This window comes from Odocoileus virginianus, chromosome 11, assembly GCF_023699985.2.
Source record: "Odocoileus virginianus isolate 20LAN1187 ecotype Illinois chromosome 11, Ovbor_1.2, whole genome shotgun sequence".
In the NCBI taxonomy this organism is placed as follows: Eukaryota; Metazoa; Chordata; class Mammalia; order Artiodactyla; family Cervidae; genus Odocoileus; species Odocoileus virginianus.
Window position 1 is genome coordinate 40,891,609 of NC_069684.1, and position 144,179 is coordinate 41,035,787.

The following is a 144,179-nucleotide window of genomic DNA, read 5'->3' on the forward strand; positions in this document are numbered from 1 at the left end:
AAATAGAGCTGCTCTTCAAAGAAGTAAAATTATGCACTGTGATAAGGCATAGTAAAAATTTGAACAGCTTGATTTAACTCAAGGGTGAGGGAAGTGACTACTCAAAATAATAAACTTTTCTAATTGTTTTATAATTCAGATGATAAAAAATTAAGTCTAAAAAGTTATAAAATACTGATGCTTTGGTGGTATATTTTAATCAGCATTCTATTGTTAATGTGCCTTGCTAATATATAATTACATAAATAGCAAATTTTTAATATATAATCATTCTTTCTAAAGTAACTAAAAACTGTTTTCTCTCTTGCATTTCAATACATGTGCACAGGCTATGATCCACCCCTCTAATCTAGCAGATAGGCATTTATTTAAGTATGTACATGTGTTATATATGTATGTAGCTCAGACAGTAAAGAAATATGCCTGCAATACAGGAGACCCAGGTTCAATCCCTGGGTCAGGAAGATCCTCTGGAGGAGGGAATGACAAACCACTCCAGTGTTCTTGCCTGGAGAATCCCACGGACAGAGGAGCCTGGCGGTCTACAGTCTGTGGGGTTGCAAAGAGTTGGACGCAACTAAGTGAGAGACATGAGTTCGATCCCTGGGTTGGGAAGATCCCCTGAAGAAGGAAATGGCAACCTGCTCCAGTGTTCTTACCTGGGAAATCCCAAGGGCAGAGGAGCCTGGCAGGCTACAGTCCTTGAGTTTGCAAAGAGTCAGACACGACAGAGCACGCACACACGCACACACGCACACGCGCACACACACACACACACACACACGCACACACACACACCACACACCACATACACACACACACCACACACCACATACACACACACACACCACACACACACACACCACACACACACACACACCACACACCACATACACACACACACACACACACACATACACACACACACACACACACACACACACACCACACACCACATACACACACACACACACAGACACACACACACCACACACCACATACACACACAGAGTGACTAACACTGCTACTACTATCCCTCGCTTCTGAGCATGACAGGAACCTGTGTCATGTCCCAGATTAGGGCATTGTCCTTCCCACATCTAACTATAGCTATCAGATCTGTGTAGAGGATGGGCAGGTTCCCAAGCCTCAGCATGAAGCAGCTTTCCCAGAGCACCAGATTCTCTAGCCTTGGGGATTCCATTCTGACTGAATGGCAGCCGTGACAGCTTCAAACAGAAGTAAAGGCGTTAAGAACTGGATTCCACAGGGCCTTCCGCTGGAGTCAAGTCTGCTGGGTTAAACTATAACAAACCAAGAAATGTTAGTCTCTCTTCAATTAATTTTCTATATAATAAATCAAAAAGTGCTTTCTTCTGCTTAAATGTAAATGCTAATATACCATAAAAATCACACTTATGCTAGAGCTACAAGGAATGTTTTATGACCCCAAAAGTAAATTGATCAGAATATTTGCTTCCTTGGAATTTTACATCTGGCCACTTATGTACTATATGAATGTCTTCAGGCTAACTTGGAATTACATAGTGATGTAGTTGTATCACCGCTATGACTCTTACCTAGTTTTCCAAAATCTTCACTTACTACTGCACTGTATATATCCTACAAGGCTATTTACCTGAAATCACTTTCCCACCATTTTTCTTATCCATCTTTAAGATTCTACTCAAAGATTTATTCTCTGTATCAGTATCATTCTTTGATCAACTCCAAGGTTAATCAAATGCCTACTCCTTATCCACTCCAGCCTAATCATTTTATGTTTTCCAAAAAACATTTATACTGGTTCTTTTGGCAATCATCTGCCTATTTCTAAATTATCTTGCATAGGTCTTTTCACAAGTAGACAGTAGGGTCCTCCAGAACAAGATCTGTTTCTAAGTCATCTTGTGTCCCTGATAACAATAATAAGAGCAATAATTCTTAATATGAGTAGAACACTTCTTAGTGTTCAAAGAACTTTCATATACCCTACCTCACTTTATTCTTATATCTTGGTAAAGTATATATATTTAAGTATATATATATATATTATATATATAATATATATATAATATATATATATATAAGTCCAAAGGGCTTTAAGGAGACTCATTTGATAGTATAAAACTAAGAAATTGTGGCTTTGCACCTAGAACATAGAATTTTTATTCTTAAAGGAATTTATTAAAAATTAAGATATAATATTTAAAGTCCATAAATTTAGTGATTACAAAGTCATTGGAAATATTAAAGAATATATTTGCTTTCTGTAGCATAGTGGGTAATAAACCAGTTTTGAGAGTTTGTAGTATGTCTTCACAGAAAATAATTAGAAGGAGAAAGCTCGCTTAACAATCTTGATAGTAAAATGGAGAAAGATAAAAGATTAGTTTGATGGAGTGGCAAGTCAAGTGAGTATTTTCAAGTCATAAATCTATTAACATATTGACATGTATAGTAAGAAGAGAGATTAAAGAGACAGGCTGAAAAAAAATTATACAAGCACAATTCAAGGAGTATTTTCCAGAAGAAGTGATATGAGAGAAGATCAAAAGAAAGAACAGGAAGCATACCCAAAGAGAAAGTTTTATTTTAATACTTATTTTTAAATTGCATTTCTGAATAAAATACTGAAGATAAAGATTTCAAAATAGAAAATACAATAGCAGATGTTTTACAGATGCATCTTATATTCATTCAACAAATGTTGATCAAGTATCTGTTGTACACTGGGCAGTGTTCACCCATGAACTTATCTTCCTGGCAATGACTCTTTGAAGTAGTTACTTTGATCTTCACTTTTTCAGGTAGGAAACTAAGTCTAGTAAGTGTATAATATTCTGAAGGTCACACAGTTAACCCTGGAAACAGGCTGATGTCTCATAGATGTTGCCTCCACTACACTAGTCTGCCATTCAGAGATGAAAGACACTGCCCTGTCCTTAAGGGATTTACCCCTCTTGGGTGAGAAAGACAGGGGTAAAGTGGGTGATTACCACATCCAGTCCTGTGAGGTTGCTACCCATCTGGGGACTATTAGAAAAGGTTTCATAAGAGAAAATAGTTAAAAAATACTTCTTTGGTGGTCTAGTGGCTGGGACTTGGCATTCTCAATGCAGGGAGCCTGGGTTTGATCCCTGGTCAGGGAATTGGATCCCACATGCTACAGCTGACAGTTAATATGCTACAATTAAGAATTCTCATGCCACAACTAAAAATTCCTTGTGCCAAAAGAAGTTTGAAGACCCCATGTGCCACAGCTAACAGCCGAATAAATAAATAAATCATATTTTTAAAATAAATAAATAAAAATAAAATACTTCTTTGAAATATTAAGGAAGCAATTTCCAATATTCAGTGGATTTCCTATTTTTAATTTCACCTGTTCTGTGAAATTCTCACCATGCTTGGCAGAAAGAGGTTGCTGCAGGGAAAACAGCTTTTAGACTGTCTTCTCAGTGCAGTTCTTTCCAGAGCCACCATGTGGTATCATTGTGCAATTAAAACAACTGCTGCTTTTAGCAATTGGGCCTTTCCCTGGACTAGTTCTAATCTTAAGCAAATCTTTCCTGAATCCTATCTGTCAGTTCTGTAATATACGCTTATATTCTCCCCCTGATGTTGGACTTTTAAAATATCTGTGTTCTCTAATCCCTCTAGAAGCTGAGGGGAATGTCCAGCCAAGTGTGTTTGTTCAGAAAAAGCTGCCAGCCACATTTGCCCATGTCACTGCTCCAAGGAAGGGGGACAGTTCTCTATTTATTGGCTGCCATCTTTTCTCATAGCACCACATGGAATAGCAGTGCTTGGGTGGCAGGCTCCTGTCATGAGATACCCCATGGCCTGTGCTCTGCGCACCGCTTGGACACACTGGCCAGAGCTGGGTTTTAATGCTCTCCAGCTCTTCCATCATGAGAGCCTTATAAAAGCACATAAAAAATTAGGTCTCACTTTATAACTCCCCAAGGGAAGCTATTGCGAAGGGGAGGACAGTGCAATAGAAGGAGCACACTGAACTTTGGAATTTGCATCAGAAGTCATGGGATCTCTTTGGAAATCTCTGGAAAATTCCAGATGTTGAATTTCCCATCTGTGCTTTAAAGATTATCCTTCCTACCCATCTCAGTCATCATCATCACTATTTATTAATATTATGCTTTATTTGACTTCTTTTGCTGTTATATCTGGACACCGGAAAGAACCATTACTCAGACATCACCAGTTTGTTTTTGAAAAGTGAAAAAATCTCAACTCAAATAGAAAGGTGTGCATGCTAAGTCATATCAGTCATATCTGACTCTTGGCGACCCCATGGATTACAGCCCACCAGGCTCCTCTGACTGTGGGATTCTCCAGGCAGTACTGGAAGGGGTGACCATTTCCACCTCCAGAGGATCTTTCTGACCCAGGGATCAAACCCGTGGTTCCTCCATTGCAGGCAGACTCTTTACCACTGAACTACCAGGAAGCCCCAGAAAAGTGTACTTAAACACAATTAATGATAACCCTGAATACATATGGACAATGTTACTTTGGAATTTTCAAAGTGCTTTCTTATGCATTATCTCATTCATCCTCACAGCAACTCCATAAGTCAGGTATTGCTAACTACAAATCAGGAAACTTCACTTCTGAGAGGTTCAGGGACTTTCCTCAAATCCCCAAATGACAGAAGCAAAGTGGAACTCAGGCTTCTTAGTATTTCCACTTGCATTTGCACTGTACCTCAGCTACCCAAGCTAAGTGGCAGAATATAACAAATGTAAGTGAAAGTGTTAGTTCCTCAGTCATTCTGACTTTTTGCGATCCCATGGACTGTAGCCCACCAGGCTCTTCTGTTCTTGAAATTCTCCAGGCAATAATTCTGGAGTGGTTAACCATTCCATTTTCCAGAGGATCCTCCTGACCCAGGGATCGAGTCCAGGTCTCCTGTATTGCAGACCAATTCTTTACCATCTGAGTCACCAGGGAAGCCATAACAAACAAATGCATGCTCAATTATTAAAGTTAGGGATAAAAGACAGAACAAGGATATAACAAAGAGCAGAGAACTGGCGAAATAGAGGACTTCCATAAAAAGGGTGCAATTTTAATAATCAAAGTATAGTACATGCTCTGAATTTTTTAGGCAGAATTCCTATAAAATAGCTTGGTAGGCAGCAGGAAAGTTGATTCCATGGCTTTAAAAAACAAAAACAAAAAACCTCTCATCAGCTAGTGTTTGTCATGATGTCTTTCATTTGAAAATGTGCTTTGCACATGTGACTGCCTAATAAATGCTAGTTGCTAATGACAATGAGAACTGATGAACTGAAATCACCTTTGGCACCAAACTTGTCAGCTTTCACGTGAGTAGCACATGATGAAGAATGCTGCATCCCATTAATAGCTTGCTGAGCATTCGTGTGTCTAATAGTAACTTTTTTAACCTACTACAGTGTGTGTACAAGGGCTCTTAACATAAAGCCCCATACACACAATGCCAATCATTCTGATGAAAACTGAAAAATTCAGTCAGTCATCTGGGGATTTATCTTCATGACACCTAACATCTGGATGACTAAATGTTTCCAGTTTCCATCAGGATGGTGCCATGTAGATGCTTAAGTCTACTCCTAGAGACTGGTAATGCTCCAAGATAAATAAACTTTTACATAGCATGGTGCGTTTGGGGCCATGAGAGTATATTTCATTCATTTATTCTCTTAGTAAGTCTATTTCTAAAACAAAGTACTGTGTATCACCAATCCCTCTTTTGGTACAAGAAACCAAGCATGCACAAAGCATCTATAATCCAGTAGAGAAGATAGTGATTACAATACACAGTAATAAAGGCCGTCATAGAGGCACAAATGAAATGTCAGGGGACCACAAAGCAGAAATTAACTATCTGTACCTAACAGAGTTTGCAGATCTTCAAAGATCAACTGGCATATGAACAAGTTCCTATCACACTCAACGAGTCTTCCTGGGTTTTCTAGGTGAACAAGAGGCAGAGTGGTGTGTATAAAGACAAGGAAATACTTAAAAACACTTTTTTAGTGAAAAGGAGAAATTAGGAAGTGGGCTTCCCTGGTGGCTCAAAGAATCTGCGTCTAATGCAGACCTGGGTTTGATCCCAGGGTCGGGAAGATCCCCTGGAGGAGGGCATGGCAACCCACTCCAGTATTCTTGCCTGGAGAATTCCATGGACAAAGGAGCTGGTAGGCTACAATACATGGGGTTGCAAAGAGTCGAACATAACTGATCAACTAACACTATCAGTTTAGGAAGTGGGTAGCACACAAGGTGGGCTTCCCTGGTAACTCAGCTGGTAAGGAATCTGCCAGTGATGCAAGAGACCCTGGCTGAATTCCTGAGTCTGGAAGATCCCCTGGAAAAGGGATAGGCTACCTGTTCCGGTATTCTTGGGCTTCCCTGGTGGCTCAGATGGTAAAGAATCCACCTGCAATGTGGGAGACCTGGGTTTGATTCCTGGGTTGGGAAGATATTCTGGAGGAGGGCATGGCAACGCACTTGCCTGGTGAAGTCCATGGACAGAGGAGCCTGGCGGGCTACAGTCCATGGGGCCGCAAAGAGTCGGACACAACTGGGAGACTAAGCAGAGCAGAGCACTTAGGGTATGTTGGCTGTACCTTCCTGAGGTTCTGCGTATTGCAGGAGCAGGCTCAGTCCTCCTCAATGATACACCTTCCATGGAACAAGTCCATGAGCAAAAAGATATGCCTACCGAGAGCACATGTCCACCCTTATAACCCTCCTTCCCACCCCTGCCCTTTGCAGACCCCAATCTGGTTTCCTGGGATCTAGACTTTCCTTACCCAAATGTCCCTAATCCTGCTTGATGACCTGCCCAGACCTTTTCCCCAAATTCATCTTCCCAAGGCATATCATGCTGTTGATATGAACTCACCTATACTCAAGTGAGGACAATAGGCAGATATTTGGGGCAAGTGGGTATGGATGAACTTGGATGTGTGAGCTGGGAGTCCACATGGTATGTATGAGGCTCCTCACATTGTGGGCTAGAGCAGGATGCAGTAATAGGAGGGGAGCAGGCTGCAAGTCTGAGGCTAGGAGCCAGCTATTCCCACCCCACCATTCTTAAGAGTCCAGGAAATCTAAATTTGAACTTAGCCTTCCAGATTGTTATAAAGATAGAACAATCAGTGCAGGCAGGATACTCTGACAGGTGTTATCCAAGTTTACTACCTTGCTCTATGGGTTTCCCTGGTAGCTCAGATGGTAAAGAATCTACCTATAATGAGACGTGAGTTAAATCCCTGGGTCAGGAAGATCCCCTGGAGGAGGGCATGGCAGTCCACTCCAGTCTTCTTGCCTGGAGAATCCCATGGACAGAGGAGCCTGGTGGGCTGCAGTCTATGAGTCACAAAGAGTTGTACACAACTGAGCGACTAACTGTTTCGCTTCCCACTTTCACCTTGCTTTATAACTTTAAACATATAAATACATGGTATGTGATCCTCCATTGACACTTTTGACCTGGGTTTTTCAAGTTTTAGGGACAGATCTGTACTTGGGGAAACTGGTTAGAGAAGCTGGAAAGAGAGGTTGGGACTAGACTGTGGAGGACTTTACATGAAAGTTTAGCATAGACATTTCTAAAAATAAATATTTGAGGTGATAAGTAGCTCAAATCTTTCCTTTTCACATCTTTTCCAACTGTTCCTGCTCTGAGATGCCTTTCTTTTCTAAACCACTGTTATAGTTATTATCAACTTTATGTACTTCAGCTCTTAATTATAGAGTAGCCAATTGATTAATGAATATCACCTTAACTCCCCAACCTGACTACAAGTTCTACTATAAAGTAGTAAATATCTTACACTTTTTTAATCTTCCATGGATGTCTTGCATAATTTTAGGGTGATAGTTTTTTCTGCTGCTACTGCTGCTGCTGCTAAGACGCATCAGTCGTGTCCGACTCCGTGCAACTCCATAGACAGCGGCCCACCAGGCTCCTCCATCCCTGGGATTCTCCAGGCAAGAACACTGGAGTGGGTTACCATTTCCTTCTCCAATGCATGAAAGTGAAAAATGAAAGTGAAGTCGCTCAGTCGTGTCCGACTCTTGGCGACTCCATGGACTGTAGCCTACCAGGCTCCTCCATCCATGGGATTTTCCAGGCAAGAGTACTGGAGTAGGTCACCAGTGCCTTCTCCGAGTTTTTTCTAATAACTACTTAATGATTCATTGCAAAGAATTATTGATAAAAAAACAAATTTCAGTGTCACATTTGAATTATGTTCTAATGCCAATAATTTTTAAAATTAATTATTTTAATTGAAGGCTAATTTCTTTACAATATTGTAATGGTTTTGCCATACACTGACATGAATCAGGGTGTACGTGTGTCCCCCAGTCCTGAAATCCCCTCCCATCTCTCTCCCCATCCCATCCCTCTGGGTTGTTCCATTGGCTTTGAGTGCCCTGTTTCATTTATCAAACTTGGACTGATCATCTATTTCACGTATGGTAATATACATGTTTCAATGCTATTCTCTCAAATTACCCCACCCTCGCCTTCTCCCACAGAGTCCAAAAGTCTGTTTTTTATATCTGTGTCTCTTTCGCTGTCTCATATATAGGGTCATGTTACCATCTTTCTAAATTTCATATGTATGTGTTGATATACTGTATTGGTGTTTTTCTTTCTGATTTACTTCACTCTGTATAATGGGCTCCAGTTTCATCCTCTTCATTAGAACTGACTCAAATGCATTCTTTTCAATGGCTGAGTAATATTCCATGGTGTATATGTACCACAGCTTTCTTATCCATTCCGTCTGCTGATGGACTTCTAGGTTGCTTCCTTGTCCTAGCTCTTGTAAACAGTGCCGTGATGAACATTGGGGTGCATGTATTTCTTTCAATTCTAGTTTCCTCAGTGTTGTATGCCCAGCAGTGAGATTGCTGGGTCATATGGCAGTTCTATTTCCAGATTTTTAAGGAGTCTCCATGCTGTTCTCCATAGTGGCTGTCCTAGTTTGCATTCCCACCAACAGTGTAAGAGGCTTCCCTTTTCTCTACACCCTGTCCAGCATTTATTGTTTGTAGACTTTTTGATAGCAGCCATTCTGACCAGTGTGAGATGGTACCTCATTGTGGTTTTGATTTGCATTTCTTTGATAATGAATGATGTTGAGCATCTTTTCATGTGTTTGTTAGCCATCTGTATATCTTCTTTGGAGAAATATCTGTTTAGTTCTTTGGCCCATTTCTTGTTGGGTCATATATTTTTCTGGTATTGAGCTGCATATGCTGCTTGTATATTTTTGAGATTAATTCTTTTTCAGTTGCTTCATTTGCTATTATTTTCTCCCATTCTGAAGGCTGTCTTTCCACCTTGCTTATAGTTTCATTTTTGTGCAAAACCTTTGAAGTTTAATTAGGTCCCATTTGTTTATTTTTGCTTTTATTTCCATTACTCAGGGAGGTGGGTCATAGAGGATCTTGCTGTGATTTATGTCAGAGAGTGTTCTGCCTATGTTTTCCTCTAGGAGTTTTATATTTTCTGGTCTTACATTTAGATCTTTAATCCATTTTGAGTTTATTTTTGTGTATGGTGTTAGAGAGTGTTCTAGTTTCATTCTTTTTCAGGTGGTTGACCAGTTTTCCCAACACCACTTGTTAAAGAGGTTGTCTTTTCTCCATTGTATCTTTTTGCCTCCTTTGTCAAAGATAAGTTGTCCATAGGTGTGTGGATTTATCTCTGTGCTTTCAGGTTTTTTTATAGTCCTCTATCCTCTGGGACTGACTATATAATTTGCAGCACATTACGCTGTACAATGCAGCACATTTTTGAACATTCCTGTTCAAAAATTATGAAGAATTTTAGGAAGGTGACAGCAGAGTATTACACTGAGCATGGGACCCTTCTGGGCGTGGGGTCCTGTGTGACGTCACAGGTCTGCTTTCATTTACTCACTTAAGACAAAATGCCTTTTCTTATGCTTCGTTAGCACACTCAGTGAAAATAGTCTTTAGAACTCTTTATCAAAGTGTGGTCCAGTGGTAGGCAAGATAATCTAAAATGGTACACAGATGGACATTTGTTTACTCTAATAGTTATGTACCAATGTGTTATGATATGTGTAATAGTTGTACAAATATGTTTTAGGGAAATAAAATTTGCACATCAATCAATAATTTCATGTTTATTATTGTTTTGGACAAGACTAGAAATGGACGAAATTAAAGAGCAATATTAAAGAAAGGAGTACGGATGTTATACAGATGTTGTAGAAAGTTTAATATAGTACTTAAATGGTTGAAATTGGAAACAGTAGAAAAGCTGGATGGCTAAGGTATCCTAATGACCTTAAATATTTGGATAGTATGCTTGGGTCACATTTTTCCTTTATTTTTAGCTGATATTGCAGAATATTGAGCAGAGTTCCCTGGCTGTACTGTGGGTCCTTGCTGCTTATCTATTTCAAATATAACTGTGTGTACATGTCAGTCTCTTGGGTCACATTTGATTTTTGATTTTTGCTCTAGTTGATTCTTTTCTACTTGTTTTCTCACTAGGCTGGTAAAAGATTTTCTAGTATCAAAAAAGAAAGGCCACTGAATCTGGAAACTTGTTGGGGGCAGTCAGCAGAAACCTCCAGAATCTCAAAATCCAGGAGCCATTCACCATGCCCCTTCCTGATCCCATTTTGCAGATGGAGAAGTCTCTTTATTATGGGCAGAATACTTGGAACTAGCCACATAGCTCCTTCTACCAATGTCCCAGTCAGCCTTCCACCTCAGTTTTGGCTCCTTCCAACTTTACAGTGGGCATGCAAAATTTGGCAAGATTATTTAAGATAATTGCCTGAATTTACCTGAAGTACATGAAAGGGTACAAAGTGAAATTCTTAATCTTCTTTGAGCTCATCAACAATCCAGTAAATTGCTATTATTTCCATATTGCCAGTTGGTTGCTGAAAGCTGTCTAGAGGGTATGTCACTGTAAGAAGGTTTTTAATCTAGCTCTTCCAATTTCCAAGTTCAAAACATTTTGACCACTCTTCGCTAAGGCACTGAATACTGAAACTTGATGTTCTGTTCCTGGATGATGTTTCCTCCCAAGTTCACCAAGGACTAGTGCCTCAAATTCCCAAGTATTAATCTTAGGATTTAGATACAAAAAATTAGAATTCCTGGGAATCCTCATTCCCAAGAATTCTTGACAATTCCCAAAGTCATAAGTTATTCTTCAAGTATTTTCAACATTCTGTATGCTCTTTACTTTTTATTATGAATACCCAAAACATGTTTGTTTATAAATATGTGCAAGCGTGCATGCTCAGTCACTAACTTGTGGCAAACTCTTTAGCCCCCCAGGCTCCTCTGTCCATGAATTTCCCAAGCAAAAATACTACAGTGGATTGCCATTTCTTCTCCAGAAGATCTTCTGGACCCAGAGAGTGAACTCATGTCTCCTGCATTAGCAGGTGGATTCTTATTACTGAGAAACCTGGGAAACCCTTCTTTATAAATACATTTATTATTAATTATAACTGTATTAATGTTAATTATTACCAAATTATATATATTAAGTTTCAGTTCAGTTCAATTCAGTCGCTCAGTCATGTCTGACTCTTTGACACCCGAAAAGAATCACAGAATGCCAGACCTCCCTGTCCATCAACACTCCCAGAGTTTACTCAAACTCATGTCCATCGTCGAGTCAGTGATGCCATCCAGCGATCTCATCCTCTGTCGTCCCCTTCTCCTCTTGCCCCCAATCCCTCCCAGCATCAGGGTCTTTTCCAATGAGTCAACTCTTCACATGAGGTGGCCAAAGTATTGGAGTTTCAGCTTCAGCATCAGTGCTTCCAATGAACACCCAGGACTGATCTCCTTTAGGATGGACTGGTTGGATCTCCTTGCAGTCCAAGGGACTCTCAAGAGTCTTCAACACCACAGTTCAAAAGCATCAATTTTTCAGCGCTCAGCTTTCTTCAGAGTCCAATTCTCACATGCATACATGACATGCATACATGCACACAAGCCATAGGCTTGATTAGATGGACCTTTGTTGGCAAAGTAATGTCTCTGCTTTTTAATATGCTGTTTAGCTTGGTCATAACTTTCCTTCCAAGGAGTAAGCATCTTTATATTTCATGGCTGCAATCACCATCTGCAGTGATTTTGGAGCCCCCCAAAAATATTAAATTTAATAGTACTAAAAATGACCTATAGTCTGATAGCAAATATGCAAACACTAGAAAACATTATTGGGTGGGATTTAAATAATGTACCATTTAGATCTTCTAACAAGGTTAAGAGTAGTATATGAAATCATGTGTCAACATTATCAGTTTAAGAACTTATTTTGTTTCTAAAAGCTGTTATTTCCAGAAACACCACTCATAGCAGTTGTATAAAATATTCCATGTGTTTAATTTACTATATTTATTTTATTTACAAGACAGACTCACTATTAACAGCCCACAGGGCCATGAGCAAACACTTATGCAATGGTAACAGCTATAAGCAAGACTGATTAAACTGTGATCCCCGCTATGTGCTCCTGTCCTGGTACCAAAAATGCTGACCTTAAACTTCCACTCCACATGTCACTATCTCCTGAGATTTTTTTGATTCAGCAACTTCTCTATGTTGTTTATTCAGTGTAATTGTCTTGCCGTTGCTGCTGCTAAGTGGCTTCAGTCGTGTCCGACTCTTAGCGACCCCATGGACTGCAGCTTACCAGCATCCTCCATCCATGGGATTTTCCAGGCAAGAGTACTGGAGTGGGGTGCCATTGCCTTCTCCGGTAATTGTCTTAGGAGATAATATTTTTCTTCCCAATTTCCCAGATTGTGCTTTGGGATTTAGAATTTATAAAAGAATATAAAAGTCAAAGAAATGCTGGGAAGAAATACCTAGGTGGAAATATCACCTAGGACAGGCAGCATCATGAGCATTTGAGTGGAACAGATCAAATTGTTTGCATTCCAAGAAAGAAAAGGGCAACAACCAAGTAAGGTTTTTAACAGCACTTCCTCCTTTTTGAAATAAAGAGCCTTTTAAATCTTATATTAGGTACTGAGTATTCTACATGGATTTAAAATCCACTATCTTCCCAGGGAAGAACTATTATTTAGGAGTTAATTGCTGGTTGCTTGTTTAGTCTTTCTGTGGCTGTCAGATTATTGCTGAGTGGGGGCCTCGTAAACAAGAAGCTCCTAGCATGTCCTCTCCAGACCAAATGGACATGTGTTTCCCATTTAAACATTTCATTGCCCCAACTAAAAACAAATCAACTGTGTCTTTGGGATGTTAAGGGGAGAAGATTGGGATTTATTCCTGGACAAGCCTGAGGAAAACATTACCCTAATGGATGAAATATGTTTGTACTAAAGACTTCTTAAAAGTGTTGAACTGGTCTTTCCCAACTCGATCTCCTCTTCCTTGAACAGAGAGAAAAGTCCTTCGGTGTTATCCTAACTTTGTCATTATATGAGGAATAATGGATAAAGATGGCTTTGGTTTAGATAAGCTTCAGAAGGAATAGTCACTGCCTCTAGAGATGATTCACACACCTTTGACAATGTGGTTTAGAAGTCTCTCTGTCTTGGCCTTATACAGTGATAGAAAACCACTTCCTGTTTTCTAAAGCCAAATTCCTTCTTCAATTCAATTTTTCCCAAGAAGGCGCTTGCTGATTTCTCAATGCTCGGTGTGGTCAGCAAGAAAATTGGTTCTGGAAAAAATATTTGACTTTCTGCATCAAAAATAATGGTCTCTTCAAGACTGCAAGCCCACTGTGGAGGAATTTTGGCTTATTCTGTGTTTTGTACCCTGATGGAGCACAGGAAATAGGAAAATAGATTATTTTCCTTGGCAAACCTAGGGCATGTTTGGTTTAGCAACTGAACAATTTTTAGAGTTCAAGCTGGGCAGGGCAACCTGAAGCAACTCTCAAAACTGTGTGCCAGGTTCCCAAGCATAATTAGGAAAATTCATTTACACTAATGATTTAATTCTGAAGTCTATGCAATAGGACTGCTCAGCAAGCAAAATATGTCAAAGGGCTGTTTCTTCTCTTTTTTGATTTTTACTTTGCCACAAGAGGTTTGGAAACTCAGACGAACTTGAGAGTTGGTATATTCCACAGTGAACCCAAAGAACGGCTCGCTAACCAGAAGCTGGCATCTTGCTGGCATTTTACTCATATTGGTGCCTTGCCATTCAAGCATTGAAAATATATCATGATACTCTAAAAAGGGTATTTTAAAATTATCCTCATAGATACATAATTCAAAATTAGAATAAAATGTACAAATCATTTATCCTTCACTAAAATTGGTGAGCCTCCATCTGGAGAGAGTACAATGTATAACTCTTCTTGATTTAGGCTTACTTCTAGAACCAATCTGACTGTCTCAGCAGAGAAAATTTTAGCATCTAGGATCAGTCTGTGGTTTTACCTAAATTACCATCAAGCTCTCATATTCATAGATTGACATCCATCTTTGAATTTTAGTTTTTAAAAGTAACACCCTAGATTTTTTCCATTGTCCTTCTGTGATTTACAAAGCAATTTACATTCATGTGAAGTGGAAGCACATTATCTCGTATTGGAAAATAGTGTTCTGTCTGTGTTTGGTACCAACGTTATTATCTTCTGATGATAGATTGTGTTTAAATTTCAGGAAACTTCCATGTGAACATAAGATATATTATTCACCAAGGGAAGTGCAAATGTAATTCAAAGTAATTAGGATCATGATAACAGTTGTAGTTGCTTGTGTGTCGACCCTAATCCTTAAGGCCTTCAGAACAATTCTGAAAAAATAATATTCTCTGAAATTACAATGGAATTTTTTTTTTGCATGAATGCCCTGTTAATTGAATTAACCAGCATGTACCAAAAGTTTGTTCATTGCTTTGCAGCTCAAGTCACTGATTAACAACTGTTCTTAGATTCCCCCTTCCTACAGTTTAAACCTTTCTTCACAGGGTCATTCAAGGTACTTCTGTTTCTACTACTATTATAGATGATTTATTGATATCACTTACATTTTCTTAGAGTTTTACAATCATATTATTTTTTAATCTTTATTGAAGCATAATTTACATACAAATACATAGTTCATGAGTATGGCTTGATGAACTTTACCAAGTGTGTGCCATCATGGAACCATCACCCAGGTCAGGGTAGAGAATTGTTCCATCCCTCAGGAAGATTTCTTGTAGCCTTTCTAGTCAGTCCTCCCAACCCCAGCCATAGGCAACCCACTGAACTCCTATTTCTATAGGTTAGATTTGTCTTTTCTAGAATGTCATATATTAGATTCAAATTACATACTCTGTCTCTATCTTCTTGTACTCAGCATGTTTTTGAGATGCATCCATGTTGTTACATGAATCTATAGTTTGTTTCTTTTCATCACTGAGTAGTATTTAATTGTGTGTGTGTGTGTGTGTGTGTGCGTGTATACGTGTATACACCCCACATGTAGGTTTATATGAAGAGCCTTTTGATGAACCTGAAAGAGGAGAGTGAAAATGCTGGCTTAAAACACAACATTCAAAAAAATTCTGGTCCCATCACTTCATGGCAAATAGATGGGGAAACAATGAGGAACTTTATTTTCTTGGTCTCCAAAATCACTGTAGATGGTGACTGTAGCCAGGAAGTTAAAATACACTTGCTCCTTGGAAGAAAAGTTGTGACAAACCAAGACAGTGTATTAAAAAGCAAAAGACATTACTTTGCCAACAAAGGTTTGTATAATCAAAGCTATGATTTTTCCAGTAGTAGTCATGTGTGGATGTGAGAGTTGGACCATAAAGAAGGCTGAGCATGGAAGAAATGATGCTTTCAAATTGTGGTTCTGGAGAAGACTTTTGAAAGTCCCTTGGACTGCATGGAGATCAAACCAGTCAATCTTAAAGAAAATCAATCCTGAAGAATCATTGAAATGACTGATGCTACAGCTCCAATACTTTGGCCACCTGATGCGAAGAGCAGACTCAGAAAAGACCCTAAGGCTGGGAAAGATTGAAGACAGTAGGAGAAGGGGACAACAGAGGAGGAGATGGTTGGATGGCATCACTGACTCAATGGACATGAGTTTGAGCAAGCTCCAGGAGATGGTGAAGGACTGGGAAGCCTGATGTGCTACAGTCCGTGGGGTCACAAAGAGTTGGACACAACTGAGCAATAAATGTTTGTTTATTCACTTATGTGAGCATTTAAGTTATTTCCGTTTGGAGTTATTATGAGCAAAATGTATAACATTTGTGTTTAGGCCTTTATATAGACAAGTATTTCTCTTCTCCTGGGTAAATATCTAGGAGTGGAATTTTTTGGGCTTGTGACAATTCTGTTTTCATCTTGATAAGAAACTGACAGACTGTTCTGTAAAATGTTATATCATTTTTCACTTCCACCAGCAATATGTAAAATTTACAGTTGCTCCACATCCCCACCAACTGTTGATATTGACAGTCTCTTTAATTTTAGCCATTCCAGGGAGTGTGTAGTAGAAATTAGACTAAAGAAAGATGTTGCTTTAGGTAGGGTTTTTTTTCCTTCCTTTAAATTAGGAGCCCACTAATCCATGATCTTATATTGAAATTAATCCATCTTAAAAGTAATCCTTTGACTTAAGTGTATCAACTATTATTTCAAGGCTTAGATCATTTTGAATTTTGATAAGCATAACATTTTCTTATCTTTGCATTAGTAATTGGTTAATATATTGAGTAAAGGTGGACCCACAACACATTTCTGAAGTGTGCTAATGAAAAAATCCTATTCAGTCAGTCGAAAATTATATTGAACTGTACTATATCATTATCTATCTCAAAATTCCTTGTTTTTTCTTGAAAAATGAGAAACTTATTCAAAAATTCTCTTGGACATTTCCAACTTTCTAGCTACCAGTCTGAGGATAAAGTTATCAGGTAAAAAAGTATGTAAGGACTGCTGTAATAAGTTTCATAATTTTTAAGTCTCCCAGGAATGAAAATCCCAATCTACCTGTCTACAGATCCTGCCAATTTAGCATAAGATACCTGACTACATCCTATCCTCTTGTTTGTGGCCATACTCTCTTGTTTTTTCTTTTTCTCAAAAAGTATACACTCTATAGTTTTCTGGGAAGCAAAGTCAAACAGCATTTCATACATTTCATTAGGGGGCTTAAACTTATGAATGTTCAAACAGCTATTGCTTTAGGAAATCAATCTGGGATCGTTTTTCTAAAGGATCCTTAATAAAGTTAGTGATGTCAGGATACACAGCACATTTTCTATGACAGATGGAAGGGCAAATTTCCACACCCTAAGATCCTGCAGTTATGGCTTATAATGTCTAAAGGAATGAGGGTAATATCACTATTCAGGAAACCCAGCATTCTCAGTTTTATACAGACCAGAGGAGGCCTGAGCATAGGCTTGTCAGAATATAAGCCTGAGATCATCAAACTTACTATTTTATAATATATTATCGCTGGGAACTATTCAATATAGCACATTCAGTCACCTCCCTCAACTCCTATAGGCCAACATGAGTTTAGTCCTGGTATGTACCTGAACCCAGTACAGCAGAATGGGGACAAGAGTTAATTGCTCTGAAGTTTCCAGGAGCCAGACTATCAGGACCTTTGACTGGTTATAGGGTTTATCCCCTATACCCATATAGGTATAATGCCTGTTATCTTCTTTCCTTAAAACTTTGAAGTACCTTCCTGAATCTACTCTTCTGGATTACTGAATGCTGTCTATGAACTTCGAACATGGCCTGTAGTGTTTTCCCCATCATAGTTCTTTCGCTAATGATGTTGGATTTAATTAATTTATGATAAAAACATAGTTTATATAGTATGCTGCCTATGTGGGGCTTCCCTGATGCTCAGATGGTAAAGAATCTGCCTGCAATGTAAGAGACCCAGCTTCAGTCCCTGGATTGGAAAGATCCCCTGGAAGAGGAAACGGCAACCCACTCCAGTATTCTTGCCTGGAGAATTTCACGGACAGAGGAACCTGGTGAGCTATAGTCTATGGGGTCCGCAAAGAGTCAAATACAACTGAGCAATGAACACTTTCACTTTCTTTCACTCATATGAATTTTTAATATTTAAAATTTATTTTATAAGATCAATATGTATAAAGACAAAGCTTATGAATTGTCTTGTTCAACTCTTCTATAAGCTTTCTAATTTTTAGTGTTTATCATTTACTGAGAGAAGTATGTTAAAATTTCCAATTTGTATTGTGAATTTCTAAATTTTGTGTTATAATTCCATCAGTGTATGGATTATAAATTTTAAGATTGTCATTAAACATTGTTAACTATTATTTAAAATTTATAGTTTCATGTTGAATTTTTCTTTCTCACCATTATGGAATGATCTACCCTATCCTAAGAGTACTCTTGACTTTAAAGTCTGTAATATCGTTGTTTAGTTGCTAAGTCATGTCCAACTCTTTTGTGACCACATGGAATGTAGTCCTCCAGGCTCCTCTATCCATGGAAATTCCCAAGCAAGAATACTGGAGTGAGTCACCATTTCCTTCTCCAAGAGACCTTCCCAACACAGGGATCGATCCCGTATCACATGCAATGGCAGGTGGATTCTTTATAGCACTGAGCCACCTGGGGAGCAGTCTATATTATCTGTCTAGAGACCAGTTTCTAGAGACCAGTTTCTTTGGCATGGTATTCAACTGATTTACATTTTCTTCAAAATTCCACTCCTGTGTTTTGTGCATCTCTTGCCTACAGCATATTTGCAGGATACTTTTAATCCCACCTGACCATCAGCAATTCATTTGGTGTTGGGGTAAGATGGAGAAGCAGGTTCATTCTCTACCTGGGAGGACAGGGGCTGAGTTAGGAGCCTGGAGACAGAGGCAGCAGGGACAGGTGGGACACAGTCCCCACTTCATTTTTTTAAAGTTGGAGGAAGGGACATTTTATAATCATCCTTAGGTATCTATGGTGGCTGCTTTTATTCTCACTACACAAAAATAGTTAGCTTGAAGAAAACTGAAAACTCACTTGAAGACCGAAAGGGGAAGGCAAGGGGTCAGGAGAAATAGGCAGTGCTGTCCAGGCTGAGGGAGATTCTCCTTGGCTAACCGGCACCACACACTCCATCCTTGAGTATCAGGGGCATTGCACAGCAAGAAACAGTAGGGAAAGGGGGTTGAAGTGAAATAACTTGGGGGCTTTGTCTTCACTCAAGAAGCAGCTCTGCGGGGCTAGACTGTTTTGTGTTACGAAAGAGAAAAAAATTCATCAAAACTCTTCTCACTCTCTGCTCTGTAGAATTAGCAAGGGGGTGGGGAAAAGAGGCTTGTAAACTTTGTTTCACTTTTGTATCCCAAGGACAGGGTGGGAAACCAGCTTCAGCTTTAAGAGTAGCTAGGCAACATGCTGGGAGGGATTGGGAGCAGGAGGAGAAGGGGACGACAGAGGATGAGATGGCTGGATGGCATCACTGACTCGATGGGCATGAGTTTGAGTAAACTCCGGGAGTTGGTGATGGACAGGGAGGCCTGGCATGCTGCGATTCATGGGGTCGCAAAGAGTCGGCCACGACTGAGCAACTGAACTAAACTGAACTGAGGCAACAGGAGAGGCTTCCCTGGTAGCTCAGATGGCAAAGAATCTGCCTGCAATGCAGGAGAGCCTGATTCAGTTCCTAGGTCAAGAAGTTCCCCTAGAGAAGGGATAAGCTACCCACTCCAGCATTCTTGGGCTTCCTGGTGGCTCAGATGATAAAAAATCCGCCCACAGTGTGGGAGGCCTGGATTCGATCCCTGGGTTGGGAAGCTCCCCTGGAGGAGGGCATGGCAACCCACTCCAGTATTCTTGCCTGGAGAATCCCCATGGACAGAGGAGCCTGGCGGGCTACAGTCCATGGGGTCACAAAGAGTCAGACATGACTGAGTGAGTAAGCACAGCACAGGCAACAGGAGAAACACCTTGCATATAATTCCTGGAAGAGGGGGGCAGTCACACACATTCTCTACACTCCCTCTTTTCCTTTCCATGTTTTTCCTCTTCCTCTCATTGGTTGCTACATATCTCTCATCTTTGAATTCCTTCAGCTATGTCACTGCACAGAATCTGGGCCTTCTAACCTACAAACCAAGACTCTCTACTGTATCTGAGGTGTCGCTTGTAAGTATGGATGGAAAAGGAAACCTATGATGTGATTTAAGTAGCATGTTAATCCTCCCCAGATGATGCCTTGTTTAATCCCTCCACCATTCTATGGTGTGGGTACCCCTGCTCATGCTGAGTTGCTCAGTCGTGTCCAACTCTTTGTGACGCCCTGGACTATAGTCTGCCAGCTTCCTTTGTCCATGGGATTTTCCAGGCTAGAATACTGGAGTGCCTTGCCATTTCCTCCTCCAGGGGATCCTCCTGCCCCAGGATCCAACCCATGTCTCCTGTTTGGCAGGTGGATTTTTTACCACTGAGTCACCAGGTGTAGGTATTACTTTACAAAAGAAGAAAAAAGGCTCTTGGGGAATAAATAACTTGCCAAGATTATACCACAAATAAGAAAGCAGAAACTGGAAACAAGGTCCATGCTTTTTCCATGATATCATATTATTCCCTAATATTCCCCTCTGTAGATTTTTCCATCAATGTTTGGTATTCTGCCACAGGATTCCCATACCCCACACACATACTTCTCCTCTGTTTCCGTCACATGCATCAAAACTATGTCCTATGCCTTTAAGACCATGCAGGAGTGATAATGGCTAATAATAACTTCAAGATATAGAAATTATATCTTGAATATAGCTTCCATATATATATTCCATGTCTATGGAATATATTTATATATATATATGTGTGTGTGTGTGTGTGTGTGTGTGTGTATGTATATATATACAGCCTATATACAGGATACTTATACAGCCCAGATGATGGGAGACTCCTGGAAACCCTTCCTGTGAAGGCAGAAATTTAGGTTTACAGTACTAAGCCAAGGAAAATATTCTTGGCATACATCTTTAAGGGGCATTGCTTCTTCCATGTCTAGAAGCTTGATGGGATGAGTTAAGTTATATGTAGAACTTTTTTTAAGTCCTCTTAAAAATGTATTATAACATCTTTGCTCCCTGCTTGGCTATAACAAAGTCTTCTTGTTGATGTTTAGTCACTAATTCGTGTCTGACTGGATCATAGCCCATCAAGGACTTTACTGTTCATGGAATTTTCTGGGCAAGAATACTGAAGCAGCTTGCCATTTCCTTCTCCAGGGGATCTTCCCAACCCAGGGATCAAACCCAGGTCTCCTGCATTGGTAGGTAGATTCTTTACCAGTGAGCTGCCAGGGACGCCTTAGAGCAAAGTCTAAGATGACACAAACACACCCACCAACAGTCTTGCATGACCCTCTGCTGAGGTTGTGAGATATACATGCCCATTCTTTTCTCCCACATTTAGCACACTGTGAAATATCATAAGCACACGAAAGCACAGAGACCAGTATTTTGAACATACTGTGCTTGCCACCCAACTTTTGCCAAAATTTAGTATTTATTTTCATTGCATATCTTTTAAGGAAATGAAATAGTTCAGATTTATTTGAAGCACCTAGTGTGCTTCTTCAGATCCTGCCCTCTACCTCCTTACTCAGAAATTGCTGTTTTCAGAAATTAGTATTTTGAAGTTATTTTTCATTTCATTTTTTATTTATATGTTTGTGTATTTTACCACATACACATGTGTTTATAAACAATATATGATTTTATTATCTATTTTTTAAACTTTATATAAATACTGTCATATATCCTTCTACAATTTATTTTTTCTTCTCAAAGTGATGTTTCTGAGAGGTCTCCAGAAACTGTAGATGTGTGTAGTCATTTCTCATTTATTCATTTTTTATTTCTGAATAGTATTCCATTGTATGACTATATCACAGTTTGTTTATTCTCTCCTTGATGGACATCTCGTTTGTTTCCAATATTTTATTATTGCAAGCTGTGCTATGATGAACATTTCTATTCATGTCTTCCTGCGCACATGTTCGTGAGTTTCTCTAGCTGTCCAGGATTTCTAGCCTTATTTTACCTCTGAGTAACTGAGTGTCACTAAGCAAATAAATATGTGACTTTAAGAAATTGTTTTCAGATGTCTTCAGTTTGTAGATGACCTGGCATTTTTACTTTCAGGAATGCTGCCTTTTTAAAACTAGAGTAACATTTTGACATATTTTCCAGGAACTCTACAGTGTCAGGCACTAATTTATTGAAAGTGTTATTTAGTGTATTTATTTACTACAACATTCAGTTAATTATATATTATACAAAGGGCACAAGATGCTACAAAACCATATACTATAATATTCAAATGTCCAATATGGAAGAATGTGTGCTTATGTGTAACTCATAAGTCTATGAGTTACAAGGATCTTGAAATGCACATGATGTTGAAGAAAGAAGGGAGAAGAAAGGAAAAGGAGGTTTTAGGTTGGGTTGAGTTGCAGCTAACAAATAGACTTTGTCATGTCAAGGACTGACGGAATAGAACTTTATTTTCTCCACCATGTAATACTCCAGAATGTTTCCAGGTCAGCAAGAGTTGCAACTTTTCTTCCTGAAATCACATTTCCAGTCCCAGGTTGACTATTGCTTTACCATCCATAAAATGTGGCTCCCAAAGTTGATTGGATGCTGTCTTAGCACTCAGCCACAGGGAAGAAAGAGCAAGGGAAAGCGCAGGTGGGAATTATAAGCCAGGATTGAAACTGTCAAATACCACTGCTGCTCACATTCCATTGTCTGGAAGGTGTCACAAGACCACACCTACCTGCAAAGGATGCTGGGGAATGAAACCTATCCGTGTGCCCAGAAAGAAGAGTAAACGGACTTTGTTGAAATGCTAGTTGTCTCTTCAACAAGAATGAAGAAAAGAATTGGTACAGATTTAATCGACGTATTTGCAGCAAGCATTTGTCAACGTCAGCAAGAAGGAAATTAATACTAACTGAGATGGAAAACAGTTGACAGTCAAAAGTGTTCTTTTCTCCTTCCTTGACCTGGAGAACCTATGTTATTTTTGTCTGCCTACATTTCATTTCATTCTCTCTTTCTTCTGGTAACAACAGGTTCCCAGTACTCAATCCAAGTTGTGGAGATGATGTCCCCTGGCAAAAGAGATAAAGCTCCATGTTAGTCAGAGACCTCCCCCTACCCTCTCCCCAGTAAAGCACAGATGGAGGTAATGGCTGACATGCAGATGGTTTATTTGGAAAATGGTCAAAGGGAACAGGAATGATGAGCTGAGGGAATAAAAGGATGAAAATGGAAAACTAATGCAAGGGTCCATTATCAAGGTGGCCACCACCACTTGGGACTGATGTCCAAAACTGGTATGCCTGAAAATGAAAGTGCGGAGCATTTATACACTGGTTTAGTTGATGTTCTATCTACAAGACTCTGGAAATATACTGAGGATTGAGTATTTCAGTAGTGACTAGATGTACAAGTGAGGACAAGAGGCATTGCACTGGTGCTCAAGTGGTGCCCAAAAAAGACACACACCGCTGGTCTAGACACTTAGTACATCTCCACCCCTAGGGATCAGTGATTGGATCACAAGTGTACATAAACCAAACCAGGACATTAAAATTATCTCCTAGGGTATTTATAACAGGAGATGGTTTCTCAGATCTTCCTTCTAAGCTGAAAGCATGCAAGTCTCCTCTGCCAGCAGCCACTTTCCTTACTCCATGGAGAAAATTTGCCTGCAGAGATGAGATACAGACAGAGGGTTTTGGTGATGTTAAGTCTCAGTTCCAGTGACTGAGCTTCTCAGAGCCACCTCGATTCCCTTGACTCTTCCTTTCTTCCTCTGACCTACCTCCCATCCAGCTAATAAACACCCTATTTAAACCGCCTCAACCTAATTTCAATTGGGTTTCTGCCACTTGCAACTAAAGTGCGCCTGACAATATAGAAATGAGTATTACAGGTCTTCAATTCTAGAACTAAATGACCTGAGGTATTCTGTGCAACAGAGAGGATCTCAACCAAATGCCAGGTCTGCAAGACTCCAAGGATCAGACCATAGAAAACTCTGAACTGCAACAGAAACCCCACCTTGTCAAGTAAAGGAAGTTTGAAACACAATGGAGACACAATGGAAAGTACTGGGGCTTAAGAGGAACTAAAGCAATAACTGAAATCTTCCTTCTCGGCTCCTACTCAAACCTCTCTGCTCTTCTGTCTCCCCACAAGCATAATGTAAACCACAACCCAGGTAAACCACAATAAATTGGTATGCTGACTGATAGTGGACAGATAAAGTGAAAATGAAGTTGCTCAGTTGTGTCCAACTCTTTGCAACCCTATGAGCTGTAGCCTGCCAGGCTCCTCCTTTCATGGGATTTTCCTGGCAAGTTTACTGGAGTGGATTGCCATTTCCTTCTCCAGGGGATCTTCCTGACCCAGAGATTGAACTCGGGTCTTCCGCATTGCAGGCAGACTCTACCATCTGAGCCACCAGGGGACAGATAAACTCTGTTCAAAATTCTCCTGTCACCCTGTCCGAAGGAAGATTTGAAAGAAACCTTCAAGCTGAGGTCCTACAGATGCACAGAGGTCTGAGTCCAGTTTCTAAGCAAGAAAAAAATGTGGGGCCCGAATGGGTTCATATTGAACATTTATGACTCAGAAAGCTTTCTGGCATTGATTTCTAGTTAATGTAATCTCCAGAAATTAAATCAAAAGGCAGCCAAGCCTGGTGGCTCATCCATGGGGATGCTAGAGCCATATTCAGGCTAGAGAACAGACAAAGGCCTGCATATTCACATCCAGACACTACTGTTATAAATTAAGCTAACAAACTGTTAAAGAAATTATATTTCACCCTCCTCCATTAATGAACCCATTTATAATGACAGGAAAAGCCAAGTTCTCATTCTGAATTCTCAGACTGTTTGCTTTGTAGTTCCTTTCCAGAACATGGCATTTTAGGGAGCCTCTGGCCAGGCCTTAAACTGCAGCCTGTAGCCTACCCACTTCTCTTCTCACCCAGCCCCGTCCTGCACCAGAAGTAGACATGCATTGTTATTGTTTAGTTGCTAAGTTGTGTCCAACTCTTTTGTGACCCCATGGACTGTAGGCCACCAGGCTCTTCTGTCCAAGAAATTTTCCAGGCAAGAATACTGGAGCAGCTTCCCATTTCCTACTCCAGGGGATCTTCCTAAACCAGGGATCAAACCTGCGTCTCTTGTGTCTCCTGCATTGGCAGGTGGATTCTTCACCACTGTGCCACCTGGAAATAACTGCAGCATGCATATCCAAGGACCACCTATCTACCCCAACCCCCACAAATAGTCGTCCCAGGAAAAGAGGCTAATGGAAACCCTGAAAGTGGATTCCAGATCATTTGGAAAGGAAATTCTAAACCCCAAGTGCCTGAAGGATGGTCTGCAATGAGAGATACAGAATCCACGTGGGCACATTCATCTGCCCCATAGGTTCTTTGCACAGTCAGAGAGTGCTGGTGAGACCCAGGGCAGGGTGTATGGATCTTGCCAGGCCTAAGGGGATGGGCCTCGTTCCAGTGTCTGGGATCCCGAGAGCTACTCTGGCTCCAGCAGTATTTCTCTAGGTTCAGTAGTCAGACCTAGTGTCCTTTAAGTGGAGCTCTGAGTTATTTGAACTAGCATGATAGGCTTCTGCCACCTGCCACTGAAAGTATTCTTATTAATACACTTTCAACGCCAAAAATCTCAAGCAAGTGATCTATAGCAGTGGTCCCCAACCTTTTTGGCATCAGGGACCAGTTTTGTGGAAGACAATTTTTTCCCAGACCAGGGCAGGGTGGGGATGGTTCAAGTGCATTACATTCATTGTGTACTTTATTATTACATGAAATACACAGCTTACCACAGTGCAGAATCAGATTATCAGGCATTAGAGTCTCATAAGGAGCATACAACCTAGATCCCTCACATACACAGTTCACAGTGGAGTTCCGCTCCCATGAGAATCTAATGCCATCACTGATCTGACAGGAAACAGAGCTCAGGCAGTAATGCAGGTGACGGGGAGCAGCTGCAAATACAGATGAAACTTCGTTTGCTCACCTGCCGCTCACCTCCTGCTATGACATCTTGTTCCTAACAGGTCATGGACCTATACCAGTCCAAGGCCTGTGGTTTGGAGGACTCTGGTATATAACCACTGCTTCCATTTTTATCAAGCACTTATTCTTACCATAACTTGCCAAAATGTACCTTCTTCCAGCATTCAAGTAACTCTGTACTCTAGAAAATCACAAATCCAATGGCCTTTTCTCTATCTCCTATTAGCTGCTGTGCCCTACAGCATTTGAGTGTATTGAGCATTCCCTTATTTTCATTTATTTTTTAAAACTTTTTATTTTGTGTTGGGGTATAGCCAATTAATAATGTTGTGATAGTTTCAGGCGAACAGCGAAGGGACTCAGTCATACATATGTATGTGTCCATTCTCACCCAAATTCCCCTCCTCTCCAGGCTGCTACATAATATTGAGCAGAGTTTCAAATGCTGTATAGTAGGTCCCTGCTGGTTATCCATTTTAAATATAGCAGTGTGTACACGTCCATCCCAAACTCCCTAACTATTCCTTCCCCCTGTTCCCACCCCCCTCCCCCGACCATAAATTTGTTCTCTAAGTCTGTGAGTTGCTTTCTGCTTTGTAAGTAAGTTCATTTGTATCATTGCTTTTTAGGTTCCACATATAAGGGATGTCATACAATATTTCTCCTTCTATCTCTGACTTATTTACTTAGTATGACAATCTCTAGGTCCGTCCATGTTGCTGCAAATGGCGTTATGTCATTCTTTTTAATGGCTAATATTACACTGTATATACGTACCACATCTTCTTTATCCATTACTCTGTCAACGGACACTTAGGTTGCTTCCATGTCTTAGCCATTGTAATTATTGCTTGAACATTTGGGTGCATGTATCCCTTCAGATCATGTTTTTCTCTGGATATATGCCCAGCTGTGGGATTACAGAGTTATACGGTAGCTCTATTTTTAATTTTTTTAAGGAACCTCAATACTGTTCTCCAATTTACATTCCCACCAACAGTGTAGGAGAGTTCCCTTCTCTCTACACTCTCTCCAGCATTTATTGTTTGTGGATTTTTTTTTTTTTGTGATGATGGCTGTTCTGATTGGTGTTGTGTGATATCTTCAAAATTTACAAACAGCTCATGGTGCTTAACAGGACCAAAATAAACAATCCAGTCAAAAAATAGGCAGAAGACATTTCTCCAAAGAAGACACACGGATGGCCAAGAGGCACATGAAAAGATGTTCAACATCGTTAATTATTAGAGAAAGGTGGTTCCCTTCATTTTAAAAACTTCTCTTTTCTTAAATCTGAGATAACAAAGAAGCTAAGCTCTCCTCTATTTCTTAAAAAGCTCCTTGTAAATTGCTTTCAGTAGCTCTCTTCCTAATCGGAAGTGTTTTTCAAAGTCCTGTCTTTTTCCCTGGGCTAACTACTTCCAAAACGCACTTACGGAAATAATTATTCGAGTAACAATGATACTCTCTCTTCTTGAAGAATTATTCATACTGTATAAGGTGTCACTTCCTTAAAGATGAATCCCAAATTTCTGTCTCCACCATTAACCTCAGTTCTAAGCCCTACTTTTTCACTTACTGAACACTTACATTTCAGGTTTTTCTATTTTTGGCCATGCCATGTCACATGTGGCATCTTAGCTCCCTAACTAGGGTTCAAACTCGTGCCCCGCCCCCCCCACCCCACCCCCCTCGCCCCCAGTGAAAGCATGGAGCCTTAACCACTGAACTGGAAGGAAAGTCCTTAGACTTTCTCCTGTTAAGGAGAAAGATATATTGGCCCTCTTCTCTGTGATTATCTTCTCCAGTTATTGGCCCGCTCCTGTTTTTGTTGATTTTTGTCAGTGATTCATCCCCCTCGTGCCCAGGTTTCAAATCAGGGTTACTTTGACTCCAGTCTCTTTCTCCCATCATAAAGTTCTATTGATTTTTTTCCTTGCAAGCTGTTTCCTATGAATCCTTTGTATTCTGTTTCTCTTCTCTCTGTTCTGCTTCCAGTTTCTGTTCTGCTCTAGTTCATCTTCATCCTTTTACCACAACAATCCTGCTAACTTTCAATGAATCTCAATGGCCTGAGGAAAAATCCATACTCCTTTGACACATAATACATTGCAAGATGAAGAATCAACTTCAATTTCAGTGTTTTCCTCTACTCTGCTTCAAAATAAGCTCTTCATCCCTTCTAGGCCCATCTTGCCATGGTCCTGAAACACAAATTCCTCATTCTTGTATCCCTCCCTTTATCCTTTATTCTGTACCACTCCCCACCTGAAATCCATCACCTCCCCTTCTCCTGCCCAGATCCTTGCTGATGAAACTCAAGTCCCAGTTCCTCCGTGAAACTCTCTCCCATTCCAGCCCAGTGTTTTCTTGCTTCCTTTTCTGAACTCCCATCTGCTTTATTTCTTGGACACATTTATTGTCTTGAACTACAGGCTTCCCTGGTGGCTCAGAGGGTAAAGCGTCTGCCTGCAATGCTGTAGACCTGGGTTTGATCTCTGGGTTGGGAAGATCCTGTGGAGAAGGAAATGGCAACCTACTCCAGTACTCTTGCCTGGAAAATCCTATGGATGGAGAAGCCTGGTAGGCTACAGTCCATGGGGTCGCAAAGAGTCAGATACGACTGAGCAGCTTCACTTTCTATTGCGTAAACTTGTTCATGCTATAGTTGCCATTTAAATCAGATTTACTTTAATTTGTATCAAAAATAACTCATTTTCCTATTTCATTTTTCTACCACCCCCTCCCCCACTTACTACACACTCAATACTTTAACAATAGGTGCTTAAGAAATTCTACTTTGTTACTTTTTTTTTCTAAAAGAAAAGGCTGTCCTTCATCTGTTTTGTCTAATGATATACATTATTGTGGATACTAAAGGGGTGGGTGAGAAATAGCAAAACTCTCCTTAAAGGTTCACTCTACACTTACCCATTCTACTAAAAAATGCCCCCACTTTCTCCCACTGTTGTCTTTGTCTGTGAGAAACAAACAAAATATTTAGAAAATATTACTATACTCTAAGAAGTTCTCTTGTTCAGAAATTCCTCTTACCTTCACTTTTTTTCTGAATGCAGTCTTAGATCTTAGCAGATCTGTTTTTAAATTTCAAAGGGAAAAGAACCATCAGACTCAGCATAGTCGTATCCTTCTTTCTTTTTATTGAAAAGGAATCACTTCTATTCTAGCGCAAACAATGTATATTTTACATCATAAAGCAAGATATAATTTACATATTACATTTCTTATGAGATCTTTATACCCTAAATGTCATTCCCTTTTTTATCCAGTCACCTCTTCCAGCTTGATTTAACCTGCCAAGTACTCTACAAATCAGTGTCTTGTTTGGGACTGGGAACACAGACGGTTGGCATGTATTCATCTGTTATCTGGGTATAGATGATGAAGAACAGGGATATGCCTTTGAACTTCGTGGCCCTGAGGCCCTCTCACACCTGGTTTAGGAGCCAGAATGCTGTTCTTCCAAATCACATATGAAACTTCTATTTTTTAAAAATCAATAATGAATGAACAAAACTGAGTGCTGGTACCCTGTGTATATTTCTCCATCAGATCCTTACATAGTCGATGCTTGTGGTTTTGATTCACTAGCAATAAAAGCTCCTATGACTGACAGTATTGATTACTCTATGATATTCCTGGACAGCAAGCACTTGCCCAGGCACTGCCTAATTTCATCCAGCACTGGGGTTATGGGGGTTCAGGCTTTTCTCTTCACCATTCAAAATGAATGTCAGGACGAAAGTTTCAAATGACTTTGTTTCACATGATCCTCTATCTCTTTACTCCCTCTTCTAAGATTCCCCCCATTTTTAGCAAAATCTTTTCACCTATGATGTCTATTCCCTGCACTATACACCGCAAATCTTTTTTTAGTTGTTCTCCCCAAACTCCAAAGGTTCACTAGTTTCTTGGACTGCACTCTTTTCACAAAGAATGTTTTAATCTGTTAGGATGAAAACTTGATAATCTTCAGCAGCTAGTGGGACAAGAGAATTAGTTGAAGAATAGGAAGCAGTAATGTGTATTGTTCAGCCAGCCTACATAAACCATTCAGTAAGAAATGATTTAATAGTATGTTAAAAGAGGAAATCAGTTGATGAAAGCAATATGCATATGAGGGGCTTCCTTCTTATTAAAAAAAAAAGTTTAGAATCAACATTGGAAATACATTTTCAAATTGATGACTGTTTGACTGAAAATACCACCATTAGTTCAATCTGATATGCCAGGGAAAATCACAAATGTGTCCTGAAAGTGGAGCTTAAGTCCCAAATCCTTGCCTGTTACTCAGAGTTGGCATATTTGGCTAAAATCAATCTAAAGCTTTTCAACTAATTTAAAAAATTATTATAAATTCAAGTTGGTCAAGATGAAAATATAAGTCAAAGAGATGTCTGTTCTGTGTGTCTCAAGTTATTTTTTGGTCAAATGATGTGATTTTTGAGAGGTCTGCAAATATAAACCTATTTGTCATTTCCAAATGCACGGTTATGAGTATTTACAGCAAGGTAGCATCTCCTTGCTGGAAAACAAGGCTTCTGGGTACCATAGCCTTCTGTTAACATAGTATACTTTCATAGTCCCTTCCCTCCCATGGCTACAAAGTGCTGGACATACAGAGGATACAGGAAAGGATAAAGGAGCAAATGATTAGAGCCTCACAACACCCCTGTGAGGTAGGTAAGTACTGTTAGACCCATTTTACAAAAAAAAGGTAAACCAAGGCACAGCATGATAATGTGGTTTGGTCGTGTCTACCTGACAAGTTTCAAAAGCATGGGTGGAAACAAAAGAGAAAGAAACAAAAGATCAGTCAGTCCTGGCTCCCAGCCCTAGATACTAAACTTTATTTCAATAGATTAGAAGATACAAATAGCCAACAATTGCCTTTCAAATTCTTAGAATTTAGATACACCTTTAAGTATTTCACTGAATCATGTATCTTTCGTATTCCTGTTGAGTGGAAAAAGGACAGATAACTAAATGGCTTTTCCTCTGCTATGTCTAATTCTCATGATAGTTTAGTATGCATCAGCATTTCACCAGAGTTCAGGTGCCAAACTTTAGGACATTTTCATAGCCTCAATTGTTTCTAATTTATTTAAAATGCTAATGTGAAAGTTATAACTGTTCTCAGACAGCTGCTTTATCAATTGCTCTGTGGCCATAGTGAGAATTTTGTGTAGAGAAAGAAAGGAAACAAGATCCCTAATTAAAAGTCTTACCACGGTAGAAATAAGGACACTGGTGATGGTGTGAAATTTGCTCTTGGTAGTGTTTGAGAAACTGCAAACTCAAGCTTGCAAGAATATTTTATATATATATATATATATATAATATATAAATATATACAGTATATATATAAGTGTGCATCTGACTACCCTTAAGGCACCAAAGAGATGTAGGCCATGCCTTTCACAACTTAAGTGTTTGTTTTCCTAGAGAAATGTCTCTTCCTCTCTCAAGTGAAAAATATGTCTTCTATCAGATAAGCCTATGTTAGCAAATTACTCAAGAAACAACAAATATCTTTAACTTAAGATGACTGCTTGGATAGGGGTGAGGGGTAGTAGTGAGGTGATATTATCCTCTATTGCTTAGAGCTTAAATCTAGAGCTTAGAGCTTAGAATTAGCCAGACATAGCCAATCACATTGGATTAGATAGGCCAGTGACCAGATGTTGTATACAATTGCTTTTTTTTTTTCCCCATAGTAGCTGAAGGAGTAACCTTACCATAACCAACAGAGATGGAGACAGTGAGCAAGGGAATTATGTCTGGCACAAATTCTTCAGAAAGACTTTGGCTTTTCAGAAGTTCCTAGAGCTTCTATCCAGAGAACTGGGAAGAAGGATGGGGTAAGGCACTGAGGTTCAAACAGGTCAATGAGGAGACTACAGGCAATTATTCTGAATATTATATACATATATGGTTTCTTTGGCTGCTGTCGATTCTTTTAAAACCCATACAATCATGGGGGTGGGTGGGCTGAACTTAACTGAAGAAGCTCAGAGTATATTAAGCAAAGCATATGAATAGAAGGAAAAACAAAATTAACACACACAGAAACAAGTGGTGGTGGTATCCCAGAGGGAGGAGGAACATTTGCTAACTAATTTTCATTTTGCTCCTCTCCTGCTTTTCTCTGCCATGGTCCCAATAGTTTAGTTCTGGTTTTTTTTGTTTGTTTTTATTTTTTTTTTTTTCCCAGCAGATGTAGAAATGACAGAGCAGGATAGGTGTCTTATGGTTTTTGACTTCTTCTTAGGCCTGTTTAATTATTTTTTTCCTCAGTTGACTGTTGGCACCTGGTTCCTCTGTAAACTATATTCCTTGGCCTTCAGTCTCAGGTTGGCAATGCTGTTGGCCATGTTGATGCCCTGTGCAGGGTTATTGTTGGCACATGTGGCAGAATAAGTAGCCATGGCGCTGTAAGGACAAAGGAGAGAGCAGGGAGAATAACAGGCATTAGTTTCATGAAGTTGCAAGTCTGTGCCCCAGATGGGTGCAGCGCTTAGGATGGGGGCAGGCAGGTTGGACTACGTGACCTCTGAGGTCCCTTACAGCCCCAGGCTTCCATCAGTCTAAGGCCCTTAGTGTGCTGAAGGTCCTTAGTGGCAAGTGTTTTGAAGGGCAGGGGAAAGCAGTGGAGAGTGGAACAAGGTGAGGGGGAAAGTATTTTCTGTGTTGGATACAGTGAGTAATGATTTATTTCTGGGGTGAGAGAAGAAAGCTGCTTATGTTGGATAGCAGGTGTTTCATCAGCTAACCAATTAAACCAGTATTTAATCTTGTCCTGCCTACATCACTAGTTTCTGGGAGCAAGGAGGAAGAGAAGGAGGCATTTGGAAAAAGAAACTAAAGGGCATTTTGCCTTCCTCACTCTAGGTAGCTGACTTGAATTCTAACACATTTTAACACATTTTAGATAATCACTGAATACCATATTAAATAGTTTCCTTGAAGAACCAGTTAAACAACCTAATATGACTTCTCTGGCTTTCTTGATCCACTGGTTGATGGTACCAAGTATTGCAGAATCAAGAAGTTTCCATCCTTATTGCCCTTGATTTTATAACTTTTACTCAAAAGTCCTTGAGCAGCTTACACTGCATGCCGCATCCATTATTTTGGAAATGTTTAAATATCCTATATAAACTAGCAAATGATCCAGTTTCTGTATTCTTGACCTCAGAGGTAATAGTTTCTGACTGTTCTTATTGCAGAGAAAAACCCAAAGTCAGAGACTGTAATTAAGACCTAGGAATACCACTGGGCAGAAATTTGTAATTGGTGGCTTTCTGTTAATTACATCCAAGAATTTCTTTAAAAGGAAAAGTAAAGATTTCTTAGACTAGGATGCAAGGTATCTATTACTTGATACTAAATAGATATAAAGGAACAACTCATTTTAATTAAATGAACATATTTCTAGTTTCTAAGATTAGCAAAATACCTTTCAACTGAGGGCTGGAATGAGATAGACTTATAAATGGAATGACATGTGCTCTTCTGGTGCCTGCATTCCTGTGCAATTTTGTCAGCCACACAGGAGTTTGTGGTTCTGGGATCAAGTGTCGGACCAGAAAGAGAAAAAAACTAAAGCTACTCTACAAATAGAGAAACTATATCATTAATACTTATTTGGGACACCATGCAGTCAAGACTTCAAGTCAAGAATTATAGTCAAGACTCACAATAGCCTGTTTCAGTTCAGTTACTAGCAATTAACCCAGGAAAGCTGGGTTAAAAATTATAATTATATCTTACTAGAAATATACATCCTTAATTTAAGACCCTTATAACACTGTGTGTGTGTGTTTGTATGGGTGTCCTACTGCAGGAGGAAGACTCGGAAGGGTTCCAAAATAATACTACACTCTTTTATTTTTGAAAATGAAAATTTTCCAACTCTTACTTCTTTCTGGGTACCTGATCTTAACTGTCTAGACAAAGTTAGGTTCATCTATAGCACCCTGTACTTTTCCTTTTAGCACTAATTTTAATTCCTCGACTATAAGTTCCAGAGATGAGACACCTCATCTGCGTTGTTCACCACTGTGCCTCCAGGCAGAGCTAACACCATATCTAGCACATATTTGGCATTCAAGAAAGCATTTAGTGAATAGGTAAGTAACTGAGAAATACCTAGGTACTGTATGATTAAACTGATTACTGCTCAGTATCAGTGATCTCTGGCACCCTGCTGTGAGCAATGATTTCTAAAAGTATTTTACCAACAGACTTTTATTTTAAGGAACCAGTCCTTCCCATTAATTGTGCTATCTTATTAGAATGAGAAAAATCAGAAGGGACATAACAAAAGCAGGGGCTGATGATTGTATATTCTTAACCCACCACAAATAGCTTTTAACAGTAACAAAAAAATGAATAAATATTGGTGCAGGATAGATTTACAGAATAGACTATTACTTCAACCACTATCTACCAAAAGACAACAGTTGAAAAACAGTCTCAATTCAGTAGGTTTTAATTAGGAGTGAAAAAAAATAATCAGAACAACCTGTTAAAATGGGACAAGTTTTGTTGCTGTTGTTGTTGTTATAATATACCAAGAAGTTTCAATTAATTTCAAAATCCATACACATATTATCATTTAAGTTCTATATGAATTACATGCTTCCATTCAAGACCCTATCAGAAAGAAATGCAAATCCATAAATCACATAACTGAGAAATGTCTAGGATATACTGAAGTCTAAGGTTTCAAACAAACAAACAAACAAAATCTAAGTATCTAGAAAAGAGACAACTGGATTTGGGAAATGAACCTAAGTTGTAGATTATGAAATCAACCAAATCAGCCTTTCTAAGCCAGATTTCTGTGAGAGAATTAAGTCATAAAGATGATACCTGGTACCAGTTTAAATGGATAGGAGATAAGTTGGGATTTTGAGTTATCTGGGTTTTTTTGTTAAATACTGAGAATAAAACTGAATGGCTTCTGAAAACAGAAAGCTAAAATTTCATGAGGGAGCAAAAAGAGAAAAAGTTCTCTGATGGCAAACTGGAAATATGGCAAACATGGAATATTGTGCTTTTAAGTATTTGACTCAATTTCCTGAGACATCCTTTGAGATTCTGGACAAGGAAAGTCTCTTTTAATAGAGAGTCTCTTCCTTTTGATAATCAAGGGTGTGGTCCCTTTTCCTTAGTTGACAAAGGGAGTTAGAACGGTGGGGGATTAGTTTGCTAAAGATGCTGTTACTGTTTTCTAGAAATGTCTACTGTACTTGTGATTTCAATTTTGTCTATTATACAACCAGTTTGCTGTAAACTTCATAATTTACTAGTGTCATCTGGTTTTCTAGTCAGAAGACTTAGTATGGTAACACATTTCTTGGAAATATTGAGACTCTCTCTAATGCAGGCCAAATGTTAATATTCCAAATGAGATGAATGTTGATCCACTTCCCATCTGAAACCCAAATTAGTGAAATTAAGAGTTGTATTTTGCCTGGGAGACTAGATTTTCACTGAGATATCTCTCCTTAAACAGCAGGCTGTGTTTGCAGAGTTGAGAACAGCACTCTTGTCTCATTGGACTGTGGTTCTTTTATAAAGACACCACTGTGTTTTGAGACCATGACAATGCCTTTAGGTCTCTCAAGTTAGAAGGTTATCAGAATAAGAAAGCAGTTGCTATTAATGAATGAGTTTTGCAATATACTAGATGCTTGATAAATGATAAGATTTTCACTTGGTAAATGTTTAGAAAAGTTATAAAGTTTCAAAAATTGGTCTAACATTTCAGCATTGCATAGCCATAAGAAGTAAGATGAAAAAACAGAGACTGTCTTAATTCACAGCCTCTAAATAAATGCTTAGAATACATAAATCTATAGGCAGAGACCTCAGTTATATTTTGTGCATATACTAAAGAAAATGACTCTGTTTTCCTTCCAGTAGTTTGACATGAGTCTAGTCTCTCAACCTAAATTAAAAGCTCCATTTAGGCAAGTAGGGACCAGTCCTTTGACATACCAGTGCCAAGCAAGACATGTTACTGTCAGAAAAGACAAAATTAATCTAAAAGCAGCTTAGTCATGCTTTTAAAAGGCCGTAGAAATATGATGGAGAGGACCCACTTCCAAAAGTAACAACAGATGCAAGAAAGCCTTGAGTGGCTGCCAATCTGAAAGATTGTTCATGACCACCTGTTTTCCATGTCATCAAAACTTTTGAAGCTCTGTGTTAGGAAAATAAAGAGAACTCTGAAATGTTTTCTCACAAGACAGAAACCAATGAGGTTAACAAGCTGTTTTCAACCAAAGTTGGGGGGGGGGGGGGCATTCAGACCATGGTCTTCCTAAACAGGATTAAGCTTCCTGGGCTAAAAAGATGAGGTTAAAACTAATCAATTTATTAAGCACATGATAGCACAAAGAGCTTGCTTACTGACACCTAGAGATCTTGCCCATTGATCTTACCTTCTGCCTATTCCTCTAACAGGATGGAGACATGAGATAAGGACTAAGACTGGGCTTATAACATTTGGCCAAAGCAACATTTCTATTTGGTTTTAAAGAATGTAAAGTTCTTTGTGTCCGTGACCAAGAAATCACACTGATGAATAAAAGGCATGGAAGACTCAGAGATGAAAAAGAAATACTTGTATCCCATCTGTTGATTCAGCAAATCTGCTCTGGAACTTGCAGAGAGCTGACACATTTAAGTAAGCTTGAAATTTTTCCATCTCCTTATTTGGAGATTCCTAACAGATGGAGCTCAGCCATAGACAGCAGAATGCTAACGACCAGCAGGGTTAGAGTTCTGTTTTCACTGGGGGACAAATCATTTTTGATAATTTCAACCTACCTTAAGAGGTTGTCCTGAGGAATAATATGTTAAAATGGCTGTCAAACACCAAAGGAAGTATGGAAAATACTATGCATGGTATGGAAGCCAGGAAACTTACAAACATCCCCCCCTTCTGCTTTCTAGCCACCCAGAATGCAGATCCCACCAATCACAAAACAGTTAATGAGAGCTGAGGGTGGGGGTAGATAATACCTGACTTGGTTTTCAAGTCTTTGTTTTCTATTTGCTCCTTCCGGACAAATGATACCAAGCTATGGAAAAATTCACCCCAAAGACAGATCTGTCAGCCCAAGAAGTCTGTTTCTGAGTTCCTAGGGATTCTCAGATTTTTCCAAAGGCTATAGACCTTGAGGTTTTTTGAGTTTGTTTGTGATGTGTGAAGGTTGGAGACCATCTCTTGGGTTTGTTCTGTTGTCAGTGCAAGAACAACAGAGGTATACGTGCTTCCATCTAATAAAATTCAATATGAGCTTTCCTAGGGGAAATTAAACTTTTAAAGAGAGACCTAATAAATCCTTTGGGAAGTGATCTTTTGTAATTTAAGTAATCATTTCCAACTTCTGTTTTTAAAACTCAGAAGTTGATCTCTTTAAATGTGCATTTAGCTCTTAAAGTGGACACATTTGGACTATATTTCATTACTAAGACTTCAGTTTGCACTGCATGTTCAGTGATCCATCTGCCATCGTAAACATTTTTCCTCTAAAAATGTTTTATATATGAAGTCTTGCATCTTTCTGCTGTCTCAGTGATTTTTGTTTTTCTTTTTGAAATGCATGTTGCTTAACCGTAGTTTCCAAAAGCACCTGTGTGATATATAATAGGGAAATTCTTACTAGCTCAATCTTAGATACAAGGTACATAAGAGATTCATGACTAACTGGCCTGAAGAGCAACAACAGCCAGGACAAGAACATAGTTCTTCTGACCTCTGTCCTATATCCTCTAAAGCCTCACCATTCAAAGCATGTACCAAGTGTCAACAGCCTGGGCATCACATGGGAGCACGTTAGACGTACAATTCCCAGGTCTTGCCCTAGACTTACTGAATCTGAGTCTGCGCTGTAACATGATCCCAGGTGATTCATATGCCCAGTAATCCTTGAAGAGCCCTTCTCTAGGCTATCAGACTACCCTGAACTCTATGGACGTATTTGTCTTGCAGCTCTGGTTTCCAATAGTATTTCCCACTGGAAGACCTCACTGCTTTCACTTCTAGGACTGTAAGCCCCGCTTTCTTGAGCATACTTAATTCCCACTTGCACCCTACCCCCAGCAGCCACCCTCTTCCCCCTCTGACAAGTTACCTTTTCAGTGTCTTCCGTTAGAATCCGTTATGAAGCCCCTCGTGTAAACAACATCTTGGGAGGGAGGAGGATCTATTTTTGAAAGTGTGAAAGGGAGAAATGAGCCAAATGCGTTCAGCAGATGTCAGGCAGCACTGTGACCACGATCAAATGAGGGGAGGAGGAGGAGAAGGTTGGGGGAGGGAAATCGTGGATAAGGATCACTGGCCTCTCTTTCACTTGTCATTAGTCTCCTTTGAAGCCCAGCCCTCCCTCTGGAAATGGCACTCCAGACCAGTCCTGCAGAGCCAGACCATTCTTTATCTATCTTTCACAGGAAAGGATGCCCCTGAGGAAAGGTTTCTTGACTACTTCATTCAAAACGACAGTCAAAAGTCCAGGACTTGGTAAATCACTGCTGCCCAAGAGGCAACGTTGTACAAGGCAAGGAGGCTTAATAACTCTGGTGCTTCTGTGTGCTTTCATTTGCCTAAGGAAACATTTCTGAGCAAAGCAGTGAGTATGCGCGCCGAAGACAAGCTTCTTTCCCCTGACTTTGGGTAGATGAAGAAGACACTTGACAGAACAGTAGTGTCCAGTTAGGGACTACTTTGCTACTCTGGGCGACTCAGTTGCCTGCCTGACATCATCACCTCTAATATCCTCGAGGTAATGAAGGAGGTCAGGACATGCTATAAATAGAGTGAACCATATGTCTTGGTTTGCCAGGGACAATCCCAGTTTATGCCTGTTGTCCTTGAGTCATTATTAATAGCACCCCCCTTTTACTCTCACAAGTGTCCCAGTTTGGATGATTAATTCTACAACCACCACTCTGGATATAAAAGACACCCGGGGCGGGAGGGGAGGGGAACGTGGTGGTTGTTTCCCATGTCATAATTCTGACCATACGTAAGCTATTTGCTTTGAGACTTGGTTTCCTCCTCTCTTTTTCCAGAGGAGAGCTGTGGAAGTCAGCAAACTGTCCTCTCTGGCAAAATTGTCTCCTCACAGTCCCTGGGTTGCATGTCTCACTCCTGCCAGGGAATGCCCACATACCCCAGAACATGGGCCTCAGTGGCAGACATGCTTCCCGCATCTGAGACAAATCCTGAATCAAACAGGCATGTTTATGTAGTTTTCCAGTCTTACTCTTTTCACTGTTTTCAATAGAGTAAGATTTAATGTGAATGAAAGCAGGGTTATATGGCCTAATACATTAGACAGAAACAGGGATCATGAGCCCTGGCTCTAACTTTGCGTGCCGAAGGCTTAAATTCGGGCAAGTGTTCAGTCTCTTCTTTGGAACCAGATCAAGGACAAAGCTGCCACACAGGAGCATCCAAGGATTAACCAAGAGAAATGCCTTTTAATGAATGTCACATGTGAGATAACTAATTTGACATAATAGTACCAACAGAAATAGCGAGTTAATTTTCCATAACACAAAAGATCTATCTTTGCTTTTCACCACTTGGTTTTCTTTTATATTTCCTTAACAACACTTATATTTCCTACCAAGCTTCAAAATGTGAGATCATAATGAGTATTTTGGCTCTAAACACAGCAGAAATATCTTTAAGGAACAAAATAATTTTTTGCCACTTTTCGAAATTAATCAAAATATAAACACTTCAGTCAACACTGGGTCAAAAACATAATTGTTGATTAAATTACTGTTTAAACCATCATTTTTCTACTTAAATCTGGAGATTAATTTATCCTTCATACAGAATATGAACAGTCAGATTCTATGAAATTTTTAATTATTTTTTACAAACTCTGTGTCTAAGAGAGAAAAGATATAAAAGTATACCATGAATTGAATAAGAAGTAACTAGATTATATGATTTTAAGTGAAAGGAGCAGAATACAAAATAGTATTTACACTATGTCTATACTATATAAAATACTGAACTCTAATTGCAAAAATAAACACTAGTTATCTCAAGATGGTGGAATTATGAGTGTTTTTTTAAAGTGTATCTAGAATTTCTACACAATCTTTCAAATTAAAATATAACACTTCCCCAAAAAGCATACATAAATTGCATGTTAATAATTTCAGTTGGATGCCCATATACAAAGTATGTATAATGCAGGCATGGGATTTGAACTTCTGCTGAGGTCCAGGTAATCTAGTCTAATATTAAGGTTTTCATCTCCACTATGCAGTATACTGCCTTCCATCTCTCACTGGTAAGGACCACATGACAGCCATCTCGGTTATTACAGCTGGTAAAAAAAAGTTCCTTACTAGGATCCAGGAATAAATAAAAAGGAGCTAAACTTCCTGGTTGTGACCAAATTCAAACCAGAGACTTCAAGCTCTGATTCAAATCCACTTCCCAAACCATTTAATGAGTCTATGAGCTATCAATATTTATTAAAAAAAAAAAACAAACAAACCCACCAAAGCAAGCTTTCACTTATTTAAAAAAATTAAAGAATACGTGATTTTATAATGATCTGAAAAATATGTTTTTAGTAAATCCTTTGGGAGAGGAGTCTAAATTTTAAAAAGGACACACAAATAGGACTAATCTTTTGAAATCAGCAAAGCATACTATGTCTAAGAGCAATAGAAATTTCCAATTTCCTAAGCATAGACCAAAACAAGTCAGGCTAATTTCATAATGGGGAATTTAAAAGAAATTTCCAAATGCATTTATAGCATTTATTTCAAGGAACTGATTTCAAACAGAAGGAATATTTAGGTAAGGTTTTTGCTTTAATTAGATCAAATTCAAAACTATCTGCATTTCACTAATGTTGCATTTCCCACCAGGAACTCAGCATCAACTAGGAGATAATCTCTTACACTTAGTTTAAAACCTCTCTTTAAACGCTTAATTAACCTTAACAATAAAAAGGTAAACAGAAGCATAGTATGTGGTTTGTAAATACTTCTTCCCCTGCTACAATTGGCCAGAGAATACAGAGCCTTGATCTGGTTTCTAAGAGTACTCAGGCTTAGCTTCAAATAGACACTTTAGACTGATGACAATGCATTGGGCACATGTGTTTCAGCTTCCCACTGGCATTAGTCTGTTTTTTTCTGAACAGCATAATCAATGAAAGTTAAAAGCTTTTCCAAGCAATTGAAATAATATTATGTTATTTGCTTCCTTAATATTTTTCACCTTTTAAATATAAAAATTTAGTGAAAACTATACACTGCTTTCATATATATTTTTTTAAACCCACACAAACTAACCCCCAAAGAACTTCAAATAAGTCAACAAGAACTAGCAATAGAATAGGAAAGCATCTTGGATCATAAGACATTCCCACCTATTAATAAAGATCTATGGCCATGAGAGTGATCTGAATGATCTTGGGTTTTTTCCCTTCTCTCTCTGTCTCTTTCCTTCTTTTTCCCCTTCCTTACTTCTTTTCATTCCACATCAGTTTTATTGTGAAGTTTGCCTTTGGTCCTACACTTAGAGCCTTATGTGTTAAATTCCTACTTGCGTATAATCCAACCAATCTATCCAATTTGGAAATGGAATAAAGTTTTGTTCCAGAATGATTGCAAGAGGGACTCTGGGCATAGCTCAACGATCTTTTCTTTTAGATTCTTCCCCATCTTTGAAACCTTTGCAATAGTTCCTGAGTCCAAGAGGAGACTGCTGTTGGCCTGCCCCTCTCTCTTCTGCCCCAGACCCTGCTCCTGGGGCAACTAGTGATCTCCTGTGAAAATCTGGGGATGTCAGCAAGTTGAATGTCTCTGAAGAGGTTAACCCAGTAAGAAATGTCAGCCAGCTGCACAAGCAGCTTTGAATGTGACCAACCGTTGAGAAATGTGTGGAGGTGGAGCAAGGGAGGGTGGGCCAGTCATTCACCTGTACGGAGAGGCCGTCCCCCAGGAGAGATAATCAGTGGGTCTTGGAGCAGGACGAGGTACGATGGGCTGCTCCACAGCAGTCACGTCTCCTGAGTAGGATTTGAGGAGGGAAGCGTTTTTATTGGCCAGCATGGCTCTCTCATTCCTGCGGAATTTGGCTCTTCGGTTCTGAAACCACACCTGGAAGATTGTCGGAAGGAGAGAAGGGCATGAGGAGGGAGAGGAAAAACAAAGGAGAGGTTCCATGAATAAACTCCTGGTTGATTTTTACCATATAACACCTTCCCAAGGAAGATATAGGCTAAGCATGGAATTCTTCTTAGAACAACAGAAAACATGCCATAATCCTTCCCCAGTGGGCCCTGTTCCAGGGCTTTTAAGAACAAAGACTAAGAGGTGCTTCCAGTGATCAGGCCACCAGATACGGGATCCATGACGAACCCATTTGACAGCAAATTGTGGATTATAATTCCTCTCAGAATTATAGTAAATAGAAAAATCTCATCCAGACTTCTGCCACAGGTATAGTGATATTTTTAAAGTTTCTTCAAAATTCTTCAAAGGGCGGAAACATCATCTGCTTTTATGATACTTATTGGATATTTAAAGAAAGTCTCCCATCTTCCCAAAAGTAGACCCTGCTTTAAGGATTTCAGAAGCAAATAGTTTATCTGGGAGGTGCAAGGAATAACCACAGAAGAGGGAGGAAGTAACAGAAGAAAAGCAACCTCTTAACTGGTGTGCTACTGACCCAGCTGTCTGTGGGCGCTTCGTCCTTGAGAGACCCTAAGGATAACACAGGGCATACACCTCCCACTGCAGGGGTGAGAGAGTTGTGGATTCATACATTGGCCCCTGTCAGTCACTGGTTAATGTTCCAACACTTCTGGCATGTCTCCTGAAGTTCTAGAAAGAAACTTGTGAAACAGAAATTCAGATACTGAAAGTTGGAAGCTGGTTGGAGTATATTTAATTGCTGGCTTCCAGGGAAATGGGCAGCACTGATACCATTGATGACAGCTAATAAAAACTGTACCATTTATTAAGTGATACTAGGGCTAGGAATTTATACAAACATGTTACCTACATTTTTTATACTTATGACAATTCCCAACAGGTGTTATTATTTCTATTTCAGAGTTGAGAAAACCATTTCAATGAGATGAAAGACTCTGTTGAAGTTCACAGAAGTAATAAATGGCTGAGTTTTTGAGCTCAAGGACATCTGACTCATGATCTTACAATTCTTCTGTACTGCTGTGGAATTTTATTCCTTCATTTACTCATTCACAAAGTCCTAGTGGAGACTGCATTCTAGATCCTGGCCTAAATATTGGGAATGGAGAGATAAGACTTACTCTCTGCTCATAAGCAGCTCACAATCTACTAAAAGAAGACAGACATGTAAATTTGAAAGACAGCAATACAAGAATTTCAGGTACAGTTATGGAAAGGCATGACAAATGTGGGAGAAAGAAATCCTATGGTGCAGAGTGGGATAACTTCACAGTGCTAGCTGGCAACATTCACATAGAATACCATGTGATTGGTGCCCCATGGAAGGCCAGGGTACAAATCAGTAGAGGAAGAATCTTCTCTGGTTTCAGCTCTTTTGTTTCTAAGGTGTCCTTCACATTTCTATTAGAGTTATCATTTTAAATGCAAATATAATTGTATTAGTGCTTCTCTTTAGCTTTCTATAATCCACTGACTCTCTCTGCCACCCACAGAGTAAAATCAAAATGTTTTATCAAACATATCAAGGATAATATCTTATCTTTATTCTAGAACAAAGATGGTTCAAGAATTAGCTCATTGTCCATCGGTTCAGCCACATTCTGTATCACTTGGCCCTCACACACTGGTGCTTCATCATTTCAGATCTTACTCTGGGGTTAAGACTCCCAAATGTATTTGGCTATTTTCCCACCTATATGTATTCACACTGAATGTTCTGTCTGCAGTATTCTCCCCTTTTATCCAGGCGCCAACGACTTGTTTTTTTAAGGTTTAACTTGAACATCACCTTCTTTGTGAAATGTTAAGAGTGGAAGGAACGTGACTTTATAATCTAACAGAGTTAAAGAAAAATATTGGCTCCATGACTTAAAGATTTGTCCTTGGATAGATAGTTATATATGTCTCTGATCCTTTGTCTCACAATCAAATAAAGATGATAATACCAACTCACAGGTTGTTGTGAGACTTGGCATAGAATGGCTACTCAATGTTCATGTATTCTCTTTTTCCCCAGGCATATTTAATCAGTCCTTCCTCTGATCTATCACTAATTCTTGAACATTCCTTTAGTGTAGGAATCACCTTATGCTCTGATAATAGTATGATCTGCACATTTGTCTGCTCTGCTCCCAGTCTGGAACATCTTTGAGGAAAGAGCCAGTGTATTATTTATCCCCAGCAAAGCAAAACCAGTTCCAAGAGAATAACAGATGCTTGATAAATATTTGAGAGGAAAAAAAGACAGGGGAAAAATGAGATTGCAAAGATGATAAGATATGGCTTCCATCCAAGAGAACTTCACAGTCTAGCTGGGGAAGTTGGCCTGCGTACAACTCAATATAATACACGTCATGTTGTGATAAAGGCCATAAATATAAAGAAGGCCAGATTCAGAGGCAGTGGTTTAGACTGGCAAAGGGTAAGTCTTCACAGAGGAAGAATAAAGTCACAAAGGGAGAATTCTGTCCTGCTTACATGAGAAATGTTCACAATTCTAAAAGACTTTAGAATATAGTAGGATGGAAAAGGAAGAAGATAAAATAGTTTCAACATATAAGAATGTCATTTGCTTATTGTGATGGGACCAATTGAGCTCCCTAATTCAAAATTGCTCTTTCACCTTTTTTTGTTAATTCCCAACATTGCCCTGTTCAGGTTCCCTTATTTAAAATTCAGATCACCATGGCAAAAGTGGTATTTTCAGGCATTGTGAGTTATTGACCTAAAATTATTTATTATACCACGGGAGGCCAAGGCTGGGGCATAAAAAAGTATGGGTTTTGAAGGAGAGAGGAAAGGATTTAAGAGCAGAAACAGGGAGCATGTTTGGAGAACTGTGGTGAGCAGCATTGAGGGAAGAGGATGTGGGAAGGCTGACCTCAGAGTTGTGCTTTGGACAGCAGGATGGAGAGAGCAAAACTGAATTTGTGCCTGTGGACCACTCTCATCTGAGCCTTGAGAGACTCCCACATAGTAACACCAGCATCCTCACATCTGCCCGTTCCTAACCTATCCTCGGGGATACCACAGTGCCCAGGCAACTTACCCGTTTGGTCAAAGACATTTTTTTTTCTCCTGGGGAGGACTTTTAGGTGAGTTCCCCATTTCACAGGGACAATGCCTGCACACTGTCTTCAGGCTGAGGCAACCTCTCAGACCCTCGCCCTCAACTCAACAAATATCTCTCAAAGTGTAGGGTTCTGCATACAATCCCTAGCCTCCACACCCTTCCACACCCTAGCCCAAGTATCCCATCAAGAGAGTTGTCATTTGCAGAAAGAAATCCTTCAAGCCCAGGGCCTACCCCGGTGGCTCAGGGATGAAGATTCCACCTACCAAAGCAGGAGACACGGGTTTGATCTGTGGTCCAGGAAGATCCTACATGCTGCAGAGCAACTGAGCCCGTGCACCACAGCTATTGAGTCTGTGCTCTGGAGCCCACGTTCCCCAAAAGAAAAGCCAGTGCAATGAAAAATCCATGCACTGCTATGAAGAGTAGGCCCCACTCTCTGCAACTAGAGAAAAGCCTGGGCAACAATGAAGACCCAGTAGAACCGAAAGTAAATAAATCTTTAAAGAAGTATTTTTCAAAAAGAAATTCTTCTGGAATTGAGCTGCAGGAGTTGCTTGTATATTTTGGAGATTAATCCTTTGTCTGTTGCTTCGTTTGCTATTATTTTCTCCCAATCTGAGGGCTGTCTTTCCAGAAAAATAAATGACCCAATCAAAAAATGAGCCAAAGAACTAAACAGACATTTCTCCAAAGAAGACATACAGATGGCTAACAAACACATGAAAAGATGCTCAACATCACTCATTATCAGAGAAATGCAAATCAAAACCACAATGAGGTACCATTACACCCCAGTCAGGATGGCTGCTATCCAAAAGTCTACAAGCAATAAATGCTGGAGAGGGTGTGGAGAAAAGGGAACCCTCTTACACTGTTGGTGGGAATGCAAACTAGTACAGCCACTATGGAGAACAGTGTGGAGATTTCTTAAAAAACTGGAAATAGAACTGCCATATGACCCAGCAATCCCACTTCTGGGCATACACACTGAGGAAACCAGATCTGAAAGAGACATGTGCACCCCAATGTTCATCGCAGCACTGTTTATAATAGCCAGGACATGGAAGCAACCTAGATGCCCATCAGCAGACGAATAGATAAGGAAGCTGTGGTACATATACACCATGGAATATTACTCAGCCATTAAGAAGAATTCATTTGAATCAGTTCTAATGAGATGAATGAAACTGGAGCCCATTATACAGAGTGAAGTAAGCCAGAAAGATAAAGACCAATACAGTACACTAATGCATATATATGGAATTTAGAAAGATGGTAACGATAACCCTATATGCAAAACAGAAAAAGAGACACAGATGTATAGAACAGAATTTTGGACTCTGTGGGAGAAGGCGAGGGTGGGATGTTTTGAGAGAACAACATCGAAACATGTATATTATCTAGGGTGAAACAGATCACCAGCCCAGGTTGGATGCATGAGACAAGTGCTCGGGCCTGGTGCACTAGGAAGAACCAGAGGAATCGGGTAGAGAGGGAGATGGGAGGGGGGATCGGGATGGGGAATACATGTAAATCCATGGCTGATTCATGTCAAGGTATGACAAAAACCACTACAATATTGTAAAGTAATTAGCCTCCAACTAATAAAAATAAATGAAAGAAAAACAAGAAATTCTTCAATCTCAGACTGAACACAGATTTACAAACAATAACTTATTAGGGAAGACAAGCCTACCTCCAGCAATAAGGAAGATAATCAAATCTGGACTCTGAGCAGAGATAGCAAAGCACTGCTTGAAAAAGCATGTAGCCAGAGGACTTGTTTATGTATTTATTTAAAACCTACTGTAATGCTTAAAAACATGAACTCTAGATCTGCATATGTGTCTTCAAATTCTAGTTCAGCCCCTTCCTAGCTGTGTCACATTATACACAATCCTTTAATCTCTGAGTCTCAGTTTCCATATCTGTCAGATGAATAATATTATCCACCTCACTGAATTGGGGTGAGGATTAGACAGATCAGTTATGTAACTAAGGACACTGGTTAGCATACAAGGGCTCAGCTCGTATTAGTTATTATTATCATCATTATTATTCCTAATCACAGATTGTATTACTTCTAGATGTCTGGCTTGTAGTTGATGAGTCATGGCATTAATATTTGAAAGAATTACTATTCTCTTTTCACCTTGTTTTACATGCACTTACCCTTCTTCACTTCACAGAAACACAAAATCACCTACTTAAATGTGCTCTTAATGCAGTTTCTAAGTTCAACGTCTTTGATGTGTTCATTCCCCACTGCCATCCATGTCCATCACTATAAACATGTTTCTTGAAGATTTGGACATTCCCAAAGTCTGAGGAGGAAACCTGAGGTGGGGGGACAGAGAGTTCATCTCTTTGACCACCCGACTGCTCAAGTTGAAAGCTGGGGCAAGGTGGTGGGGAAGGTGCAGAGTCAAATCCTCTGATGGACAATGTTTATAACATGAATCTGGAAGGGTGGGAAACAGTGAGAAGCGTGAGACTGCTAGCAAGGCATATTCTGCCCTACCGAAAGGCCTTCACTTTGATTTTTAAAAATATGCTTCTGCCAAAAGAAACACAATCAGAAACTGATTCTGTCCTCATGCTGCCCATTTATAATCCTTACTATCAGCTCTGGTCTGAAACCTACAAGTGGTGTTTTTCAACAGTCTTCAGAGACGTGCCTTTGAGGCGGGGAGTACTCTGGTTACCTGCACTCTGGCCTCAGTGAGGTTCACCCGGCGGGCAAGGTCTTCTCGCACAAAAGCATCTGGGTAGTGTGTCCGCTCAAAGACACGCTCCAAAGCCTGCAGCTGACTGCTGTTGAAGGTTGTCCTGTTCCTCCGCTGCTTTCTTTTCTTCTTTTCCTCTGAGTTCAGTTGATCATCTGGAATACAAGAAATTGATGATAAAGGAGCTAAAGTCACGTCAGAGGTCTGGTTTATACTTCTTCACTGTATATCTACAGTGAAACTGTTTCCTTGGCTCCCATGCTCATCAAAGTGCTAGGACCAAATGCCACTTTCCGGGTGCAAATACAGGTTTTAATGCCATCAAGTTCATATACCAAGAACCCACAGTAGTTTTGATGTTTGTTGCTTCTAAATCTTCAACCAGACCTTAACTCTCAGAGAGATCTTTTCATATGCTCCTTGAAGCCTGTTTTGTCAAAGAGGGCTAAAGAAATATTTTACTCCTTTCTATATTCTCTGGACATCTCCAGAGATGGGGAAAGGAGAAGAGGTTGCTTTGGACCTCATTTGTCTTAGGTAATACTATGTTCATTCACACAGTTTCATAACCGAGGAGCTGAACAATTCCCTGGTTATGTCACCTCAACAAACTCGCATCAACACAAATGCAGTTATAGAGGAAAAGCTATATTCAAACAGATTAGAAGGATTTCTGTTTTTCCCATGCATCTTCCTGGAAAAAACAAACAATTCCTCACTGTGTGTGTTCACGGTTCCACGCTGTTGCTGAGTTAGGCGTCAAGGGCATCAGCTTAGATCAGGGCTAGTGCTACAACACCTCCCCACCCCAGCTGACGCTGACCTGGAATTCACTAAGAACTCAAGAACAGTCCTGAAAGACCTCTGAACCAGTTTCACCCCAAATTTGAGCTCTAGGGCTTTGAGGTCTTAGGAACCCTTGGATAATCATGCCCTCAAGTTTTTAGCCATCAAGATTCCTCCTTGATTTTTTCAGAGTTCCCCCAAAGGCACTGTGGCCAGCTGGTCGTCCAGCCTGCCCAGGGCTGTAAGGGAGTCGGGTGCTGTGTCCGGCTGCCCTCCCTCGGTCCAGCAGGAACGATGGACATGTGGAACTGAGTGGGATACCAGCTGTGCTAGCATCGCTGTCTTAGCCCTCACGCTCACACCCAAGGCACCGCAGAGCCCTGCAGTACTCAGAGGTTTGCAGCTTGAGCTGCTCAGGCCCAAGTCACATGCTCGGCCTGATGAACCAGACTCACCCTTCCAATCGCTTTCCCCACTCATCTCAAAGGAAAATACGAGGAGTGAGAGTGAGGATGGAGGGAAAGAGAGCATGGCCACTTGTTCCACATTCAATGGAAGTAGCTCTCAAGTTGCTTTTTTTCAACATGTAAATTCTCCTGAGGGCTTCCCAGGTGGCACAGTGATAAAGAACCCACCTGCCAATATAGGAGACATGGGTTTGATCCCTGGGTTGGGAAGACCTCCTGGAGAAGGAAATGGCAACCCATTCCAGTATTCCTGCCTGGGAAATTCCATGGACAGAGGAGCCTGGAGGGCTAGAGTCCGCAGGGTCACAAAGGCTCAGACATGACTGAGCCACTGAACAAAAACAGCAGAAGTCTCCTGACCCTCTGTAACTATGAACACACAAAACACTCATGAAAACTACTAGTGTGACTCCTGATGTCCCACGAAGAATGATCCACACCTGAGCTATAGTATTATTACTGTAGACTGGGGGCATGTTCCAGAGTTGGGTGGGGATTCAAAGTGCAGCTTAAATCTAGGAACTCCCAGCACAGATCTCTCAGTGCCTACCTGAGGCCTCCAAGACTTCTGATGAGAGACCACCTTCTTCACGAGTGCTGCTTCACCAGTGATGCCCTTGGAGCTCAGAACAGAGACTGCTTGTTCCCTCCTGAGAGGTAAAGCACCCATATACAGTAAGTGCTTGCTGAATTTGAGTCCAGGGAAAATGTGAAACTTTCCCTGTCTTGAGGAAACTGTTTCTGTAGGGAAAAAACCATATGATCTCAACCCCATTCCCCCATTCAGTGTCTAAGAAGCTGCTGACATTCATTCTTTCATCTTTATGGGTGTCTTCAGAATTGACCACCTCCCTGGTTCTTTCCATTGTGGTGCCTCAACCACAGAAGGCACTTCTGTGACACTCTCAATAAGAAAGAAGGTCAGGGAGCCCATTATACAGAATGAAGCAAGCCAGAAAGATAAAGACCAATACAGTATACTAATGCATATATATGGAATTTAAAAAGATGGTAACGATAACCCTATATGCAAAACAGAAAAAGAGACACAGATGTACAGAACAGACTTTTGGACTCTGTGGGAGAAGGCAAGGGTGGGATGTTCAGAGAGGACAGCACTGAAACAAGTAGACTATCAAGGGTGAAACAGATCACCAGCCCAGGTTGGATGCATGAGACAAGTGCTCAGGGCTGGTGCACTGGGAAGACCCAGAGGGATGGGATGGGGAGGGAAGCGGGAGGTGGGATAGGGATGGGGAACACATGTAAATCCATGGCTGATTCATCTCAATGTATGGCAAAAACCACTACAATATTGTAAAGTAATTAGTCTCCAATTAATAAAAATAAATGAAAAAAATAAAAAAAGAAAGAAGGTCAGATCAGTGGCATCTTGAGAATGAAACCAATTTGATTATCATGATTTCTGGGAGTGAGTGACTAAACAACAACAGCAACAATCAAAGCCTGGAATATTTCAACAACATCCTTGATTTTACCACCATTTAGCTATTAGAAAAATTACTTTACAATAATGTCAACACTACAGTTCAAACACCTAGGATCATATATCTTTCAGTTGCTGCCTTGCATTTGTATTTTCCTTCATGTTTGAATACATGGAGGCATTCCTATTGCTCCCATTCTCTTTCCAAATCTTTTTGTTTACAGTTCTACATGTCTTGTGCTTCAGGTTTCCCTCTCTCTTGGTCATTCATGCCTTTATGACAGCACCGCACCCACGTTTCATGTTCCTGTTAAACAGAAGTCTGAAAAAATCTTTAACTTCCACACCAACCCCAGGCTGAGGCCAATTAGACAGACCCTGGGCCATTTTAATCATATAAAGGAAATTCCTTATTAATCCAATCCCATGATTTGCTTTCTTTCCTCAGAGGAACTGTTTTCACAGGTATGAGCATAAACTCTAAATCCGTTATGCCATTGGGTAAGCCCATTTCTTCTTGTACTGCCAAACTGTGATGGAGAACAAGAAGGTTTTATGTTTTGTTCTTACTGCTACAACCTGCTACATAATCTCTCAGTAGTTCTTTGAAATCTTCCACTGTTCACTCAAATTCCGCTGACTGTCCACCATAAACCACCGACTCCCCTGACGTGGGGGTAAGGGAAATGGAGAATTATAGTTTATGACAGAGAATAAATAGCTATGATGACCTGAAAGGATTCCAGCAGAAGTTTCCCAGTAAATGTCCTTGTTGTTTTTAACAAATGAAAACACCAGTCCAGATCATGTTGAAGGTGAGAAAAGACACACGGATGACAGGGGTCCAAGGAGTGTGGCTCTGGTAAACATCCTTCAGAGCACAAGTTAATATAATAGGAAGAGACAGTGAGGGGGCAGCAGACACAGCTCAAGCGGCAGCCCTTGGGCTTGTCTGTCTTTGCTCACTAATCACGAACTACGAGCTCCCTGTTTTCCCCCAAGAACACAGAACAGGGTCCAGTACAGCCTCATCAGCGGCATGAAAGGAAATGTGAACATAATAGACAAATGTGAGACATTTGAACACCTGTGATAAAGACTTAGAATATAAACTCTGGTTGAATATAGGGGAGAGAAACTAGTGTATTTTTATTATTGCTGGAGTATTATCTTTCTTGTAAAAACAGCTACTATAAAAGGTCAGTTTAGAAGGATGCTGTTCAAGGATACTGACAGCCAAGTGGACATCAGGAAATGGCTAATTCTTTGGAATTCTAGAAGGGGCTTCCCGAGTGGCTCATGTGGTAAAGAGTCTGCCTGCAGTGTGGGAGACTGGGGCTCGATCCCTGGATTGGGAAGATCCCCTGGAGAAGGAAATGGTAACCCACTCCAGTATTCTTGCCTGGAAAATCCCATGGACAGAGGAACTTGGCAGGCTACAGTCCATGAGTCAGACATGACTGAGCGATCTCTCCCTTGGAATTCTCTGGAATGGGTAGGATCCCTAAAGTGCAGAGTAACCACAGGGGGGTGGTGGTTGTTGAGTCGCTCAGTCGTGTCCGACTCTTTCACAATCCCATGGACTATAGCCCACCAGCCTCCTCTGTCCATAGGTTTCACAGGCATGAATGCTGGAATGGGTTACCACTTCCTTTCCCAGGGGATCTTCCCGACTCTGGGATCAAACTTGTGTCTCCTGCACTGACAGACAGATTCTTTACCACTGGGCCACCAGGGTACATGGATACATATTTATCAAAATTACGTTTCAAATCCAAGGTGTTTACAGATTTTATGGAAGATTATATTATGATTGTGTAAATTTCAAGAACGTAGTTATTGTCATGCTTTCTAACAAAAACAAGCAAAAAAAAAAATAAGGTCACCTGTTTATATTATTAACAGATGAATTTTCACTTGACTCATGAGTCATAAATATTGGCACCACATAAAACCAGAGAAATTATGTAATTCAACCCTCTTATTTTATAGATGAGGTCAATGAGGCCTAGAAAAATGAAGTGATTTGCCTCAAATCACAATACAAGCTGAAACTGAGCCAAAGCTAGAAGCCAGGACTTCTTTTTTCTCTTTAATTTAGGTATAGTTGATTTACAATGTTGTGTTATTTTCATGTATACTGAAAAGTGATTCAGATATATATCTGAATTTTCTCTACATATATTATTTTATATGTAGTACGTATTTTATATATATTATACATATAATATATATAAAATTACATATGTCTGATATATAATATTTTATATATTACATAGTATCTTATATATGCAATATATATAGTATATGTACAATATGTATAAAAGAATGTATACATAATTTTTCATATTCTTTTCCCTTATAGGTTATTATGAAATATGAGTATCATTTCCTGTGCTATGCAGTGGGTCCTTGTAGCTTATCCATTCTATATATAGTAGTGTGGAAGCCAGGACTTCTATTTCCACTGTACTTTTAAGTGCAAATGACAATAGATGCCCCACGTAGGAGTGAGACAATTAAGTCAGAGATATAAGTAAAAAAAACACTACCCTGGGAGAACTCTGTATGGGAAAAAAGTTTTATCCATACTAGCCATATAACGAGGGTCTCAGGAAGGGGGTCCATGTGTTCTACATGTTATTTCTGCCAGAAAAGCCATTTAAAAAAATGCAACAATTCTCATCTAGGACAGCTACTTTGATAGAGATGTTCTTGGATTTCCCTTTTCAAAGGCCTCTGTAAGTCCTTGCTTCACCAGTTAAGTATGTGCAGGGTTACTTTCACACAGTAGTAAACCCTTATCTTCTATCTTCTCCCCACATTCATATTAGCATTTCTTTTTCTTTCCTTTTAGGACACAGTGCAAAATCTGTTTCCTATGACACACTTTAATTCTACTTTCTCTATAAAATTTGCTGATACCTCCAATCCATATTGATTTCTTCATATCTCAATTCCTATACATATTTTAGTGTATAATCAAATTTTTTTTAAAGTATGATTCATTTCTTTCTATGCAAATGTTTTATCACCTCAATGCACTCATGTATTTCTATGAAAAAGACATAAGGTCTTTTGATAAATTAAGTGACAATAAAATTTGGAAGAGTAGAGTATTGTGGTACAGAAGCAATTTCAGAAAATTAGAACCTTGGTGATTTGTGTGTGCATTTGTTGCTCAGTCATGTCTGACTCTTTGTGACCCCATGGACTGTAGCCCGCCAGGTTCCTCTGTCCATGGGATTCTCCAGACAAGAATACTGGAGTGGGTTACCATTCGCTTCTCCAGGGGATCTTCCCAACCTAGGGATCAAACCTGGGTCTCCTGCACTGCAGGCAGATTCTTTACTATTTGAGCCATCAGGCCCCACCCTGGTGATTTACCTAAAGTTTAAGAGGCTGAATCATGTCTGAATTCCAATTAGTCTTTGAACAGCACATAGCAAATAATTAGGTTAACATTATCTTTTTATCCCTGGATAATTTTACCTATGGAGGAAAAAAAACATTCTTTTACCATGTTTCTTTTTTAAATAGCTTCATCATCAGATTTAGAGATGGAGGAGAGCTGTGTGGTTCTGACTCTTCCCTAAATGAAGGAGCTAGTCCTTCATTTTTATTTCCTATAAGATAAGCAGATCTAAGATAATGAATAATTGAAACAAACTGGAGGAAGAGTCTTAAAGAGAATGGAGTTTCCAATGGAATAGGATGTTAGAATACTTATCAAGCTCCTCTTTAGAAAAGAAAGCTCTAAATTCCAGGGAGGAAACCCCTCAGGTTTTCATGGAGAAGTTAAAGAGAACAATAGCTCTGTTCTTGACTCTGGCTTGAAATTCACTCTGAACTTGACTTGGGACTGCTGAAGTTACTCTGAAGGGAGGGTGGAGAAGCCTGGAGGAGGGCCAGCCTCAAGCCTGAGGACCAGACAGCAGACAGTGATCCCTCCTCACCGAGGCTTTGTACTCCCCACTTGGGCTCCAGTTAACTCCCAAAGACCCTGACCCTCTCCCGCTCTGTATCTTGTGGGAGACTTGAGATTCCAAATTGGTCAGCCAAATGTAATTTAAAGGTACAGCAAAAACATATTTTAGGGATAAAATCTGAAGAAAAAAAATGTGTTTCGTATGCCTGAGTCACATCCATTTGAGAAGAAATCTGATGCAAGAAGATAAAACGCCAGCTTCAGTAGCAAAAACCAACCACCACATCAAAGCCTGTCATCTGTCTTTTGGTTGAAAACATGGCAGGCAAGCGGATCTAAAGAGGAGCCCGCTGATCATTTTATGGGCATTGAAGAATGTTTTCAAAGGAACTTATATTGCACAACAACTACTTACTTTAATGGGATTTGTGTGGTTCAGGCCCTGTAACCTTTGGAAAATTGAAGGGAAGTATAATTGTAAAAGCCACTAAAAACTGTTTAGCTTTTATTGCAAGGCTTATGAAAAGCAGTGAGATACAGCTGTGGCATTCATTTGCGTTTCTTTGGTTACACTAAGCTCCAATTCTAATTAGGACAGCATCCTTCTAATAAGTGCTCCGATAAATGGCACATAGGTCCTTCACTGGGATGACTGTAGACTGAGTTTAGCACATCCCAATGACCAAAGCCAAGTTCAGTAGCACATCCATATCTCAGCAGCATACCCAGGATCCTCCACCACTGGATGCCAGCAACTGTCAATAGGGGCCAGGTTTTTTAGCCCAGGGAACTCCACTCCAATGGAGTGGAATGAAACAACACTGCCAGTGTTATGCGGCAACTTGGATGGGAAGCGAGTTTGGGGAAGGATGGATACATGTATATGTATGGCCAAGTCCTTTTGCTGCTCACCTGAAACTATCACGACATTGTGAGTCAATTCCACCTCAATGCCATCTGAGCTACCAGGGATGCCCCACTTATGACAGAAAGAGAAGAGAGAGACAGAGGAGGAGATGGTTGGATGGCATCACCAATGCAATGGAATTAACTTGGGCAAACTCTGGGAGATGGTGGGGGACAGGGAGGCCTGGCATGCTGCGGTCCATACGATCACAAAGAGTCGGGCACAACTTGGCTACTGAACAACAACAAAACCCCAATACAAGATAAAAAATTTTTTAAAAAAGAGAGTGACCAGGTTTCAGCCAGTACAAACGTCCAACTGTACAGCTCTGATTCGTCTTATGGTGAACTATGACATCTCGGCTGCCAGAACTTGAACTTTGCATGATGGTCGTTGATGAGTATATTTTTTCCTTTATCGTCAACTTGGTATACATCGTGGTTTACTTTTAGTCAAGTATGAGTCGTAAACCTTGGATTGTAGCATTAAAACACCTTAAATATTTGGAGAGTATACATTCTTTGCAGAAGAAAATGCTTTAGAAATGTGTAAAATAACATTATTTTGAATGGGTTTCACCCAAAAGATGGATCAGTGACTCTGTGTAAAGTTATAGTGGTTTCATGCAGAGGTAAAAGTTGAAAGCTCTTTGAGTATAGCCAAGTCTCATTTGAAATAGAAAACACCGGTGAATATGAGGCATCATAATAGTGTGTACTGCTCTTCACTTCATCTTACATGTTTCCTTTACCTCTGTAGGAAATCCATTTCCATAGAGTCAAAAATACCAACACAATCCACATTACCTTATCTACTTTAACTGTCTTAAGACATTTTTCTGAAAGGACGGACCAGAGCCTTGAGGATATCTGGTAAAAAGCAAGCCTTCCCATGTGGCCCTATTGGGACTATGTTGATAATTTCTCCCACGCTGTCATTTTCCATGTTACTCTGGGTCTATTTTAGACTTTAATTTCAGAGTACAAAGTTTATGTATTTAATTGAAGCTCTTTCCAATGCTCAGTGAATACAAATTAGTAATCAGATATAAAACATTCATATACTGGAACTATTATCATAGGCATACACAAAAATATTGGCTTGGCCAAAAAGTTCGTTCAGATTTTCCCAGCTAATGTTACAGAAAGCATGAACTTTATGGCTAACTCAGTACCTTCTCTTTGATAAAGACATAAAATTCTGGCTTCAGATATGTAAACTATTCCCAATTTCTCTATGGATGAATCACTTATTTACCCATTTTTCAATTCATTTCCGGACGTCAAGAAAAGTGGGAAATGAGAGTGCTTCCATGAGAGCCAACTAACTATAATCGGGAGAGTACAGTGGAGTAGAGAGGCGAGGTCACTGGCTTGGCGATCAGAATGACCTGTGTTCTCCAATACGCCCTGCTACTTTACCAGCTGTGTGGACTTGGGTAAGACACTTTACTTCTCTGAGCCTCAATTTTCAAAACAATAAAATGGAAGAAAGACTATCTACTGCCTCGGGTCATTTGAAAATTCAACAAACACAGAACAGGCAAACAGACTAACACATAGCAGTCAGTTTGAAAGTGGTGGATTTTACAGCTACCACGGCTGCCCTGATTTTTCCTTGGAGAGGGACTATTCTCCTCCTTGGAAAGGGACGTTTTTCCTTTTTTCTTCTGTTTTTTTCTTCTCGTCACTGCTTGCTGGTATCTAAGTGCTCACTAAAAGCTCCATCACAGCCTAACTGGGGAGATGGTGAGAAAAATATTCAAATATGTTGCTATAGCTTTGTTAGGTTTGATGGGGGAGCATTGTTGAGATCTAGGGAGCCTGAAAAATGAGTTAAAACTTCATAAATTAAAAAGAACTGAAACATGACCATAGACTCAAAATCGTACATGGAAATCATGCCTTGAAGTTTCTCCCAAAAGCACCATTTGGATCACTTTGCTACCGCTAATCAATTTCCTGGCTCTCTAACAAGGCAATTTTCCTTTCTCAATACAAATTTTGAAAAGAAACTTTCAGAAAGCAGGCAGATTGCAACACTCAAAGACAGGTAAGCAACCTACTCCTTTAACAAGTCATCTCACTGAAAATGAGTTTAAAAAAAGAGAGACAGGAAAAAGGAAGACAGCCAAGAGCTAAACCCAGGCTATGAAAATTCAATGATTCCGCAGGCTGTTTGCCTTGGGTTGACTAATTTGGTTGCCACATGTCTAAAAACACAAAAGTTGGGTCATATTACTCAATATTTATTCAGTGACTTTTTTTTTCTAAATGTCTGAGCGCCTTGGTGAATTCCAAAGGGATACAAAGAAACCAAGGAAAGCAAAGTTCTGGGAAAAGAGTGCGTTCTGACTGAGATTTTTAAAACTTTCTAAAATTGCAATATTCCAGGTGTGTGGTCCCCTTGGAAGCGCGGGGCATTTGAGTAGGATTACAAACAAAGCTCCAAAGAAGTCATAAGCCACTGCCTTCTTTGGGTAGCATTTTTCCTTTGTAGTAAGGGTTGTTGTCATTTTGTAAAAGACACAACATCAATCTTGACATTAACTGTAGAAACTGGTGTCTTCATGTGAGGCAACTACCATGAGTCATTTTTTTAAATGATTCATTTTTGGGGGGCATAAAAATTTAATGTCCTGAAGAAAAATATGGTTAAAAAAATAGGTTTCTTTAAAAATATATAAAGCTGGACGCAGGTAGCAATTAAAGAGATATACATAATTATAGGAAGTCAGCTCAGCTCTTGAAAGGACAGTAGTGGCAGAACAAGACTCTTTTACTTGGATAAAACAAAAGACATTATGAGGCATTTGAACACTTAAGAATAGAAGCATGACTTATATGTCCTTATGTTTTTCATCTCAAGTTAAAAGGACAGATGCCTATAGCAGAGAAAGCCACTGAGAACAGAGAATTAGTTTTTCCTCACAATGAAGATGGAGCCAAGGATAATTCCGTAACACTGTCTACAGTAAGTGAAGAGGGCTAGAGAGGAAATTAAAGCCCTTCTCAGGTATTACTCTGGTCTCTGACATCAAACTAATATGAAGACTAAAATTTGCCAAAATGGTCAGCATGAGAAGATTGGTATTTTTAAACAATGTTTAAGAGAAGGGAAGTTAAAATTCTCTTTAAAGAATTAGAAAAGCTTAAGTGTAACCCGTGATTTAAAGTCTGACATTTTTTGAGAACGGTATCACACTGTAACATCTCTAGGTTTCAACTTTTTTGTCTGTAAAATGATTTGCTTTAAGATATAACCAATACATTTATTTAAATTATAACAACTAGGTGCACACATTTCCTCCTATTTTGCTTTAAATTCTGTTGAAGCAATTGTGGAAATTGACAGTTAGGGCTTTAGGTTAGCAATCAGGAGGCTCAGATCCTAACTCAATAGGATTAATGACCAAATCTCTGATGTTAGGCTTCAGTGTCCTTACTGGAAAAATTATAGGCTGGACTTGGTAACCAAGATCTCTTTCAAATCCAGCATTGTGGGTTTTTAAAATTGCTTTTGTATTATCAGTATCTAGCCCAATAGAAAACTTTTAATAATTATCTGTTTCAGGCAACGACTGAATCATGTTCTTTTGTTTTTGTTATGCTTTTGGTTTTGCTTTGTTTAGTTCTTGTCTTTTGGAAAACCTTTCACTAGACGATGCACTGGATGAAGACTGTTCTGTAATTACTCATTCTGGGAGGAAGCTGAAGTGATTGACCTCTTCCTCCATGCTCAGAGTACTCTGCAGAGATAGATCTTTAAGTTGAAATTAATGTGAATCTTTCTTTTAAAAGAAATTAGTTCACCCATTAAGTATAGTCTAGGGAAAGAGGAAATTTAAGAGGTTTCTAATAGCTCAGTTGGTAAAGAATCCATCTGCAATGCAGGAGACCCTGGTTTGATTCCTGGGTCAGGAAGATCCCCTGGAGAATGGATAGGCTACCCACGCCAGTATTCTTGGGCTTCCCTTCGGCCCGCAGTGTGGGAGACCTGGGTTCGATCCCTGGGTTGGAAAGATTCCCTGGAGAAGGGAAAGGCTACCACTCCAATATTCTAGCCTGGAAAATTCCATGGACTATACATAGTCCATGGGGTCACAAAGAGTCTGACACGACTGAGTGACTTTCACTAAGAAGCAGTTACTTTAACATCAGGTGGCGCTAGTGGTAAAGAATCCACTTTGCCAATGCAGCAGATGTGAGAGATGCGGGTTCAATCTCTGGTTGGGAAGATCCCCTGGGCATGGCAACTCACTCCAGTATTCTTGCCTGGAGAATCTCACTGACAGAGGAGCCAGGTGGGCTACAGTCCATAGGTTTGCAAAGAGTCAGATACAACTGAAGCGAGTGTTCAAAGGGGGAAAAAAAACAGAAATGAGAATAAGGCTATTTCTACTGACTTCTACTACCATGGGTTGGGTGACAGTAGACTTACTGAAATACTGTCTACGTCAACCACTTTAGACTAACCCCCAAATTGGTGCCGCTAACAACAATCACACCTATTCTTGACCTACACATCCTCTCACTATCAACTTCTTCATTCATTCAAATGAATATTAAGTATCTACTACACACCAGGCAAGTGGATGCTCTGAGAAATAGAGAGATATACATATAATTCACCTTCAAGGAACTTTATAATTTATTTGGGAAATGAGGCCATGGGCACTTGAAATATAAAGTAATAACAGAGAAAAGATATTCCAGTAGATGTGGTAGCCATCAGACACAGAAGTGGGTGGTGAGAAGGCACAGTTAGCATGAGCCTCCCTCTGCCATGTGTGAGTTCAGCAACACCTCCTTAGCTGCATTATGACTTGTCACTTCATTCACCCCATTCCGACTGTGCAACTGATGATGTGACAAATCACACCTTCCTCATTTTTCATTCATGTTCTTCTTTGATCTTGTATGTCTTTTCCTAACCACAGATCCTAGGCCTTTCCCTATATCCACTGACTCTTTATATTGATGTCTCCTTCTCCTCCTCCACGTCTCAGAAACCTGTCAGCTCTTTATAGAGACCTTTTCTGATCACTAAGCAGAAGTAACCTTGATGTAACTATTTCCCTTCCAGCATCTGAATGAACCATCTGCTTTGTAACTTGTGACAATTTGTAATTATTGTTGTTGGTTGGCTCACACACTAGAACATAAGCTTCAAGGGGGTAGGAACCTTTTCTGACTTTTAACTGTAGTATCCCACCCTCTAGCATTAGTGCCTAATATACTTTAGGCTCTTTTCTTTGAATGACTGAATGAATATATGTTAACTGTGCTTGGTGAAAATGCCTACTCGGTACATCTGGTTGATTCACACTCAGCCATCAAACCTGACAGCCCTTTCAGGGATGAGCTTCTATAAAGTCTTGGCACACAAACTTTCCTGTTATGAAGGGTTACTGCATTCTCTACAAGGCATGTAAATTCCAGATGCATGTGTTATCTGGGGCTTTCATGCAATTTCTTTGTATGTGACTCCCCATCAGTAATTATCTCCCTAGTTAGAAGAAAGCCTTGAGGCAGGTTAGTAGGTAGAACAGACCTCTATACATCTCAGTAGCACTCATTAAATGTTTGACCTTGGTGATGATGACACATATGGAATTATTGAACATTTTAGTCCTGACCTGATATAGTTATATCTGTTCTAAAAATACATGTTTGACTTTAGGTTGTATTCTCTTCTAGTTAGTCACTTCTAGTCACTGTGTTTCTGTTCCCTTTCACTGGTAAAGGAGCTTGGGAAAAAGCATGACTAATTCATTCTCCAACATACAAGAACATTACTGTCTGTCAACCACACCTAAACCTTAATTATATGGTGATTTCCTCTCTAGGGATATGTGACTTTTAACTAGTAAGGAAGCTGATGCACTAAGGTCATCTGAGAGAAAAAAAAGATTTTGGGCAAAGCACTCAAAAATCCATGAGGGACAATCTTATTCCACTGAATCATGTCCCCTGCTGTTGAACAGCCCTAAAGAACTCCTTGTTAATAGGTGACTCTGTCTGCCTGGAGTGGAAATCTATGAGTAATCTCTGTCACTGTGACTCATGTCAGAGCCACCACGTCCAACTCCCCATCATCTGAGGGTTGCCGAGAAGACTTTATACTGCTCAACTCATAACAGGAAGCCAGGAGAGAGGAAAGACCTAATAACAAGTTTTATGATTAAAAAGAAGATAACTAGAAAAGGAGGATGACCAAGGGTAAGAACAGTGGCCCTTTTTAGTCACCACCTAAATCACTCTCTTTCTTGACAGCTGTTTCCAATGTGCCTTCAATGCAATACAACCATTCCACCTTCCACATCCTTAAGTCTGTTTTTTAAAGATTTCTCTACCTTGAGGTTTTTTTGTTTTGTTTTCCCAGTTTTTAAGCTACTTTCAAGAAAGGACTTTATAGCAACATGCTAAACCACAAGAAAGACAAACCAGGACAAACTAGAGTTGAATTCCACTACAAAACCATTCTTTAGTCACTGCTAGAACTTTCATTTGCTGGCTTTCTTCTTCTTTCCCCTCTATTCCTCTGCAATTCTAATTAAAATGGTGTAGGATTTGACAATGTGGTTAGCTTACCAAAAGGCAGAACCTTTGAAACAAAGTATCTCTGAAATAAAATGGAAGATTTTATGAACTCAGGTGACTCACCAAAAAAAAAAAAACAAACCACCACCACCATAATATGGATTAGGTATGTAGGTGGGAGAAGAGATTTTGAGGGAAAAAATGATGTTTGCCATAAACTGGTTGAAGAAAGTGTGCATATGGTAATCTGATCTGGGCAGGTGAGAACATCCTAAATTGCAGTTTTACATTTTTTAAATCTAGCCAAAGAGGGAGTTACCTATAAGGAAATCAGGTCCCTCCGGGCTATTCAGTTGTGCTTTGCAGACCCACTGGTAGTCTTCTTCACTTTATTCTATCTGGTTGTTTTCATACTAAGATCTTCCAGAAGTAGTGGTCATACCTCCCTTGAAAACATCATTAAATTCTTTACTAATGATCTGTCAATTTGGGAGTAAAGCTGCTTGGCTGGAGGAGTACCATGATTTTCTCTCTGGAGATGTCCAGTTTTAGCACCAGCCTCAGCGCTTCCCAAAAGCTGAAAGGGTACTAACTCTGTTGGCCACTAAGACTAGGGGGTCACCAGGTGACATCAGCAGAGTTAACTCTTTGACTTGAGAGTCTATTTTTATATCAAAGTTTATCTAATTAGTCATAGCACCAGATCAGATTTTCACAATAGTGATGTCATACCCTTTCCTAGCAATCCAATACTCATGTCTTCATAGAATTTTATTATAAAGACAATTTTATATAATTGGCAGGGGTGGGGTGGGGAGGTACTCCAGTGGGTGAAAAGTTAGACAACCTGGGTTCTTGACTTGCCTGGTTCTAAAAATTCATGTGATTTTTTTTCCTAGTCATGTGATCTTAAGTATGTACCTTTGCCAAGCTAGGTTTCCATCTCTACTATTATCAAACAGGGCATGTTATTAGACTTTTTAATATCTTTTCCTGATTTTAAATTATAAATGCATCTTCAAATAGTTGACCAGTGAATAAATCTGTGCCCTCAGAGAGGTATATAGGAAAGAATAATATATTTGTTTCCTAATTATCTCAAATTTTGGAATCTATGATTATATAATTCCATGGATACACATTTTTGTGGTCAAATTTGTAGTATTCTTGATGCTTTAAATAACATTACTGATGATGTTTGTGGATGTCAGGGTTATTTCAACATTGCATAAATGCTCATTTTCTTTTAGATAAACTTTAAAGAAAATGTTGAGATTTAGCAGGTATTCAGACCCAGACATGACGGAATGACTAAGACACACACACACATACACAAACAATTGAACAGAGAGTAAAGATGAAAAAACATTGTATAAAGTTCTGAAATTTTAAAATAATCTGACATTTAAAGGTGGAGGGCGTATTTTATAAAATGTCTGTGTGTATGTGTGTGTGTGGGGGCCTGTGTGTGTCTGTATAAGTGTGTGTATGACTCAGCTCAGAGAATCCTGGGTTGAACTGCAACAGTGCTATATACGTGAGAACCAGAAGCAGACCCAATTGCCCACAGTGGAAAGGACCAACTCTTGGCATTGTGAAAGATGTTACTTGTTTGGGCTTTCCACGTAGCCCACTGAAACTGCAAAGACCTATCGTTATTACTTCATCTCATGCCAGCTGTATCTGGTAACTCACTCTAACATATTAGTTTCTAGGTAGGAGCTCCCGGACAATGGCTCATGTCATATCAGTGCCAGCTGGACTCAGCTGTAAACAACAACAAAATCTGAAATAGATATTACAGATGTTTAAAATTTAAACAGACCAAGACAGAGTGTATAAAGTTCCAAGTAAGTCAATTGCCAAGTTGTGCTGGTCGGTACAACTAAGTGCTGTATCAATGTGCTTAGTCACTCAGTTGTGTCCGACTCTTTGCGACCCCATGCACTGTAGCCCACCAGGCACCTCTGCCATGGAATTTTCCAGGCAAGAATACTGGAGTGGGTTGCCATTCCCTTCTCCAGGGGATCTTCCTGATCCAGGGACTGAACCAAGGTCTCCTGCATTGCAGGCAGATTCTTTACCATCTGATAAAGTCTTAAATTGCTGCATAATGTAGACACAGGAGGGAAAGTGACATAGAAGGAGTAGGAGTGCATTAAAGATGAATCACTCAGGAGGCTTTTCATTAAACTTGGAGAGTTTATATATTTACACCATCCCACCAGGACCCAAGTAACATGCAAGCCTTTAGAACCATTCACAGTACACGTTTCAAAGTCCAGACCAAAGCCACTAGGTAGGTTTTATGGGTCCCTCTAGAAAAGAAGTTTCTTGTCAGGGCTGGAAAAATAATGTTACAATGGATCCAGTAACAACAGAATTTAGGCCTGTTAGTTACATTGCAAGGTGATGCCTCTTCCAAAAGGAGAGAATCCAAAAAAGCAATTTATTCCCCAGGCTAAAAGCATAACTCTGACATTTAGGATTAAGAAGAGTTTGGTGTGTAGTCTGTCATACACAAGGTGCAGGTCTGTTGGGGCAAATCTGTCTACCATTTTATTTGTTTCAACAAAGACTATCACAATGGCGAGTTTCTCCAGGATCATCCCCTGTGGGGGCTCAGGACAGGAGACAGGAAGATGTATGTCACTGGTTCTCCCAAGTCTAGTTCGCTTTGCAAGGTTCCTCTAAGCATACAGAACAGCTGAGAAGGCAGGTTTGCAAAGAGTCCTATACAATGACTACAGTGACCACTGGCCAATAAATCAATTACATCTTTGTACCCTACTTAACCTTTGGATATGATGAATATTTGGAGTGTGTTTTTTGTGGTCTCAAGCCAGAAGTTAACCACAGCCTAGAGATTTTTAAACCTCAGGAAAAGAACTAGAAATCTGTGTCTCCCACTTTATTCTCAGTGCAGTTGAAGAGCACAGAATTCCATTAGAGAGAGACAATGTAATTGTGTTCATAACTTCTGAGGGTTGAGAGGTTGCATTTATATGGTGTCTTTCTTCCAAAGATCATAAAGCACCTCACATATGTTACTTCATTTATATTCCAAATGTCCTTATAGTATAAGGAAGGAGAAGAGTACTTAATACAATTTTAAGGAAAAATATATATTAATAATTTAATGCAGTTCAGCAAAACTAACATTAATTTAATATACAAGGGAAACCAATGTTTGTTAGCATTTGGAATTTTAAACGGACAGTGGATAAATTCATTTTTTTATCTTTAATGAAAAATTTTATTTTACTTGTCCCAACTCTTCTTGATCACATTAATTAATTATTCTCTTTTCTTAACTCTAATTGCTTTAAGTGCTTGGTTCACACATTTTAACACATTGTTATACAGTGTACCATTATCTCAATATCTACCTAAAGGGAGAGAGTGGCATGTATTGGAAATGACACTAACTAGAAGACAGAGCCTTGAGTGCCCATCCTGTCTGCCCCTCACTATGATTCAATAAATTCACATCCTTCCTATGCTCCAGTTTCTTTACTAATAAATGAAAAAATCTTAATGGATTATTGTGAGATTCAAAGACGATGTCAAACAAATAAGACACATTATTATAAACTCTGTGAAGGCAGAGACGGTGTTTTATACCTTTCTTATCTATTTTCCAGGATCTGGTGTAATGTTGCATTAATATGATTTCCCAAGTACTTAACTAATATTTCTTAATTACAAAGTTACTGAGTACTTACTATTTTCCAAGAATCATTTTTCAGAACTTTATATGTACTATTTTATATTTCATTAAGAGGTTATATTATTACTATCCTCATGTTACAGATGAAGAAACCTAGGCTGAAAGGGATTGAGCAGCCTGACCAGGGGCACGGAGCTGACACCTGACTCTTGGCAGTTTGGCTACAGAGCCTAAGTTCTAAAACGCTTTACTCTGCTTGTTTTTCATAGAACTGGCATTCTTTCCTCAAAGAATGCAGAGATTAGGAAACTTCCTTCCTAAAGCTATTAAAAGACAGAAGAACTTTTTAAGAAGTGCACATAAATTTGTGGGCATGCATTGGATATAATTTTAACTGAGAATTTGAAATAAATATACCAACTTCTTCATATACATGATTGGGTTGCAATCATATGATTTGTATAAGAGCTGTCTCATTCAGAGAAATACTTCTGAGCATTTGATTTGGCAAAATATTAAAATGCTGAAGTTATAGCCTACAAGATATTTCTATTCTTCTCCTGATCAACTAGTTACAAATTCTTCCCAGAATCATGGGAGGATAAATCCAATTATGTACAAGGCCAATGGGAACAAGATAATTGCATAGATCTAGTACCCATCCATTACACTCAGCATCATCAATCACTGAACTGCCACAACCTCAGCTTTCTGGAATCCCCACGTTGTCTGAAATACTCTGCTATTGCCATTTATGGAAGAACCATATTATACTGTATTTGTCTTAAGTGTTATCAAAATAAAATTTAAAAAGTAAGTGCTTATCCTTGAAAGGGTGTGATAGAACAATGGAAAACATTAGAAAAAAAAAATCAAAATTCAACATCATTTGATGTGAACATAGACACCAGAACCTCAATCAAAGGATCTGGTTAGCCCCACTAAGAAATTAAGTTGGGTAGTTCTCTTTTTAGTTTTTTTGTGATGGAAATTACATTTGTTAGCAGAAATGTGTGCCTGCTTTCCCCTCACATGCACCTCACACATATGCCAACTCCACAGGGGGGGAATCTGACAAATGTGCAGTTCTTGAACAAAGCAAGCAAAGCACTTGGCTTGAGTAGAGATGGAATGATCAGTAGCCAACAAGTTAAACTGAGTTCATTCCCAAAGTTTATATGAGCCCTTAAACCATGGAATTAAAATTAAATTGCAATGATGAATCAATTCAGATTTTCTATTTGTGTTTTCTTTCTATTCAGTGTAACATATGTTTATTGAACACCCACTGGTTCGTGAATATGAAAGACCAGTGGCCCCCACCCCCACAAGGAGCTCACAGTTTAGTTAGAAAAACATATATAAACAAGTAACTTCAAAACAATGAGCTAAGTAATGGAGGCATACACTATAAAATTGTGGATCAAATCAAGGATCAATTGTGTCTAAATTGATGAAAAAAGAGTCACAGAAAAGGAGAAACTAATTGCATTGGATTTTGAAGGAAAAAATACACATTTTGACCTGGGAGGAAAGACTACTGGTAATGGAAAGGCAGTTTTAGGAAACAATATTACTCATTCCTAATAGAGGATTTTCACTTCATTTATTTCTCATTCCAGCCCCATGAAGGAGCATGCATTGTCCTAATTTTAGAAGTTCTGGAAAATAGGTATCTTAAGAATGCAGAGCTGCTAACTGACATGATCTTGACTTTCTTCAAAGCTGGTGAAGCTGAGCACTGGGAGATCTAAGAAAAAGATGAAGCTGTAGGGAAAGTAGGACCAGATAGTGGAGGGCCTTTTAACAACCTGCATTTGGAATCCATCCTTCAGGGCACAGGAATCAGCAGGGGAGTGGGTGACAGGAGCAGTTCTGCCTTTCAGATAGCATCCTGGTGACTGCATAGAGGACAGTTTTGAATGGGCATGTGGCAAACATCGATGTTACACACATTCGTAAGGTTGGTACTAGTAATGCAGTCCATCCTGCTGCTCTGAATGCTTAGGATGCTTTAGGCATCTCTGATTCTTACTATCCCTGTCCATCATCTCTCACTGACTCTCCTGTGTGGACCTATGTTTAACTCTCCTGTTCATCTTCCTTTCAATCTGTAAAGTAGATGTGTCTGAATTACTGAAGATGCAAAGTACAAATTCAGGACATGAAGAAGCACCATTTTTTAATATATGGGAGAGCTTTGAAGTACTGTCCAGATGGTCCAAATATATATCCAAAAAGACCATGCACCCCTCCATAAGAACCTGCAATAACACTATCAAAGGCTCTATACTACCAGGAATTGCCTCCACCCTCCAACACTTCACCTGAGAACTAGTGAGCTTCCTGAGCTCCTGAGGAGTCTCACTTTAAGCAACTAATTTATTCTAAAAAATGAAAATTTCCATAAACATAGTATCAGATATGACAAAATACTGACCACAGGATATTTTTTAATTGCTAACTCTACTGTACATTTAAAATGTAATTAGATATATATGAAACTGCCAGAAATGCATGCATTTGTACTCTGAGGCAAACTGGTATTTCTCATCATGTTTTTGTGTTGCCTTGTCCAATTCAAATCCAAGCAAGCCTGTCTCTTTCTCAGCTCACCAGGAACCCTTATTTCTCTCCTCTTTGCCATTTTCTGGCCCTTTTCACTATAACTTTCCCTTAAGTCTTGAAATGGGCAGAACTCTCAGGATCCTCATCCCCAACCCCACTGCTCATAATTCAGTTTTCTGTGCATTGAGAAAGTTGCCTTCTTGCCCTTTATCTGGAGGAGCTATGTCCAAACCACGGCCCCAGGATGGAACAGAGGAAGAAATGAGACACATTCAGAAACTCAAAGAATCCCTCTCTTTTCAAGGAAGCAAACATTTGCCTCTCTGTAAGAGTTTTATACAAGAATAAAAATTTTTTTAAATAAATAAACAAGGCTTATTAATGTTTGCCGGAGAAACAGAAAAGCTTTTTCCACAAGAAAAGTCCTTTCTGTACTGAAATTGGCAGCCAGACGGCCCAAGCATTTATCTCCTACATAGAAAGTGCTCTGTCAGGCAAGCTGTGATTAACAATAAGCTGAAAAACACGCCCCAGACTTCCACTGTATTTTATTTGGCAGAGAGGAATTATTCCTCAGCACAAAGTATTTGCAACTGGCATCAGTTAAACAAGAAATTACAGCCTTTAAAAGCCCTATTTATCATTAGCTGCAAAAGTGCAGACTTCACCGTCAATTACCCTGACAAAGGATTACAGACCATCAACATTGCACACAGGATAACACCAGCCTTGGCGGCCAGCGGGCCACTCTGAAGGGAGGACTAGAACATTAAACACCAAGAGCCCCTTCCCCAGAGATCCCCCCGGACATTTCCTCGCCCACTGTTTTCCCGTTTGAAGACTGACTCCCCCATCTCTTGCACTCTTTGTCCCTTCACCAACAGAGGCTGGTAGACCAGCAAGCCAACAGAAAGATGCGATGGTGATTTAAGGTGTTGTTTAAGAATTTCTGGCCAAATCAAGTGAGCAGCAACTTTGCTCCAATTCTGCTCTGAATGAGCTCTGTTGATAAAAATGGAAATGACAAGATTGGTTTCTGAAAACTAAGAAATAATATGGTTTTATTCCTCTCAGCTGCTTCATTTAGAGGCTAACTGGTCAGAAAAATAGTGAATTTTAATAAGCAAAAGGCCTCTACTGTGATTTTAAAACACTTTCCCAAATCCTGAATGGTGCCTATGTGTTCTTGGAAGAAGTCTTTTTGCATTTCACTGAGGCATTAAACCATCTTTAAATGATTTCTTTCCTAGGAACAGAAAAACAAAAAGATGCTTTGTTTTCCAGATTTTTAAATTTTTTTAAAAAAGTATTCTCAAGTGTATATATAAATGATACAGCATCTTTCTCAAGAAACATATGTGTATATCGTCATTAGATTTAACTTTCCAAAGAAGTATGAGGTCATTGTCAATATTACTATCACCTTGTTGCCACTTAATTTAACTTAAATGGTCCTGGAGTTTGTCTCAGAGACTTACATATTAATATAACTATTTCCTTTAATATTTTGTTTTTATTGACTATATTTGTTTCAGCATACAAACATCAGTATTGTATGAGAATGAAGTAAAATAAAAGAATATATATAAACCACTTGTTTTTGTTTATAGTGGTTTATATATATATACATATATATATATATATATATCACTATACATAGTGATCCATAAATGATGATAATGATGATGTTGGCAACAATGTTGATAAAGATGAGGAGAAGGAATATGCAGTATTAAAATATGTTTTCATAAAGCCTTTTTAATGTTATGGAAGAACACTTGTGAACATTTATGTGCATATGTATACATGCAAGTTAGACATATGGTTTATTCTTAACTATATGAAACAATATTCAACAAAATAAGACTAGAAGGAAATAAATCAAAATGTTGAGTATTATTATTATCTAAGAGATGTAATAATAGATGTTTTTCTCATATTGTCTTCTCTATACTCTGTTTCAGTGATGAGTTTGTCTTACATTTATTATGGGAAAAAAAAAACAGAAAAGGCAAAGGCATGGAAAAAAATCAAAACTAAAATATTAGGTTTGTAAGGTGATTGTGAATGTTTATACTTTTCACATCCAATATGATAACCCTCCAATTATTCCCATTTTTCCTATAAAGTAACTGAGACTTAAAGAAATTAAGTTTCTCTCTTTCCCAATGGAAACCAGGTAGGTACCATGGCTAAAAGTGAGACACACCTGACTCTACTTCTAAGCCTATGTGCTTTCTCTTTCTTCTTGCTGCCTCCTGCAGTGATGCGTGTCTCTGTGTGTGTGTGTTTGTGTACACTCAGGCATACTTGCATGTTCATGTTCCATTTCTTTTCCAGTTAATGTGTGTTTAAGTGGGTCTGTTCATATATTGTGGAGAAGGAAATGGCAACCCACTCCAGTATTCTTGCCTGGCGAATCCCGTGGACAGAGGGGCCTGGAGGGCTGCTGTCTATGGGGTCGCACAGAGTCGCACACAGCTGAAGGGACTTAGCATGCATGCATGCATTGGAGAAGGAAATGGCAACTCACTCTAGTATTCTTGCCTGGAGAGTCCCAGGGACAGAGGAGCCTGGTGGGCTGCCGTCTATGGGGTTGCACAGAGTTGGACATGACTGAAGTGACTTAGCAGCAGCAGCATTCTTATATTGAGGCTCCTGACCTCTCCAGATTAGTGCAAGTTCCTTCACATTTGGTCCATTGTGTTCTTAAAAACTATCACAGGGCTATCACTTGTGGGTGATCTCCTCCAAAAATCACAGGCGTTTGGATAGCTTTATTTAGCTCTATTAGGTTCAGAGAGTGTTCCAGGCAGATTCTCTGCCCAAAAATAATCTCCTTTTATTCGTGCTCTAAATTAAGTCATGGAAGAGTGAACCAAGCTAAATTAAAGCTTTCATACGGCAAGGCCCTGGATTTTTACTGAGTGGTAAACGTTCTCTCTCTCTCTCTGTGAGAACTTTACTATTTCCTTCCTCTAAGAGAGGCTGTGCTTAGATGCAAAGAAAGTAGCTCAAAACAGATCTTGGAGAATTCATTTTATTTGACAAATACTCTTAGCTTGAGTCCCCAGTGTGGAATATTTACGATTTTATTGGTTTTCCTAGCTTTTAAAGTAATTTGCATGTAAATAAACAGATACAAATCTCAAACACAAATGGCAAAATGTGTTCTTCGCCCATTTATTTTTTAACTGGAAAACTGAAACATCAGAATCAATCAGTGAGGTATTTTTACTTGTAAGGGACTTCAAGAGGCTTAACAAAATCTTAACCACATCCCTTCTGGACCAGCAGCTGTACTTCCGTTATCTTTTCATAACTATTGGAATACTGGGGCGCATTCCTCTCTGAGAACTGCACACTAGGGAACAAGCAACGTAAGGCAAAAAAAAAAAATATGATGTTGAGATTCAAGGCTGCCTCTTTTTCTCTAATACAGACATGTCACTGTTGGTTGTGACTAATGACACAATTTAGTACCCTAGGGAGTAACACCCACCGAGTGTCTAAACAGCTCTAGACAAGCACGCCGGGCTCTGTCTTACTGTCATGTGGCCCTGGGATTTTTCATGTATCACCCTCTCCTTTGCTCCTGACTACTTGGCACCTTGCATGAGTAACCAGTGCAGATGTGAAGAGTGGGTCTCTCTCTCTTTTGTACTGGGGTTTGAACACACACACCATTACAGGGAGAGGAAACTAAAAGCCCGAGCCTTCTATGATGAAGTCTAGAGGGAAGCATGTCTATATTTTATCTCTCTGCACTAAACATCTAGAAAGTCCCAGAAAAATCATCCCAAGTTGTTCTAATCCTGTGCTACACTACCTCAGCTGGGGTTCCAGCAAAGGTCCCAGAAAATACAGCAAAAAAGAGTACACCCAGGAAAAGAAGTGAAAAGAGAAGATGTGATCAGGATACCTGGGGGGAGGGGGGAGGAGATGTGATTTCATACCTCTTATAAATTAATTGTTGACTGGAGACATGACTTTATAATAGAAACAGGTAGTGATGTTTTTTACCTTAAATATGTACACATTTTATTTTAAAAAATAAAGATCAAATAAATAAAATTGTTTCAGGATTTCAAATACATATAGTTTTATATTTTCTTTTTATTATTTATCAATAACTTAGAATGACTGATTTTTAGAATATCTTAAGCTATCTAATGCCAATATGAGGTTCATAAATAAAGAATTTAAAAATTATTCCTCACTGAAATGAGTAAAAAAAAGCACATCCATAGTTATTCACTATCAATTATTAGTCAAATCATTGCTTACGTGTTGCAGATTTAATATTTCAAAATAATGAACAGCACTACTTCAATTCCTCACTTATTTTAGAACAGTCCAATGCCCACTGAATTTAAAAGCTTTGCAGCAAAATTTCTTTGATGTTTGACTCTCCTGCCAGCATTCAAATCCAAAAATGCTGGTGGTGATAGTCTCTATTTTCCTGAGTTTTTAATCTTTATTTATCTTTTAATTCAACTATAGTTGATTTACAATATTATGATAGGAAGTGATTTGAAGTAGTAGGAAATACAACTGACTGGGAGTTGATATGTCCAAGTGAAAAGAACTAATAGGAAATATAATTGACTGGGGTTTGATGTGTCCAAAGTGAAAAGAAGTCAAGCACAGCTGGCAGTATAAAGGCTTCTGATCTTGACTCTGAAGAAGAAAATATTCTTCTCTATCTAACTGTGACTGAGAATTTCATGCGTGTATGTATTCGCAGCATGAAAGAATGACCTTTCCACCCAAACAGACATACTCCTTCACCAAGCGTTGTGAACACAGAGACGACACCAGCATCAAATACATTCCAGAAAGGTTTTGCTAAGGGGGGTTGGGGGAATGAACGATTGAAAGTTTAGGTATGTAGTATTTGTTTAGCATCTTATTTTGAGTGTTACAACCAGAAGGCAGCTTTGGAAAAGCCACTGGTGGAAAATAATAAGCATTTAACAGACGCTCCGACTGCAACCAGTGAGCTGATCTTATACAAATCACTTCAAATTCCTCATATAATAGGAATTTGCAAATAAGAGGTCTGGAAGGGCATCTTCTCCAGCCCCTTCTAGCTGTAATAGTCTACAGGGGTAGAGTTATTGCATTTAGCCATTCTAATATCAGATATCTTATAAATCAGGCCTCCAAAGACATCTCAGTGGGTGTACTAGTCTCTCTCATTGCAAGTTCTTGGAACTACATGCTATGTTGGAGAACCTCGGCCTCTCTCCCAGCGCACCGGATTGTGAGACGGCCACTTCCAAATCTATTTCATGAAGAAGCTGAATGACAAATTAGAAGAACTGATGCCTTTAGCCACCTCTTAGTTCCTGCATCTATTGTTATTCTAACAACAAAAAAAGCCTTAGATGTTATCGTACTTAAAATTTTTTTATCTATAGAAACAACACTTCAAGCACAGCTGTTTCTCATTAGACCCCAGTGGCTGAAAGCATTTGGTTACTACAGGAAAAAGGAAAAAAAGAAAATCAGTAACGTTTTATTTACAGTCTGCTTTCATTGTGAAATAGTAGAAGGTCCTGAGTCAATAAAAAGATGTGCTCGGTACTAAAAGCCTAAATATGTTTTCTTAAAAGACTGGTAAATACCGTGGGCACATTTCCCAGATTTTAAACACTATTCCAATTCTCTTATTTTCCCCATAAGTATGCTCACACTTCTTAGCCCATATGACTAGCTTTCCAATAAGAAAATGAAGTTATATAGGGAATGTGCCTCTTCTAAATGGATATATGTATTATACATGCACACAAGCAGACACATGCACAAAGTTTTCACATACATTTTGTAAAGATACTTTCCACTCTACCAAGAAAACATCTGTTCTATTAGATAGTGCACTCCCTAGCTGTGAAAATCTTTAAGCAAGCCTTGGATTCTGTCTGCCAGGAATACCAGAGAAGGAATTCCAGATCCCAAAATAGATTTGATTCAATCATTTATAAGTTCTCTTTCAACCTTGAGTTCAGAGATTCCTTAAGTTACTGTTTTCTCCTAAATTCATTTTAAAAATTGATCCAACCCTTCTACTGTGTTCCAGGTGTTGGCAGGGACTATAAGAAACACAAATGAGAAACTAAAACCTTGTGTTGCTGAAATTTGGATCCATTTGCACCTATGATTTTAGACACACTTACACCCAGAAACCAAAGAATGTGGTAATAAAATCCTTTGTGGTAGCAGCCTTCCTCCAAAAAACCTGCCAAGTACTATCAAAAATTAAAACTCCGTGCTATCTATGTATGATGAACAATACCATTTCCACTTCTCGCAGACAGAAAACATGGAAATTAGGAATCAAGTGTCTGAAATAAAATGGAATTACTGCCCCCCAACCATTTTATTTTGTAAGCAAAAACTCGCCTGCAATTTATACTACGTAGATTCATTGCTTTCCTATGACGTCTCACTTTCCTCCAATCATATCAGATTTCTGAGAGAATAGATCTTTCCTGATCCTTTGTCCCATCTCAAACTTTAGTCCAATTCAAGGTCTGATCTTCTCATATTTTTAATTCAATCTCCAAGAAATTTCAAGTAATGAATGGCTCATTATGCATGCATCATACCAACCACACTATCAAACACTTCATTCCTAAAAGGTCTCCTTTTTAGAGTCTGGTTGAGCAAGTTTTATCTAGTAAAACCAATTTTCAAATTAATTATGGTAGTGATTGTTGAGTTTATTGGGCTTTGGGGTAGGGGAATTGGGGGATCACAGCCCAGCAAGAAAGTCAACTGTTGTTCTTTTCTGGTCCCCTTCATAAGTAAGGCAGTGCTGCCATATCAAATATCCTGTTTCCTGAAAACCTAACTCTGAGATTGGTATGTGCAGGAAATTACATCATAGCACAATTCAGTCACATTGACCCTAAGCGCACCCATATTCCAGTTTTGCCCTCTGACCCCACCTCCTTAATCACATTTGCATGCTGTCTCCACTCTTTAAGTATAGTAATATTTAGAATCTTTCTACAGCATATTCTATTTTGCAAGTCATTTATCAAATCTAAATGCTCCTTTCTCACTCTCATTCCTTTGAGGTAGAGCCCTGTGATTAGTAATAGTAACAAAACCAGGCTATTTGGCTTTTCCAAGGCTTCTGTCGCCTGAGACCTCTACAAATACTAACAGCACACATAGCATTCTCCCAGAATGGCTTAGGTCACAGAAGGAGCAGAGAAGAATGCTATGACTAGCCTAAGTGGAATAAATTTAAGGTTGGGTTGGAAATGAATCAAGATGCCGGTGTTAATATGCCCAACTATTTAGGAAAAGTTCCAGGATCACTTAATGATGAAAAGCAATAATGCTGTCAAAATTTGCCTGGAATATATATAGGATTAGGCCAGCTTCTAAAATTTCCCAAGGTACCTTAAGGTCAAGGGCTTTCTGCAGAATGTAAGCCTTTTTGATGATATAAAAATTCCAAAAGCCCCAGATGCAGAGAAGTGTAAGAGAGGCAGGGGTGTGTGTGTGTGTGTGTGTGTGTGTGTGTGTGTGTGTGTGTGAGAGAGAGAGAGAGAGAGAGAGAGATAGTGAGAGAGACAGAGAGAGATGGGACATTAATTAGTGAAAGATTTCTTCAACTTACTTCCATGAAGATTCTCAATTAGACCCATTTAAATTCCCAATACTTGTCATAGACAATCATTTTTTTATCTTACAAAAATTCCACACTAGGACAAATCTAATTCTAAAATAATAAGAGAATACTAGTAACTTGAAATAAAAACTGCTTTGATTTTTCATCAAATAAATATAATGCAGAACTTAATAATAGTAATAAGGTTATAATGCTCATTATAATATAGGGTTATAACAATGTAAGGTTATCCTTTAACTACATTCTAGAAAATGACCTACATTCCAATATATAATTCAATAGTGAAACAAGGAAGAATATTTCAACTGTCTTACTGAACCCATTTACTGGGATTTTCAAGGTTCTTCTCTTGAGTTAAACCCTTCAAATTAAAAATTTAATAAAAAATGTTGAAACTATTGAAAAATAATTAGATTTTTTAACCCATAAAGATGTCAGCTTTAGGAAGAACTCCCTGATTCTGGAAAATTGTTAAATGCATATTCTTTCCCAGAAATATAAATCCTACTCCAGTTTTGGGCTTCCAGGGTAAAAATAACTTCCACTGCAAATAATTTGTTCTTCTCTTATAATGCCAGTTTCTGTTTAATATTATAATTATTTTGTGTTTATCTAATCTAGAATCTAGATTCTAGATCTATCTATCAACTCAAGTTTCTTGAGAGACAAGGAGCTTTGCTTTCTCAGAATGGTTAACAAAGTATCACGTACACATGATTGTGCACTAAATATTTCTTAATGTTGCAAAAAGGCAGGGTTAAGTGCTGTAATGAGGCATTTCTCCCTCCACCCCAATAGAAGGTCACAGGGTCTCCTGAAACCTGCTGTTAGATCTCTGTCAGTCACCAGAGTACAAGGTTACATTAAACCCCTGGGACTGTGCTCCTTTAGCTTATTTATTTTCCATTTCATATTTGTCACTAGGCTTCCCTTGTGGCTCAGATGGTAAAGCGTCTGCCTACAGTGCGGGAGACCTGGGTTCGATCCCTGGGTTGGGAAGATCCTCTGGAGAAGGCAATGGCAACCCACTCCAGTACTGTTGCCTGAAAAACCCCATGGACAGAGGAACTGGTAGACCACAGTCCATGGGGTCGCAGAGTCGGACACGACTGAGCGACTTCACTTCACTTCACTTCACTTCACAAGAAGAGGGAGAGGAGGCAGAAGGAGGAAGAAAGAGGAGGTGAGGAGAAAAGGAAGGGTGGGAAAGGGAATGCAAAAAAAATAGGGGGAGAAAAAGAAAAGGGAGGGAAAAAGAAGGAGAGCAAGGAGGGAAAATTGGGAACAATGTAATTCAGTGTACTTGAAATAATAACAAACATGAGAAAAAAAAGAAGGAAGGAAGGAAAGAGGGCAATAAAGAGGGAGGGAGGGAGGGAGGAAGAAGGAAGGAAGAAATTAATGTAATTTCTTCTTGAAGTCAGCATTCATTTGAGTGGCACTCTGAAAAAACAAGTTGGTTCTCACTACATGGATTAAGACTGATCTGATTAAATCCATCAGCAGTGTCTAAGACATCACTTTAAATTTAACACCTAGGTTTGCTAAAAAAAACATTTTTTTAACCCAATTGGAGCTTGCTTGCTGGCACCCAACCCATATGCTTTATTTCCTTTATTCAACAAATATTTTTTGAGGAACAATTTTCCAGGTCTGTGATGGGCACTGGAAAAATTGTTTGTTGCTGTTGTCTAGTCGTTAACTCATGTCCAACTCTAGTCCAACTCGTGTCCCGCCAGTGTCTTCTGTCTGTGGGATTTCCCAGGCATGACAACTGGTGGATTACCATTTCCTTCTTTGGGGGATCTTCCTGAAACAGGGATCTAACCCACGTCTCCTGCCTTAGTAGGCAGATTCTTTACCACTGAGCCACTGTACTGGTGAACAAAACATGTCTCTCACTTGAAAGAATTACTCTACGCTCTCCACAGCAATCTAAAACCCAAATTCTGTCAAATAAGCACCTTTTTTTAAAAAATCACATTATCTTCTTTAAATCCTTTTGGTCTGTCGAGACAAAACCATTAGTCCCTTCTCCCTGCCAGCAAGCCTTTTCTAATGGACTATCTCTGATCAGTCCTCGTAGTCTCTGGTTCTGACCCCAAAGGCAGTGCATGCATCAAGCCAACTTACTATTCTCTCTCCCAGCTCTTACTCTTCTGAAATTCCCATCTCTCTGATTAGCTTCTAAACTATATTTTATTCAAACTCTTTCCAGAATCACACTTCCTGTTCTTTCTGACAACAAAATCTAGGTGGCCCGTATTTAATCCATCCTGATCTGTAAAAATATTTGAATGTTTAAAGTCCAATTTATACTATAATTACTTTTATCACACAAATTCTCATATATAGAAGGAGGTGGGGAAGTTTTGCCAAATATGAATTCTCTCATATTTTCAAATTCAAAACCAATCTAGTAATGATAATTACTGATTTTGCTTTTGGGTATGACTATGGCTAAATGCGAAGACTCAACCAATTTTTCCTGTACACAGCCACACAGATTTGAACTGTTTGTGGTGGCAAAATGTGCTATTGTGTATAATAACTTCCCTCCCCCAATCGGTTCTAGGTGATTAACACCTATTCATCTTTCATTATTCAGCCCAAGGTTTGTATATTCCATGTAGAGAGAGAAAGGAGGAAGGTGGGTCTTGTATATTATGAAATACTAATCAAAATGGCTAGCAGGAGATTCACACCTTCTGGTAACCCCTGAATTTTCCATGTGAAATACTGTCTGGAATCTGGTGAGAACAGTGTTTTTCATACAGATGATGAATGGCCAACCTAGTCTTTCTTAGCCAAAATACAGCCAAATTGTTAAAACGTCTTCCTTTTTAACTTATCTGTCTTCTAAACACACACTCTACTATATCTGATCAGTTTGCTGTCCAGATCATTACTTGCTTCCTTTCACTATGACATGATCCAACCTCAGAGCCCCAAGCTCCCCACATCTCACATCATATCGCCACCTGGTGTCCAAATGCAAGAAAAATATCTAAGAAATGAGAAAGATTTTTTTTTAAGCTGATGAATATCAGGACCTTAGAATCATACGGAAAGTGAAAAAAAATCACATGCTTCTTGGCATGACTTCTGGTCACAAACATTAAAATTAAATACACAAAACTCCCTCAAAGCACAGCCTTAATTCCACTCATATCATCACACACAGAAAAGAATGCAGTCCATCTTTTCATCTTCATGGACCACCTCCCCACCCTCACAAATTCCACGTTGCAAAAACTTTACCAGAAAATAAACTATAATTTGTCACGTGCATTAAATAAACTCAAAATTGTCAGTCTGTGGTGTCATTTAGCCTGTGACAGTCAGGAATATCATCATTCATTATGCATTCAATCAGCTTTTTTAATATAGCCCCCTGCTATATTCTGGCACTAGTGGTAAAGAACCCACCTGCCAATGCAGGAGGCATAAGAGATGCAGGTTTGATCCCTAGGTCAGGAAGATCCCCTGGAGAAGGACATGGCAACCCACTCAAGTATTCTTGTTTGGAAAACTTCATGGACAGAGGAGCCTGGTGGGCAACAGTCCATAGAGTTGCAAAGAGTTGGAGACAACTAAAGTGACTTAACACAGGCACATACTATATTTTAAGAGCTAGAGAAGGTGCCATGGATTTACTGTAAATTAATATCAATCCAGTCAATAAATCAAGATTCTTCTTTGTCTTTAGAGAGTAAACATGTATTTTCATTAGGTGTTGTGAAATAATTGAAAATTAGAAGTTTTTCTATCATTGCTCATAAGAACTTGGGGAATCTAAGATTGGGTGGATAAGATAAAAGTATATCCTGATGGATTTAATACAACCAGGAGATCGTGAAGGACAGGGAAGCCTGGCATGCCATAGTTCATGGGGTTGCAAAGAATCAGACACAACTTAGTGACTGAACAATAACAACAAATTAATAATTCCTGAAAAAGAGGTGCAAATGTCTATTTTAACTCAGATTATCTCCCATCTGGTTTTAAATATGTAATTGGTTGTTAATGCATATTGATGATAATGTTTCTTTTGGACACAGACCTAAGAGCTGAAAATGCATAGGTAAAGAATAATATGAATTTTTACTTGAGCGGATCACCATGAAATCATTGTTTTAATAGTGAAATCAGCAATTATACAGTGAATATATAGGAAGCAAAAAATACCTCGATCAGAGACTTCCAAAAAACAGTCCTCAGAACGAAGACAAAGCTTTCAAGATTCCAACACAGATTGGAAAGGAAATAAGTATAAAGCCATGAGTTTCTTAATAAGTTAAATGCACCCATATGTTTTATTCTGTATGCATGTGTGCTCAGTTGTTCAGTTGTATCTGACTCTTTGCGACCCTTTGGACTGTAGCCCACCAGGCTCCTCTGTTCATGGGATTTTTCAGGCAAGAATACTGGAGTGAGTTGCCCTTTCCTCCTCCAGGGGATCTTCCTGACCCAGGGATCGAACCTGCATCTCCTGCATCTCTTGCATTGCAGGCAGATTTTTTTTACTGCTGAACCATCGGGGAAGCCCCTGTGTTTTATTCATTTTATCATTTTAGTGCTATAGTATCCTTTACTTTATGAAACAATATAGTCAGAAAAGAATATGAATTTTATATAAATGTCCTTATTTGGCTAAATAAGTAAGGGCACCCAGGATTTTTTTAAATAAAATTTTACAAGTAAATAAATTTCTAAAGTCTACATTATCCCAAGCATGAATCTGAAGTTAATCTTAAAGGGCTAAAAGTTGGAACCCCTTAAAATATACCTGACTTTATATTAGTATCTTAAAGAGCAAAATTTTTAAATCCAATTGCTTTTGCAAATGAATTGTTTAAATAAAGGCAATGTCTTAGAAAAATAGAAAAAAATCCAATGCCTTCATTTTTGCATATGTATCCTAATTTCACAGCTATCTCTTAACACTATGAAACATTACATTTTTTGATCCACATTGTACTCTAAGTGCTCATGTTTCCCTTCAGTGATTTTATACTGCTTACCGGGTCCAAATTCAGTAGGTAGTTCTAGGCTTTATCTCCCAAGACCTCTAGGTTAATAGATTTAATAATAATAATAATAATAATAATAATAATAATAATAATGTTTTGAGAGGTACTGCACTGGACCTAGAAATCACTCAGCAAATAAACAGATATAGAGCCTAGAGGCTTTGACTTGGAAATCACAGAGTAAGCAACATGTTGTTTCTCAAGCAAAATCTGCTTGAGGCTTAGCTTTAAGCAAAATCTATTTCTCTCCCACCCATTCTCTTTCTTCCTCCTTCAGTTTCCCTCTCTCTCCCCACAAAGCTTTCTGGATTGAGGAGAAGTATTTGGTCACTTGCTCTCTGACCCCAGAGTCTCCTGAGACTATATATTCATTTTAAGAATGAGTCCCTTTAGTTACCTAAACTGTCCTCAGACTAAATTGTTTCCAGATGTTTACAAATATTTCCAGGAAATATTCACACAGTTTTTATGGCTGAGTGATAAAGGACTCCACAGTGTCCGTTCCACTGTAAAATAACAAGCAAGTGCTTATTATAAAATAACTCCCGTTCTATAAGAATGTGCTACACGCCAGGCACAGTGCTAACCATTCTCAATACGTGATGTCCCTGGATGCTCACCACAGCTCTAAACGGGAGGCTTTGTACTCCTCATTTGGGGGAAAAGGAAGGTGAGGCTCAGAGAGTAATCACAGAATGTAAAGTGAGGCAATGAAACGGGCTGCTCTGCTAAGTCCACATTCCTGGCCACTGGGTCCTGGTGCTCTCAGAACAAAGCTCTTCTCCTGTTGGCTTAGCACAGGACAGAGAGGAAAGAATTCACAAGTTGTGGAGCATCCATGAACATCCAAAGTCTAGAGGCCAGAGAGGAAGGTTTGTAGACCAAGAGTTCTTGTTTAACCTCTCTGAATACCTCCCATGAATTTGTTCACCAAACAAAATGTCAAAAGACTGTAAATATATGACATCAACATTTTCTCATTATTTAAAAAACAGCTTTCGCATATGGGGTTCGAAATTTGCCTGTTTTGTATTTATATTGTTCTCCACTCACAATATATTTTGACCTGTAAGAAAAAAAAAGAATCCTAAATGATCAAGGTGATCTTTTTTTTAAAAGCTCTTAATATCATAGAAAACTATGCTTTTTGTTTAACTTTGTGTTACTCTGGAAAGAGCCTAGTGTTAACAAAAAAGCTTAAATGACATCTGAGATGGGGATGAGGAAGTGATCAATCAATTCTTTTTTGTGTGGTATTCATCTCACATCTATGTCTAGTTTTCATTTTTTTACTAGAATATAGCTGCTTTACAATGTGTGTTCATTTCTGCTGTACAATGAAGTGAATCAGCTACATGTAGACATATATCTCCTCCCTCTTGAAGAGGTGAATGGGAGGGAGGTCCAATCAGTTCTTGATTGTCCTAACTAAGGGAGAGCAGAAAAACTTGACCATTTACAAGGTATTCAATGAATGTCAGTTCTACTCCCCAAAACAAAAGGTAGTCCGAGAAGCCTTCTATATTCACACTTGAAAAATATTACACAGTTTCTTTGTTTTCGTTTACCTAGAAGGCATACATTTCCAACAAGTTTAGCTTAGGTTTAGATTCCAGTTGATTTGGGGTTCTCAACATGTAGTCTCTGGGATAATGAAATGAAGTACCTCTGGAGTGTGCAAGTTAAAGTCGGCAACCGGCAACCCGTAGACCTTCAAAGAATCCACCAAGTGGGAAATCCATATGCAGGCAATTAAGAGGTGACTCTGTTTGTTCTGGAAATGTCTCCCCTGGAATTGAGTGCACAAGCTGCTGCAGCCGCCTGTCTCCCACCGATGTTAAATGTCATCTGTTCATGCCAGCTCTTCCTCTGTCCTCATCAAATAGCTCCCCGCCCCCCCAAGGCTAGAATTTGAATGAGTGTCAGAAATTGCTGACCTTGCCAAGTCACATTTTCCTTAGTCCCACTCCCCAAGGCACCACAGAACTCTCAGACTTTTGACCTTGCTGAAAACCATGGGATTATTTAAACAAGAAATTCTCTTCCCCACTTCTCTCCTTCCCCTCTGCTTCCCCCACCCTTTCCAGGGTTGCCAAGAGCTCCTTTAAAGAAAAGCTAGGTTATAAAGCGCAGAGCTGCCTGCTTCTGCCTTCTTAGGTTTTCGGTCCTCTAAGCCAGCTTTTTTTCCAAGCTGCCACTCTCCACTCACCAGACCATATTTTTAAAAAATATCTGGAATACAAACAGCAACTTGTTTTTTGTACTTTTGATGAAAAATTGACCAGGCTTTTTTAAAAAATGTAATGCTGTGTCAAATCATTTTTAAGTGAGCTTAATGCTGCTGAAAAGTGCCCAGATTGGCAGCCTGGAGACAGAGGGTCTGTATCTTTAACTATAACAGAGAGAAGCAATGTCAGCTATTGCCAAGGAAATTCACAGGCCTCCCCCTTTGGCTTGGAAGTGTCTTTGTGGGGTTGAACAGGTATATGTCCATTGAAATTTGCTTGCCTAGTGTTTATAGTATTCTTAACTCACTATATTCTGACTTGTAAAAAATTCTACAATAGCCAAGTCCCGCTCAAATGCTGCCTCTTCCAGGAAGCCTTTCCTCATGTGTTCCTGCTCATTTGAAAAATCTACCCTCTGAGTCCCTAGCAGTTTGTTACCCTCCTGCGATAGTAGGCTTTTATATTAGTGTTGATCAGACCTCAAACCATATACATCTTTTCTTCTAAGTTATGCCCCCTTCAAGACTCCATGATTTAAAAGAAAAAGATAAATCAAGCAGGCATTACCATTCCATTTTATAGATGGGTATAATAGAGGCCAAAAATAGCACATATAAGCAAAAATAGAGGCAAGATTAAAATTTAGATTATCTGATTCCCAAATCCAAATTCTTCTATTTTTCATCTACTAAAATAAAATTTTTTTTTAAACTTCCGAGTCTGGATGAAAGTACTGTAATTCAGAAATCATCTTTCCTCTAAATGTGTCTTGCAGATTGTCTCTATAAATCCCCTGGCTTGGAGTCAACTGTCTGAAAACTGCTGAGCTGGTCCCTAGTCAGCTACTAGTCAGGACTTGAATCACCCTGTGACCAGCCTTCCCAGGCTGCAGGCCTTCCCCACCTCACACTATCCTTTAAGTCCCCCTGAATCAGGACATGTGCACAGTTGGTTGTTCTAGCTACCGTTGGTATAAAATCATTTATTCCGGCCCAATTTCCTCTGCTCCTTTTTCCAGATCATTAATAAAGACATTAATGGAGGCTCAGAAGTGAGAAGCCTAATAAAACTTCAAATAAGCCCTGTTGCAAAGTCAATATTTCAGTCTCAGGAAACATATTGTTAAATTCCCTGTGCCAAGAAATTAATAAACTGTCTCTGAATTCTACTCTTGAAGTCAGGGGTCTGAAATGTTGTTCCAAGATTCAGTTTATATGAGGTTGAGCTTCTCTTTCCAAATACTGAACTTTTCTGCATGGTCTGCTTAATCAATTGCATACTTGTATGTTTATGCTGACTATAACTTATCACTTGCCAAAAAACTTGAAAAATCATGAGAAGTGTTAGAAGGTTTAGAATGATGGGAAAGATGAGATAATGAGGCATTTCTTAACTCTCACGGTACTACAAGCTGCACAATGCTTAAAGTACTGGTAATTCAAAATCTTCTTCAAAAGCAAGATGAGATATAGAAAACAAATTTATGGTTACTAGGGAGTAAGTGGGGAGGGGGGTTAGTAAATTGGAAGACTGGGATTGTCATATACACACTACTATATATTAAAAAGTGAAAGTGAAAGTCAGTTGTGTCTGACTGTGACCCCATGGACTATACAGTCCATGGATTTCTCCAGGCCAGAATACTGGAGTGTGTAGCCTTGACCTTCTCTAGAGGATGTTCCCAACCCAGGGATCAAACCCAGGTCTCCCACATTGCAGGTGGATTCTTTACCAGCTGAGCCACAAGGGAAGCCCTTCTATATATAAACAGGAAATCAGTAAGGACCTACTATATAGCACAGGGGAGCAGGCAATGGCACCCCACTCCAGCACTCTTGCCTGGAGAATCCCATGGGTGGAGGAGCCTGGCAGGCTGCAGTCCATGAGGTTGCTAAGAGTCGGACATGACTGAGCGATTTCACTTTCACTTTTCACTTTCATGCACTGGAGAAGGAAATGGCAACCCACTCCAGGGTTCTTGCCTGGAGAATCCCAGGGACGGGGGAGCCTGGTGGGCTGCCGTCTATGGGGTCACACAGAGTCGGACACGACTGAAGTGACTTAGCAGCAGCAGCAGCAGCAGCATATAGCACAGGAACTCTATGCAATACTCTGTAAAGGCCCATATGGGAAAAGACTCTAAAAGAATGGACATATGTACATGTATAATTGATTCACTTTGCTGTACATCTGAAACTAACACCACATTCTAGATCAATTATATGCTGATAAAAAAGTTCTTTTAATTTTTTTTTTTTAAGAAGCAAGATGTATCTATTCAAAGTTTCTTCTTTCCAACTAGTAGTTTCTCACAAATTTAAAATTCTTCCTCCAGTTTAGAACCACTTTCAGGTCATAGAAAATTCCATCTGTAAAGAACTATAAGGAAAGATCTGATCAAGCCCCTGTGAGATGAAATGTCTGAGCTGAGAAACAGGCATGTAGAATAGAAGACAAATAGGGGCTGCAGTTTGTGTTGAAAGTTTTAGCTGGTTCCACCTGGTAGCTTGCGGTATCCTTGAGTGATGGGAAAAGAGGAGGAACAAGTATAGAGGATTGGTGATCTCAAGACTGGATGTATTAAAATTACACCAAAAGTGAGCTATGCGAAAGCCAGATTCATCTCACCAATTAGATGAGTGGCTTTACTGACCAAAGCCCATGTCATATGTATCTTTAGTATTCTCCAAAGTGCTTGACATGGTGCTAAACACAACAAATACTTGTTAGCTGAATGATCGGTGGTAGCTAAACGTTCTGATTGCAGCTCATCTGAACTCTGTGTACTATTTCATTGTTTGGAGAAAAGACGTCGCTGACTTCTGACCTTTGGTGTATTCATGCACGCGCACTAAAAGCGGAGAGGAGAGGGGTACTCCAACCTAGGAAATACAACTAATGTCCCAAGGCATTTCAGTTACCACGCATCTGCACTGTGGTCCTTAGCAAAACTGCTTTCTGATGTTTTGCTAAATTATAAAGAGGCCACTTTTGTATAACTTAAAACAGAACCCTTCCTTTCTGGGAAAATTACAGGCAGTACCTGAATTACAGACTCAAACTTTTCAAATCACAAACTCAAGAAAAAAATTGCCCTCATTTCACACCCCGCTGCACCCAACCACTCCCCGTTCTTTGTCAACTGACTCCAGAGAGCCTGCTGAGAAAAGGCTTGCAAGTTTGAGAGAAAACTTGGGTAAGGAAATACAGAAAAGATGAGGCTAAGAACAGTAAGCACCTGGGGTCAGTGCTCCAGGCAAGGCCTCTCTTTATCTACGAAGCCAGCAGGCTCCTAGCTGCCTCTGGAGCCCCTAGAGTAACCACACTCTGGTGCCTGCCACCTATACCTATGTTCAGCTTTGTATTCATATGGCCGATTCATAACGCTGGTTCATAACGCCATCCCCCACCCTGCAACATGGCCCGTTGCAATAACCTCCTAATTGCTTCTCTTTTCTCCTCTGATATCTATCTTCCGTATAGCAATCATATTGTTCTTTTAAATAACATCAATCAGATTTTAAAACTCCATAGCTTAAATCCCTCCACTGGCTTCCCACTGCTATCAGCTTCTCACCCTGACCTACAAGGTCACTATCACCAGTCCCTTCCCTATGTGTATGACCTCATCTGCCAAACACCCCATCACTTGCTATCTTCCAGTCACACTGACCTTCTTTCTGTGCCTTAGACCTATCAAGTTTGTCGCTGCCACAGGGCCTTTACACTTTCTGTTCACACTCACTGCCTGAGAGGCTCTTTACGCTCATCATGGTAAGCTCATTTATTTCATTTATATTCTTGCTCATATACTCCTGTTCATTTCCTTTCTAGGACTTACCATCATGTGTAGTTGAATCATTTATCTAATTGTTCATTATTTACATGTCCATTGCCTTTGTTTCCAAAGAGAATGTAAGGTTTCTGAGAAGAGACAACTCATCTCTGTGACAGTTCGACTGCTCTATCTCCAACGCCTAGAACAGTGACTGGTACACAAGCAAGTACTGAATACATAGTTGTCAAACATGAGGAAATGAGTGAGAGAAAGAGAAAGGTGATGGAATAGGAGTCTTCCACAATCATGACAGACGTCAACCTAGGTCTCCCAATTTGTTTCATTAGAAAATCTCAGAAGATGGAGCCTTGGGCAGCCCTGGATTTATTGAGTACTTGCCTATATAGTGGCAATTCAGTATATTATTTCCCATTAAACTACTGGTTCTATGTGTTTACCATTCTTACTGGAACTAAGAGAGAAGAGGGGTAAGCAGAACGATTGACGCACTGAAATCTCAGTGGCATTCTTAAAGAAACTGGGCGGTGTGACCACGCCAGACATGACATGAGAGCACTTAGAGAAGAGGGATGGATTCAGACACGGATGTTCAGGAGGCAGGAGTTGAAGATGGCTGCCCAGAGATTAAATCCATCCAGCTCTAAATTTTCCCAGCGCTTACACTAGTAAAAAGGGAAAGACACCCCTGTCCTCCTCATGACTGAGCCACTAAGACACTCATCCAGGATACAACTCTCTGGATGCCTCCGTTGTCACTGTCCTTCATCTGTATCACACATTTACTAGTCTGAGGAAGGCTTCCTGGGACCTGGTGGGGCTTTATTTGCTAAGTCATGTTTGACTCTTACAACCCTATGGGACTGGCCCTTGCCAGGTTCCTCTGTCCATGGGATTTCCAGGGCAAAAATACTAGAGTGGGTTGCTATTTCCTTCTCTAGGGGATCTTCCTGATCCAGAGATCGAACCCAGGTCTCTGGCATTGCAGGTAGATTCTTTACTGACTGAGTCAATAAGAAGTCCCTAGTGGAGTCTTAGTCCTGGGACCCTAATCACTACTTATAAACTGCATCTGGAAAAATGAATTTCCAATTCCAAATAACCAAATCAGACTGATTCTTTTAAATAAAACCCTATTCTTCACTACAAAAAATAAAAATCATTTCCATAGCAGCCAACGTGAAAGTGTTAGTCACTCAATCGTGTCCAACTCTTTGTGACCCTGTGGACTGTAGCCCATCAGACTCCTCTGTCCATGGCATTATCCAGGCAAAAATACTGGAGTGGGTAGCCACTCCCTTCTCCAGGGGATCTCAGGCAAATTCCTTCCCATCTGAGCCACCAGGGAAGCTAGTGGCAAAGAATCTGCCTGCCAATTCAGGAGATGTAGGAGACATGGGTTCAGTCTCTGGGTTGGGAAGGTCCCCTGGAAGAGGAAATGGCAACCCAGTCCAGTATTCTTTCTTGGACAATCCCATGGACAGAGGAGCCCCATAGTTCATGCCAGACATGCCTGAGTGACTAAGAACATAGATGCTTAATTGTCATTGAAGTATCCAGTGTCACCAGAGGTTTTCTTTGTGAGAATGCAATTTTCTAAAGGACTGTTTTCTTTTTTTAACTGTAATCCCAATACACAGCCCAGTACCACAGTTACAGGAGTACCATGTACCGCTAAATGTCACAGAAGAGCCACATTCTGTGTCACATTCAACTCAACCATCTTCTTCCACTTTTCCAGCCACTGGAGGATAAATGATGGAATACAGGGTACCAGAGGGGTCAAGGCAGGTTCTGGTTTTATCAGGCTTCAGGCAGGTTCCTCAGTGCTCTCTGAGTCTCAAAACCCTAGCTGTAAATTGGGCATGATAACATCTACAACTTAATATTATGTGAAAAATAAAACAGCATAAGTAGTATAAATCACCCAGCACAGTACCTGCTCATGATGAGTGCTCAACGAATCTAAATTTCTTTCCTTTATCTCCCTTCCTCCACTGAAAAATCCAAAGACATTAAAGTGGTATCATCTCTGATCCACAGGGCCAAACACAAATAAATAGAGAGACTAATCTAAATTTGCTTTACTAATCCAAGAACCTCCTTTGTTATCTCATTGATACATTTTATGTTCTTTGGGGTTAATAGGAATGGAAGCATATTTTACAGATACATTATAGAAATTGATTATCACTTAGGGGATTATTTTTTTCTATGGAAGCATTGATGCTTGCTACTCAGAAAATCATTTAAACCAGGAAGCCCAGCTGTCTTTGGTAACTGTTTGGCTCAGAGAAAAACTCATTGATAAGGTGAGTCAGCAAAGATAATTTTCAGGACAATCACAAGCAAGGCCAGCATCTGCAAGACCTGATATATGGGATGTTATGACACTGGTGAATTACTTCTGACGTACTTAATTATGCAACAACAAGATTTGCAGGAGCATAACCACATAGTTCCCCTGAGTATACTGCCAGTATGCTCCACAAATGATTAAATATAAAATAAACAACAGCTAACTGTGAATTATGGAGTTGTAATTCCACTCAGGGGGTTCCAGTGATGTCATAAACCACTAGAGCAAAGTTTATGTCACCAAAGGATCCCAGATGGGCTTCGAGGCCTCTAACTCAGCAGTAGTCTTGCTGCAGCTATGACCCCAGGAAAGCCTTTCCCCTTGCTGTTTGCCCCTCTCATGACTGCAAAGGCCCTCCTTTCTTGTTCTCTTCCTCTGAGTTTTCTAAAAATCACACTAACCCTGCTTTTCCAAATGCAACTCCTTTTTAACTGAATGATCTATCATTTAAGAGGCTACCCACATCTCCCCACACGCTCTTTGGACAGCAATCTATGACTTACATATACTTCATTAGAAAAAAAGCAAAGCCTGACATTTAACAGAAAAGTCCATTTAGGGCAAAAACCCTGGCGAACACCTTAAAAGGAGACATTTGAGATGTAACTTTAGTATGTGCCAAGCTAATGTATGTGCCCACTAATGGAATAAATTTGTCTCTAAGTATGGCAAACTTGGAAAAGTAGTGTTGAAATTTCAAAATACAACCTTCTCACAATGTCTGAAAAAAGGGTAAATTAAACTTCAGCTTCCTCAGACCATATAGAAGTACACAAAATTGCATAATATTAGAAAAACTGTGCTTTATCCACCATCAGAAAGGAAAGAACTTTGTAAGAGAATAAGATGTTAAATACAGAATTATAACTTTCTAAATGTGCAATACTTTCATCTGAAAACTTACTTAAAACTAAAGTGTAATTGCAAATATTAGTATCTGTGTGATAGACTGCCCCTTCTATGACACATGCCTTTCTCCCAGAAGAGCTGAGATAACAATCACTGAAAATTCATCACAGTTGGGATTTTTACAACTCCCAATAATTGCCTCAAACTGTTTTTCTTTGTTTTATGTGAAGCATTTAAAACAATGCCAGGCACCTAGCGAGTGCTTTATGTGTGTGTGTGTGTTTTATCTCCCCCTTTGTTCATGCATTTATTTTTTTAAATAACTGCTTTTTATTAAGCCATCTACAACATGAAAAACACTGTGTTAAGTACTCTGAAGTTATAAAATATCTGCCTCTCTGCCGTGTATTCAAAACTATATTACACCTGGCTAAAAAGGTAAGATTGACACTCAGGGAGAGTTAAATAACAATGGAACACACATTACCCAGTGGATGCCACAAAGAAACACATCATTTGATACCAATTACTATGAGAGAAAGTGGTGTACCTAAGTGTTTTCAAAGTTTGTGATGTATAAAAGCCATCCAGGATATTTAAAATGCAAATGTTTGTGAGATTCTGATTCACTGGGTGTGGATGGTTTTGGAATCTGCATTTTAAGACATTTTCTTTCCCTGTACATGGGTGAGTTAGGCAACACACTTCAAGATATACAGGATTAGGGCTTCCCTGGTGGCTCAGTGGTGAAGAATCTGCCTCCCAATGCAGGAGACACGGGTTCGATCCCTGATCTGGGAAGATCCCACATGCCATGGGGCGACTAAGCCCGTGCATCACAACTACTGTGCCTGTTCTCTGGAGCCCATGTGTCACAACTGCTGAAGCCCACGCACCCTAGAGCCTGTGCTCCGCAACAAGAGAAGCCCACACACCACAACTAAGAGAGTAGCTGCCACTCACAAGTAGAGAAAAAGCAGTATAGCAATGAAGATCCAGCACAACCAAAAATAAATTAATCAATCAAATAAAATTTTTAAAAAGACATACAGGATTAGATTGCAAACACATTGGGGACAGAATCAGATTATCTGTTTATTTCTCTTCACCCTTTTTCTCCAAATCGCTAAAAATGAACTGCTTGTGGGAGAGAAATATATAGGAGAAAGAAAGGAAGACTACAAGGACCAAAGGACAATTTTCCTAGATGAGGACTACATGCTCCCTAAAGGAAAGCAGTAAGCCACTTACCTACACCCCCAATTAGAGACTACATAATACTGTAAAGTGCACAAAGCATTTTTAGCAAACATACAAACGCTTTTCCATATGCCAGAACCAATAATCCTGATAGAGCTATGCTCCTAGTCTCTTACTGAGTATGTTTAGGAGATGATCTCTCATCTATCATGTGCAGAAGGTATATGGCCCCCTGCTTCTCTAGACATCTAGCACACAAGTCTTGGAATAAACCGTCATCAAAGTGTCTCACCCACAGTGACCCATTTTCTCTTCATGCACCACAAGCATTAGCCATGCCGTTCTGTTATGGAAGAATGCCAGGGGGAGTTAATCGTTAACTGCTTGGAAAAAAAAAAAAAAGAGTCTTGGATGCTTCATGATATAGAAATGCAGTCTGTATGTCTTCCAAGTTTATCAGATTTCAAAGCCATACATATGAAAGCAGGTCACATATCAAACTGAGAACAGAATGTTTATCTTATTCAACTGGTTAGGAAGTCTAAGTTGGCAAAAAGAATGGCAACTTTATGTATAATCACAGTTAACATGATATTATTCATGTACAAAAAATTAAGTAAACCCCACAGAAACCTCAGAGGAGAAGTAAGACAGTTAGTTACGTTACAGATATTATACACAGAGAAACTGTAACATGATTAGCCTCTTGGAAACTTACTGGCTGTGTCAGGTCTGGATAAGAAGTCTTGACACCTGGTATCCTAAGCATATGTCGTAATTAAATTCAATGTCTACAGTGGGGGTGGGTATTTGTCTTCTTCAGTCACAATAAAAGTCTGCAGTGATGGATGAAGCACATGGAGATATGAGAGGTTGATGCCATCCTGAACTTTAAAAAGATTTTCAATATTGTTTCATCCTAAAGAACAGGAGGTTGGCCTTAAAGAAATAACCTTATTCAGGAATGTGTGAGCCAGACTCCTGGCGCTGCAGGAACTTACAGTGTGGTCTTAGGAGTGTCACTAAAAATTGTAAGGCATAAGCTCCTAACTGTGGATCAAAAATGGATGTTCCCTAGTCATTCAGTAAGGGATATGATGCAAGACTGTGACTTGGAGGATGGGAACAGTCCTAATTTCAGTGACATTAAATGGCCTCCAGCATGGATTGGGAAACCACACTGAACACATAACTGAGCTTGAACTTCTCAGAGATGCGACTGAAGTGCAGAACAGGGAAAAGGCAAGCATGCAGGGAGAAGGGGAGTGAGGCACTGGGGACTTTGTTTACATCATCTCATCACTCCAAACAATAAACCCGAGTGGTAGATACTAACGTGCCAATTCTTTCGATGAGAAAACCAAGACCCAGAGAGTTGTCTAAAGTCAACCAGTAATTAAATAATGGAACCATCATTTAACATGGATTTATCTAGAAACAAAGTAAAATGCTCTGAATCTCCTAGTGTCCCTAAACCTAAATTAAATATTCTTGCTTCTGAGAACAGAGTTTAAATGTATTGAAATGCATTCTTACTTTTGACCTTTATTTGATAAGTTAATTTAGAAAAGCCCCCATTAGTATTCCTTATCATATACTAATGTACATAAATTGAGCCCTTTATTTCTCAAATATTTTCACAAATGCAATAATCTTTTTGGCCTGCTACATTCTCATGAGGAAGATAGGCACAGTTTATGGTGGAAGTTACATGCCCAGTTTATAACAAAGAATGAGAGTCAGAAGAATTAAAAGAGATTTGTGCGGCACAGCTGTGTACCATGAACCGGCATGCTGGCATCCCCCTCCTAACTCAGTGTTGCTTCCCTAGACAATAATGTATCTAAAAGAATCTGGCTGACGTCAAAGGTGGTGGGACACAATGAAAAAAAAATTAAAATGGAATCAGGAGAGAAAGATTCAAGGCATTCAACAGTAGTTCACTAAAATTCTCCAAGCCACAGTTTCCTTATCTGTAAAATAAAAAGAATTATGAGATCCCAACTCACTTCTTAGAATTGCCTTTATAAAACATAATAGCACTGGCATATGTTCTTAGAGTCTGTGAAGTAGTTTCATATTTTATCTCACTTTATCCTTCTTTTTATTAATGTTATTAATCCTTTAAGACAAAGTAGGTCATCAATTTATACAAGTAATAAAGGGTAAAAATTAAGTAAACCAGCAGTCTGAGTATATTACTGCAGTTTAAATAATTGTACTTTTAAGGCCTACCCGAACACAGCTGGAATTTCCTGGCTGTTCAAGGTAGCCTTGAATCTTCAAACCAAAAAAAAAAAAAAAAAAAAATCCAAAACAGTGCAGACAACAGATATTCTTACCACCCTGAGAAAGGAGAATGTTAGGGTAAAAGGGAAAAAGTTATAAATTTAAATAACACTTCATATATTTTGAGTAAAAAATGATCACATGCAGAAAAATCTCTTCTTCCCTGAGGAAAGCTGAGAACAGACTCCTAACAGTCAAACGTGCAGTGATATTATTTTCTCTTTCTCTTGTCAGAGGAGATTCAGCCTTTGAAATATGTGTAGCGAGACTGCAGATTTCAGTTTCATGATTAATGAACCAAATTACGTTTTATTTCTTAAATGTGTGGAGGATTCATCCTGTGGTCTTCCCTCGAACTTGAGGATTAGAGCAGCTGAACGGCACATCTGGTTGTAGGCAAAGCGCTCTGGGTGGTTCCCCTTTTTCCCTCCTTTAGAACTAGGCAATGTGGGAAACTGCAGAAACTTTTATTGGGCAAGTGTGGTTTTTAGTCCTCAAAAATGATGATTACTCTCCCCGTTCCCCCTTTCTCATGAGAAGGAAGAAGGTGACTTATTTAGCTCTAATAATTTTTAAATTTTGTTCCATATGATGTTATATCACTTGCTAATACTTACCCTAAAGAAAATATTTGCACTCATCAGGCAAATGTTTCAACATAAACTTGCCTGGGAATGATTTTTACAGAGACTTCATAATAACAATTTATATTTTCTCTGCAATTATCACTTTAAGTAAGGGCTGGGGGACTGCCGACTTTCATATCTGGATAAATGCATTATCTTTGATTTTGCTAAGTGCTTCTTGCTCTGTCAAAACACACTACCGTGTGCTGGAATAGGTCATTATCCAACTTGATCATCATTCTGCAAGGTACAGAAAAATACCCTTTTCCTCCTTTTTCTACAAAAACATGTATGAGTCTCAAAACAGTTAATAAAAGAAAGTTAAGATCCAGGGATCTACAATAATAGAAAATTTTCAGTCCCTTAAGATATTTTCTCTGCAATTTGCTTTGTGGCACTTTTCCTCACTAAATCATGTAAAAAACGAATTTTTTTGAGCAGTAGCTCTCCAACTGTGGTCTCGGAATGTCCTTTAGGTATTATGCAGGCTTTTCCAATTTCTAAAGGAGACATGTGCTCATGTCTAGGGAAGGTTCCCAGCTAGAACAAGCAGAAAAGAAAAAGAAACTGTTTACTCAGAAAGTCTTTACTGCTGGAAATGTACCCACTGGAACTTGAGAACGCTGGGAAATAACTGTGATGTCACAGCTCTCATCATCTTTGGAGAGCTTTTGTTTGTTGTTTGTGTGTTTGCTTAACTTTTTTGGTGAGAGCAAGTGGGTTCAGTGTGTGTGTGTTTTCTTAATTTGGGAGAAACACAATCTTTGAATTTTTTTTTTTTTAAATTGGCCATCAAGAATGTTAACACAAGCTTTGTGCAAAAGATAAAAGAAATACTTTTACTATTAAACTGTTACCTGTGTCTGCCTCAGGGTGGTGAAATATAAGTGGCTTGACTTTCCCGCTAAAACTTTTTAATGTAAAATAATACATTTTCTAAAATGAGCCTGTATTGCACTTAGGTATTACTCATATTTTAAAAACTACTTGCACTAAAGATTTCATAAACAGAAGAACCACTCAATGCTTCCAATTGAGTGGAAGCAATTATCTATTGCACCCCCCAATTATCTATTTGATTTATTTGCATACTGCAACTGTGGAATAAATCTTTTCCCCTCCTAAAAAAAGTCTGTAATCTTAAGAAACTTCTCAAAGTAAATTAACAATCATAAAATATTTAGAAAAGAATTAAGCTTTATTTGTACAGGAACTGATTATTTCTACAGTAAGCACTAAAAAAAAGGGATTTGCTTGGTCTGGAAGAGGCAGTCAAAGGTGTTGCAAGTAGATCATGGAAGCAGAATCTTGAAAGGTAACATTGGTGGGTTTGGACAAAAAAGGCACAGAGCCGGGACATTTCAGACCAGAAGTCAAAGAATCAGAAAAGAGACTAGAGCACACGTACTAGTCTAACTAGCATACTAGAGAGGAATGATTCAAATCTGCATGTGTGTGTGTGAATGAGCAGATTGCTGGGGCAGAGATAAAAATATAAATTGTAAAGAGTGATTTTTAAAAAAAGAACAGGTCAAAAATTTGGTCTTGAGTTAGAAAAGAATGAAAAGCAACGGTGAATTCTAAAGAAGTGGAGAGCCATGATTTTTTAAAATATACATATGCTTGTAAAAAATGCACTAACATTCACTCATTCATTCAGCCAATATTCTTTGACAGTCTATTATATCCACTCTCTGTCATCATCTACATGGAGGAGGACAAGAATGGATGCAGGGAGACCTAATAAGTTAGGAAGCTGGCTTAGACAGCAAGTGAGGTATCTTAGAGATTTTTAAAGGAGATGAATTCAAATGACTTGAGAAGAGAAATTTGTCGGCATTTACAGTAGGATTGAACAGAGGCTTGAAGGAAGGAGTAAAGGATGAGTCCGAAGTTTCTGAGTATTGCAACCACATGTTTTGATACAGGAAAATAGGAAAAGCAATGAGAGGATAAGATTGGGAAAAGGAGCTCACTGGTGCCATGTTTTGGCTGCTTTGAGGTTGAAGCATTTTGTGCTGTTTAATGGAAATGTCTAGGTAGCTACATACACAGATCTGCAGCTCCAAAGGAGGCCTTGAAGATATATCCTGGGAGTCATGTGTATATAGATGGTTACTAAAATGGTGAGCCTAGAGGAGATCTCTGGAAAAGGAAATGGCAACCCACTCCAGTATTCTTGTCTGGAAAATGCCATGAACAGAGGAGCCTGGTGGGCTACAGTCCATGGGGTTGCAGAGAGTCAGACACAACTGAGCAACTAAGCATGCAACACAGAGATCTCTAAACTCTTGAAAGGGTTTAGAGTGGGAAGAGGAGGGGAGTGGCCCTAGGACTTACACCAGGTTGGCAAGGGGATCCTCTAAACTTGGGGAGCTCATTCTATCACTTAATAAACATTTACTGAGCACAGGCAAGGGTTTGTCACCTGTCCCAGTGGTATATGACTGCTATAATCCAGTATTTAGGGAAGCAGCACAGGTAGAAAATTGAAAGAAAAGTCACGATGTACATAATTATTTAGTGTCACTTTCCAGTCTGGATTAATGGTGATGTGTGTCAGTGCCCAGTTATAAAGATTTAGATCCAATGCCTATTTCCATTGGAATGTTCAACTTCACATATTTATGAGCTACTTGTAAAAGAAACAGACTAGTAACCAGTTCCCCAAACCTCAATCCCAAAGAAGTCTCTAACTAGGCCATTATAAAATGAATTGTTAGAGAGGACAAATACGAGAAAATGCCTGGTACATTATTGGTCAAAAGTCCTCACCTTTTCTAAGGATTCTAGATTTAAGAGGCTTCTGGATCCCTGGGTTGGAAAGATCCCCTGGAGAAGGGCAAGGCAACCCACTCCAGTATTCTTGCCTGGAGAATTCCATGGACAGAGAAGCCTGGTGGGCTACAACCCATGGAGTCACAAAGAGTCGGACACGACTGAAGTGACTTAGCATGTGGCCTCTAGGCACCAATTTTCTCTGCAGCACACAGGTTGTGCATAGCCAGTTGGGGTACAGGGAATGAATTCAAAGAAAAGGATGGTGGATAAGCTCAGGAGGGCAGGACACTCACCAGGCCCAAGCCAAGTCTACTAAACCCTTTGAAGATCAGCGTGACTTGGCGTGGATAAGTACAATGGAAACGAGAAAACGTGATTCTCTGTATATATCCAAAGTGCTGGTTAGGCCCTTCACTTTGCCCATAGTCAAGCTGATTGAACTTAGCATATTCTGGCTCAAATTTTTATTGAGTTGGGCCCCTTGGCCTTTAAGTTGTATATCTCAATTGTCTTTGAAAAGATTTGGCCTCCCCACATGTATTCAGAACACTGGAAGAGCACCCATCTGTTTTTATGCTTATTTGTAACTACACCACCTTCCAGCCCTATGCGGTCCTTTAAAACATAATGACATGGCTGATGGTGAGAAACTAAGTGAATGAGGTGAATGTTCTTACTCTCAGACAAACGTTTGTGGGAAAGCAATTTCCCTTCCAGTTCTGGCCTCATGATTCTGTTTCTAGTGAACACCCAAGCTCAAGATTATCTTGGAAAGTATGTATTAACCACTATGGATGCTAAGCAGACAAAATATTCATTCTGCCACTTTGTTTTTCCCAGCATTGACTTGTCCTATTGACCCTCCAAGGTCAATGAGTGAGAAATAAACCAAGAGAGAAGTAGAAAAATCCCAAGACTTGCTAAGAGTGTATCCTCATCTTTCCTGTAAGTCTCTTGAAACTCTTGCCCCCAAAGGAAGGATCAGTGGAGGCCAGGAGTCAGATTCAGGGGTTGGAAATGCCCAAGTTGCATGCACACACAAGACAGTGGAGGCAGCTACTGTTCTTCCTTGAGGGGAAAGGGAACTCTAAGGTGGCCAAAGTTCTGCTTTGGACTCCAGGTACTATGAGGGTTTCTGTGGCCATTTTGCAGCGTCTCACTGATACATCTAGCTCCCTATCTCTCAAATCTGCCCCTCTTGCTTTAAATACTTGGAGTTCATCTACAAAAAGTCTCACCCACCTCCACAGGGACAAACCTTCTTCCCCATAGGGCCCAGGCATCAGTCCAATCACCCACTTACCCAGGGTCATCTAGTCCCACTCTCCTCCAGCCTCTTCCTGCTAACCCTGGAATCCTCACCATTTTCACCGCAAAGAAGTGGAAGGCACAACGCCTACCATCTAGCTCCATGTTTCCGTTAAAACGCACGCGGAGCATACAGTTAAGCAGTCCCTGGAGTGACCGCACACAACTGATATCTCCCATCTCTCGCTACTTGTGTAGAGGGGTCTTCCACTATGTCTCTCTCTCCTGCTGCCACCCAAGAGTTTTTGAAGGCCGGGGTCAGTTCCAACCTGGACCTGGCAGGAATGCGCCCCCTTTCGGCGAGAGAAAGCAAGGGAAGGAGCTTCTAGGAAGGCTCGAGAGTCCAATCTCGCTGAGAGCTGAGCCCCAGCGCCCTTGGAATTGGATGGACAAGGGCTGAGGTGGGGTGCGGCGGGGGATTGCATCTTTGTCCCGGCCGGCAGAGATGGAGAAGTTTAAAATCTAAAATACTATGGCTCTATTTATCTTCGCTGATTTACTGAATTAATTTTCCCTCACTCTTTGCTTCTTCCGCCGCATCTCCTGCAACCCACCCGGCAGAGAGTCAGAGTCTGCAGTTCTGGCCAGTGCAATCGCCATTCCCGCATGAAAGTTTCATTACAGTGTCTTATACGCCTGTTAAGAACATTTCTAATCGCTTGCAAATAACTCCATGAAAGTAGACAAAATAGGAACCAGAGAATCTGTCCCTGTCTTTTCTCATAACTCGGGTCCTAGGGATTCAAATTAATACACATTTTTTCAAACGTATTTTTCCTTTGGAGCTGAGTCTGGGGGAAACCAATAATGACAAAAAGGAGGTCCAAAGTTCTTAAGAATTAGAGCTCCCTCATTACGGTGGTGCAGCAAAGCGGCTGGGCCATCCAGTGTCCCAAGGACCCAAAGACAGCATTCTGGTCCCAACTCAGACCTACAAAAATTTCTGCACTTGAGAGCTTCGGGGAACAGCGGAATCCTTCATTCTGCTTGTCCTCAGACTCGTCTGAGAAGTCACTTATGTTTGTGATTGATTTGTTCTGACATGTTTTCTTTATTTTCTTTCATAAAATTTCCCTAACCCACCACCACTTGTGCCTTTGTTCCCCTTCCCCTCCCCTAAAGTGGCTATTGTCCCTATAATCGGCTTCCCAAATATTTTTTCATCAAGAAAAGTGGTTCCAGGACAAGGGAAATGTAGTAATTTTTTTCTTTCTTTTGGTCTTAAACCTAAAGTTGATAGGCCATAATTCTCTGTACGTCTGCTTCCTTCAGGCTGCCTCACTAAATTAGACAAATGGCCACGCCAAAAATCTAGTAATATTCAGACCACGGTGGGGACTCCTTGCTCAAAAATTTTCATATGTGAAAATCAAACCCTCTGACCCCTAAACACCGATGACTGTCCCCCAGACATCTCAGCCTTGTGTCTCCGCATTTATTGATTTTATAACAAACAGCATTCAGAGAAAAGGAAGTCGTGGTGGTTTGTTGATACTATTATTTACTGTTTGAGATGGTTGGTTTTTAACTGAGTGTTTTTAACCTGCTCATCAAACTATTTGATTTTACAAGAATCCAAAATCTTGTGTATAAATAATAATGCTGTTAACATGTGCATCTTCTTTGAATTTTTGAAAAGTTAGGGGGTACCAAACCTATGGGACTGGCGCTCGCCCCATCTTAAATTAAAACCCCAATTAGAAAGAAAAAAAAAACCCGTCCAATCAGATTACAATCGTGCGCAATCAGAGGTAGTTCTGTAAATGTTTGGACACCAAGTGGCAACTGGGAATTGGACTTTTACCGAAATTTTTCCTGTATATGTCGGGATCCCTAGCTCGGAGGAATGCTCCGAGGATCCTGTTGGTTGAATTTACAAATCGCTTTTATGGAGGATGTTGAACCTCCGTTTTTGTTCCTCGGAAGGATTTTTACCTCTCCCCCCCACACCCGGCCCTGCAAAGCTCTTCCACCCTCTGTAAAGAAAAATATGAGCACAATGCAAGCCTTATCTCCTTTTCTACAAATCCACTCCCCCATTCCTAAAAATTGTACTTCTTAGGGCTTTTACTGACCCATCTCTACTAAAGGGTAAAAAATAAATACATATTCTAAGAGTCATTGAAAGTGCGCACCGCCGGGAACCGTAGGCACACGAGGTTCGCACGCACAGGCGCGCACACATTTGCAACTTCTTGTACCCGAGGCCCTGGCTCGGGCAAAGGACTGAGGTTCTCCAGGAGCTAGAGGTCTGCTTAGACAGTTTGCCGTGCCCAAGAGAGGGAGCAGGTAAACAAGATAGGGGAGAGGAACTGTAAAAGAAACACATCTTTTAAAGGAAAAATCAAATTGGTCTAGAGATCCTCATCGTTGAATATATATATAGATGTTATTTAAAAGTGAAAAAATGTAATGTTCCCGGAGGTGGCTACTGGCCAGAGCAACGTTCAAAATTCGTATCTGAGGGGATCTGAGCCGGTGAAGTAGGAACATAATTTTGGCTCTGAAATTGCTGAGGTTTTTTTCGCAAGGGGCGGGAAGGAGGGTGACTCTTGTTGATTTGGAGATGATTTATTTACACGTGCCGTAAAATCTAAAATGACGCCCCTGGGAAGACGAAGGAACTGCAGGGACCCGGGTGACCTGTTGCTGCCGCCGAAAGCCCTGGTTCTGAACTGAGCTTGCCGGGAGGGGTTAAGGTCGCCAAGCAAAAAAGCAGGGTTGCTTGACGCCCAAGGTGAGAGAAAGGTGCTCCAGAGTCTCGCCAGTGCCTCCTCGGTGAAATGTACGGTGGAGCCAGTGACTCACTGACTTCTAAAATTGGGGGATCTGGAGCCTCGGGGAGTATTGGCAGCCGGGGCCTCGGATTTTAGAGGCCCACCTCCCCGACGCTTCAGACTCCAGGCGCCCTTCGCTCCAAAGCGGGAGGAAGTCACTAGACTGTCAGTTTCTTCGAAATATTGAGGCCATTCAGCCCCTCGCCCCTGCATGTAAGATAAACAGGATTCACCACATCTTTTCTGGACTTGACATTCGACCCTGGGGACTTTGCGACCTCCCTTGATCCTGGATTTCACTGCCTCCTCTAAAGAGAAAAAAAAAAAAAAACATTTCCAGGCTACGCTTAAAACGGCGTATTTCGTTGAATCCCCTTGAATCGAGATCATTGAGGCCCAAATTCAGAGTGGCGGCACCGGCTCCAGGTCCCCGGGGTGCTGCCACAGAAGAGGGTGTCATAGGTGTTGCAAATACAGACTCCAGAGGGGACCGAAGTTCCGAAGTGAATTCCAGCAGGGAAGCGCCCGGCGCTCTCCAGGGCGTTTCCCTGGCCTTGAAGAGCCGGCAGAAACGGGCCCCCGGGAGTGCGGCAGGCGGGTTGGGCGGGTGATTCCTTCGCGCCGCGTTTACACCTCTGCTTTTGTGACAAATCGATTTCCCCGCGCCGCTGTTCCGTATTTGCCTCGCACAGCGGCCCGGGGCCCAGCTGCTCCCGGGGCACGCTTAGCACCGCCTTGTGAATGCGTGCGTGTGCGCGCGCGTGTCTAATTGACTTTCCGTCTACCTTTTTATGACTACATGTGTTTCCAACAAAAGGTCTTATTAGGACAATCTGGTTTCACTAATTTAGAGGTTGGGAACGTGGAAGGCAGGAGCTTTTTAAAGAGTTTGCAGAAGTTCAGATTAAGAAATGACAGCGGGATGCACCGTCCTCCTAGGGGTAGGTCTGCCTATTTTTATGCCCTGTTCCTCTTTCCTCTCCCTGACCTCTCCTGTTGTACCGCCGACCCACCCTTCACACGCCACACTCCCCCATTAGCCACTGGATTTCTAACGGTGTTAAAGAACCGTTTCTTTAATCACTGAAAGTGTTTGAACCCTGGAGTTTGAGAAATTTACTAGGTTGGGAATATCAGTAAGAGGAGAAAGAAATCCTTCAACAGAGAGGAAAGTGGAATGGGTAAAAAGGGGGGAAACAGACTTGTGGTGTGGCCTGCGGGAGGTCAGTGGGAAGCCTTCACTTTGAACAGTGCTTGGCTCCTCTTTGCTAAGATGGGTCCATCTTAGTAATTGGAAAATCTGCAAAATTAATAATCTAACATTGCAAGTGTAAATAGAGTCTGTTTTACTTATTTGAGTTGACTAGAAACTGTAAGGAGGATGTGTTTCTACATAGCTCTGAGAAGAAAAGATGTTCCCCATCTCTCCAAGGGAGATTATGGTTTCTCACTTGAGTAGACACACAGCACGCTGCAAAAAGAGCCAGGATCTTGGTGCCATCCTCTGTCCCTTGCAGCTGGTAGCCTAGCTCTTGCCCTCTGCCTGGAGACTCTTCTCTTCTCTGATTCACAGTCTGAGCCTCACTGTCCATGGCAAACTGAAGGCCTAGTAGCGCTCCAGTCCTGACTTCTGGGTAGCTGTGACAGCTTCCTTGGCATATCCTGGTTGGGGCCCAAGACTAAGGACAAAGGTCCTCCTGAACACTTGGTACCACTCAACTTACCAGACCCTCTTATTCTCACCCCAGAGATGGGGAAGGAGGTTGAGGAAACATGCCTTCTAAAAGTAACTACCCATTTGTTAGAAGGATGGGCCCTGGTCATCTCCAGAAAGCAAGGCCTATGTCATGTGTGTGTGTGTGTGTGTGTGTGTGTGTGTGCGCGCGCGCGCGCGCGTGTGTGTGTGTGTGCGTGTGTGTGTGTGCGTGTGTGTGGAGGGGCGGGGGTTGGGTGTGTGTGTTATTTTGGCTACTTCCTCAGCCCCAGGTGTCCATATCCCCATCACCTGGAACTGCATTCTGTGGCCTCCTGCTGGAACTGTTTGTCTACACTCTTCTCCAAGCATGCTTTACCCCAGAATCTGTTTCCTTTTCAGGGTCGCTCCTTACTCCTAGAAACTCTGTGATGTACTCAAGTATCAAGCGGGCAGGTTCCCACAGGTCTCATCCCTTTCCCTCAGGACAGACCGTCCCCAGCTCCTCCTGCTGCCCTTTGCCTGTCCCCTGGTGAACTAGCGCCCCACAGTCGCCACGTGCTCAGCGCAGCCTCAGGCCTGGGTCTAGAAGAAGCCATCCCTGAGGAGTCGCCTCCCCATGCCAGCCTGCAGCCTCACCTCAGATTAGGGGTGCTTCCCAGCTGGTCTCCTCAACCCGGCCTTGCTGGGTACCCACTAGGAGGCCACCGTGAACCCAAACTCCCCTCTCTTTGCATCCACATAAAGTCAAAAGACGGGAACGACCGTCATCCCTCCAGTTCCGGCCTGTGTGGACCCTGGGCTTGCTCTGGCCACCTACCCTGGGCCTGCTTTACACAGCCCTCTGCTTGCTCTTGGGGCAAAGCAACCCTGGCTGGTCTCCCTCAATGTACCCTGATTTTCTATGCTGCTGTTTCTTCGTGACCTTGATTTCTGTTGTGGCTCCAGCCTTCTCTGAATAATGGTAAATGCTGTGTGATTAATAATTAGCCGTGGAGCTGAGTGATAGGCACATGAAAATTCAGAATACTATTCTCCCTACTCTTTGCTTCCCTGATAGCTCAGTTGGTAAATTCCCTAGTAAACTGTTTAAATATTATTTCACAGTGCATTTTCTTGAACTACAAGTGCCTACACCACCTATTAACTCACTCCCTGCCTGTGCCGCCAGCGAACAGCTCCCCAGAAGGCACCAATAACCTCAACAAGGACACCTCTGCACCCAGCTGTTATCCAGGACTTGGGGACACTGGGTCTTCATTCCTGTTTTTCCCTAGTGTCTGGCCAGGTCGGATCCCCCATCACCCTCTGCCCATGCCCACAGTAGGGTGGATGGGCCCTAGTTTGCTTCTGGCTAAAATACTTTGAGGGAAGCCCAGGCCTGGACCAGGGATGCAGGGCGACGGGCAGGCGGCCTGCGGTAGGGATGGGCTCTCCCTGCGGCCTGTTTCAGCGCGGCTCTCCCACCACTTTGCACAGGACTTGCTTCCAGCTGTTTCTAAATCTCCTTTGCTTTGCTATGTTGTTTTCCAAGAGTCTGACCTTGGCACTGTTATTTGAAAATCATAGATTGCCAGTGGGTTCCCTGATTCCACAGCCTCTGAGTTCCAAGACGAAAGAGCAGTCAGCAGATAATGGCATGGAAAGGGATTAGCCTCATTCAAAAACTTCCAGCCAAGTTCTGACTCTTGCAACCTTGAGGAGGAAATATCCAACCCCATTTCACCTGGGATCAGCCAGTTGACAGGTCTGTTATAGACTCCTCCAGGACGTATGGATATACCTGAAGTCACGTTTTATAAGGCATAGCTAGTAACAAGGCCAGAGTTCCTTGGGGATGCGATAGCAATCAAGGAGAGTGCCAAAAGGAGACTCTACATGGACTTTTCTGGAAATCTTAGGGCTATTAGGCAGAGTTCTTCCAATGTAACACCGGGCTTGGCATTGGAGCCCGGGCCTCCGCCGCGCATCTCTCCTGTGTGGGACCATGCGGGGCCGCGGCTCGGGTTTCACCACTAAAGGACCCTCCCTTTGCTTCGTCTGAGTTTTCCGTGTCATTCAGGCCTTTCATTCTACCGGGGTTCTTAAACCCTTAGGCAGGTGTCGAATACATTCCTGGACAGAGAGCGGATCCGGCGTTCGAGCCGGGCGCTCCAGGGCCGCCCCTCTGGCACCTCCGGCCTTCGGAGCCCGCGCGCGCTGCGCCGCCGAAGCAGCGCGGGTCTAGCTTACTTTACGTGGTGCCCTCCGCCGTTCCGGTCCCTTCCGCCCTCCGACCCGCTTTCGCCACCCAGGAGAAGCCCTCCGGACCCGACTCAGCATCCTTAACCCGATGTCTTCTCAAACAGGGCGGGCTCCCCGAGTTTGCACCGATCTGGGACGCTTTTCCTGCCCAGCCCTTTCGGCCGGCAGGCGGGAAGAGCCGCCAGCCGCGCTCGTCCGGGACGGAGAGGCAGCGCAGCCGGCTTCTGCGAGAGTCGGCGGCGGGCAGTGTCCCTGACCCCAGCCGGGGCCGCGGAGCCTCCCTCAGGCGTCCGCCCGGGCTCGTTCCTCCGCAGAGCCCTCTTCCCTGCGGCTGTGATCAGCCCTTCCTTTGGCCACGGCCACCAACCTCTCCTCGTTCCTGACTTTGTCCCTCCGGCCCCCGGCGAGCTCCAGCCGCCCAGCCCGGACGCCCCCGCCCCCGATCCGGGATACACACACACACACACACCCAGCCCGCGGGCACGCGCCCCCTCACTCACTGTCCTGTTGCGGGGTGTCGCTGCCGCTGGTGAGTCCCGGCGACTCCAGTAGGCTCCGGCCCGCCTCGCCCACGCTCTCGTCCGCCTGCGCCGCCACCATGTCCCCCGCTTCCTCCAGGTCTAGCAGGTGACTGACGGAGAAGTTCTTTTTCGCCTGCAGGGTGTCGAGGTTGCCCGGGCTGTCCAAGCGGCCGCCCAGCGCCGGTTGCCGCTCCAGAACGTGCCCGTAGCTGGAGGTCATGGTCTTCCCCTCCGATCCCACCCACCCCCCTTTCCCGCTCGAATCAACACCAAACGCTGTGGGCGCGAGGGGGGAGAGGAGCCGAGTGGGGCAGAGAGAGGGGGGGAGTGGAGAGAGAGAGGGAGAGAGAGAGAGAAGGAGGGGAAGAACAACAACAAAAAAAAAGTGGAAAGAGGGCGGGGGACCCCCTTCTGTAAGAGCAGAGAGTTCTGCACCAGCAGCTTTCGACAGCCTCGGTTGCTTTCCTGAGGCCAAGTCCGGCGCGGTCCAAAGAGATAATCCACACCAAAAAAATAAAATGAAAAGTCACCCTATGTTCAAGTCAGGAGAGAGAGAGAGAAAAAAAAAATCCCTTCCAGCTCTCCAAAAGCGTCCACACGCACGCACTAAAAATAATAATAAGGGGGAGAAAGGAAAGGAGAGGCCAGCAGGGCGGGGGAGTTAGGCAAACAGAAGAAGAGAGAAGAAGGGGTGGGAGAGAAGAATCAAAGTGGGTTGTTTTTTTTTTTTTTTAGGTTAAAAAAGTTATTCCCAGGCAAGAGTTCAAGCACCAACAGAAGAAGGCTTGTTCCAGCTTTAAAACATCTTCAAGAAAAACGTGTTCCCCCTCTCTGCACTCCTGTGGATTCTCAGGAGTGACTAAAGTTTCAGGAGGAGAGGGTGATGTCTTGCAGATGTATTGGAGAGCAGGAGTCTCACTTTACTTTTCGTAAGGAGGGGGGAAAAAAAGCGGGGGGCTCCAAGAGTCCGAAGGAGGGTGGTGGTGGGTTTCCCCCGTTCCCTTCGCTCTCTCCCCCTCTTCTCGCTGAGCTCCCTTTTCCTTCTCAGTTGGATCAAGAAGCTCTCTGGCACTTCAAAAGGCACAAACTGGCATGCAGAGGAGGCTTTGTAGGGAATACAAGAAAATTGGAGACCCCTGGGAGGGCAGATCTCGACTTAATAGGAGCCTGTAATTACGTGGCAAAGCCTTTGTGCGGTGCCTGACGGTTTACAGACCCCCTTTCTCCATCACAATCTCCTTCTTCCTCCTTTCCCTCGGACCAGAAAACAGTCTGATTAAGAAAACCCCCTTTGCCAACTTCTGAGCAAGAGAGAAAGAGAGAGGGAGGGAGCGAGAGAGGGAGAGAGGGAGGAGGGGGAGAAGAGGGAGGGAAAAGAAAGGAAGAGAGCCCCTTTGGATTTTTAAAGTAAAGGTCTAATTATCATTCCCCTGCAATAGTATCACGGGGAGAAAAGACAAACTGAAACCCACAGTCACTTCAAACGGGCTGATTATTTTGCTTCGGCATTAACTCCTCCAGATTTAAGATCCTGTTGGAAAATCTCATTTGCATGTTTTGATAACAGCTGCGGGGAAATTTGTTGGAAAAAATCCACAACTGTCTCAATCAAATTTTCTTCTCTCTCTGCCTTTTTTTTTTTTAACAACATTTCCTGCTGTTCTAACAATTTGGGGGTGGTGGGGGTGGAAGGAGCGCCTTAGAGCAAGGGAGAGGGCAAGGAGATCAAGGCTACATTCGGTTCTGCAGAGACAGTCTATTAAATAATGTGATAAAATGACAAGAGCGATCATAATGGAAGGCTCTTCCACGCTTCTTCGGTGGACTAGAGGCAGGTTGGGGCAGATCTAGAAGGCGCTGAATCGATTCGAGTCTCTCCGCGCGGCTAGGAATCCCAGGGCCAGGCAGTAGGAAATTTACATATTTATTTAGCCGGAAGAAAGGACTCTAGGAGTTTGTCATAATTGCTCCCCTTCCCCCAACCCTGGCCAATTTCGTAACCTCTTTGGTGCGGCCAAGGTCGCTTCCCCAGGCTACGATGCTAAGCCGAGAGGGTCGCGCTGCCCAGATGCGGAGGAAGTTGGGCACTCCTAGAGCCAGCTGCGGGCGGAGGCTCGGGGTCCAGTCCGGCTGGCGCGGGGTGGGGGCAGGGGAGGAAGAACCCGCGTCTAAATCTACGGATAAGCCTTTGTCGTCCGACTGCTGAGCCCTAACTTGACAGAGGACAGAGAGGTGCTGAGCGATTTTTTCATGACCTGTTGGAATTTAGTAACAGCTTTAATAGTCTCATTAGAAATGAGTTACTATATGACGAGTAAGTAAAATATTAAGTGCTTATTTGTGGCGTTTTATGTTCTTTAAACACACACACACACCCACATTTCCCCCACTCGCTTGATAACTAAACTTTTTCTGCTATAGCCCAGAGGCTGGACTGGAGAGAAAGAAGGGTCCGGGTGTGTGTAAATGGTTTCTGAGCTCCAAACGGCCATAGTTAGCCCAGAACTTCCAGCCCTGATCTAGGAAAAGAACATTTGATGCCATCAAAGGGCTGCAGATTGAAACCAGATGTGCTCGCCTCGGTTCTTTCCATGCATTTAATTAAGGAGCCGGGATGGAGAAGACTTTTTCATCATTAGTCCACCCACTCCCCCCTCCTCTTTCCATCCCTTCGCCCTCCTACCCCCTCTGCCCCCTCCCCCGCACCCGCCAGCTCGCACCCCCGACCGGGAGCCCCAGAGCCCCGCCAGCGTCGCGCACTGCGCCGAGCCCGTCGCTCCGTCTCCCCAGTGGTCGCGGCTCCAAGTCTAAACATCTGTCCGCGTCTGGGCCGGGGCGAGCTGTGCGGCAGGGCTAGCGGGAGGCTGGTGGGAGACGGACGAGCTCCCGGGTGGGCCCGCAGGAGTGGGAGCGTTGGAGGCGGGTGCCTTGCGCGAAGATTTCCAAACCCGCTGTTTGCGCGCGCCGAAGCCGAGCGCCACGTGTGTCCGTGCCACCGGCTGGAACAGACGCGACTTTATCTCATAGAGAGCTTTTCACCCAGTGTCCGGCTGCACGCGCTTGTGTGAAAGGGCCGAGGGGCTGTTTCTCCCTTCTTTCCACGCACTGCGAGGAGCCGCTGGGTTTGTCCCTGCAGCCGAGTCAGCCTCCTCGAATCTTCCCAGAATTGGAACAGGCCCTAGCCTTTCCCTCCTCCCCCACCCTCATTACACAGTTCTATTTTACTATTTCTTCTCGTCCTTGATACCGACCGAACTGCGCTTTGTGACAAACGTCTGGATAAGGAACCAGAGGCTTCTGACACCCCACAGGACTTGCCACTTCCCCCGAAGACCCACTGATCTCCGTCATTTGAGAGGAGATTGAGCTTCGGAGAAAGTTGCCTTGTCCAGAGTGTGCCGTCTGCCTGCTTGGTGACCGAGAGGTAGCGATCGACTGGGAAGAGATGAACAGTTGGAAACGTAACTGAACGTCTCCAGTACTGTTCCGCCGTGTTTTCCAGAGAAGCCAGGTGCTCTCTAATATCATCCACTTGGGATAATAGCAACCGATCTTGCCAAATGCCACGATGCTAACAATTTCAACGAAACACCAGACACATTTGCTTAACATTTGTTGACCAAATATGTAATTTATACATATGTATATGTACATTTCTATGCGCAATATTTCCCCAAAATGTCTTCTGGACCGAGAGCCCGAATACCCGCAGACTGTGCCGGGATGGTCCGGCTGCCGCATCGGGGCTGTCTGCTCTGCGCTTAACTCCTGAGGCCTGGGAGGCCCGGCCCAGGAATTGGGTTAGCATTTGAGGGCTACTTGAGGTGAAGAAGGTAGGCAGAGTGTCCTTGAAGCCCAGAAGAAGTTGGAACTAAGGGTCAGACTCCCTGGGTGTGCAAGGGAAGGGAGATGCCAGGTTGGGGCCGGGTTTGAAGGCAGGCGGCACCCCACCCCCACCTCTTGCAGTCAGGCATGCTTTTTTGAAATCCTGTGGGAAAGGTCCGGGGACTCCTCACTGCTCCAGAAGGCAGCTCCTTCCAGGGTATCTATAGGCCTCAAGAGCAGAGACCAAGTCCCAGAGTTCTCACCGCAGGGATCTAGGGCAGCAGGGTGAATTGGCAGGACCCTCTAGGAAGGTCCCCAAGAAAGCAAATCCTCCTGGCACAGATCCTGTAGAACTGATCTTTGTTTGTTTAGGTCTTTGTGGGGTTTTTTGCTTTTTTTTTTTTCTACTAACAATTACTAGTGGGTTGGATCCACACCCTTATTATGTTTACACAGAACATTTGTAATGTATTGAGATTCTGGATTGTCATGAAAAGCCATCGGGATAACTCTACAGGGAAATTTGTGAGCAAGGAGCTCATTCACCCGGTAAATGGGTAAATGGTGAAAGGTGTCCATTCCTGCTGCCAGCTGGCCAGGCGGGAGATGGCTGGCCTGGAACCTTCAGAGTCAGCCCTGGAGTCAGTGGGGATGCAATACCTCGAACACACAGAGGCAGGCAAGGGAACTCCTTTTCAGAGCACCAAGGGTCTCTGCACCTGGCCTCTCCTTTCCTCTAGGCGCCAGGTCCTGCTCATCAGGGGGGTAGAGGGAGGGGAAAATTGGTGGATCAAAGTTCTCTGGGCTCAGGTTGCAGGAACCAGAAGGGCCAAGCACCTCTAGAATTCGAGAACAACCATCTGGCAGAAAGATGTCAGAAGAGAAGCTGTGGCTCTGAGCACATGCTCATCTCCCAAGTAGGCGGCAGGCTTTGCCTGGGAACTTAGAAGGCCTCAGAGAAGGCTGTGGCCTGTATAGTTCCCTAATCACTACTTTGTTTTCCCCATGTGACTTCCTTTGGGGAAGAGTTAGAAAACAGCATTTCTAATTCAAAGTCTCCAAACATGTGTAGATCTTTCCTTGGCTTTTGTCTTGACTTCCATCCATCCATCAGCGATTATTAAAATGCGAAGCTCTGGATTGTGTAATTAACCGGAACCCTCTTCCTCATGACTGCTCCAGTATCTGAGAGTGGCTTTCCAACCCTTCCTCCTGCCCTAACCTTTTAAAAATAACTCCTGTTTCTAGATTCCTCCCTAAGTAAGTGGGAGGAAATCTGGGACTAGTAAGGAAACTTGCCAAGAGATCAGACCAAGGTAGGAAGGAGGTTTGGTTCCCAGCCATGTGCCCTTGTGTGGTCCTATTCATAGTTAGGTTTGGTATTGATTATTGCCCAGGGGTTCCCTGGCACTGGGGGCTGGCAGAACTCTGCCTCATATGGCTAGCAGAATGCCCGCTGCCCCCAACCCCGATCCTAAGCAGTTTCCCCTCTGAGGTGGAAGCCAGGAGTTGCAGTCTCTGACAAGTTCATAAGCTGACATGATAATCATGTGTGACAGGTCACAGGTTCCATGACATGTAAGCAAGACAATACCACCCTCATGCAAATAACATGCTGTAGGGGTGGAAATGCTTTCCTCCTCGTGGTTGACATTCTAGTATATGTATTCATTCACAACAACAACAACAACAAAAAAAAACAGGGGGAAAGAGTAAAATGCAAGAGAGATTCTGCAGCGTTCCCATACTTTAGTGTTTCTGAGATGACTTATGCCAGACTTGGAAAAAACTTTCTTTTGCCCTCCCACTTCTGGTTCTTATCATAAGTGGCATTTTAGGAACATTTTTCCGAAATGCATGGGTGAATGCCTTCTACGCACCCCACCTCCATCCAATAGCCCTATTGGATTATTTGGGGATTTTGCAATAATCAAAGAAAGTAGGACTAAAAACACGTTTCCAGGTAGTGAGCTGGTAATAGTTTCATTCTGTTACAGTTTGGGAGGCCCAACATATTCACACGGGACCTAGTGTGGTTTCACTGGAGCCGTATATTCTTCAGATCACTGGACACTGACTTTGCATGTGCCACTAAAGACAATGGGGACCTGCACGTTGGCAAATGCACTCTCAGACCTTCACTTGCTAAATGTCTTTGCCGTAACTGACAGTATTGAGCACTCTCTTTTTGAGATTTCTCCTGGTTCTCTGTTTCTCTGACTGCTTCTTCTTGGCTTTCATAGAGGGTTCTTTTTCCTCAGCTTACTCCTAAAATATTCTTATTATCCAGAGTTCTGTTCCTCATCCTCTCTGTCATTTCCAATAAACGGGTAGAAGGTCTCATACTTTCATGGGTCAATTACCACTGGTTTGTCAGTGAGCCTAACATCTAAATCTTAAGCTTTGCCACCTACTCACTGTCATCTTGGGCCAAATTGGGCAAGTTACTTACCTCTCTACACCTCCGTTTACTCATCTTTCCAAGTAAGACAAACCACAAATATTCATGAGAATGCATGCAAGTTATTTGACATAGTGCTTGCTTTATAGTAAACCCTGAAAAAGAAGAACTATTGTCTTGATGAACTTGCACTTCATTTTGTTGTTTAGTCACTAAGTCCTGTCTGGCTCTTTGCTACCTCATGAACTATAGCCCACCAGACTTCCCTGTCCATGGGATTGCCTAGGCAAGGATACTGGAGTGGGTTGCCATTTCCATCTCCAGGGGATCTTCCCAACCAGGGGATGGAACCCGCATCTCCTGAATTGACAGTTGGATTCTTTACCAGGGAAGCTCATGCACTGCATTAGGGAACCTTAAACTCAACATGTCCAAAACTGAACTCAGCCTTATCTTCCCATGCTCCTCCTCTTTCCCCAGTAGGAAACCTAGCAGTTACCTCAAATTCCTCTCGCTTTGACCCCACCTCCAGCTTATCCAGGTAACCACTCAGTTCTGCCTATTTTATCTAACTAGCATCAGTCCTGTCACTAAGTAGTCGAATAAGTGTCAAATTGAAAATGAAGATTAAAAAGACTGGAGCAAATGAACGGGCAACATTACATGTGAGTATGTAGCTATGTTATTTAGTGTATTCACATTATGTTTATAAACATAATAATAATCAGTAGTCAAGAAGATGTGCCAAATGCCCTCAGAGGAAATATGAATGTACAGGTGCCATACCTTCTCTGTCCTAAGGAAATCAAGTCTTACTCAGCAGGCAGATTCAGATGAACCACAAATGGCCATAGGGAGGATTAGGAAAGAAGAAAACAAATGCAGAATAGCCTTATCGCAGTCATCATTTAAACAATGTTAATTCCTTTCCTCTGCTTTGCTAATTTCCTTTCTCAGATGGCCAGGTTAAGGTTCCTTTGGACTCTAAGGAAAAATAGGACACTAAATTCTTGCTATCTTCTTATTTTAGAAAAACCCTGGGGAAATGCCTGTGACTAAGAAGCTTAAAACTGGGAATGGTTCTAGGCAAGCAGCAGTACACTCCACTGCCAGGGAAACCATTGCTAACCCTTCAATACTATCTAGAAGGGCTCAAGCCTGGTGGATTTGTTTTTTTTTTTTTTTTTTTTTAATAATCGTCTGATAGAGAACCTGCATGCTCACTGGATTCTTGTCCCAACATAACACATCCGACGTGAGGGCCCAGGCTGGCTTGCTGCCTCTGCAGAATCCCAAACACTGGGCCCTTAGAGCTCTGTTTCTAACCCAAGGAAAATTGGGGTAGAGTCTTATAGGATAGGTACAAAATGCCTCAGGCCTGGGTAAAATTGGCCAATTTAAAACATAAGGCTCTTCAGCTGATGTTAGTGCTTATTTATAGCATATCCAGTGGGTGTGCCACTTTGGATAACCTTCTTGGGCTTGCTATTCTCATAAATCTGGAACCTAGGACAACCCATTCTCCGCCTGCTTTCCTCTCCTGAATCCTATAAATCTCTAATTTTCTACACAGGTCTTCACTTCTCATCCCCAGTTTTTCCACTACTCCCGTAGTATTAGCTCATAGATCAACAACCAACCTGATTGCACCTTCTATTGTCTGTTACATTCATTTGGTTCGTTCAAGTTCAGTTCAGCGGAGAAGGCAATGGCACCCCACTCCAGTACTCTTGCCTGGAAAATCCCATGGACAGAGGAGCCTGGTGGGCTGCAGTCCATGGGGTCGCAAAGTCGGACACGACTGAGTGACTTCACTTTCACTTTTCACTTTCATGCATTGGAGAAGGAAATGGCAACCCACTCCAAGGTTCTTGCCTGGAGAATCCCTGGGACAGTGGAGCCTGTTGGGCTGCCGTCTATGAGGTTGCACAGAGTCGGACACGACTGAAGCGACTTAACAGCAGCAGCACTTCAGTTCAGTCACTCAGTCATGTCTGACTCTTTGCAACCCCATGGACTGCAACACGCCAGGCTTCCCTGTCCATCACCAACTCCTGGAGCTTGCTTAAACTCACGGCCATCAAGTTGTTGATGCCATCCAATCATCTCATCCTCTGTCATCCCTTTCTCCTCCTGCCTTCAGTCTTCCCCAGCATCAGGGTCTTTTCCAGTGAGTCAATTCTTCTCATCAGGTAGCCAAAGTATTGGAGCCTCAGCTTCAGCATCAGTCCTTCCAATGAATATTCAGGATTGATTTCCTTTAGGATTGACTAGTTTGATCTCCTTGCAGTCCAAGGGACCCTCAAGAGTCTTCTCCAACACCACAGTTCAAAAACATCAATTCTTCGGTGCTCAGCTTTCTTTATGGTTCAACTCTCACATCCATACATGCCTACTGGAAAAAACAGTTTTGACTAGATGGACCTTTGTTGGTAATGTCTCTGCTTTTCAATATGCTGTCTAGATTTGTCATAGCTTTTCTTCCAAGGAGCAAGCGTCTTTTAATTTCATAGCTGCAGTCATCATCTGCAGTGATTTTGGAGCCCCCAAAAATAAAATCTGTCACTGTTTCTACTGTGAAACAGTGTTCTATTGTTTCCCCATCTATTTGCCATGAAGTGATGGGACTGGATGCCACTATCTTAGTTTTTTGAAAGTTGAATTTTAAGCCAGCTTTTTCACTCTCCTCTTTCACTTTCATCAAGAGGCTCTTAGTTCCTCTTCACTTTCTGCCATAAGGGTGGTGTCATCTGCATATCTGAGGTTATTGATATTTCTCCTGGCACTTTTGATTCAGGTAGCTTGTGCTTCATACAGCCCAGGATTTCTCATGATGTACTCTGCATGTAAGTTAAATGAGCAGGATGACAATATACAGCCTTGACGTACTCCTTTCTCAATTTGGAACCAGTCTATTGTTCCATGTCCAGTTCTAACTGTTGCTTCTTGACCTGCATGAAGATTTCTCAGGTCAGGTGGTCTGGTATTTCATCTCTTGAAGAATTTTCCACAGTTTGTTGTGCTCCACACAGTCAAAGGCTTTAGCAAAGTCAATGAAGCAGAAATTGATGCTTTTCTGGAATTCTCTTGCTTTTTCTATGATCCAATAGATGTTGGCCATTTGATCTCTGCCTTTTCTAAATCCAGCTTGAAAATCTAGAAATTCTTGGTTCACGTATTTTTGAAGCCTGACTTGGAGAATTTTGAGCATTACTTTGCTAGTGTGTGAGATGGGTGCAATTGTGCGGTAATCTGAACATTCTCTGGCATTGCCTTTCTTTGGGATTGGAATGAAAACTGACCTTTTCCAGTCCTGTGGCCACTGCTGAGTTTTCCAAATTTGCTGGCATATTGAGTGCAGCACTTTCACAGCATCAACTTTTAGGATTTGAAATAGCTCAGCTGAAATTCTATCACCTCCACTAGCTTTGTTTGTGGTGATGCTTCCTAAGGCCCACTTGACTTTGCACTCCAGGATGTCTGGCTCTAGGTGAGTGATCACACAATCATGGTTACCTGGGTCATTAAGATCTTTTTTTTTATATTCTTCTGTATATTCCTGCCACCTCTTCTTAATATCTTCTTCTTCTATTAAGTCCATACTGTTTCTGTCCTTTATTTGTTTGGTTAGGTATGTATATATTTTACCTCCTTTAAAAGCTTTTATCTATTATGTTGAACACATCTATATCTGCCTTACTTTAGATTTTGCTCAACAGTGAATAGTAGTAACAAATTTTACAATTTTTTTTCTTGCCTGCCTCAAAAGGGTGCTGTAAGGTAATGTGTATGTATACCAGTTGCAGTGATTGTTACCTCCAGTCACATTTTCATTCTTTTCTCGCTTTTCATCACTATAGATAAGAAGGAAGAATTTACATAATGGAATTTAGAAACCTGTTTTTTTTTTAAGTCTAAAACAATGTATTATTTCAACACTTCACTGATCATGAACCTATTACTTCAACACTTTAAGTTACTATTCACCTCTTCTATGCAAATTATACCTTTGCTTTTCTTAAATGTGATGTCCAGTTCTGCATTTAATATACAAGAACTACTTCTCTCCAACATGCATGGTTTTAAATAGCTCCCCTTTTCTACTCATCTTTTTATTTTTTCCTTTTGCTGCAATTTTTCTTTTGAGCATATTCTGTTTCTTTAAGCCAGAAGTCTGAATTATTTACCTGAATTTGAAGGGTAAGATATAGTGATCTCTTTAGTTTTCATTACTGTTGGCTATCTCAGTTTTCTTATTAAAATTATTATATGGGACTTCAGATATCCAATTATATATAACCAAATGACATAAAGTAGGACTTTGCCATTAACCTGTAATCATTACCAGATAGTCTATTATGTTCCATGTTGGGTTTAGTATCGTGAAAAAAGGTTTAAAAACATCGGAACTGTATTTCTTGATTCTGCCTCTTAAAAACTTTGAGCAAGTTATGTAACCCCTTTGAGTCTAATATCTGACTCTCAGCATCTCAAGGTACTGCTGAAAAAAATGTAGCATAGTAAGGATCTATTCCTGGCAGATCCTTACTATGTGCCTGGCAATAGTAAATACTCAATAAAAGTTCAAAATTTCCCCCTTTTTATATTATGTAGTAGCTAAGAGCAGACAAACAATTCTCTTTCCAAGAGCAAGTAGAAAATCTGAAATACTTATATCTTCCTTACCCTGAATATCTAAGAGCTTCCAAGGCAACCAACACTTGAAAATCGTGTTCCAGAGAATACTTTTTGAAGTAAACCAAACTTTCTCCAAGTCTCCTTAATTGTTTGGTTGACTGCCACTTTCTGCCACATTTTGGAACAGAACACCAGACTTTTTTTAAAAAAGAAAAGAAAAAGTACTTGCTAAGAAGGAAATAGATGGGGAAACAGTGGAAGCAGTGTCAGACTTTATTTTGGGGGGCTCCAAAATCACTGCAGATGGTGATTGCAGCCATGAAATTAAAAGATGCTTACTCCTTGGAAGGAAGTTATGACCAACCTTGATAGCATATTAAAAAGCAGAGACATTACTTTGCCAACAAAGGTCCATCTAGTCAAGGCTATGGTTTTTCCAGTGGTCATGTATGGATGTGATGTGAGAGTTGGACTGTGAAGAAAGATGAGCGCTGAAAAATTGATGCTTTTGAACTGTGGTGTTGGAGAAGACTCTTGAGAGTCCCTTGGACTGCAAGGAGATCCAACCATTCCATCCTAAAGGAGATCAGTCCTGGGTGTTCATTGGAAGGACTGATGCTGAAGCTGAAACTCCAATACTTTGGCCATCTGATGCGAAGAGTTGACTCATTGGAAAAGACCTTGATGCTGGGAGGGATTGGGGGCAGGATGAGAAGGGGACGACAGAGGATGAGATGGCTGGATGACATCACCGACTCAATGGACATGAGTTTGAGTAAACTCTGGGAGTTGATGATGGACAGGGAGGCCTGGCGTGCTGCGATTCATGGGGTCTCAAAGAGTTGGACACGACTGAGCAACTGAACTGAACTGAACTGAAGAAGTAGATAATCCAGCAGAGCTTTATGCAATTGTATGAGCATGAAGAAAGACAAATTAGAGTTTGGGGTTGTTGAGATTTCATAGAGAAGTGAGGCTGAGACAAATAAGACCAACATTAATACCATTTCCCCATCAGAGTCTTGTTAACTAGCTTCATAAGGCAAAGGCTCAATAAAACATAGTGAGAATAAAAAGTCGATTAACAATTTTGTTAACCCAAAAGGGTCAGGAAGACCAAAATTGAGGTTCATGGCATATCAGGCAGGAGAATCCTCAGGAAACTCTTCAGGCTCTCTGTTAGGAAACATAGAAACCTACAACCTAAGAATGCAAGAAACTTAGGTGAAGACTGAAACTTACCAAGATTGAGTTCAGTCCTGGATTAAATTGAGCTGCTTTTCCTCTTTCTTGCCTTCTAAAATAGGTTGAATACTCTCTGAAGGAATATAACATCCAGAGTCACTATTTTTTCCTTATAAAATGGCCAGCATTTGAGTAAAAAAAAAAAGCTATATTAGGAAATAAGACCAAGAGAAAAAAATACACAGCAGAAACAAGGTGTCCTCAAATATTGGAGGTAGCAGACATAGACTTAAAAGTAGCAATAATTAACATAATCAAAGTAATTTTATTTTAATAGGTTAGGAATTCTGCCCCTGAAACTGTAAGAATCAAATAGAATTTATAGAACTGAAAAATACAAGTGAACTTAAACAATTCCTAGATGAGTTTAAGTGGATATTTCGCATGGTTTGAGAGAATTAGTGAGCTGAAAAATATATCAGAAGAAAATAACCAGTCTGAAGTGTGGAGGAAAGAAATAGTGAGAAGTAGAGAGAATTCTGGCGAGTTGGAGGAGTAGAAAGCACCAGAAAACTGTCTTTCTACTGTGACAACAATTTTTCTGGCAGCATCTGTCTTCTGTAATAAATTTAAAACTCTGGAGTATGTTGAAGGCTTACAACTTTCAGGGGAAGTCATGGACAGTAAATTGAGGTTAACCAGCCAATTTTAGCTCTTAGCTCAGTAGTAACTACCCATCCTCTAGCCTCAGCCTCACAGCAGGCAACTGCATACACATTGCTGCAGCAGCTAGACACAGCTTATGGAAGCAAGGGGAGGCAAAAAGCCCCTGCTCTCCAAATATCAGGAAATAGTGCTGTAATTGTTGATCACTGATTGTGATCATAGAGGTGCAAAAAGGAGGGTGGCAACTGTTGTATTTCCCCCATTTTCAGCTCTTCCCCTCCAGCTGAAGTGATTTCTAAGGGACCTAAATGGCCAGCGCCCTGTCTCCTTGCTTTGTTTTTCTCTTTTTTTTCCCTCCCTTTTGGGAGACAGAAACTAAAGCTGAAGGCATTCAAAAGCAACTGCACATACAGAGGAAAATGAGAAAGTGACCATGCATGGGAAAGGTGAAGGCTTAGAAAAACCCTGAGAAGATTTTAAGTTTACACCTCAGGCTGATCCTTGGATCAGAGATAAAGAAAACATAAACATAAAACAAGAAAGAAAGAAAGAAAAACAGCAAACCCTGGGGCAAGGTGAGAGTCTGATTTTCAGAGTTTTCACATTATTAGATTCAAACATCAAGTTTTCAACGAAAAAGTTGTAAGACAAACAAAGCAGCAAGAAAGTATTGCCTATTAAAAATAAAGATAAATGAATATTCCTTTAAAAATACCTGTTGCAAGAAATACAGGGTGAAGAAATTAAAAACTACTGTTTTAAAGATACTCAACAAAGTGATATGTAAACAAATTGAAAATACCAATAAAGAGATAGAAAATAGAAAAAGAAATCAAACAGAAATCCCAGAGCTGAAAAGTACAATAACTGAAATGAAAAATTCACTAGAGGGATTCCAAGGCATACTTGAGCAGCAGAAGCATCATCAAACTTGAATATAGAACAATGGAAATTACTAAAAGTGAGGAATAGAAAGAAAAAGGATGAAAGAAAAATTGAGCATAGCCTAAGTGACACTATCAAACAGACCATTTATTCAATGCAAGAGTCCCAGAAAGAGAAGAGAAAGAAAGTGGGCAGAGAGGATATTTGGAGAAATAATGTCAGAAAACTTTCCAAATTTGATGAAAGACATGAATATAAATATCTAAGAAGTTCAACAAACTCCAAGTAAGATGAACTCAAAGAGATCCACACCAAGACACATTATAATAAAATTTTTGAAAATCAAAGATAGAGGATCTTGAAAGCAGCAAGAAGCAATTCATCACATACAAGGGATATTCAATACGATCATCAGATTTTTCTCATAAGAAACTTTGGGGACCAGGAGCCAATATATTCAAAGTGCTCAAAGGAAAAAATGAACTGTCAACTGAGAATCCTACATACAGCAAAAGTGTCCTTCACAGTGAGGGAGAAATTAAAACATTTCTAGATAAATGAGAGACCTCATTACCATTGGAACTTCCCTGTGAGAAATGCTCAAAGGTAAAATGAAAGAAAATCAGACAATAAATTGAAGCCATCTGAAGAAATAAAAATCTCAATAGTTAAATACATGGCAGCTATAAAAGGTAATATTATCAGATAATGATTTGTAGTTCCATTCTTCATTACACATGATTTATGAGACTAATATATTTTTAATTATTGTCTAAAATTAGTATTATTGTAATTTTAGTTTGTAAATCTACATGTTGTCATATCCATGATTTAAAAGACTAACGCATTTTTTAGAAAAAAAATTATTAATTTAGGTCTTAGAGCACACAATATGAACAGTAAATTTGTGATGTCAGCAACTGGAACAGATAGTGACAGAGCTGTGAAGAGTTTAGTCCTAGATTAAAATGAGCTGATTTTCCTCTTTCTTTCCTTCTAAAATAGGTTGAATCCTCTCTGGAGGATTCAATTTTTTGTATGTTATCAGAGTTAAGTTGGTATAATTCAAATTAAAGTGTTATAATCTTAGGATGTTAAACACAATCACCATGGTCACCACAAAGAAAATAGCCATTGAATATAATAAAGGAAATGAGAAAGAACTTTAAATGTTTCACTACAAAAAAATCAAATAAACATAAAAGAAGACACTAATGCAGGAAATGAGGAACAAGAGAGTTGTAAGGAATACAAAAAAAAAATAGCAAAGTGACAAAAGTAAGCCTCTACTTATCAGCAACTACTTTAAATATAAACATATTAAATACTCTAATCAGAAGACAGAGACTGAAAGAAGGGATAAAACCACCTGATCCAAAATATATGCCATCTATAAAAGACTCACTTTCCTCAAAAATACAAACAGACTGAATGTGAATGAATGGAAAAAGATAGTCCATGCAAACAGTAATCAAAAGACAACAAGGGTGGCTATACTAATATCAGAAAAAATAGACTTTAAATCAAAAATAAGTTAAAAGAAACAAAGAACAGTATATGTTAATAAAAGCTTCAGTACATCAAGAATGTGTTATAATTATAAACATTTACATACCTAATTGCAGACTTGCAAAATTTATGAAGCAAAAACTGACAGAATTGAAGAGGAAAACAGACAGCTCTGCAATAACAGGAGGAGACTTCAATACTCCACTCTCAACAATAGGTAGAACATAAGAAAGGACGTAGAGAACTTACCACAGTAAATCAGTGAGATCTGACAAACATATTCAGAACACTCTACTTCACTGTACCAGCATATGCATTCTCCTTAAATGTACCTGGGACACTTTTCAGGTTAGTCTCAATAGATTTAAAAAGACAAATATGATTCAAATTATATTCTGTCAGTACTACAGGATGAAATCAACAGCAGAAGTAAAACTTGAAAATTCACACATTTGTAGAAATTAAATAATACACTCTTAAACAATGGCTCTAAGACAAAATCACAGGAAATTAAGTCTAACAAAGATAGTATAAGAAGAGAAAACTACAGACCAATATGTTTTATGAACATGAATAAACAATTCTCAATAAATGCTAACAAATCAAATTCAGTAGCGTATCAAAAGGATTGTACATGAGGACCAAGTGGGATTTATTATGGGAATGCAAGGATAGTTCAACATATGAAATATATACCCAAATAAATGTTTTAAAAATTATTTTTAAAATATATAACAGTACTATTTATGACATACTTAAAGAGAAAATAACCCAAATACTCAAGAATATCATGGATAAATAAATTGCGTTATGGGGCTTCCCAGGTGATGCCAATGGTAATGAATCTGCCTGCAATGCAGGAGATGCAGGAGACACAGGTTCAATCCCTGGGTCAGGAAGATCCCCTAGAGGAAGGCATGGCAACCCACTCCAGTATTCTTGCCTGAAGAATCCTATGGACAGAGGAGCCTGGCGGGCTACAGTCCATAGCACAAAAAGAGTCAGACACTACTGAAGCAACTTGGCATATATTTATATACTTAAATAGTATCTGCTGCTTCATGCAACAATATGGATGGGTCTCACCAAGATAATGTTGCTGTAAAAATGCCAGATGTAAAGAGCATATATTATTTGTTCCATTTATTTTTTAAAAAGTTGATTCCCTCCATGTTCCACTTCAAAAGCTGAAGATATCTCATATTATGTTTCTTGCAGAAACTGCCACTCATTTACCATTTGTCTTCCACAGAGAATTTCTGTAAGAGTAAGTAGAAGCATAAGAAAAAAATGCTTAAAATGTCACTCGGTCTAAGAAGCATTCATCATTTTCATAAATTGCCTTCTGATATTTAGCAGAATCTTAACTATGCTTGTATGTGTTCAATTAACTGATACACCAGGAATTTACAGCACTGAAAACAGATATCTGAAATATATAAGGACATGACAGTGTTCTCCTAGCTACACAGGTGTTCATGGTGATCTCAACTTCATAACTTTGGAGCTGTGATAATAGTGATAATTGCTACTATTTTGTGAGTATTTACTATGTGCCAAACACTGTGCTAAGTGTTTTATAACCATTATCTCATTTAATCTTTGCCATAACCCTGGGAGGGAGGTTTTACTATCCCCTGTTACAAATAAGGAAACTATCGTTAGGTAACTTTCCCAGGAGAGTCACCCAGCCATATTAGTATTTGGTTATCTCTGACAGTCAGGCACGTGATCTTAACTACCTTGCAAAATGGTGTGTTGTGTTGGTGTGTATCAGTGATGTAAAGAAATGCCAATTCAATGGATTGGAACTGTAGATGTAAGATTTGCTATAAATTTAGCTTCAAAACTCCCTGTTTCCATACCTTTAGCCTCCAGTTTATCCTCACTTGACTCTCTTGAGTCACTTTACTCTAAAGTGGCAGTTGAAAAATCTAGAAATATCACAAGAAAGAAGAGAATTTTAATCATTTTGTTTGTCTCACCAAAGGGTCACTATTCTCAAGTAGGGTACCATTGACTGTTTGGGACTCAGTCTTTGTTTTTGTTTTCTGGGGGTGGAGTAAAGAGAGAAGTTGTATCATAGCATTCAGGCATACTGTTTTTCTTGGCTCGTTCAGTTCGGTTGCTCAGTCATGTCTGACTCTTTGCAACCCCATGGACTGCAGCATGCCAGACCTCCCTGTCCATCGCCAACTCCTGGAGTTTACTCAAACTCATGTCCATTGAGTCGGTGATGCCATCCAACCATCTCATCCTCTGTTGTTACCTTCTCCTCCCGCCTTCAATCTTTCCCAGCATCAGGGTCTTTTCAAATGAAAAGATCAGTTCTTCGCATGAGGTGGCCAAAGTATTGGAGTTTCAGCTTCAGGATCAGTCCTTCCAATGAATATTCTAGGACTGATCTCCTTTAGGATGGACTGATTGGGTCTCCTTGTAGTCCAAGGGACTCTCAAGAGTCTTCTCCAACAGTACAGTTCAAAAGCATCAATTCTTTGGTACTCAGCTTTCTTTATAGTCCAACTCTTACATCCATACATGACTACTGGAAAAACCATAGCTTTAACTAGACAGACCTTTGTTGGCAAAGTAATGTCTCTGCTTTTTAATAAGCTGTCTAGGTTGGTCATAACTTTTCTTTCAAGGAGCAAGCATCTTTTAATTTCATGGCTGCAGTCACCATCTGCAGTGATTTTGGAGCCCCCAAAATTAAAATCTGTCACTGTTACCACTGTTTCCCCATCTATTTGCCATGAAGTGATGGGACCAGATAGATGCCATGATCTTAATTTTCTGAATGTTGAGTTTTAAGCCAACTTTTTCACTCTCCTCTTTCACTTTCATCGAGAGGCTTTTTAGTTCCTCTTCACTTTCTGCCATAAGGGTGGTGTCATCTTTGCATATCTGAGGTTATTGATATTTCTCCTGGCAATCTTGATTCCAGCTTGTGCTTCTTCCAGCCCAGCGTTTCTCATGATGCGCTCTGCATATAAGTTATATAAGCAGGGTGACAATATACAGCCTTGACATACTCCTTTCCCTATTTGGAACCAGTCTGTTGTTCCATGTCCAGTTCTAACTGTTGCTTCCTGACCTGCATACAGATTTCTCAGGAGGCAGGTCAGGTGGTCTGGTATTCCCATCTCTTTCAGAATTTTCCACAGTTTGTTGTGATTCACATAGTCAAAGGCTTTGGCGTAGTCAATAAAGCAGAAGTAGATGATTTTCTGGAACTCTTGCTTTTTCGATGATCTGACGGATGTTGGCAATTTGATCTCTAGTTCCTCTGCCTTTTCTAAAACCAGCTTGAATATCTGGAAGTTCGTGGCTTGCATACTGCTGAAGCCTGGCTTGGAGAATGTTAAGCATTACTTTACTAGCGTGTAAGATGAGTGCCATTGTACAGTAGTCTGAGCATTCTATGACATTGCCTTTCTTAGGGATTGGAATGAAAACTGACCTTTCCTAGTCTTGTGGCCACTGCTGAGTTTTCCAAATTTGCTAGCATATTGAGTGCAGCACTTTCACAGCATTATCTTTTAGGATTTGAAATAGCTCAGCTGGAATTCCATCACCTCCACTAGCTTTGTTTGTGGTGATGCTTCCTAAGGCCCACTTGACTTTGCACTTCAGGATTGACTTTGCTTTAGGTTGGTCATCATACCATCATGATTATCTGGGTCATTAAGATCTTTTTTGTATAGTTCTGTATATTCTTGCCACCTCTTCTTAATATCTTCTGCTTTTGTTAGGTCCATAGCATTTCTGTCCTTTATTGTGCCCATCTTTGCATGAAATGTTCCCTTGGAATCTCTGATTTTCTTGAAGAGATCTCTAGTCTTTCCCATTCTATTACTTTCCTCTATTTCTCTGCATTGATTGCTGAGGAAGGCTTTCTTTTCTCTCCTTGTTATTCTTTGAAACTCTGCATTCAAATGGTTGTATCTTTCCTTTCTTCTCTTCTATTCACATGTATTTGTAAGGCCTCCTCAGACAACTATTTTGCCTTTTTGCATTTCTTTTCCTTGGGGATTGTCTTGATCCCTGCCTCCTGTACAATGTCATGAACTTCCATATATAGTTCTTCAGGCACTCTATCATATCTAATCCCTTGAATCTATTTGTCACTTCCACTGTATAATCCTAAGGGATTTGATTTAGGTCATACCTGAATGGTCTAGCGGTTTTCCCTACTTTCTTCAATTTAAGTCTGAATTTGGCAATAAGGAGTTCATGGTCTGTGCCACAGTCAGCTCCTGATCTTGTTTTTGCTGACTGTATAGAACTTCTCCATCTTTGGCTGCAAAGAATATAATCAATCTAATTTCTTGGTAGAAAAATGGAAAAGAAAGGCTTATAAAGTATATGCTTATATATCCTATAAATCAAAGGATACTTAGATTATTTTTTCTCTATATTCACACCCATTACCATTTTTGAAAGGTGCCATTTTTTACTTGCAGTGAAAAAGATGCCTTTGCCATATTGGCATCAGCATGTTCTTCATCTGCCAGGAGACAGATTCCTGTTCTTAGACCATTGGGAAGAATTGTTATTATGACTCTGCTCTTGAATTGTGTGGGAGAAATACATTCCTTCTAGAGATAACATCCTCAATTGAAAAATGAATCTGTAATCATACAGGTTGAAGAAAAAGTTTAGCTACTGGACCCTGCTGCAGCAAGAAGACTAACAAAAACCTTGAACCCATTACTCACATAAGAGAACAAAGAGAGTTTTATTGAAGTTCAAATGAAAAGTATAAATAGTGAGTCAGCACATGAAATGAAGATTCCAATATTCTTTTTTTGCTTATGTTGCTTTTAATGGCATTTGAGATTAAAGGTCAAATATAATTCAATGCAGTAATCCTTGTGAGGCTTAATTTTCTGTATTGGAAGATTCTAAGTATTCATCTCTTCACCCAGAACTTCACTTCTCAACAGGATGTCTGTCTTCATTGCACTTTTCATGTCTGTTTACCTCAGATCCTAACCAGCAAAGCGTGTACTTTTTAAATGATCCCCCAGGCCTTTCTTCACTAGATACTCATTCATTCACTAATTCACTCACTTAACATATGCAAAGAATATAATCAATCTGATTTCTTTGTAGAAAAATGGAAAAGAATTATAAAGTGTATGTTTATGTATCTTATAAATCAAAAGATACTTAGATTATTTTTTCTCTATATTCACACCCATTACCATTTTTGAAAGCTGAGCACTGTACTCAGCTTCCTGGGATTAGGGTCCTTTTGATAAGTGCTCTGAACACTGCACTGAAGATTTTTAAAAAACAAAAAAACAAGCAAACAAACAGAAAACTCAGGTCTTTACACAATATACTCACTATCTAAAAGGGAAGATAAACGTGTTTAGAAAATGATTTGTGTGGTACAGTTGATGATTGAACACTTTATTTTTCAAATTAAAAAAAAAGTAATTTCTTTAATTTCTAAAATGGATCTATTCCCGTAGTCCTTCATTCAGGAGGGCCAAAAGAAACTTAAATTCAGTAAGTAATAGCATCACAGACTCAGGGATTGAATAGTTTCTCAAAGATAATTCCTTATCTTTGAGGATTCTAATGCTCAATCTTTCAGCTTGCTTTCCATCCCCCTGGTTTTCCCTTAGGATACCATCTGAGAATGTTAGGGAGGGGTTTCAAGTCTCACAAAGGCTGGAGAGAGAATCTAAGATCCACAAATAAGATCCATGGCCCATGAATAAATCCTGCATTGATTTCTAGGTCCTCTATGACAAAGCTTCTGGTTGGGACATACTGCATCTCTCTCTCACAGGTTTTACTGTGCTTTTGTTTCTCTTAGCTGGTTAGGCCCCAGTGCCCCACCCTGGCTCACTAAGCTCCAATGTGACTCTTGTCTAGCATTGCAAAACCCTCACAGTTTCAGCCCACTGTACTCAGCTTCCTAGGACTAAGATCCTTTTGATAAGTGCCCTGAACACTGCTGCAGCAATACCATAAGTCTAATGGCTTGATTGCTTTCCTTATGGCACCTCCTCTTGCATACAATTTTCTGAATCTTTTTCATACACTAAAGGAAATGATGGAGGATTTGCAGGGCTAGCTCAAGTCTTATAAACAAGTCAAACCTTTCCATTGTTTTTGGTTTTATGTGTGTAGTTTGTTCTTTGTTTTGATACAAGATAGTACCCTATGAGATCATTTCTTTCAAGAATTGCAAATAGGAAATAGGAGGAAAATCCCCTGGAGTTGGTGGGAAAATGGAGGATGGGGGCTTCGTGGGGAGAATGTCTAAGGGACTGAACCTCCTCCATGTCTTTTTAAATTTTTCTTCCCACAGTCTTTTATGCTGGAAGAAGTAGAATTTGTTCACTTTCCTATATGGAAAGGATATATGTCTTCTGATTCTCTCTACCCATGGGAACGTGATGTTCAGGTCAGCCTGTCCTGCTTCTTGATATTTTAAAAAAGTAGAAAAAAATTAGAGATTTATTTTCTCTTTCCACAGTGCTTGGCTTCTAGAATCTTGTCATAAAAAATGACTCAAAAATGCCATTTTGGTAGTCAGTAGTTGAATATCAACTACTCTTTTTTTCCATTTCTATTTGCCATTTCCAGCAGATGGATATTTCCTAATAAACAGAAAGTTACATGGAAATAGAAAAGAAAGGTTTATATTTTAATGTTTATTACATATTATGTATATTTATTTTATCTGGTGACCTTTAAAATAAATTATATATTTGTAGTTTTATAACATGCAAGTACATAGTGTTTTAAAATACATTATCCCTTTTTAGATGCATAAACTACAATGGAAACATCAAGAAGGAACACATAACTTTATAGATATTAGGGTAAAAGAATGAGAAATATAATTAAATTGCTATAATTAATTGCTATAATTGGCTTTCTTTTGGAAAACTTAAGCAAGAGATACAATCAAATTTCTCATTATTATTACTTCTTAGGATTTTCACTGATAAATCATAAATTTTCTAAGGACAATGTCTAAAATATAGAGTCTATTCCAATAAGCCAAAATCAGGTGGGGAGCTATCATACAGTTTATTAGTTAAAAAAGAGACTTCAGAGGCTGTAGGATAATGTCGCTTTATCATCTTTAAAATCAGTATAAATCAAATGGCTTCCCTTGTGGCTCAGCTGGTACAGAATCCGCCCACAATGCAGGAGACCTTGGTTCAATTCCTGGGTTGGGAAGATCCCCTGGAGAAGGGAAAGACTACCCAGTCCAGTATTCTGGCCTGGATAATTCCATGGACTGTATAGTTCATGGGGTCACAAAGAGCTGGACACAACTGAGTGACTTTCACAAAAAGTATTACTAACATTGAATAATTTGGAATATATTTGAAAGTGTACAATACAAGCACAGGCCTAAGGAAGGATATTTCTGGTAGGACTTGGGGATCCATGAAGTCACTGATACCCTGTACATTTCACCCTATGACCAGCTGACCCTATTCCTCCCTTCCCCATGTGAGCAGAAGCTCAACTATACTGTGCTGAAAGAAGTTTGACTAATAAAGTTTAATGATAGAACATCATTGCATGAATACAGTCATGTTACAATTCTCAGTTCTCTTTGATGCTGTGATAAAGTAGCATCGCTAGCTAGTTTGAGTACCCAAAAGACACCTGCTGAAATTTATAGACACTTTGAAGGCAAACACAATGTTACCTGATATTATACCTTTTGAATTTAGTTGCTTTGGTATCTCAGGCAGGAGTGAACTAACTTCTTAATAAGCATGTAAGATTCTGTTAACAGAAGGCAGATATAAATCTTAGATAGTCAAAGACTGACTTCTGTGACTGATTAAACAAAGAAGAGTTGAACTGATTGTGGTTACTACAATCAAAAGCCATTTATTACTACAGTTTATGACATAAAGAATGCCACAGACAGGAGAAATAAAATAGGTATTTTCTGACCATAAGATAATAAAGCTCAAAATTTCCTTTTGAAAAAGTATGAAAATAAATTACAATTAACAGAAAATTAAAATTTTAAATTTGTAAAAATATATAGCCCTAGGCATAATTAAAACTCTAACTCTGAAATATATAGAAAGTTATGTAGACCTCTGGTAAACATAGCATGCTAAGTAGGCAAACTCAAAATCCAAGAAAAAGAGTCACAAAGGAGGCCCTAAAGAAGTCCCATGAAAAATAACATCCACTGACTTTTCCTCTTGTTTTTTGATCTTCCCTTTGGGTAAATTTTCTGAATTTCACTGCTTTTTGAGTAACTGTGGGCTTGTTTTATACACCTACTATTTTCCTTCCTTAACATCACTTCTATCATTCCTTTCTCCATTGACTGGACCACTGCCTCAGTTTCCTAACTGGTTACTTTGTGGCTAATACCTCTCTACCCTGCCAAGAAAGAATGCAAATATGATCATATTTGCATTCTTTCAACATTACCCTGTGGTTCTGTATTGCCTACAAGACTGAGATTAAATACCTTAGTAAGGTGATGGCATGCACTTCCTTCCTTTAACTCTTAAATTAACCTTACCTCCCACCCTTCTCTCCTCATGTCAGAATCTATGCCATTTGCTTACTTATAAAGGTCATCACACTTACTTTGCTTAAGATTAGTTTTTGTTCATTCTTTATGTGTCACTTTAAAAGTCACCTCTTGAAGAGCACATCCTAGACTTTAAAGAATATTTCTGTTCCTCCTTGTGTCCCTTTCTCTGTATCTACCTTAGCTCTCACTTTTTTTCTTTATAGACACTTAAAATTTGTAATTTTATATTTACTTACACAGTGATTTATTTTGGGGGCATGCCTTATACCCCTTCATTTTTATATTTTATTTTTTAAATTAGAGGATAATTACTATACAATATTGTGATGGTTTTTGCCATACATCAAACTGAATCAGCGTTAGGTATACATATGTCTCCTCCTCCTTGAACCCGCTTCCCATCTCCCTCCCCTTCCCATCCCTCTAGGTTGTCACAGAGCACTGGCTTTGGATTCCCTGCATCATACATCAAACTCCCACTAGCTACCTATTTTACTTTAAAAATCTGCCTCCATCACTAAAAGTAGGTTTCATGCATGCATAGACAGAACACATCTTCTTCACTGTTCTCAGAAATTTGTTTAATAAATGAGTATATGAATTATTCTAAATGGAGTGAGCTTCAGCAGTCTGAATGTATCAAGCTATTTTAACTTCTGCCTTCATATTTCAGTTTCCTCTGTCTGGAGCATTTGTTATTCTCTGAAATGACAAATGGGATTTGGGAGTATATGATCATATTTCATGACTCAGCTCAAGCATTATAGAAAGCCTGGTAGAGTTATCTTTGGGCCCTTTTAAACCATAGTTCACCTTCTTATCACAAAATTGATCATATTCTGTTACTTTTATTAGTTCACATGTCTAGTTCCCCCTACTGGAATGTAAGCTCCCACTGGGCAGGGACTGTTCCTTATTTGTCCTCTATTCTACCAGAGTTTAAAAGCACACTTCCTTTCATTAACTGGAGTAACTTTACCTCCAAGCCCCCTTCATATATCAGAACTTATGCCATTTGCTTATCTATAATGGTCATCACACCTACCTTGCTTAAGATTAGCTTTACTCATCCTTCAGGTGTCAGTTTCAAGGTCACCTCAGCAATCAATCAAAGCTGGTTGGATGAATGGAATGGATGAGTTTTTTCTGAAATGTTTCAAAGCACTTGTGATTGATATCTTCATATTTTGCCAAATGATTCTTATTAAAAATCACTGCCAGATTATTTATAGTAGGAAGAAAAAGCAAGAGCTTTCCAAAGGAAACTTTGAAGGCTACTCCGTCTCTCTGTAATCAATGGCATTAAAAAAAAAAAACAATAACATCTTTGGCCAATACCACCGATAACTACAACAGGAAATAACAGTAAAAAACAACTGTTAAATTTATTAACATCACCAACCTCAGCCAACCACCTTATTGTATCGCAACTGCATGACCATTTGAAAACGTTTAAACTGAGCATGATCTGGAATTCACAAATCTTTGGTTTATGAAATGTAAAAAAGAATATTTAAAAAAATAAATTTAATAAAAAATATATTTTAAAAAACTGCACTGATTTAATCTCTGGTCACTACCTCTCAATTGGAGTCACACTTGGCCTTGGCACCCTTGGTTTAATGGGACCAAGCTTGGGAAACTACTTTCATCTCAGTAGGACTGGTCACTTACCTTTTTTTTGTTTGGGATCCTCTCTACCTCCAGATCCACAGTAGTGATGTTACTTCCTCCACTTTAAACTTATATGGTTATGCACGGACAGCCTCTGGTGCACAAATGAGCGTAAAGCAGCCGTCACAGCAGGTGCAGAGTCCCCTCTATAGTGAATTACTGCCTCCTTACTGGAGCCAGGAGAGACCTGCTGTGTTTGTCTCTTTTTAGTTATTAGGCAACGTCTGCAGACACTCAAGATTTCTATTCCATATTTATCCTCTTCTGGAGCAGAAAGCAAGTGCTATAACAGCTGTGTGTGTATTTGTTTTCTTTGGGGCAGATAGAAGCCAAAGAAACCACAAAACAGTCTAAATTTCAGCTCTTCCTTCACTTATGTAAGAATTACAGAAGCAGGTGCAAAGTGTTTGTTTCTTCTGGGTGTATAAGGCTTCTGAGCTTTCATATTAATAATTTATAAGCAGCCTACTCTTGCTATATGTACAGTTTGAGTGTTGTCTAGGCTACACTATAGAGCTACTTTGTAAGACACACCTGATGGGTTTCTTGACTCTCTGACCCATTTCATAACAGTATCAGAAAGTAGTCTTACTCTTATATCTGAGGATCCACAAAGTGAAGAGTCACACATACATGCTATGGGCAAGATATATATTGAATGGAAACTCTTAGTCTAAATGTCCCAAATTCCAAGGATCCAAAAAGATCAAATAGAAAATAGTTCATGTTTTATGGAATATTCCTTACTCTAGTCCACTCTGGATTGTTCATTAAGGTGAAAGACTAAGACTGGCCGTTTTCCTGATCTTCAAACACTCCAAGCTTGTATCCACCTTAAGGGCAATCTGGAATTATTGGGCATAGATTATCATTACATTTATAATTTTCATAGATATTGCCAATTTATGAAACACTGAATTTCAGAAGTTTCTCACACAGGATTCCATGTAGGGTTATGGGTGATATGGTGAACAATACCTTTAACAATGTAGACTAGTAAATGCAATAGTGAATTACATGTTTTGAAAGAGACTAGTAATTATTACTCGTACAGAGGCATAAAACAAAAATGCTCTTGAAGCCCAAAGTGTGGCTATCCAGTTTACTTCTCCTGATAGAGAGCATAAGGAATATTGTTTTGCTGCTGTGTTTTGTGGGATGGGATATCCTGTATTTGGTTTCTGTATCTGGAGATGAGGAACAGTGATCAGAACTGCATCCCAAGATGTAAACCCCTGGAGAGGGATAGGCTACCCACTCCAGTATTCTTTGGCTTCCCTGGTAGCTCAGTCAGTTAAGAATCCACCTGCAGTGAGGGAGACATGGCTTCGATCCCTGGGTAGGGAAGATCCCCTGGAGAAGGGAATGGCAACCCACTCCAGTATTCTTGCTTGGAGAATCCCCACGGACAGAGGAGCCTGGCATGGTGCAGTCCATCCGTTTGCAGAAAGCTGGACACAACTGAGTGACTAAGCACACACACAAGGTGCTATCAAATAAGGATCAGTGTATTCATGTGTTGGACTGCCATAATAAAGTACCACAAATTGGGTGGCTTAAACAATAGAAATTTGTCATCTCACAGTTCTAGAAGCTAGAACTCTGAAATCAAAGTGTCATTAGGATCGAGTCCTTCTAAGGACTGTGAGGAACAATCTGTACCAGGCCTTTCTCTTTGGCTAATAGATGACCATCTTCTCCCTGTGTCTCTTCACATCATTGTCTTTCTGTATGTTTCTCTCTGTGTCCAGATTTATCCTTTCATAGGGATACCAGTCATAGTGAACACCAGTCATTTTGACTTAATTACCTCTATTAAAGTGAAAGTAAAAGTGGCTCAGTCATGTACGACTCTTTGCGATCCCAAGGACTGTGTAGTCCACATATAGTCCAGTATACACAGTATATAGTCGTGTATACCCCAGTATACGTGGAGTGGGTAGCCCTTCCCCTCTCCAGGGGATCTCCTCAACCCAGGGATCAAACCCAGGTCTCCTGCATTACAGGCAGATTCTTTACCAGCTGAGCCACAAGAGAACCTCTATTAAGACTATTTCCAAATAAGGGTCATAGTCTCAGGTCCTGGGAGATAGGACTCCAACATAACTTGGGTGGGGAGGAGAGATACAATTCAACTCATAACAATCAGGATGGTCTGAGGTTGGGCCATCAACAGATGAGCAAACCAAGATCCAGAGGCAAGGGAGACTGGAAATTTAAGAGAAGAAGAGTTCAGAATGATTAAACAAAAAATGCTTCAGTTCAATTCAGTTCAGTCGCTCAGTTGTGTCCGACTCTTTGTGACCCCACGAACTGCAGCATGCCAGGCTCCTTGTCCATCACCAACTCCCGGGGTTTACTCAAACTCATGCCCATTGAGTCGGTGATGCCATCCAGCCATCTCATCCTCTGTCGTCCCCTTCTCCTCCTGCCCCCAGTCCCTCCCAGCATCAGGGTCTTTTCCAATGAGTCAACTCTTCGCATGAGGTAGCCAAAGTACTGGAGTTTCAGCTTCAGCATCAGTCATTCCAATGAACACCCAGGGCTGATCTCCTTTAGGATGGACTGGTTGGATCTCCTTGCAGTCCAAGGGACTCTCAAGAGTCTTCTCCAACACCATAGTTCAAAGGCATCAATTTTTCAGCACTCAGTTTTCCTCACAGTCCACCTCTCACATCCATACATGACCACTGGAAAAACCATAGCCTTGACTAGATGGACCTTTGTTGGCAAAGTAATGTCTCTGCTTTTTAATATGCTGTCTAGGTTGGTCATAACTTTCCTTCCAAGGAGTAACTGGTCTTTTAATTTCATGGCTGCAATCACCATCTGCAGTGACTTTGGAGCCCAAAAAAATAAAGTCTGACACTGTTTCCACTCTCTCCCATCTATTTCCCAATGAGGTGATGGGACCAGATGCCATGATCTTAGTTTTCTGAATCTTGAGCTTTAAGCCAGCTTTTTCACTCTCCTCTTTCACTTTCATCAAGGGGCTTTTTAGCTCCTCTTCACTCTCTGCCATAAGGGTGGTGTCATCTGCATATCTGAGGTTATTGATATTTCTCCCAGCAATCTTGATTCCAGCTTGTGCTTCTTCCAGCCCAGCGTTTCTCATGATGCACTCTGCATATAAGTTAAATAAGCAGGGTGACAATATACAGCCTTGATGCACTCCTTTTCCTATTTGGAACCAGTCTATTGTTCCATGTCCAGTTCTAGTTGTTGCTTCCTGACCTGCGTACAGGTTTCTCAAGAGGCAGGTGGTCTGGTAGTCCCATATCTTTCAGAATTTTCCACAGTTTATTGTGATCCACACAGTCGAAGGCTTTGGCGTAGTCAATAAAGCAGAAATAGATGTTTTTCTGGAACTCTCTTGCTTTTTCGATGATCCAGCAGATGTTGGCAATTTGATCTCTGGTTCCTCTGCCTTTTCTAAAACCAGCTTGAACATCTGGAAGTTCTCGGTTCACGTATTGCTGAAGCCTGTCTTGGAGAATTTTGAGCATTACTTTACTAGCGTGTGAGACAAGTGCAATTGTGTGGTAGTTTGAGCATTCTTTGGGATTGCCTTTATTAGGGATTGGGATAAAAACTGACCTTTTCCAGTCCTGTGGCCACTGCTGAGTTTTCCAAATTTGCTGGAATATTGAGTGCAGCACTTTCACAGCATCATCTTTCAGGATTTGAAATAGCTCAGGTAGATATTAAACTGAAAAGCTAATGATTGCAGCAACTTTTCATGTGATGCCTATAGCAGCTGCAACATTTCAGACAAGAGAATTTGAATGGGTAGAAACACTGGATGGAAAGAACTACAGTAGCAATGATGTAAAACAAGGCTAAGTTGTGACAATGTTAATATTAATAATTAAGAGCTTATGTTATTTTTGTTCAGCTCCCAGTCGTGTCTGACTCTTTGCAACCTCATGGACTGTACCACACCAGGCCTCTCTGTCTCTCACTATTTTCCAAAGTTTGCCCAAGTTCATGTCCATTGAACATCCATTGATGCATCAGTGGTGCCATCCAGCCATCTCATCCTCTGACACCCTCTTTTCCTGCCCTCAATCTTTCCCAGCATCAGGGACTTTCCCAATGATTTGGCTGTTTTCATCAGGTGACCAAAATACTGGTGCTTCAGCATCATTCCTTCCAACAAATATTCAGGGTTGATTTCCCTTAAGATTGACTGGTTTGATCTCCTTACTGCTCAAGGGACTCTCAGGAGTCTTCTCCAGCACCATAGTTTGAAGGCATCAATTCTTCAGCACCCTGCCTTCTTTATCATCCAGTTCTCACAAGTATGTGACCACTGGAAAGACCATAGCCTTGACTATACAGACCTTCGTCGGCAGAGTAATGTCTCTGCTTTTCAACACACTGTCTGGGTTTATCATAGTTTCCTGTCAAGAAGCAATTGTCTTCTGATTTCACGGCTGCAGTCACCATTTACAGTGATTTTAGAGCCCCAAGAAGAGGAAATCTGTCACTACTGCCATCTTTTCCCCCCTCCATTTGCCATGCAATAATGGGACCAGATGCCATGATCTTAATTTTTTTAATGTTTAGTTTTAAGCTGGCTCTTTCACTCTCCTCCTTCACCCTCATCAAGAGACTCTTTAGTTCTTCTTACCTTTCTGCCATCAGAGTGGTATCATCCATATGTCTGAGGTTGTTGATGTTTCTCCCCCTTATCTTGATTCCAGCTTGTAACTCATCCAGCCTGGCATTTCTCATGATGTGCTCAGTGTATAAATTAAACAGAGTGACAGCACCCTGTCATAGTCCTTTCTCAATCTTAAACCAGTCAGTTGTTCCATACAGGGTTCTATCTGTTGCTTCATGACCCACATACTGGTTTCTCAGGAGACAAGTAAGATGGTCTGGTATTCCCATCTCTTTCAGAGCTTTCCATGGTTTATTATAACCCACATAGTCGAAGGCTTTGGCATAGTTGATGAAACAGAAGGAGATGTTTTTCTGGAATGATCCAGAAAAAAAATGATCCTATGATCCAGTGAATGTTGGCTATTTGATTTTTGGTTCCTCTTCCTTTTCTAAACCCAGCTTGGACATCTGGATGTTCTTGGTTCTCATAATGCTGAATCCTAGGATGCAAGATTTTAGGCATGACCTTATTGCATGGGAAATGAGTGCAATTGTCCTATGGTTAGCACATCCTTTAGTATGACTCTTCCTGGGAATTGGGATGAGGATTGACCTTTTCCAGTCCTGTGGCCACTGCTGGGTCTTCCAGCTGACATGTTGAATGCAACACTTTGATGGCATCACCCTTTATGGTTTTGAATAGTTCTACTCAAATTCCATCACATCCACTAGTTTTATTAACAGCAGTGGTTCCTAAGGCCCACTTGACTTTGCTCTCCAGAATATCTGGCTCTGGGTGGCTGATCACACCATCATAATAGTCCAGTTCACTTAGATCTTTTTCGTACCGTTCTTCCATGTATTATTTCCATCTCTTCTTGATCTCATCAGTGTCTGCTAGGCCTCTGCCATTTCTGGTCCTTTATTGTGCCCATCCTTGGGCAAAGTGTTCCCTTGATATCTCCAATTTTCCTGAAGAGATCTCTAGTCTTTCCCCTTCTGTTTTTTTCCTCTAGTTTTATGCACTCTTCATTAAAGAAAGCCTTCTTGTCTCTCCATGCTGTTATTTGGAAACCTACGTTTAGTTGGATATACCTTTCCCTTTCTCCCTTGTGTTTCCCTTCTCTTCTTTCTTTAGCTATTTGTAAGGTCTCCTCAGACAACTACTTAGCCTTCTTGCTTTCCTTTTTCTTTGGGATGGTTTTGTTTGCTGCCTTCTGTACAATATTATGGACCTTGTCCATAATTCTTCAGGCACACTGTTTACAAGTTCTAATCCCTTGAATCTATTCATTACCTCCACTACGTATTCATAGGGAATTTGATTTAAGTCATACCTGGCTGGCCTAGGAGCTCATCATACTGTCCAGTATTCGCGTGTTTGACCCTTTTGAGTTTCTTATTCGTTGTCATTTTGTTATTTTATCTTATTCCTTTGAGTTTCTGTAGTTTTTTACTGAGTTATTTAGGTTGGGTTTAATCCAAAGTGGTTTTTGCAACCATAAATTCTAGTTTGCTCAAAACTTCTGTTCCATGTTTATTAATTTTCTAGAAGATGAATCTTATTAAAAGAGAATTGAGAAACAACTTTCTGAAATCATTTCAATGTAGATGTGTACCCACTGATTTAAAGACGAGCATGGGAATCTAATAAAAATGTGAATATGTCTACAAATTCAGGCTGGAAAGAAATCTTACAACTTCCTTTTCCTTATTGTAAATTTAAAAAATTATTTAATTTAATTTTTATTTCATACTGGAGTATAGTTGATTGACGATGTTGTGTTAGTTTCTGGTATATAGCAAAGTGACTCAATTATACATATACAGATCTATTATTTTTCAGACTCTTTTCCCATATAGGTTTTTACATTGAGTAGAGTCCCCTGTGATAAGTAGATCCTTATTGATCATCTATTTTATGTACAGTAGTGTGTATTTGTTACTTCCAACCTCCTAGCTTATCCCTCCACCCCATCTTTCCCCTTTGATAACCATAAGTTTGTTTTCTAAATCTGTGAATTTGTTTCTGTTTTGTAAGTTCATATGTATCACTTTTTAAATTCCACATAAAAATATCATATGATATTTATCTTTGTCTGACTTATTTCACTTAGTATGATAATCTCTAGGTCTGTCCATTTTATTGGAAATGGCATTACTTCATTCTTTTTAATGGCTGCATAATATTTCATTGTGTGTGTATACCATATCTTTATCCATGCGGCTATGGATGGACATTTAGGTTGCTTCCATGTCTTGGCTATTGTAAATAGTGCTGTAATGAACATTGGGGTGCATGTATCTTTTCAAATTATGATTTTCTCTGCATATATGCCCAGAAGTAGGATTGCTAGATCATATGGTAGCTCTAATTTTGGTTTTTTAAGGAAAGCCCCCATACTCTTCTCTGTAGTAGCTGTATCAACTTACATTCCCACCAATGGCGCAAAAGGATTTCCTTTTCTCTACACCCTCTCCAGCATTTGTTGCTCATAGAATTTTTGATGGTGGCCAATCTCACTGATGTGAGGTGATACCTCATGATAGCTTTCATTTGCATTTCTCTAATAATTAGTGTTGAGCATCTTTTCATGTGCTTTTTGGCCATATGTATGTCTTCTTGAGAAATGTCTATTTAGATCTTCTGCTCATTTTTTTTTAAATTTTTTTAAATTGGGCTGCATGAGCTCTTTGTATATCTTGGAAATTAAGCCCCTGTTGGTTGCTTCTTTCACAAATATTTTCTCCTATTCTGTGTGTTGTCTTTTCACTTTGCTTATAATTTCCTTAAAGCTTTTAAGCTTAATTAGGTCCCATTTGTTTATTTTTGTTTTAATTACTCTAGGAAGTGGATCCAAAAAAATATTGCAGTGATTTATGTCAAAGTGTGTTCTACCTGTTTCCCTCTTAGATTTTTATAGCATCTTACATTTACATCTTTAATCCATTTTGAATTTATTTTTGTGTGTGGTGGTAGAGAATGTTCTAATTTCATTCTTTTACATGTGGCTATCCAGTTTTCCCAGCACCAGTTATTGAAGTGACTGATTTTTCCTCTACTGTATGTTCTTGCTTTTTTTTTTTTTTTATTGGTCATTGATACATGGATTTATTTCTGGATTTTCTATCCTGTTTCCTTTATCTGCAAGTCTGTCTTTGTGTCAGTACTATACTGTTCTGGGATTTTGTTTTTTTTTTTTTTTAACTTTTTGTTTTACATTGGGATTTAGCTGATGAACAATGTTGTGATAGTTTCAGGTGAACGGCGAAGGGATTCAGCCATACATATACATGTATCCATTCTCCCCCAAACTTCCCTCCCATCCAGGCTACCACATAACACTGAATATCATATTGCTTTGATTATTGTAGCTTCATAGTATAGTCTGAAACCAGGGAGCCTGATTCCTTCAGCTCCATTTTTCTTTCTCAAGATTGCTTTGGCTACTTAAGGTCTTTTGTATTTCCATAAAAATTTTAAGATTTTTTTTTTTTTGGTCTTAGATCTGTGGAAAAAAAGTCATTGGTAATTTGATAGTTATTACATTGAATCTGTAGATTACCTTAGGTAACATAGTCTTTTGACAATATTGATTCTTCTGATCTGAGGAAGTGGTATATCTTTCCATCTGTTTGTATAATCTTTGATTTCTTTCATCAACATATTTTTTTTGTAGTACAGATCTTTTTTGCCTCCTCTTTAATCTTTCTGCCATACTCATAGCCATTGAAATGTATACTTCCCACATGAACATTTCAATGCCAATAGATTCCTACTGCTGCCACACATATTTGGGGGCATGGAACCCTTTCTTGGTGAGATTTCTTGTACTTTCTATCCTTCTGAGCACCAATCAGCCATTTCTTCTTGGAGGTATCAGCATATTCTCTGTAGTTCTACTGAGAAGCAGTAGACTTAAAAAAAAAATGATATCACTGAAGAAATCCAAAGACAATAAGGAAGACAACTATATTACTACCACAGGAAAGTTTTAGCTTCTGACATCTACAGCTACAACAAACAGTAAATACAGTTTAACTCCTAGTATGATAAACATAAAACTTCACACATGGCAGTCCCTTTTATCCAGTACACCATTTCTAGCTCTCAGTACAAAGTTATAAGATATACTAAAAGACAAAAAATACAGTATGAAGATACAGAGCAAATATCAGGACTAGAATCATGTATAACATGAATAGTGGAATTATCAGGCTGAAAATTTAAGACAACTTTGATTAATGTGCTAAGAGACTTAAAGAAAAGGGTAGTTGATATGTGAGAACATACTGGTGATGTAATCAGGGAGGTGGAAAGAAAGAAACCAAAGGAAATACCAAAAGTCAAACACACTGTAGCAAGAAAGAAGGATGCTTTGACGGGCTCCTCAATAGACTGGACACAACTGAAGAAGGAATTACAGAACTTGAAAAAACATCAATAGAAACTTTAAAGCTTAAATGCAGAGAAAAAAGAATGAAAAGAACAGAATGATACTGAACAGAATACACAAGAACTTAGGGACAACTACAAAAAGGTAGCATACATGTAATGAGAATATTAGAAGGAAAATAAAGAGGAAAAAAACAGAAGAAATATTTGAAGCAATAATGACTGGGAATTTTCCAAAATTAGTGATAGACACCACGGATCCAGGAAGGTCATAAAATACCAAGCAAGATAGAATTTAAAAGAAAAACCTACACATAAGGACATAATATTGAAATTGCAGAAAATCAAAGACAAAGAGAAAAATCTTGAAAGAAACCAGAGTTTAAACACCTTACCTACAGAAAAGCAAAGATGGGAATTACGTCAGACTTATCTTCAGAAGCCATGTAAGCAAGAGGCTAGTGTGAAATACTTAATGTGTTGAAAGAAAACCCCACCAATCTATAATTCTTTACTCAGTGGAACTATCCTTCAAAAGTGAAAGAGAAATAAAAGTTTTCTCGGGCAAACAAAAACTGAGAAAATTTATTGTCAGGACACCTATTCTCCAATGAACTTACATTGCTTAGAGGAAAACAAAAGTGTGTCAGAACACAAAACAACCTTTTTTGCCAGTCATATAAGACCTTTATTTGACTCTGCCCACTACCTTATCCTCACTTCCCACTCTTAACTCTAAATTCTAGTAATACCAAATCAGCTTGAATTCTCATACATAGCGTGCTTCCTTATAACTTTGTCCACACTGATGTCAACCCTTTGCAAACTGCTTTAACCATTTAAATCTCAGCTTTAATGTTGTGTCCTCTGATGAACCTTGCTGGACATATCTAAAGTCAGGTGCTTCCGTTAAAGTACCACTTAACTTTGTGCATATGCACTTAACAGCTATTATCTTATTGTATTATTAAATTTTAAGTAGTATTTTTCTATCTTCAGTAAATTGCATACTTCTTTGGGGTAGAAATGTTTCCTTTTATCTCTTTTCCTTTTTCTTAGTACCAGTGTCTGGCACTTAATAAATATTCAACAATTATTTATTGAATAGATTAAGACACTAATGTGAGTGAAATTGAGATGAACAGAAGCTTAGAATCATGCTTGAAATAGCCAAGAAAAAGCAGTGTCCTACAGAACACTTAGAAGAAAAAGCCAGATAGGTAGCACAAAACTTCAGATATTGGTTTCATTTCTGTTGACTCTTTATCCATTTATATATTAAGAGTCTTTGCTTGGAATTTTGATGTTGATAAGCAGTAAGTTTCTATAATGAAGTCTTGGGTCTACATTGTACAAGCTCTAGAGTGCTTTGAGACTGGAGGGCATTGTCATGTCATATCATGTCATTGTCATGTCACGATATGGTGCTCTTCCAGGATGTATTATTTAAATTAAAAATCTTAGAAGCATACCTAAGTCTTCTGGAGTCTTAAATTCTTTATTTTTCTTCTATACCTCCTGATGTATGAGAATAGCCAAAAAGTGTAGAAAGCAATATTTCTTCTTTTTTAGTTGATCTATTGGGATGGAGTTTTAATTTGTGGTAAATCTAGATAATCATCATCTTGGTTAGAAATCTTAACTTAGGATGTTGTTTATCGTACCCATCTACTCTAAATACCAGACTCTTGACCTCAAGAATTAATTCTTATCATCCTTCTTATCCAGGTATCCTTTGACATTTAGGAAGAACACAGTATATATGACCCATCTCTGCTGCTTAGTATAAATGGTCTCAGCTGGAGAAACTCAAATGACTGGGAGTGACTTGAATGGCTAGGGGACAGAAACATCTGGAGGCTTACTTGTCTGTCAACTCATTTGCAACAACTCAAAGGCTGGACTTGAAGTGTCAACTGGAACCCCAACCTGTGACCATATGGTCTGGGTTTCCTCATAGCATGGATGCCTCATGATTGTTGAACTTCTTACTTGGTGATTCAAGATTCCATGAGCAGAGCTTCAGCAGCAAGGTGGAAATTGCATGCCTTTTTTTAACCAGCTAGCCTCAGAAGTCTCATGCATTACAAGTTTACCCAAATCAAGAGAAGGGGACATAGCTCTGACCTCTTTATAGGAGAAATTATCAAAGAATTTGCAGTCATGTTTTAAAAAGTTCCATACTTATTAAAGGTGTCATGGGAATAAAATGACAACAAAAATGATTAGCTAATAGTAACTAGTTATATATTATAGTGTGAGAAGAGTATAGATCTTTAATTAGAAGGGCTTCCCTGGTAGCTCAACTGGTAAAGAATCCACCTACAATGCAGGAGACCCTGGCTGAATTCCTGGGTCTGGGAGATCTGTTGGAGAAGGGATAGTTTACCCACTCCAGTATTCTTGGGTTTCCCTAGTGACTCAACTAGTAAAGAATCTGCCTTAGTGCAAGAAACCTGGGTTCGATCCCTGGGTTGGGAAGATCCCTTGGAGAAGGTAACAGCTACTCACTCCAGTATTCTGGCCTGGAGAATTCCATGGACTGTATAGTCCATGGGGTTGCAAAGAGTGTGCTAAAGTGAGCTTTCCAAAATTTGGAGGTTGTGCAGAGAATACTTGGATTCACTCATTCCAGAAATATTGAAAATATTATGGTGAAAATATGAAATCCTTGACCTCATGAAGCTTACATAGTTGTAGGAGGATAGAGAGCATGAAACAGATGATAAAGAAACAGAAGTATTCCTTTGACTCTGGACACGGATAAAATGATTTAGGGTAGTAACATATACCTGAAAAAGACAAATCAGGTTGATAAAAGATTTACCATTTGTTAAGAGATTTAACGTTAGACCAAAGAATCTACTATTATGAGAACATGGCACATGAGTTACACAAATTCAGAAAATCTGCATAAGGAACAAAAGAGCTGAGATGACTCCAGTTGAGTATTCAGCAAGTGTTTCAGGGAGTTTCAGAATATCAAAACATTTAAGTTCAAATGTCATACAACAGATTAGATTTGGGGCCAATGAAAGGAAATGGAGCCAAGGGTCAGAAGCAAGTTGTATCTGAAATTGAATAAGAATGGAGTTGAAAAAAAAAAGAATGGAGTTGATAGGAAAGCAAAGCGAAATTGCTGTAAAATTTCCTTTGGGTCATTAACTGTGTAGTAAGGGAACTGTCTTAAAGAATGGAGCCAGGGCATACCATTAAATACAACTACACATAAACAACTGAATAGAGAGGCATAATAGAGATAAATTATTTGCAAGGCATATACTTGTCAAAGAATTAGTATCTATAAGGTATTAAGAACTCATACATATAAAAAGTCAAAGAACCCTCTGAGAAAATGGGCAAAGCTTCATTCATTGTTCAGGAATTATGAACTTCATGATATTTTATTTCTAAAACTATTCAAACACCTAGTTTCTACTGCAAAGCAGCATCCTGGAATAAAATTTTTGGTTCATCCCATCACCAAGAGGACTACACAAGGCTATACAAGAACACAAGGAAATACACCCCCTGGACATCTCATGAAAGAGATACCACCCTTAGATGAATTAATATAATACTTTTACAAAGGATAGGTTGTTAGTTAAGAGCAGATTTTGTAGCAAGTTAAATGCCAAATCAAATGCCCAATATTTAAGGGCTGTTCATCCTTTCTCTATCTGACTCCCAACACTCCCAACAGTAACAGTAATTTTGGAAATTGCTTCCAATATGATTTTGCTCAATTTATTATTAGTAAAAGTTTGATTTCTTCTTCTTGGTGACATCATATCCATATCAAGCACTCATGTTTCTGAATAAGCTCAACGCTTTGGCTGGGCAACCTGAGCCTTGCTTTTTTGCCAGGCACACTGGAATGCACAACTCACAATGGTTTCCAGATATATCAGTTCCCTTCCTGTCTAGGACATTGCGTTGCCACATGACCTTTGCCAAGTCACTTCTTTTTGCTCTCCCATAACATAAGGTTGTAATTATGATGATCTCCCTCATAGAAATGTGATGAGAAGCTATTCATAACAA

At 40.1% G+C, this 144,179-nt stretch overlaps 1 protein-coding gene across 2 annotated transcripts; it reads right to left on the reverse strand.

The window, feature by feature from the left end:
- Nucleotides 1–29,236: 29,236 nt before the first annotated feature.
- Nucleotides 29,237–107,241, reverse strand: PRRX1 (paired related homeobox 1). 2 transcript variants are annotated; one of them, XM_020874139.2, is made up of 5 exons: nt 105,780–107,241; nt 48,113–48,288; nt 42,093–42,274; nt 38,269–38,340; nt 32,364–32,548 (listed from the first exon to the last, which is right to left on the reverse strand). In XM_020874139.2, the coding sequence occupies exons 1-4, from the start codon at nt 106,018–106,020 to the stop codon at nt 38,286–38,288; spliced, it is 654 nt and encodes a 217-aa protein (XP_020729798.1). In that variant the 5' UTR covers nt 106,021–107,241; the 3' UTR covers nt 32,364–32,548; nt 38,269–38,285. The 2 variants fall into 2 exon arrangements, with proteins under 2 accessions (XP_020729797.1, XP_020729798.1); XM_020874138.2 differs by lacking the exon at nt 38,269–38,340 and having other exon boundaries at nt 29,237–32,548; nt 105,780–107,240.
- Between the last annotated feature and the right edge of the window lie 36,938 nt (nt 107,242–144,179).

Bases quoted from the DNA above. Each gene is read 5' to 3' on its own strand.
- PRRX1 (XM_020874138.2), bottom strand. From the start codon at position 106,020: ATGACCTCCAGCTACGGGCACGTTCTGGAGCGGCAACCGGCGCTGGGC. The intron at 42,275-48,112 runs GTAACCAGAGTA...ACAATCTTCCAG, and splicing joins TCACTGAGGCCAGAGTGCAG to GTGTGGTTTCAGAACCGAAG. The intron at 32,549-42,092 runs GTGAATGACTGG...TTGTCCTTACAG, and splicing joins GGGACGGCCTCTCCGTACAG to CGCCATGGCTACTTATTCTG.